This window comes from Odontesthes bonariensis, chromosome 16, assembly GCF_027942865.1.
Source record: "Odontesthes bonariensis isolate fOdoBon6 chromosome 16, fOdoBon6.hap1, whole genome shotgun sequence".
NCBI lineage: Eukaryota > Metazoa > Chordata > Actinopteri > Atheriniformes > Atherinopsidae > Odontesthes > Odontesthes bonariensis.
Genome location: NC_134521.1, coordinates 37,731,788 through 37,875,966, shown reverse-complemented (window position 1 = coordinate 37,875,966; position 144,179 = coordinate 37,731,788). Strand labels below are relative to the sequence as shown.

The following is a 144,179-nucleotide window of genomic DNA, read 5'->3' as shown; positions in this document are numbered from 1 at the left end:
GGATCGTTTGGATCGTTTGGATCATCTGGATCGTCTGGATGGTCTGGATCATCTGGATCGTTTGGATCGTTTGGATCCTTTGGATCCTTTGGATCCTTTGAATCCTTTGGGTCCTTTGGATCCTTTGGACCGTCTGGATGGTTTGGATCATCTGGATCGTTTGGATCGTTTGGATCGTTTGGATCGTTTGGATCATCTGGATCGTTTGGATTGTTTGGATCGTTTGGATCGTTTGGATCCTTTGGGTCATTTGGGTCATTTGGATCCTTTGGATCCTTTGGATCATCTGGATCCTTTGGATCCTTTGGATCCTTTGGGTCATTCGGGTTCTTTGGATCCTTTGGGTCATTTGGATCCTTTGGATCCTTTGGGTCATTTGGATCCTTTGGATCATTTGGGTCATTTGGATCATTTGGATTCTTTGGATCCTTTGGATCCTTCGGGTCATTTGGATCATTTGGATCATTTGGATCATTTGGATCATTTGGATCCTTTGGATCCTTTGGATCCGGGTCATTTGGACCCTTCGGGTCATTTGGACCCTTCGGGTCCTTTGGATCCTTTGGATCATTTGGGTCCTTTGGAGCCTTTGGATAATTTGGATCGTCTGGATCGTTTGGATCGTCTGGATCGTTTGGATCGTCTGGATCCTTTGAATCCTTTGGATCGTTTGGATCGTTTGGATCGTTTGGATTCTTTGGATCCTTTGGATCGTCTGGATCCTTTGAATCCTTTGGATCGTTTGGATCGTTTGGATTGTTTGGATTGTTTGGATCCTTTGGATCGTTTGGTTCGTCTGGATCCTTTGGATCCTTTGGATCGTCTGGATCTTTTGGATCGTTTGGATCGTTTGGATCATTTGGATCCTTTGGATCCTTTGGATCCTTTGGGTCATTTGGATCCTTTGGATCCTTTGGATCCGGGTCATTTGGATCCTTCGGGTCATTTGGATCCTTTGGGTCATACGGGTCCTTTGGATCCTTTGGATCCTTTGGGTCATTTGGGTCCTTTGGAGCCTTTGGATCCTTTGGATCCTTTGGGTCATTTGGATCCTTTGGATCATTTGGATCATTTGGATCATTTGGGTCATTTGGATCGTTTGGATCGTTTGGATCGTTTAGATCGTTTGGATCGTTTGGATCGTTTGGATCGTTTGGATCCTTTGGATCCTTTGGGTCATTTGGATCCTTTGGATCCTTTGGATCCGGGTCATTTGGATCCTTCGGGTCATTTGGATCCTTTGGGTCATACGGGTCCTTTGGATCCTTTGGGTCATTTGGGTCCTTTGGAGCCTTTGGATCCTTTGGATCCTTTGGATCCTTTGGGTCATTTGGATCCTTTGGATCATTTGGATCATTTGGGTCGTTTGGATCGTTTAGATCCTTTGGATCATTTGGATCATTTGGATCCTTTGGATCCTTTGGGTCATTTGGATTCTTTGGATCCTTTGGATCCTTTGGGTCATTCCGGTTCTTTGGATCCTTTGAATCATTTGGATCCTTTGGATCCTTTGGGTCATTTGGATCCTTTGGATCATTTGGGTCATTTGGATCATTTGGATTCTTTGGATCCTTTGGAACCTTCGGGTCATTTGGATCATTTGGATCATTTGGATCCTTTGGATCCTTTGGGTCATTTGGATCCTTTGGATCCTTTGGATCCGGGTCATTTGGATCCTTCGGGTCATTTGGATCCTTTGGGTCACACGGGTCCTTTGGATCCTTTGGGTCATTTGGGTCCTTTGGAGCCTTTGGATCCTTTGGATCGTCTGGATCGTTTGGATCGTCTGGATCGTTTGGATCCTTCGGGTCATTTGGATCCTTTGGATCCTTTGGATCATCTTGATCCTTTGGATCCTTTGGATCCTTCGGGTCATTTGGATCCTTTGGATCCTCTGGATCCTTTGGATCGTCTGGATCCTTTGGATCGTTTGGATACTTTGGGTCGTTCGGGTCATTTGGATCCTTTGGATCCTTTGGATCCTTTGGATCATCTGGATCATCTGGATCGTTTGGATCCTTTGGGTCATTTGGGTTATTTGGATAATTTGGATCCTTTGGATCCTTTGGAACATCTTGATCATTTGGATCCTTTGGATCGTCTTGATCCTTTGGATCGTCTGGATCCTTTGGATCGTCTGGATCGTTTTGATCGTTTGAATCGTTTGGATCATTTGGATCGTTTGGATCGTTTGGATCGTTTGGATCCTTTGGATCCTTTGGGTCATTCCGGTTCTTTGGATCCTTTGAATCATTTGGATCCTTTGGATCCTTTGGGTCATTTGGATCCTTTGGATCATTTGGGTCATTTGGATCATTTGGATTCTTTGGATCCTTTGGAACCTTCGGGTCATTTGGATCATTTGGATCATTTGGATCCTTTGGATCCTTTGGGTCATTTGGATCCTTTGGATCCTTTGGATCCGGGTCATTTGGATCCTTCGGGTCATTTGGATCCTTTGGGTCACACGGGTCCTTTGGATCCTTTGGGTGATTTGGGTCCTTTGGAGCCTTTGGATCCTTTGGATCGTCTGGATCGTTTGGATCGTCTGGATCGTTTGGATCCTTCGGGTCATTTGGATCCTTTGGATCCTTTGGATCATCTTGATCCTTTGGATCCTTTGGATCCTTCGGGTCATTTGGATCCTTTGGATCCTCTGGATCCTTTGGATCGTCTGGATCCTTTGGATCGTTTGGATACTTTGGGTCGTTCGGGTCATTTGGATCCTTTGGATCCTTTGGATCATCTGGATCATCTGGATCGTTTGGATCCTTTGGGTCATTTGGGTTATTTGGATAATTTGGATCCTTTGGATCCTTTGGAACATCTTGATCATTTGGATCCTTTGGATCGTCTTGATCCTTTGGATCGTCTGGATCCTTTGGATCGTCTGGATCGTTTTGATCGTTTGAATCGTTTGGATCATTTGGATCGTTTGGATCGTTTGGATCGTTTGGATCCTTTGGATCCTTTGGGTCATTTGGATCGTCTTTATCCTTTAGATCCTTTGGACCGTCTGGATGGTTTGGATCATCTGGATCGTTTGGATCGTTTGGATCGTTTGGATCGTTTGGATCATCTGGATCGTTTGGATCGTTTGGATCGTTTGGATCGTTTGGATCCTTTGGGTCATTTGGGTCATTTGGATCCTTTGGATCCTTTGGATCATCTGGATCCTTTCGATCCTTTGGATCCGTTGGGTCATTCGGGTTCTTTGGATCCTTTGGGTCATTTGGATCCTTTGGATCCTTTGGGTCATTTGGATCCTTTGGATCATTTGGGTCATTTGGATCATTTGGATTCTTTGGATCCTTTGGATCTTTCGGGTCATTTGGATCATTTGGATCATTTGGATCATTTGGATCCTTTGGATCCTTTGGATCCTTTGGATCCGGGTCATTTGGACCCTTCGGGTCATTTGGATCCTTTGGGTCATACGGGTCCTTTGGATCCTTGGGATCATTTTGGTCCTTTGGAGCCTTTGGATCATTTGGATCGTCTGGATCATTTGGATCGTCTGGATCGTTTAGATCGTCTGGATCGTTTGGATCGTTTGGATCGTCTGGATCCTTTGGATCGTCTGGATCCTTTGAATCCTTTGGATCGTTTGGATCGTTTGGATCGTTTGGATCGTTTGGATTCTTTGGATGCTTTGGATCGTTTGGTTCGTCTGGATCCTTTGGATCCTTTGGATCCTTTGGATCGTCTGGATCTTTTGGATCGTTTGGATCGTTTGGAACGTTTGGATCGTTTGGATCGTTTGGATCCTTTGGATCGTCTGGATCGTTTGGATTGTTTGGATCGTCTGGATCCTTTGGGTCCTTTGGATCGTTTGGATCCTTTGGATCATTTGGATCGTTTGGATCGTTTGGATCGTTTGGATCGTTTGGATCCTTTGGATCCTTTGGATCGTCTGGATGGTGTGGATCATCTGGATCGTTTGGATCGTTTGGGTCATTTGGGTCATTTGGATCCTTTGGATCCTTTGGATCCTTCGGATCCTTTGGGTCATTCGGGTCCTTTGGATCCTTTGGGTCATTTGGATCCTTTGGATCCTTTGGATCCTTTGGATCTTCTGGATCATCTGGATCGTTTGGATCATTTGGGTCATTTGGGTCATTTGGGTCATTTGGGTCATTTGGATCCTTTGGCTCCTTGGGATCATTTGGTTCCTTTGGATCCTTCGGGTCATTTGGTTCCTTTGGATCCTTCGGGTCATTTGGATCCTTTGGATCCTTTGGATCCTTTGGGTCATTCGGGTCCTTTGGATCCTTTGGGTCATTTGGATCCTTTGGATCCTTTGGATCATCTGGATCATCTGGATCGTTTGGATCGTTTGGGTCATTTGGGTCATTTGGGTCATTTGGGTCATTTGGATCCTTTGGATCCTTGGGATCATTTGGTTCCTTTGGATCCTTCGGGTCATTTGGTTCCTTTGGATCCTTCGGGTCATTTGGATCCTTTGGATCCTTTGGATCCTTTGGGTCATTCGGGTTCTTTGGATCCTTTGGGTAATTTGGATCCTATGGATCCTTTGGGTCATTTGGATCCTTTGGATCATTTGGGTCATTTGGATCATTTGGATTTTTGGGATCCTTTGGATCCTTCGGGTCATTTGGATCATTTGGATCATTTGGATCCTTTGGATCCTTTGGGTCATTTGGATCCTTTGGATCCTTTGGATCCGGGTCATTTGGATCCTTCGGGTCATTTGGATCCTTTGGGTCATACGGGTCCTTTGGATCCTTTGGGTCATTTGGGTCCTTTGGAGCCTTTGGATCCTTTGGATCCTTTGGGTCATTTGGATCCTTTGGATCATTTGGATCATTTGGGTCATTTGGATCGTTTGGATCGTTTGGATCGTTTGGATCGTTTGGATCGTTTGGATCCTTTGGATCATTTGGATCATTTGGATCCTTTGGATCCTTTGGGTCATTTGGATCCTTTGGATCCTTTGGATCCGGGTCATTTGGATCCTTCGGGTCATTTGGATCCTTTGGGTCATACGGGTCCTTTGGATCCTTTGGGTCATTTGGGTCCTTTGGAGCCTTTGGATCCTTTGGATCCTTTGGGTCATTTGGATCCTTTGGATCATTTGGATCATTTGGGTCATTTGGATCGTTTGGATCGTTTAGATCGTTTGGATCGTTTGGATCGTTTGGATCATCTGGATCATCTCGATGGTCTGGATCATCTGGATAGTTTGGATCGTTTGGATCATTTGGATCGTTTGGATCGTTTGGATCATCTGGATCGTTTGGATCCTTTGGATCCTTTGGATCGTCTGGATGGTGTGGATCATCTGGATCGTTTGGATCCTTTGGATCCTTTGGATCATCTGGATCGTTTGGATCGTTTGGATCGTTTGGATCGTTTGGATCGTTTGGATCCTTTGGATCCTTTGGATCGTCTGGATGGTGTGGATCATCTGGATCGTTTGGATCGTTTGGGTCATTTGGGTCATTTGGATCCTTTGGATCGTTTGGATCGTTTGGATCGTTTGGATCCTTTGGATCGTTTGGATCGTCTGGATCCTTTGGATCGTCTGGATCCTTTGGATCATTTGGATCGTCTGGATCCTTCGGATCGTTTGGATCCTTTGGATCGTTTGGATCCTTTGGATCCTTTGGATCGTTTGGATCGTCTGGATCCTTTGGATCCTTTGGATCCTTTGGATCCTGTGGATCGTCTGGATCCTTTGGATCCTTTGGATCGTTTGGATCGTTTGGATCGTCTGGATCCTTTGGATCGTTTGGATCGTCTGGATCCTTTGGGTCCTTTGGATCGTTTGGATCGTCTGGATCGTCTGGATCCTTTGGATCATCTGGATCCTTTGGATCGTTTGGATAGTCTGGATCCTTTGGATCATCTGGATCCTTTGGATCGTCTGGATCGTTTGTATCGTTTGGATCGTTTCGATCGTCTGGAATCATTTGGATCGTTTGGATCGTTTGGATCATTTGGATCATTTGGATCATTTGGATCATTTGGATCCTTTGGATCATTTGGATCCTTTGGATCGTCTGGATCCTTTGGATCCTTTGGGTCATTCGGCTCCTTTGGATCCTTTGGGTCATTTGGGTCCTTTGGATCCTTTGGATCGTCTGGATCGTTTGGATCGTTTGGATCGATTGGATCGTTTGGATCGTTTGGATCCTTTGGATCCTTTGGATCCTTTGGATCATCTTGATGGTCTGGATCATCTGGATCGTTTGGATCGTTTGGATCGTTTGGGTCATTTGGGTCATTTGGGTCATTTGGATCCTTTGGATCCTTTGGATCCTTCGGGTCATTTGGATCATTTGGATCCTTTCGATCCTTTGGGTCATTCGGGTCCTTTGGATCCTTTGGGTCATTTGGATCCTTTGGATCCTTCGGGTCATTTGGATCCTTTGGATCATTTGGGTCATTTGGATCCTTTGGATCCTTCGGGTCATTTGGATCCTTTGGATCATTTGGGTCATTTGGATCATTTGGATTCTTTGGATCCTTTGGGTCATTTGGATCCTTTGGATCCGGGTCATTTGGATCCTTCGGGTCTTTTGGATCCTTTGGGTCATTTGGGTCCTTTGGAGCCTTTGGATCCTTTGGATCGTCTGGATCGTTTGGATCGTCTGGATCGTTTGGATCCTTTGGATCGCCTGGATCCTTTGGATCGTCTAGATCGTTTGGATCATTTGGATCCTTTGGATCCTTTGGATTCTTTGGATCCTTTGGATCCTTTGGATTCTTTGGATCCTTTGGATCGTTTGGATCGTTTGGATTCTTTGGATCCTTTGGATCGTTTGGATTCTTTGGATCCTTTGGATCGTTTGGATCGTCTGGATCCTTTGGATCCTTTGGATCCTTTGGATCGTCTGGATCCTTTGGATCATTTGGATCGTCTGGATCCTTCGGATCGTTTGGATCCTTTGGATCGTTTGGATTCTTTGGATCCTTTGGATCGTTTGGATCGTCTGGATCCTTTGGATCCTTTGGATCCTTTGGATCCTGTGGATCGTCTGGATCGTCTGGATCGTCTGGATCCTTTGGATCGTTTGGATCGTCTGGATCCTTTGGATCGTTTGGATCGTCTGGATCCTTTGGGTCCTTTGGATCGTTTGGATCGTCTGGATCGTTTGGATCGTCTGGATCCTTTGGATCATTTGGATCATTTGGATCATTTGTTCATTAGGATCATTTGGATCCTTTGGATCCTTTGGATCGTCTGGATCCTTTGGATCCTCTGGATCCTTTGGGTCATTCGGGTCCTTTGGATCCTTTGGGTTATTTGGGTCCTTTGGATCCTTTGGATCCTTTGGATCATTTGGGTCATTTGGGTCATTTGGATCATTTGGATTCTTTGGATCCTCTGGATCCTTCGGGTCATTTGGATCATTTGGATCATTTGGATCCTTTGGATCCTGGTCATTTGGATCCTTTGGGTCATTTGGATCCTTTGGGTCATTTGGGTCCTTTGGAGCCTTTGGATCCTTTGGATCCTTTGGATCGTCTGGATCGTTTGGATCGTCTGGATCCTTTGGATCGTCTGGATCCTTTGGATCCTTTGGATCCTTTGGATCGTTTGGATTCTTTGGATCCTTTGGATCCTTTGGATCGTTTGGATCGTCTGGATCCTTTGGATCCTTTGGATCGTCTGGATCGTTTGGATCGTTTGGATCGTCTGGATCGTTTGGATCGTTTGGATCGTCTGGATCCTTTGGATAATCTGGATCCTTTGGATCGTTTGGATCGTCTGGATCCTTTGGGTCCTTTGGATCGTTTGGATCGTCTGGATCGTTTGGATCGTCTGGATCCTTTGGATCATTTGGATCATTTGGATCATTTCGATCATTTGGATCCTTTGGATCCTTTGGATCGTCTGGATCCTTTGGATCGTTTGGATCGTCTGGATCCTTTGGATCGTCTGGATCCTTTGGATCGTTTGGGTCATTCGGGTTCTTTGGATCCTTTGGATCGTCTGGATCCTTTGGATCGTCTGGATCCTTTGGATCGTCTGGATCCTTTGGGTCATTCGGGTCATTTGGGTCATTTGGATCATCTGGATGGTCTGGATCATTTGGATCGTTTGGATCGTTTGGATCGTTTGGGTCATTCGGGTCTTTTGGATCCTCTGGATCATCTTGATCATCTGATCATTTGGATCCTTTGGATCCTTTGGATCGTCTGGATCCTTTGGATCCTTTGGATCCTTTGGATCATCTTGATCATTTGGATCGTCTGGATCCTTTGGGCCTGTGCAGCTGGGTGGCGGCTCCTCCTGTCACAGTTAGAAAGTTAATCTACTCTAAATGTCCTCGTGCTGGGTTGGTTTCCCAGGTGCTTGGGTTTTCCAGGTGCTTGGGTTTCCTCCTACAGTCCAATGCATGTTGGGTTAACTGGTCATTCTGAGTTTAGACGTGAGGCTGCAGGGTATTTGCTGTATGGACTGCTGAGCTGTCCATCCCTGCCTCTCTATCACATCTGGAATAAAGCCCAGCCCCCGGGTAACTTTGCACAGGGTAAATCATGTGATAATATTGAATCTAACAGCAGTTCCACAAATTAAACTTTAAAAGAAACTCACTACGGCAGCTTGAGTGACTCAGTTGAGTTCAGTCTGGTACTGATGGGAATAACTTCATAAATCTTGAAAATCACTGAAACCCTGTGGACCAACGCTCTCTTTAATTGGTTTTAGTAACTTTCTCTTACATTTAGTATCCAACAGATTACTCCCAGAAGTTAAATGTATTCATCATTTGGTCCTGAACAGGTCAGTAATACTGATGTAGACGTTATGTTGACAGCTCTAAACCATGCATCTCCTCCCTAACTTAGATCTTTCCTGAAGCCAGCTCGAATGAAGATTCAGATTTACCAGAAGGCTTCCTCTATCGGAGGGAGCGTCTCCCGTCCATCGTTGTGGAGCCCACCGAGTACAACGAGCAAGAGAACGGAGAGGCGTGTCAGCGTCTGATTCCCAGCAAAGTGGGGAAGGAGTTGGAAGAGGAGGAGGAGGATCCCACAGAGGGATCTGATGAAGGCACACAGGAAAGGTGAGGGCTGAGGGGTCTTACCCCCCCCCCCCCCCAAAGCTTTCTGGGGATTAAAGGAGACCCTTACTCTGAACCCTAACAGCGTTTTCTGTTGCTGTGACAGAAAAGTAGTCCAAAGCATAATCATTTTTCACAATGACTAAACTTAAAGAGCAGATTAAAAGCATACCAGTCTTTGATGGGAACTCAAAAAGTGCCTCAGAATTCCAGAGTTTGACATTTGAATGTGATCTGTCTGCAGTGCAACATTCAAACGTGTGATTCCTCTGTTGTTGCTGCAGCTTGGTCGCTCAGAAGCCTTCGGTCGGGCAGTCGCAGGGTCAACTGTTTCGACTGACACCCCCCGCCTCCCCTACGATCCCTGAAGCTGCCCCACCCTGCCTGAGGAGCTGAGCATCAGCACCCCTGAGCTGCATGTAACCATGGCAGCGCGTCGCTTCCACATCTGTAACAATCCCCGTGAGAGAAAAACCTTTGAGACATGTGTGGGCGCGGGAGTCCACACAGTGGAATTTTGAATAAAAACACACCTGAATGTACTTTCAATTTTGCACAACCACTTTACTGCTGACTACTGCACAAAGACAGCTAATGTAGCGCACTACTGCACATTATGTACACAGGCTAGATTTCTATATTTTTATTTCTATATTTCTACTTTATTTAAGAATCCTGTTATAATATTGTTGTTGCATGCTTATTTTATCTTTATCTTATCTTTTATTATTATATTTGGTCATCCAGTGCGGGCAACAAAGCAAAGAATTTCATTGTTCAGGGAAACACGTTTCTAACTGCACATATGACAATAAACCTTTGAATCCTTGAATCCTACTGAACTAAGCTGCTTCCATGCTGTAGTTTTTAGCTGAAACTAAACTGCAGCACTTTACTCCAGCTGTGTCAGACACAGTCGACTTCAGCCGGCTGAGACTCAGCAACAAGCTGCCGGACCTCACAGGAACCCTGTTTCCTGTGATGCAGATCCGCTCCGACAGTGAGGAAGCCGGAGATGAGACGAACAAGGCCGGCTCACTGAACACAGACCTGGGGCCTCATGTACAAAGACTTGCGTGGATTTCCTACTGAAACATGGCGTACGCTCAAACCCAAATGCCCTCCAACGTCGGATGTACGAATCTGTGCGCACGCATGTATCCAAGCACATTTCGTTTGTACATCCCAATCAACGTGGAATTGAGCGCACATGTCGGAGCACCCGACTCCTCCCTGTCCACGCCCCTACTTAAATACGCAAATCCTATTTAAATGAGCCCTGCACCTGCGATTCCCCTCTCTGTACAATCAGAAAATAAAGAAAAAAAGCATGAGTAAGACGGGAAAAAAGAAAAATTACACTGAAAGTGAATTGTAAGTGCTACTGTCCGACATGGAGGCGCGCAAAAATGTACTCTTTGGGACGCTGTCCTCCGGCATAAGCAGCAAACACAAGAAGAGTGGGTGGGAGAGCCTGAGGCTGTCAATGCTGTGGGGTCTGAGAAGCCTCACAAGCAGAGGTGAAGAAGAAGTGGTCCGACATTAAGGTGGAGGGGAAGAAGAAGTGGTCCCACATTAAGGTGGAGGTGAAGAAGAAGTGGTCCCACATTAAGGTGGAGGGGAAGCGGAGACTGGCTGTCCACCGCTGCAGTGTGGCCAAAACAGGCGGGTGGGGGGGTGACCGACTGTTTGAACAGAGAGTTGGGGCAACTATGGGTGACACTGCTCTCTCTGGGGTGGTGGGAGCTCATGTGGGTGACTCTGATTACCCCCAAGCTAAATACCCATGTTTTTGTGTAACGCACAACAACGTGTTCATACAGTAACGTGCAGAAGTGCGCCGGGGAAAAGGTGAGGCTGATTAAGACATTTCACACTTTACGCACAGGGTTATTAATATATGCCCACAGAGACGATCAGGGGCTTGTTAGAAAGATCTTAAACTGAAGTTTAACCAGCAAAAAACAGCAAGAAACTAACTTTAACCACCGACTATGATGCTGTGAAGACGGGATAGAAACTGGGGGCGCACATACTCAATGCGCGTCACGGGGAATAATATTAGGACAATTACAAGAATGAAGTTACTCACCAAGAAGCCACCCATCACACACAGTGCCAGCCTGTAGTCTGTTCCCAACATGCTGTTACTCAGAATGTATGAATCGTGCGTTGAACCACGGCACCTCGCCACAATGCTGGTTAATTGCATTTACGCATCACATATGATCTGATGAAAATATGTATGAAAATACATATGATGAATGAAAATGTTTCCTGTTAACATACAAATTCATCATGTGATGGCGCTTTTATAGCAATGTGTGCGCAGTCGATAGCTCCGATTACAAAACCGGCTCTCGCTTCAAATTGAGCTTTAATGTTGGCCAGTTGGGAATTTGATATACGTAGCTGAGATGCGGATAATTCTGTCCCACGCGGCTGGCATGGCTCGGCTCGGCTCAGGGTAGACTGGCACAGTCCCAATCGGTTGGCCAGCTCCCTCTGGAATGCCCCGTGTTGTATCTTTAATCATTATTGTTCACATTCAGATTTAGTTTAGATATTGTATGGATAGTATTTAAAGAACGGTTGTTTCTAGACCTGATTGATTAGTTCTTGTATGTGGTGTTGCATGTTTGGACTACAAGGGGGCGTTTCTTTGTTTGTATGTCAGTTGAGAACAGCTGAAGGTTCGAATTTAGAACGAGAAATAGGAGTGAGGAAAAAACAACGTATATTTAGAGTTGACTGTTTGTCGTTATTTTATTTGTCCTGTAATAGTCTTTTATTTGGATCAGTAAAAAACCCTAAAAAGACACCGAGAAGTACTGCTTCGTTTGTACGAGAAGCTGCAGCTAAGTTCCCACATTTTGGTGCCGAAACCCGGGATACGGGAGACTTAACGACTGAAGAAAGGAACCGTTAGCCGATAGCTGCAACTAACTGACCAACGGCAGGAACCGGGACAATATAGAGCGGCTACAGAGACTAAAACAAAGGCGAGGAGTTGTAAGAACCTCAACGACAAAATTGCTGCGGGTTATTGAAGAGGAGACATCAAAGGACGATGTGAGTTGTGACCGCGTACGAGAGCTGCTGTCCATGTTATCGGTGAAGGAAGCGAATCTCCTGGAGATGGAAAAAGAGATCGAAGAGGAGATACCGATGGATGAACTGGAGGCGGACATCGTAAAGACGGTGGATTACCAGGACAACCTAATCCTCTGGAAAGCTCGAGCTACCAGACTGATTGAAAGAGAGGGAGCCGCCGCGGGCGAACAGATGTCACCGCGGCTGAGCGACGTGAGCGCCCCCTCGAGCAGAATGAGCAGACCATCGGTAAAGTTGCCCAAGTTGTACATAAACAAATATGACGGAGATATATCGATGTGGCAAGAATTCTGGGACCAGTTTCAGACAGCTATCCATGATAATATTGAGCTAAGCAAAACTGAGAAGCTTACTTACCTGAAGTCCTATTTGGTGGGTCCAGCAGCCAGAGCCATCGCGGGATTAAAGGCAACAGAGAGCAATTATGACGCCGCCATAAACATGCTCAAGGAGAGATTTGGAAGAAAGGACCTGATTGTGAGTGCACACATGTCTAAACTGTTGAGCTTGACCCCAGTTAAAAGATCCACAGACATTGGTGCTCTCAGAAGACTTTATGATGAATGTGAAATCCAGATCAGAGGCTTAGAGGCAATGGGAGTAGTGTCAGACACATATGGAGGATTGCTGTGCCCCATATTACTGCAGATGATCCCAGATGACCTTGCTCTTGCTTACACACGTGAAATAGGTTCAGACCATGAACTGAAGGTTCTAGAGCTCATTGTTTTTCTACAGCAGGAAATTGAAAGCAGAGAGCGTGCCATGCACCTGACCAAAGCAGGAAGTCACAACAAGGAATCACAGTCCCCTAACCAGCACAGATACAAACCTGATTCAGCAAGCGGAAGGTTCAGAAAGCCAAGTCTGCCATCAGCTGCCATGCTCTACACCAGCAGCTCACAGTTCCCGCCAGGATGTATATTCTGTGACAGCACAAGTCATAAATCTGAACTGTGTACAGACAACACACTTGACCTGCGAAAAGAAAAATTGAAGAAAATGGGACGGTGTTTCATATGCTTAGGACAGCGACACATGGCCAAATTCTGCAAATCCAAGGGAGTGTCATGTAGTGTGTGTGGACGGAGACACCACCCCACAATGTGTGACAAAGGCGAAACCAGTGAAATGCAGAGCAGCGCTCAAGAAACAACTGATGCTGTCATCTCATCTGTGACCCCACACACAGTTAAGACAAGCACAGCCAAGCAGAAAACGGTTCTCCTGCAAACAGTAACAGCATTGGCAGAGGGAACAAGGGGGAAGAAGAAGGTACGTTGTCTGATGGATGGAGGAAGTCAACGGAGCTTTATCCTGGAGAAGCAGGCAAGGGCATTAGGATTACCAGTTGTGAGAAAAGAGACTTTAAAGCTCCACACTTTTGGCAGTGACACCCCAGTAGCAACGGAACGAAATGTTGTGAAATTAATTCTGAAAAACATCTGTGACAAAGAGAAAACCCTTGAGATTGAGGCTGTTGAAACACCACATGTTAGTTCTGCCATCATGCAGGTTCCAGGAGAGCAAATTCAGCAACAGTTAGAAAGAAGAGGACTGACATCAGCAGATGTCTCAGGCAGCACTGACCAGGAGCTGGAACTTTCTGTATTGATAGGTGCTGATGTCTACTGGAAGATGGTTTCTGGTAGAGTTGAAAGACTGTCAGACCCCTTAGTTGCCATAGAGACAATGTTTGGCTGGACAGTACAAGGCCCAGTGTCCATGTTAAGCATGAGTGAGACTTCATGCATGAAGATCTGCACTGAAGAGATCATGCAGGTTTCAAACCAGCTGCGTGCATTCTGGGATATAGAGTCTCTGGGCATCTCCTGTAAGGGTGAAGAACGGGCAGCGGACACTGAGGCCCAAGAACACTTCAAAGGGTCAGTCAGCTACAAAGAAGGGCAATATGAGGTTAAGTTGCCATGGCATGAAGATAGAACAGAGCTTCCAGACAACCTGAGAGTTGCCCAAAAAAGATTTGAAGGTCTGAAAAGAAAACTGAAAGCTGATGTAACACTGTTCAAGAGATACAAGGATGTAATAGATGATTATCTTCAACAAGGAATATGTGAAGACGTCCCAGACAACAAGGTCACAGAAAACAACGTCAAATACTACTTACCTCACCATGCTGTGATAAGGGAGGACAAAGCAACAACCAAGCTGAGGGTCGTTTTTGATGCTTCTGCACATGAGAACGGCTGTCCATCTCTTAATGACTGTCTGCTAACTGGACCAAATCTGAACCCAGACCTACTCAACGTGCTTGTCAGGTTCAGGTTGCACCCCATTGCATTCATGGCAGATATCACAAAGGCGTTCCTACAGATATCAATCGCAGAAAAGGACAGAGATGTGTTGAGGTTTCTGTGGCTCACTGGTTGCCCTGATGCTAAGAACACAAACCTGCGTGTGCTGAGAATGACTCGTGTGGTGTTTGGTGTCTCATCAAGTCCATTTTTGCTGGCAGCCACAATCAGAAATCACCTAGAAAAATACCAAACAAGTCACACACAGGTCATTAACACTCTGAAAGACTCTCTGTATGTTGATGACTTTATTGCCAGCTCAAGCAGTGTTGAAGAGGCTTACGCATTGACAACAAGTGCAAAGAAAATAATGTCTGACGCAAGCATGAACCTCTGTAAGTGGACTACAAATTCCCCTGAACTGAAGGCCAAGTGGCAGCAAAGTGACTTTGACTTCGCCATGGATCCTGATACAAGCGGCTGTGTGTTAAAGGTGCTAGGCCTTGTGTGGAGGCCAGAGACTGATGACTTTGTTTTTAACCTGAAGCACCTTATGGATATTTTTAAGGACAAGGAGAACACAAAGAGGAGTGTCCTGCGCTCTTCAGCTAAATTATTCGACCCTATGGGCTTTCTGACACCATTCACGATAAGAGTGAAATGTCTCTTCCAGGACATGTGGCAAAGAGGCATCAGCTGGGACGAGAAGCTGCCAGATGATCTTTCACAAGGCTGGCAGCAGTGGTGTATGGAACTACTTCAGCTCCATCACATTGTCATTCCCAGGTGGTATGGAACTGAGACACTGCAAAACAATCAAGTTCTTCATGTTTTCAGTGATGCAAGTGAAAAGGCATATGGTGCAGCAGCATATCTCCAAGGAAAGACAGCTGAGGGAGAGTCCATGACTAGACTGGTCATGTCCAAGTCCAGAGTTGCACCCATTAAGAAACTCACACTGCCACGCCTGGAACTAATGGGGGCTCTGATTGCTGCAAGAATGGCAAACAATCTGCTTCAAGCATTGGATATGCAGCCGAACCAAATCCGAATGTGGACAGACTCCATGATTGTGATTCACTGGATTTCCAGCTCACCACACAGATGGAAACAGTTTGTTGCCAACAGAGTGATGGAAATTCAGTCCCTGACCACACCAGAAACCTGGTCCCACTGTAGTGGAAAACTCAACCCAGCTGATCTCACTACAAGGGGCCAGTCAGTCACAAGGCTGAAGGAAGAGGAGCTTTGGTGGTCAGGGCCACAGTTTCTGAGTTCAGCAGTGCAGCAAGAGTTTCCTGACGAAGGGCTCTATGAAGAGGAGGTAAAGACTGAGCTTAGACCAAGTCATGTCACAGTCCAGCTCAACAGCATGGAACCAACATCAACAGATCCACTGTTAAAGCTGAAAAACTACAGCAAGTTAAAAACAGTTCTCAGAGTCACAGCATGGATTAAAAGATTCACACACAACTTACGTTCAAGTGAGAGGAAGCAAGGAGAGCTGACAGCCGAGGAGTTGGCTGAAGCTGAAAGATACTGGATTCTGGAAGCACAAAATCAAGGTTTCCAGAGGGAGAAATGTGAATTAAGAGCAGAAAAAGACATTCACAGAGGCTCGAGAATTAGAGACCTGAAGCCGTTTCTAGACGAGCACGGTTTGATCTGTCTGGGAGGAAGACTGCAACACTCAGACATGAGTTTCGGTGAGCGGCATCCATACATCCTGCCTTCAGACCACAGACTCTCTGAAATGTTGATCAGGCGCTGTCATGACCAAGTGATGCATTCAGGTATGAGAGATACTTTAATGCAACTAAGAGACAAATATTGGATTCCACGAGCCAGACAAATGACAAAGACAATAATTACAGCCTGCACTACTTGTAAAAGATTCAGAGTAAAGGCAATGCAGCAGACAACAGCACCCCTGCCAAGAGATCGGATTACAGAATCTCCTCCATTTGAGACTGTTGGGGTGGACTTTGCAGGCCCTCTGTATGTCAAGACTAAAAAAGACAAAGTGGAAAAGGCATATATAACACTTTTCACCTGTGCTGTGACACGTGCAGTCCACCTGGAGCTGGTGTCCGACATGTCGACAGAGACGTTCCTCCTGGCGTTCAAGAGATTCATATCCAGGCGAGGCCTCTGTAAGATTGTGTATTCAGATAATGCCCGAACCTTCAAACGAGCTGATCAAGACCTCAGAGAACTCTGGACGGCCATCAAGGAGCCTGAGCTCTTAAGGTATTTCACTGAAAAGGGAATCACATGGAAATATATTGCAGAACGAGCCGCCTGGTGGGGGGGGTTTTGGGAAAGACTGGTTAGATCAGTTAAGACATGTTTGAGGAAAGTGATGGGAAGGGCTTCACTGAGCTTTGAGGAGATGACATCTCCATTGGCAGAAGCAGAAGCAACAATAAACTCACGGCCACTCACCTTTGTCTATAATGAACCTGAAGAGCCTCAGCCCCTCACCCCAGCTCACTTTCTGATTGGAAGGAGACTCTGCTCCTTGCCACCCAAGCCTTTTCATGCTGCCAGTCACAAACCCCGTTCCAGTAGAGAGGAGCTAACACGGAGATGGAAATATCGCCAGCGCCTTCTCAACGACTTCTGGACCCGATGGAAAAGGGAGTACTTACTGGAGCTAAGATCTGCCCATACCAGTAAGAACTCACATTCTACCCTTCTCAAGGAGGGTGATCTGGTGCTCATTGGAGAGGACAGGACACCGCGCCAGATTTGGAAGACTGGGATAATCAGGGAACTCTTTCCAGGAAGAGATGGTCTTGTGAGATCTTGTGCTGTACGCACATCAGATGGGACAATATTAAGAAGACCAGTTCAACTGCTGTACCCGCTAGAGCTGACATGAAATGACATGACCTAGAGATGAACTGTCTTCATGGGGGGGAGGATGTTGTATCTTTAATCATTATTGTTCACATTCAGATTTAGTTTAGATATTGTATGGATAGTATTTAAAGAACGGTTGTTTCTAGACCTGATTGATTAGTTCTTGTATGTGGTGTTGCATGTTTGGACTACAAGGGGGCGTTTCTTTGTTTGTATGTCAGTTGAGAACAGCTGAAGGTTCGAATTTAGAACGAGAAATAGGAGTGAGGAAAAAACAACGTATATTTAGAGTTGACTGTTTGTCGTTATTTTATTTGTCCTGTAATAGTCTTTTATTTGGATCAGTAAAAAACCCTAAAAAGACACCGAGAAGTACTGCTTCGTTTGTACGAGAAGCTGCAGCTAAGTTCCCACACCCCGGTTGGAACCCCAGTGTGCACATCACCTGTGTGCACAGGCAGCGCATGGCTCCTCGCTGTGCTGCGCTCCAACGCCGGCCGCAGCTCTGCGCACAGTTCCAGGAGGATTTCCCTCAAAACGGCTAATGAGTCTCCATCATGTGCCAGCAAATCCTCTCTGTCTCTGAACACACGCTCTCTTCAAATTGCACCATTTGCAAAGTATTCTAATACTTTTAAATCAGCCATTGTTTTTAATGGTAGGCTATGCATTGCACCACTTTGCGCTGCTTTTATATCCACTCGTGTAAATGGAGACACATGGGTGTATTAATTGTTTATCAGTATTAATTGTTCATCCATCTCAAATGTGCACATTACTGTCTGAGGACTAATTGTTTTCACATTTATTTATTATAACAGTTTCCCAACATCACCTTAGGTGTCGCCAAAGAATCAACAGCTGCAGAAACGTGCGTACGCCAGCCCTGAAGCTGCGTGAGGCACCGCACATTTCCACGGTCATTTCGTTCTTGATACATCTGATCGTTGACGTGAAAAGGTGCGTACGCCACTATTTTGTGTGTACGCACCATTTGTACATGAGGCCCCTGGACTGTAACTGCTTCCTGTACCTGTAACCATACCGTACGTAACAGGGTAGTAATTCAACTCCAAACTGATCAGAAGTGAGAGCAGCATCATTTTCATAGAACTGACCGATATATCTATTTTTGCATTGCCAAATATTTTTAGATGGAATTTTACTCCATATTAAGACTTTAAAGCTTTAAATCCCTGAAATGTTCAGAGCAACAGAAATATTGCCCTTTTTCTTGAATATGAAATGTGTCACAATGATAATGTGTCCTATGATATTCCATTTTACCTTTAATCCCTGACATGGTAACAGCTTCCTGTAGGGTCAGCGTGGACTCAGAGGAGAGTTTCCACAGTATATTAATCTCACATCACCGTTTTACGCTTTTCTTCTACTTCATCTTCAGTTGAACAACATACTGAATGATTTTGCGGGAATCGGGAATAAAAAAGTTTGCCTCGTTATTTTAACTGGAGCAACACTTAGGAACAGGTTCTGGGTCCAGGACTCAGGACTCAGGATGTTCAGGAACAGGTTCTGGGTCCAGGACTGCCGTACTCAGCTGCCTGCTCGCCTCACTGCAGACTCAGGACCACCACAGTCAGCTATACCCCCCCCCTCTGCACGGACACCCACCTGATTCTGAGCAGAGCTCATGGTTGTCTGGATGAATCCTCCCACTCAAACTCTTACTAACCCTGACCCTCTCCTCAGAGACTCACCTGGATCCTTCCTCTGATTTAATAAAGTTCGTCTTTAACCTCTGTGGTTTCAGCTCTTGGGTTCTTTTGTGAGTCGGCTCGGTAGCACTACCACTAACTACGAGTTTATCTTTATTTTAAAATAGCTTTTTTATTTCTCACCTGCTGCTAAAGGGAATGTTAATGATCCCAAACGTTTGTCCTCTGCTGACTGCCATGCTTTTATCACTGCGGGAAAATGATTGAAAAATCCATTTTGCAATAAAAAGACTTTTTCAAATCATTCTTCTGATTTGGAGTATCTTGATGGTTGGTATTAAAACGGATGAATGCAGAGAAGAGCCTGAATCTGCACAGCTGGATGTTTCAGTACTTTAAGCACTCCATGACACTATGTTCCACACCAGGTGGAGAATCCAGATGAGGTCGTAAAGTGAGAATTTAATGTGAACAAGTTAATTTGGGGATTCAGGATTTCAAATAGTGAATTAAGAACTTTATTTCAGTTTTAATCTATGTGACCTGAACTTTGAACTAAGGGCAACTGAACTTCTTTTTCAAGGGTTCTTCAGGTCTGAACTAGATGGTGGGGAGTATCAGCTGGTAAGCAGAGAGGGTCGATACAGTCACATGTGTCACTCAGTGGGGTCACATGGCACTGAAAGGATCGGATTATTGGCTAAATTACAATCAGACTGAGTTATTAAGTGCATGTAGACACCTTAATCTGACTAAGAATTGGATCGGATCGGATTCAGACCCCGAGATAATTGGGTTGAAAGTCACTCTAAACCTGCTTGTAGACGCTGAAGCACGTGGTGAATCAGACTTTGCGTTCTGCGCATGCTCCAGATGTTTTCCCGGGGTCGTGACCCGGAAGTCAAAGGAGACGATATTCCTGTTGTTGTCGCCGTCAGAAAGAAACAAACAACGCGATGGAGAATGCTCCGTTGGGCATCGTTTGTGCAACAAGCAGCTCATCACAGACCAAATGTAGAGGGACGTAGCTTCATCTTGCTCTGCGTTCTCCATCTTTCTCCAATTCCTGAGTTTGTTGTTGTTGGTGGTGAAGAGGTCAACAGGAAGTGGCTCTATTAGCAACAGTTGGAATGGGTACAGCGCCACCTATCATACCGGGGTATGACACGCTTTGTGCCTCTGATCCCATTCATTCAGCCCCATATATCCAAGGAGAATTACCCTGGCTCAGATAAGGAGCAGAACCCAACTATAGCTGTAATCACATTAATCTCATCATGCAGACCCACTGAGTGCTGCCTTGTAGGTGCTGGGAAGGTGATACCTGAGACCACATCCTCTGTACAAAGAGGATTTTTCCAATTTAACATAGATGGCTTCATTGACTCCTCTCTGGAACCATCTGGATGACTGAGACTCTTCATCAACAAGATGACAAACACTGAACACAAAAATACAAAAGTATTCACTGACCCATCCACATAACTAAACTCAGCTGTTCCTTCCATGGCCACAGGTGTATAAACTCCAGCCCTCAGCATGCAGACTGCTTCTTCAATTCAAACAGAAAGTAAGACACATTTGATCATATCATCCTGGAACATGGTCAGTATAAGCATCAACCCCTTTTCATTAAAATTGATCCTGGTCAAAGGGTGTGGCCATGGTGGCAGTTTGAATTTTAATGCGTCACCATTTGAAAGTTAGTTTCCTCATTTAGTCTCCGCTTATTAATCTAAGATACGAATATACTATTTTACTCAAATTATGTTTGCTGACCCATTCAACAGGAAGTCATTGTAACCGGCACATATTCACATCCAATCTTCAACAAAGTGGACATGAGTCATGCTGGTCCCAACCAGAACAGATGTTTAACTAAATATACGCATACTGCCATAGTTCCACCAACTTGTACGAGAACGAGAGTAAGTTGCTTTAACTTTGCACTTGATTGTTCTACAACACTCATATGTTGCATGATTGACAGAGATCTCAGTCTGAACACGTTTGCACATCAAAGGTCTGTGCACACCGCTGCAGTTTGTTAGTTTTCTTGCATGAACAGACATTACACCAGTCAAGGTAAAAGAATGGAGACGGGACAGTTCCCTCTTTGAGGAGTTTATTTGGTTTGATTTAAAACAGCAACAAAAAAACCCAGTCTGTAATCCATCCTGGTTAAACAGGTGAATAAACTGTTCCAACAATCCCGCTCCCTGTGTGGAAACCTCTCAATAACCATTGAAACATAGATCAACTGGGAAGCTAAACCTAAACAGAAAGTAAAATCATTTTCTAAATTAACATTGATCATCAAACTGTACTAATCACACATTTCCTCATGGTCTCACACTTGTGTGCTAACTCTTATCGCTGCCTCCATTTTCCACGAGCTTGCACTTCTCCTCTGGCGATGCTTTGAAGACGTTGGCTCTGTAGTACCGCAGCTCTTTGATGCTCTCCTGGATGTCATCCAAAGCTCTGGGGGGGGGACAACAACAGGACATATGACTTAAAGAAGACCGAAGGCCACCAGAGGCAGAAACACTGTCTGAGGACCAGGAAGTCCTTAAGGAACCAATCATATCTCATTTCAGGATTTGGGTTCCTGCTTGGAAGCTGCCAATCTTCCAAGAAGTGGACGATATGATTCCAATCCAACCTCAGTTAGCAGGTTAAAGGTTAAAGTTCATGACAGCACAGTCAGAAAATTGACAGAAAGAGGGAAATGATGCATTCACGTACAAACAGACGATGCTAAAAGAAACCCTCACAGGGATAATGGTGAGTGAATCCCAGGTTCCTGTTATTTTGCACAGTGGAATTCTAAAGGTAGCTATAGTGTGGGAACAGTGTCCTTCTGTATCTGCATCCCATATGTCTGACACATGCTGGGATAGGCAGAATGTTGCACATTCAGCATTCCATCAATGCTTTTAGTCCTCCCAGCTCAGGTGGAGGAAGAGTAGGAGTTAGCATCCATCTCCTTGATAGGTTAGAAATGAGTTTCCCTTCTTGCTTCATTTACCTGTGCGTTCCTTTCTTGTGAGGTCCCATTTTGTATTCCGCAGGAAACCAGCGTCTAAACACGTCCACAGAACAAAGGCAAAGCCACATTAATGTCTTTTTCATTCAGAGGAGAACACCATTCCATCCCTCATCATTTATTCAGGTGGGTGGGTTAGGAAGCTGCAGATCTAAGTGTCTTTGGGCAGAGATGGAAGGTTCTGCTCCTCATTAAGAAAGTGCTGGGTGCTGTTTCTCTGTCTGACAAACAAAGGGTCTTTTTCACATGTTTTTCTATCAGCAAAGTTTCCTGGTTGCATCGAGTCAGTAAGAATCTTATCCGTCCCATGCATAGCATAGCATAGCATAGCATAGATGATGCTCTCCTGGATGTCATAGCAGAGGCTGGTGTCAGCCTGCCCTCCATCCAGGATCTGTACCTGTCCAGAGTCAGGAAACGGGCAGGTAACATCTCTGCAGACCCATCACACCCTGGACACAAACTGTTTAAACTCCTCCCTTCTGCAAGGCGCTACAGAACTCTGTACGCCAAAACAACAAGACACAGGAACAGTTTCTTCCCTCAGGCTGTCTCTGTGTTAAACAGCTAAAACCGGACTTCAGTGTATCATCCTTGCACCATGCACCAATTTGCACTTCTGATTTAATCTTGTTCTATGTCTATTTTTTGTACTTGTTGCACTAAAGAGAGTGGGGTGTAACCGGAGTCAAATTCCTCGTGTGTGTCCACATACCTGGCAATAAAAAGCGACTCTGATTCTGATAGCATAGAATAGCATAGCATAGCATCTCCCACCAGTTTAAAAAACTGCAAAGAGCTACAATTAAAGGCAAGACAGGAATGTGTTACTCAACTTATTAGAGCATGTCCATTCATCAACACTGTAATAGCATTAAGTTTAATAGTAAAAGTGCAGCACATTGGCTCACTGTTAAGGTTATATCTCTGTTACATCTCAATCTGACATTTATTCTAAGAACAGCTTCTTCTGTTGGGGATATAATCATGAGTTTGTGTTTTATGAGCAGAGACATGTGTGGCTCAGCTCTGCACATCCGAATTAAGGTTAGCAGAACAGAGTTAGGGTTAGCAGAACAGACTTAGGGTTAGCAGAACAGACTTAGGGTTAGCAGAACAGAGTTAGGGTTAGCAGAACAGACTTAGGGTTAGCAGAACAGAGTTAGGGTTAGCAGAACAGGGTTAGGGTTAGCAGAACAGAGTTAGGGTTAGCAGAACAGGGTTAGGGTTAGCAGAACAGAGTTAGGGTTAGCAGAACAGAGTTAAGGTTAGCAGAACAGGGTTAGGGTTAGCGGAACAGAGTTAGGGTTAGCAGAACAGGGTTAGGGTTAGCGGAACAGAGTTAGGGTTAGCAGAACAGGGTTAGGGTTAGTGGAACAGAGTAAGGGTTAGCAGAACAGGGTTAGGGTTAGCAGAACAGACTTAGGGTTAGCAGAACAGACTTAGGGTTAGCAGAACAGAGTTAAGGTTAGCGGAACAGACTTAGGGTTAGCAGAACAGAGTTAGGGTTAGCAGAACAGGGTTAGGGTTAGCAGAACAGGGTTAGGGTTAGCAGAACAGGGTTAGGGTTAGCAGAACAGAGTTAAGGTTAGCAGAACAGAGTTAGGGTTGGCAGAACAGGGTTAGGGTTAGCAGAACAGAGTTAAGGTTAGCAGAACAGAGTTAGGGTTAGCAGAACAGGGTTAGGGTTAGCAGAACAGAGTTAGGGTTAGCAGAAAAGTGTCAGGGTTAGCAGAACAGGGTTAGGGTTAGCAGAACAGGGTCAGGGTTAGCAGAACAAGGTTAGGGTTAGCAGAACAGAGTTAGGGTTAGCAGAAAAGTGTCAGGGTTAGCAGAACAAGGTTAGGGTTAGCAGAACAGAGTTAGGGTTAGCAGAACAGGGTTAGGGTTAGCAGAACAGAGTTAAGATTAGCAGAACAAAGTTAGGGTTAGCAGAACAGGGTTAGGGTTAGCAGAACAGAGTTAGGGTTAGCAGAACAGGGTTAGGGTTAGCAGAACAGAGTTAGGGTTAGCAGAACAGAGTTAGGGTTAGCAGAACAGGGTTAGGGTTAGCAGAACAGAGTTAGGGTTAGCAGAAAAGTGTCAGGGTTAGCAGAACAGGGTTAGGGTTAGCAGAACAGGGTCAGGGTTAGCAGAACAAGGTTAGGGTTAGCAGAACAGAGTTAGGGTTAGCAGAAAAGTGTCAGGGTTAGCAGAACAAGGTTAGGGTTAGCAGAACAGAGTTAGGGTTAGCAGAACAGGGTTAGGGTTAGCAGAACAGAGTTAAGATTAGCAGAACAAAGTTAGGGTTAGCAGAACAGGATTAGGGTTAGCAGAACAGAGTTAGGGTTAGCAGAACAGAGTTAGGGTTAGCAGAACAGGGTTAGGGTTAGCAGAACAGGGTTAGGGTTAGCAGAACAGGGTTAGGGTTAGCAGAACAGGGTTAGGGTTAGCAGAACAGAGTTAGGGTTAGCAGAAAAGTGTCAGGGTTAGCAGAACAGGGTTAGGGTTAGCAGAACAGGGTCAGGGTTAGCAGAACATGGTTAGGGTTAGCAGAACAGAGTTAGGGTTAGCAGAAAAGTGTCAGGGTTAGCAGAACAAGGTTAGGGTTAGCAGAACAGAGTTAGGGTTAGCAGAACAGGGTTAGGGTTAGCAGAACAGAGTTAAGATTAGCAGAACAAAGTTAGGGTTAGCAGAACAGGGTTAGGGTTAGCAGAACAGAGTTAGGGTTAGCAGAACAGGGTTAGGGTTAGCAGAACAGAGTTAGGGTTAGCAGAACAGGGTTAGGGTTAGCAGAAAAGAGTTAGGGTTAGCAGAACAGAGTTAGGGTTAGCGGAACAGAGTCAGGGTTAGCAGAACAGAGTTAGGGTTAGCAGAACAGAGTTAGGGTTAGCAGAAAAGTGTCAGGGTTAGCAGAACAAGGTTAGGGTTAGCAGAACAGAGTTAGGGTTAGCAGAACAGGGTTAGGGTTAGCAGAACAGAGTTAAGATTAGCAGAACAAAGTTAGGGTTAGCAGAACAGGGTTAGGGTTAGCAGAACAGAGTTAGGGTTAGCAGAACAGGGTTAGGGTTAGCAGAACAGAGTTAGGGTTAGCAGAACAGGGTTAGGGTTAGCAGAACAGGGTTAGGGTTAGCAGAACAGGGTTAGGGTTAGCAGAACAGGGTTAGGGTTAGCAGAACAGAGTTAGGGTTAGCAGAAAAGTGTCAGGGTTAGCAGAACAGGGTTAGGGTTAGCAGAACAGGGTCAGGGTTAGCAGAACAAGGTTAGGGTTAGCAGAACAGAGTTAGGGTTAGCAGAAAAGTGTCAGGGTTAGCAGAACAAGGTTAGGGTTAGCAGAACAGAGTTAGGGTTAGCAGAACAGGGTTAGGGTTAGCAGAACAGAGTTAAGATTAGCAGAACAAAGTTAGGGTTAGCAGAACAGGGTTAGGGTTAGCAGAACAGAGTTAGGGTTAGCAGAACAGGGTTAGGGTTAGCAGAACAGAGTTAGGGTTAGCAGAACAGAGTTAGGGTTAGCAGAACAGGGTTAGGGTTAGCAGAACAGAGTTAGGGTTAGCAGAAAAGTGTCAGGGTTAGCAGAACAGGGTTAGGGTTAGCAGAACAGGGTCAGGGTTAGCAGAACAAGGTTAGGGTTAGCAGAACAGAGTTAGGGTTAGCAGAAAAGTGTCAGGGTTAGCAGAACAAGGTTAGGGTTAGCAGAACAGAGTTAGGGTTAGCAGAACAGGGTTAGGGTTAGCAGAACAGAGTTAAGGTTAGCAGAACAAAGTTAGGGTTAGCAGAACAGGATTAGGGTTAGCAGAACAGAGTTAGGGTTAGCAGAACAGAGTTAGGGTTAGCAGAACAGGGTTAAGGTTAGCAGAACAGAGTTAGGGTTAGCAGAACAGAGTTAGGGTTAGCAGAACAGGGTTAGGGTTAGCAGAACAGGGTTAGGGTTAGCAGAACAGGGTCAGGGTTAGCAGAACAGAGTTAAGGTTAGCAGAACAGAGTTAGGGTTAGCAGAACAGAGTTAGGGTTAGCAGAACAGGGTTAGGGTTAGCAGAACAGGGTTAGGGTTAGCAGAACAGGGTCAGGGTTAGCAGAACAAGGTTAGGGTTAGCAGAACAGAGTTAGGGTTAGCAGAAAAGTGTCAGGGTTAGCAGAACAAGGTTAGGGTTAGCAGAACAGAGTTAGGGTTAGCAGAACAGGGTTAGGGTTAGCAGAACAGAGTTAAGATTAGCAGAACAAAGTTAGGGTTAGCAGAACAGGGTTAGGGTTAGCAGAACAGAGTTAGGGTTAGCAGAACAGGGTTAGGGTTAGCAGAACAGAGTTAGGGTTAGCAGAACAGGGTTAGGGTTAGCAGAACAGGGTTAGGGTTAGCAGAACAGGGTTAGGGTTAGCAGAACAGAGTTAGGGTTAGCAGAAAAGTGTCAGGGTTAGCAGAACAGGGTTAGGGTTAGCAGAACAGGGTCAGGGTTAGCAGAACAAGGTTAGGGTTAGCAGAACAGAGTTAGGGTTAGCAGAAAAGTGTCAGGGTTAGCAGAACAAGGTTAGGGTTAGCAGAACAGAGTTAGGGTTAGCAGAACAGGGTTAGGGTTAGCAGAACAGAGTTAAGATTAGCAGAACAAAGTTAGGGTTAGCAGAACAGGGTTAGGGTTAGCAGAACAGAGTTAGGGTTAGCAGAACAGGGTTAGGGTTAGCAGAACAGAGTTAGGGTTAGCAGAACAGGGTTAGGGTTAGCAGAAAAGAGTTAGGGTTAGCAGAACAGAGTTAGGGTTAGCGGAACAGAGTCAGGGTTAGCAGAACAGAGTTAGGGTTAGCAGAACAGAGTCAGGGTTAGCAGAACAGGGTTAGGGTTAGCAGAACAGGGTTAGGGTTAGCGGAACAGGGTTAGGGTTAGCGGAACAGAGTCAAGGTTAGCAGAACAGAGTTAAGGTTAGCGGAACAGAGTCAGGGTTAGCAGAACAGGGTTAGGGTTAGCGGAACAGAGTCAGGTTTAGCAGGACAGGGTTAGGGTTAGCGGAACAGAGTTAGGGTTAGCAGAACAGGGTTAGGGTTAGCAGAACAGAGTTAGGGTTAGCAGAACAGAGTAAGGGTTAGCGGAACAGGGTTAGGGTTAGCGGAACAGAGTTAGGGTTAGCGGAACAGAGTTAGGGTTAGCAGAACAGAGTTAGGGTTAGCGGAACAGAGTCAGGGTTAGCAGAACAGGGTCAGGGTTAGCAGAACAGGGTCAGGGTTAGCAGAACAGGGTTAGGGTTAGCAGAACAGAGTTAGGGTTAGCAGAACAGAGTTAGGGTTAGCAGAACAGGGTTAAGGTTAGCGGAACAGGGTTAGGGTTAGCGGAACAGGGTTAGGGTTAGCGGAACAGGGTTAGGGTTAGCGGAACAGGGTTAGGGTTAGCGGAACAGAGTTAAGGTTAGCGGAACAGAGTCAGGGTTAGCGGAACAGAGTAAGGGTTAGCGGAACAGAGTCAGGGTTAGCAGAACAGAGTTAGGGTTAGCAGAACAGAGTTAGGGTTAGCAGAACAGGGTTAGGGTTAGCGGAACAGGGTTAGGGTTAGCGGAACAGGGTTAAGGTTAGCGGAACAGAGTTAGGGTTAGCAGAACAGAGTTAAGGTTAGCAGAACAGAGTTAAGGTTAGCGGAACAGAGTTAAGGTTAGCGGAACAGAGTTAGGGTTAGCAGAACAGAGTTAGGGTTAGCGGAACAGAGTCAGGGTTAGCGGAACAGGGTTAGGGTTAGCGGAACAGAGTTAGGGTTAGCGGAACAGAGTCAGGGTTAGCGGAACAGAGTCAGGGTTAGCGGAACAGAGTCAGGGTTAGCGGAACAGAGTTAGGGTTAGCAGAACAGAGTTAGGGTTAGCGGAACAGATTTAGGGTTAGCGGAACAGAGTCAGGGTTAGCGGAACAGAGTTAGGGTTAGCGGAACAGAGTTAAGGTTAGCGGAACAGGGTTAGGGTTAGCGGAACAGAGTTAGGGTTAGCGGAACAGAGTCAGGGTTAGCGGAACAGGGTTAGGGTTAGCGGAACAGAGTTAGGGTTAGCGGAACAGAGTCAGGGTTAGCGGAACAGAGTCAGGGTTAGCGGAACAGAGTCAGGGTTAGCGGAACAGAGTCAGGGTTAGCGGAACAGAGTTAGGGTTAGCAGAACAGAGTTAGGGTTAGCGGAACAGAGTTAGGGTTAGCGGAACAGAGTCAGGGTTAGCGGAACAGAGTTAGGGTTAGCGGAACAGAGTTAAGGTTAGCGGAACAGGGTTAGGGTTAGCGGAACAGAGTCAGGGTTAGCAGAACAGGGTTAGGGTTAGTGGAACAGAGTAAGGGTTAGCAGAACAGAGTCAGGGTTAGCAGAACAGGGTCAGGGTTAGCAGAACAGGGTCAGGGTTAGCAGAACAGGGTTAGGGTTAGCAGAACAGAGTTAGGGTTAGCAGAACAGAGTTAGGGTTAGCAGAACAGGGTTAAGGTTAGCGGAACAGGGTTAGGGTTAGCGGAACAGGGTTAGGGTTAGCGGAACAGGGTTAGGGTTAGCGGAACAGGGTTAGGGTTAGCGGAACAGAGTTAAGGTTAGCGGAACAGAGTCAGGGTTAGCGGAACAGAGTAAGGGTTAGCGGAACAGAGTCAGGGTTAGCAGAACAGAGTTAGGGTTAGCAGAACAGAGTTAGGGTTAGCAGAACAGGGTTAGGGTTAGCGGAACAGGGTTAGGGTTAGCGGAACAGGGTTAAGGTTAGCGGAACAGAGTTAGGGTTAGCAGAACAGAGTTAAGGTTAGCAGAACAGAGTTAAGGTTAGCGGAACAGAGTTAAGGTTAGCGGAACAGAGTTAGGGTTAGCAGAACAGAGTTAGGGTTAGCGGAACAGAGTCAGGGTTAGCGGAACAGGGTTAGGGTTAGCGGAACAGAGTTAGGGTTAGCGGAACAGAGTCAGGGTTAGCGGAACAGAGTCAGGGTTAGCGGAACAGAGTCAGGGTTAGCGGAACAGAGTTAGGGTTAGCAGAACAGAGTTAGGGTTAGCGGAACAGAGTTAGGGTTAGCGGAACAGAGTCAGGGTTAGCGGAACAGAGTTAGGGTTAGCGGAACAGAGTTAAGGTTAGCGGAACAGGGTTAGGGTTAGCGGAACAGAGTTAGGGTTAGCGGAACAGAGTCAGGGTTAGCGGAACAGGGTTAGGGTTAGCGGAACAGAGTTAGGGTTAGCGGAACAGAGTCAGGGTTAGCGGAACAGAGTCAGGGTTAGCGGAACAGAGTCAGGGTTAGCGGAACAGAGTCAGGGTTAGCGGAACAGAGTTAGGGTTAGCAGAACAGAGTTAGGGTTAGCGGAACAGAGTTAGGGTTAGCGGAACAGAGTCAGGGTTAGCGGAACAGAGTTAGGGTTAGCGGAACAGAGTTAAGGTTAGCGGAACAGGGTTAGGGTTAGCGGAACAGAGTCAGGGTTAGCAGAACAGGGTTAGGGTTAGTGGAACAGAGTAAGGGTTAGCGGAACAGAGTCAGGGTTAGCAGAACAGGGTTAGGGTTAGCAGAACAGGGTTAGGGTTAGCAGAACAGAGTTAGGGTTAGCAGAACAGAGTCAGGGTTAGCAGAACAGAGTCAGGGTTAGCAGAACAGAGTCAGGGTTAGCAGAACAGGGTTAGGGTTAGCAGAACAGAGTTAGGGTTAGCAGAACAGGGTTAGGGTTAGCAGAACAGAGTTAGGGTTAGCAGAACAGAGTCAGGGTTAGCAGAACAGAGTCAGGGTTAGCAGAACAGAGTCAGGGTTAGCAGAACAGGGTTAGGGTTAGCAGAACAGAATTAAGGTTAGCAGAACAGGGTTAGGGTTAGCAGAACGGAGTCAGGGTTAGCAGAACGGAGTCAGGGTTAGCAGAACAGAGTTAGGGTTAGCAGAACAGAGTCAGGGTTAGCAGAACAGGGTTAGGGTTAGCAGAACAGAGTCAGGGTTAGCAGAACAGGGTTAGGGTTAGCAGAACAGAGTCAGGGTTAGCAGAACGGAGTCAGGGTTAGCAGAACAGGGTTAGGGTTAGCAGAACAGAGTATTCTTGTCAGAGGAAAGTTGTTCTTTATCGTGGTCTGAATGATTTTCAGAATGTTTTAAGAAAGGAGTGACGCTTCTTCCCAGGCCAGAGTGCACCCAGAATGGGTTTTAATCTGGCCTGAGTGCTTTCATACCTGCAGTTAGACCTGTCCACATGTGATCAGGTCAGACGGGACACAAGTAAACACCAAATGTTTCCACATTAGTTCAAACGCTGACCTGCTAAGCTCCTTGATGGTGCTGACATCAATGATTCTGTAGTGAAGGTGGTACATGAACTGTGGCATGAACTTGTCCAGGAACCTCTTGTCTGCATGCACAGAGTTTCCTGGAGAATGACAAATCATGACATGTGACTCAGATACTCACACACCAAACCAACTGTCCTGGTGGTCTTTCACACAGCTGCTTTCACACAGCTGCTTTAACACAGCTGCTTTCACACAGCTCCTTTCACACAGCTGCCTTCACACAGCTGCCTTCACACAGCTGCCTTCACACAGCTGCTTTCACACAGCTGCCTTCACACAGCTGCCTTCACACAGCTGCTTTAACACAGCTGCTTTAACACAGCTGCTTTCACACAGCTGCTTTCACACAGCTGCTTTCACACAGCTGCCTTCACACAGCTGCCTTCACACAGCTGCCTTCACACAGCTGCTTTCACACAGCTGCTTTCACACAGCTGCCTTCACACAGCTGCCTTCACACAGCTGCCTTCACACAGCTGCTTTCACACAGCTGCTTTCACACAGCTGCTTTCACACAGCTCCTTTCACACAGCTGCCTTCACACAGCTGCCTTCACACAGCTGCTTTAACACAGCTGCCTTCACACAGCTGCTTTCACACAGCTGCCTTCACACAGCTGCCTTCACACAGCTGCTTTAACACAGCTGCTTTCACACAGCTGCTTTCACACAGCTGCCTTCACACAGCTGCCTTCACACAGCTGCCTTCACACAGCTGCTTTCACACAGCTGCTTTCACACAGCTGCCTTCACACAGCTGCTTTAACACAGCTGCTTTCACACAGCTGCTTTCACACAGCTGCCTTCACACAGCTGCTTTCACACAGCTGCTTTCACACAGCTGCTTTAACACAGCTGCTTTCACACAGCTGCTTTAACACAGCTGCTTTCACACAGCTGCTTTCACACAACTCCTTTCACACAGCTGCCTTCACACAGCTGCTTTCACACATCTGCCTTCACACAGCTGCTTTCACACAGCTGCCTCGCACAGCTGCTTTCACAGAGCTGCTTTCACACAGCTGCTTTAACACAGCTGGGAGTTCTGAGGGACATGTTCACAGATGGAGCTCTGCAGACCCAACTGCCACCTAAACCTGTTCTGTTAAATTTCAAAATGTCACAAATAATGTTGCTTTCTGAGCAAATACAGTTTAAATGGCCCAACAGTAGGATCCTATTTACCCTAACCCAACAGTAGGATCCTAATTACCCTAACCCAACAGTAGGATCCTATTTACCCTAACCCAACAGTAGGATCCTAATTACCCTAACCCAACAGTAGGATCCTAATTACCCTAACCCAACAGTAGGATCCTAATTACCCTAACCCAACATTAGGATCCTATTTACCCTAACCCAACAGTAGGATCCTAATTACCCTAACCCTACAGTAGGATCCTAATTACCCTAACCCTAACCCAACATTAGGATCCTATTTACCCTAACCCAACAGTAGGATCCTAATTACCCTAACGCTAACCCAACATTAGGATCCTATTTACCCTAACCCAACAGTAGGATCCTAATTACCCTAACCCTACAGTAGGATCCTAATTACCCTAACCCTAACCCAACATTAGGATCCTATTTACCCTAACCCAACAGTAGGATCCTAATTACCCTAACCCTACAGTAGGATCCTAATTACCCTAACCCTAACCCTACATTAAGATCCTAATTACCCTAACCCTACAGTAGGATCCTAATTACCCTAACCCTAACCCAACATTAAGATCCTAATTACTCTAACCCTAACCCAACAGTAAGATCCTAATTACTCTAACCCAACAGTAGGATCCTAATTACCCTAACCCTAACCCAACATTAAGATCCTAATTACTCTAACCCTAACCCAACAGTAAGATCCTAATTACCCTAACCCAACAGTAGGATCCTAATTACCCTAACCCAACAGTAGGATCCTAATTACCCTAACCCTACAGTAGGATCCTAATTACCCTAACCCAACAGTAGGATCCTAATTACCCTAACCCTAACCCAACATTAGGATCCTATTTACCCTAACCCAACATTAAGATCCTAATTACCCTAACCCTACAGTAGGATCCTAATTACCCTAACCCTAACCCAACATTAAGATCCTAATTACTCTAACCCTAACCCAACAGTAGGATCCTAATTACCCTAACCCAACAGTAGGATCCTAATTACCCTAACCCAACATTAGGATCCTATTTACCCTAACCCAACAGTAGGATCCTAATTACCCTAACCCTACAGTAGGATCCTAATTACCCTAACCCCAACCCAACGGTAAGCTCCTAATTACCCTAACCCAACAGTAGGATCCTAATTACCCTAACCCTAACCCAACAATAAGATCCTAATTACTCTAACCCTAACCCAACAATAAGATCCTAATTACTCTAACCCTAACCCAACAGTAAGATCCTAATTACCCTAACCCAACAGTAGGATCCTAATTACCCTAACCCTAACCCAACAGTAGGATCCTAATTACCCTAACCCAACAGTAGGATCCTAATTACCCTAACCCTAACCCAACATTAAGATCCTAATTACTCTAACCCTAACCCAACGGTAAGCTCCTAATTACCCTAACCCAACAGTAGGATCCTAATTACCCTAACCCTAACCCAACAGTAAGATCCTAATTACTCTAACCCTAACCCAACAATAAGATCCTAATTACCCTAACCCTAACCCAACAATAAGATCCTAATTACTCTAACCCTAACCCAACGGTAAGCTCCTAATTACCCTAACCCAACAGTAGGATCGTAATTACCCTAACCCTAACCCAACAATAAGATCCTAATTACTCTAACCCTAACCCAACAGTAAGATCCTAATTACCCTAACCCTAACCCAACAGTAAGATCCTAATTACCCTAACCCAACAGTAAGATCCTAATTACCTAACCCTAACCCAACAGTAAGATCTAATTACCCTAACCCTAACCCAACAGTAGGATCCTAATTACCCTAACCCAACAGTAAGATCCTAATTACCCTAACCCTAACCCAACGGTAAGCTCCTAATTACCCTAACCCAACAATAAGATCCTAAGTACCCTAACCCTAACCCAACAATAAGATCCTAATTACTCTAACCCAACAGTAAGATCCTAATTACCCTAACCCAACGGTAAGCTCCTAATTACCCTAACCCAACAATAAGATCCTAATTACTCTAACCCTAACCCAACAGTAAGATCCTAATTACCCTTACCCTAACCCAACAATAAGATCCCAATTACTCTAACCCTAACCCAACAATAAGATCCTAATTACCCTAACCCAACAATAAGATCCTAATTACTCTAACCCTAACCCAACAGTAGGATCCTAATTACCCTAACCCTAACCCAACAGTAAGATCCTAATTACCCAAACCCAACAGTAAGATCCTAATTACTCTAACCCAACAGTAGGATCCTAATTACCCTAAACCAACAGTAAGATCCTAATTACCCTAACCCTAACCCAACAGTAAGATCCTAATTACCCTAACCCTAACCCAACAATAAGATCCTTTTTACTCTAACCCTAACCCAACGGTAAGATCCTAATTACCCTAACCCAACAGTAAGATCCTAATTACCCTAACCCAACAGTAAGATCCTAATTACCCTAACGCTAACCCAACAGTAGGATCCTAATTACCCTAACCCTAACCCAACAGTAAGATCCTAATTACCCAAACCCAACAGTAAGATCCTAATTACTCTAACCCAACAGTAGGATCCTAATTACCCTAAACCAACAGTAAGATCCTAATTACCCTAACCCTAACCCAACAGTAAGATCCTAATTACCCTAACCCTAACCCAACAATAAGATCCTTTTTACTCTAACCCTAACCCAACGGTAAGATCCTAATTACCCTAACCCAACAGTAAGATCCTAATTACCCTAACCCAACAGTAAGATCCTAATTACCCTAACGCTAACCCAACAGTAGGATCCTAATTACCCTAACCCTAACCCAACAGTAAGATCCTAATTACCCTAACCCTAACCCAACAGTAAGATCCTAATTACTCTAACCCTAACCCAACAGTAAGATCCTAATTACCCTAACCCTAACCCAACAGTAAGATCCTAATTACTCTAACCCTAACCCAACAGTAAGATCCTAATTACCCTAACCCTGGTGATCCATTCAGCATTGAACCGGCTTGCCTGATGGAATCTCTTGAATCAGGATGACTTCAGTGACCAGTTCAGATTCCATCTAATTCTGCTGTATAACATCTTTATAAATAATCTGGTAATTTATGAAATGTTAGACACATGCATGAGCTATGGTTTGGTGATTTAAAACCATTCAAAGCACAGCACAGGGCTTTAGTGATGTCACACTTCTGCTGATGCAGTAAAATAACTCACCAGCTAGGGGGCACTGTCCGGGGGGAGTGTGCTGCCTGACAAAGGACAGGAACTCGTACTCAGCTTGTTCCAGGGTGATGGTGCTGTCCCGCACAGCCTGGGTCAGCCCGGACTAACAGACCAGACACAACCGTTCAGATGAAGCATCAGAAACTGGACTGATATGTTAGATCCTATATACAGACTCCCTTCTTTACAGCCGTGAGTTTGTGCTGATATATGGGACTGAGAGTGAACACTTAACACATTAACCACACTAAAGTGTCTGACCAACGTTTGACTTCAGATTACTTTACGACAACCAATCTGAAAAAATGCCTGAGCAGGTGACCAAAGATTTAATTCTATCATTGTTTTCTGAAGTGACTTATGCTGATATAACTATACTATGCTATATCAGAACATTCTGACCCTCACAGAGCAGCAGCTTCAGAGAAAAAGGCCGAGGGTCAGAGGTCAGAGGAGGCCGACTGCCTGGTTTAATAAAGCTGGAACGGAAAGGGAGTTCCTCTCCGTCTGAAAAGAGAGCGGCTCCTCCACCAGAGGCCCAGCGGCTCCTCCACCAGAGGCCCAGCGGCTCCTCCACCAGAGGCCCAGGAGCTCCTCCACCAGAGGCCCAGGAGCTCCTCCACCAGAGGCCCAGGAGCTCCTCCACCAGAGGCCCAGTAGCTCCTCCACCAGAGGCCCAGTAGCTCCTCCACCAGAGGCCCAGGAGCTCCTCCACCAGAGGCCCAGGAGCTCCTCCACCAGAGGCCCAGGAGCTCCTCCACCAGAGGCCGAGGGGCTCCTCCACCAGAGGCCGAGGGGCTCCTCCACCAGAGGCCCAGGAGCTCCTCCACCAGAGGCCGAGGGGCTCCTCCACCAGAGGCCCAGGAGCTCCTCCACCAGAGGCCGAGGGGCTCCTCCACCAGAGGCCCAGGAGCTCCTCCACCAGAGGCCGAGGGGCTCCTCCACCAGAGGCCCAGGAGCTCCTCCACCAGAGGCCCAGGAGCTCCTCCACCAGAGGCCGAGGGGCTCCTCCACCAGAGGCCCAGGAGCTCCTCCACCAGAGGCCCAGGAGCTCCTCCACCAGAGGCCCAGGAGCTCCTCCACCAGAGGCCCAGCGGCTCCAGGGTTCTGTGCTGCATCTTAGCTCCTCCTAGAACTGAGTAACTCTTCTGGAGAGGTCTCTGATGTTGTTCCTGGGTTCTGTTGGAGCAACCCTAACCTGAGGAGGGGATCAGAGGCCAAGTCAGACTCCGGGGGGGGGGGGGCGCTCATCGACTTTAAACGGCTCGACTCTTAAAAGCCCCCCCCACCAACTATCAGCCCATTATTCTGCAACTACAGACCAGCTGCCCTATGATGAGTCCTGGGGGGGACGGTGATCGGCCCACCTTAGTGAGCAGGTGACCACCTGTCAGGGACTTTATTCTCTGTTATAACACATCCTGCTGCAGATATCTGCATTATTCTGCTCCTTTTATATACTTTAGATCTTTACTGTTTTACTTCTGTTTCCTTGGAGCACATTACGAATGTGCTTTAGAATGAAAATAAAGTCTAAGTATAAGTCTTGTTATTTGTCCATATATATTCACATTCATTCCTTGATCTATTTGTGTTTACATTTCCAGATGAATAAACTTATTTCAGTTCATATTTCCTCATTGATCATCTTTCCTTGGACAGACTTTAACTCACCTTCCCATGATGCTCTTTGCACCACTCTGACATCCCGTCCAGCAGCTCGTCCGGCTGCTTAATGATCAGGTTGGGCCCCTGCCAACCAACAAAAAGATTTTTCATTTACCAGACAGGAAGGAGAAAGCTGTGCAACGCTGTTAGTGTTCATGTTACCTCAGCCAGAATGTTCAGGTTAGAATCTGTGATGATGCACGCCATTTCTATGATTTGGTCTTTCTCAATGTCTAGACCCGTCATCTGAAAACAAAGAGTCACACACACGTTTAGTTTGGCCTGCCTAGAAAACAGCGCCATCTTTTCCTTTACTTTAAAAGCCTGTGGTCCAAAGCACAGCTATGACAACAGCATCTAAAACATGACAAAAACACGACAACAGCATCTTAAACAGGACAAAAACACCTTAAACAGGACAAAAACATGACAACAGCATCTTAAACAGGACAAAAACACGACAACAGCATCTTAAACAGGACAAAAACACGACAACAGCATCTTAAACAGGACAAAAACACGACAACAGCATCTTAAACAGGACAAAAACACGACAACAGCATCTTAAACAGGACAAAAACAGGACAACAGCATCTTAAACAGGACAAAAACAGGACAACAGCATCTTAAACAGGACAAAAACACGACAACAGCATCTTAAACAGGACAAAAACACGACAACAGCATCTTAAACAGGACAAAAACACGACAACAGCATCTTAAACAGGACAAAAACACGACAACAGCATCTTAAACAGGACAAAAACACGACAACAGCATCTTAAACAGGACAAAAACACGACAACAGCATCTTAAACAGGACAAAAACACGACAACAGCATCTTAAACAGGACAAAAACATGACAACAGCATCTTAAACAGGACAAAAACACGACAACAGCATCTTAAACAGGACAAAAACAGGACAACAGCATCTTAAACAGGACAAAAACACGACAACAGCATCTTAAACAGGACAAAAACACGACAACAGCATCTTAAACAGGACAAAAACAGGACAACAGCATCTTAAACAGGACAAAAACAGGACAACAGCATCTTAAACAGGACAAAAACACGACAACAGCATCTTAAACAGGACAAAAACAGGACAACAGCATCTTAAACAGGACAACAGCATCTTAAACAGGACAAAAACATGACAACAGCATCTTAAACAGGACAAAAACACGACAACAGCATCTTAAACAGGACAACAGCATCATAAACAGGACAAAAACAGGACAACAGCATCTTAAACAGGACAAAAACACGACAACAGCATCTTAAACAGGACAAAAACAGGACAACAGCATCTTAAACAGGACAAAAACAGCACAACAGCATCTTAAACAGGACAAAAACATGACAACAGCATCTTAAACAGGACAAAAACACGACAACAGCATCTTAAACAGGACAAAAACACGACAACAGCATCTTAAACAGGACAAAAACAGGACAACAGCATCTTAAACAGGACAAAAACACGACAACAGCATCTTAAACAGGACAAAAACAGGACAACAGCATCTTAAACAGGACAAAAACAGGACAACAGCATCTTAAACAGGACAAAAACATGACAACAGCATCTTAAACAGGACAAAAACAGGACAACAGCATCTTAAACAGGACAAAAACAGGACAACAGCATCTTAAACAGGACAAAAACAGGACAACAGCATCTTAAACAGGACAAAAACACGACAACAGCATCTTAAACAGGACAACAGCATCTTAAACAGGACAAAAACAGGACAACAGCATCTTAAACAGGACAAAAACACGACAACAGCATCTTAAACAGGACAAAAACATGACAACAGCATCTTAAACAGGACAAAAACATGACAACAGCATCTTAAACAGGACAAAAACAGGACAACAGCATCTTAAACAGGACAAAAACATGACAACAGCATCTTAAACAGGACAAAAACATGACAACAGCATCTTAAACAGGACAAAAACACGACAACAGCATCTTAAACAGGACAACAGCATCTTAAACAGGACAAAAACACGACAACAGCATCTTAAACAGGACAAAAACAGGACAACAGCATCTTAAACAGGACAAAAACATGACAACAGCATCTTAAACAGGACAAAAACAGGACAACAGCATCTTAAACAGGACAAAAACACGACAACAGCATCTTAAACAGGACAAAAACACGACAACAGCATCTTAAACAGGACAAAAACAGGACAACAGCATCTTAAACAGGACAAAAACATGACAACAGCATCTTAAACAGGACAAAAACACGACAACAGCATCTTAAACAGGACAAAAACAGGACAACAGCATCTTAAACAGGACAAAAACACGACAACAGCATCTTAAACAGGACAAAAACACGACAACAGCATCTTAAACAGGACAAAAACACGACAACAGCATCTTAAACAGGACAAAAACACGACAACAGCATCTTAAACAGGACAAAAACACGACAACAGCATCTTAAACAGGACAAAAACAGGACAACAGCATCTTAAACAGGACAAAAACAGGACAACAGCATCTTAAACAGGACAAAAACAGGACAACAGCATCTTAAACAGGACAAAAACACGACAACAGCATCTTAAACAGGACAAAAACAGGACAACAGCATCTTAAACAGGACAAAAACAGGACAACAGCATCTTAAACAGGACAAAAACAGGACAACAGCATCTTAAACAGGACAAAAACATGACAACAGCATCTTAAACAGGACAAAAACACGACAACAGCATCTTAAACAGGACAAAAACAGGACAACAGCATCTTAAACAGGACAAAAACACGACAACAGCATCTTAAACAGGACAAAAACATGACAACAGCATCTTAAACAGGACAAAAACACGACAACAGCATCTTAAACAGGACAAAAACATGACAACAGCATCTTAAACAGGACAAAAACATGACAACAGCATCTTAAACAGGACAAAAACAGGACAACAGCATCTTAAACAGGACAAAAACAGGACAACAGCATCTTAAACAGGACAAAAACAGGACAACAGCATCTTAAACAGGACAAAAACACGACAACAGCATCTTAAACAGGACAAAAACATGACAACAGCATCTTAAACAGGACAACAGCACCATCAGACTGACTGAATGTGCTTCCAAGCAGCCTCCTGGAACCTTTAAAGGGTTCTGATCAGCAGTTCTGCAGCTTCCTGAAGCTCTTTCAGAGTTTCTCTTTGGACATTTTCTGCTTCTTCCCTCATCTCCAGGCCAGTTCTGGTACCTGAGCATCTTCAGAGGAATGTGTTTTTTCTTTGTTCAGCCACTTAACTCTGACCTATGAACCATTCAGGCAGGAAAAAGGCTCCTAACTCAAGGGATGGACCAGTGTTGGGTCCACGCAGAACCACCAGCGAACTTTAACACGTAACACCACAAATACAGCAGAACACATGTACTACATGAACACATGTACTCAGTGTTTCCCGCAGCGCATTATAGGTAAGGCGGCCGCCTTAGCAAACTTGCACTGCCGCCTTGTCAACGTTCCCAAAAAAAAATAAATAAATAAAAAACTTTTTTTTTTTTTTTTTAAACCGAAGTAATAATGCTTTGCCAGGCTCAGACATTAAAAGACAGCATTGATAACATTGAATTGCGACACCTACTGGTTGTTAATGTAAATAGTTAATAATGTAAATAAAAAAGTGTTACAGCTCTTAAACAGCTTCGTTATTGCTCTAACAGCCCCCCCCCCCCCCCCGCCCCCCCCCCCCCGCCCCCCCCCCCCGCTGCCACCCGACGGAACGCTATCCCCTTGTCCCGGCCGACGACTCACCACCTTGACTAAGCAATTTCCTGCGGGAAACACTGTGTACTACATGAACACGGCTGCTTGGGCTTTGGGACTTGCCTCCAGGTCCACCCACACCATCCTCTGGGACATGGAGGAGGACATGCTGCTGGAGTCAGCCACGGAAGCCAGTCTGCGGGGAAAGCCGGGGCCTGTCCACGCCGCGTTGGGCTGATTTATGCCGCCGGGCCGCTGCACAACTCTGGGGCCACACAAGTGATCCGGTCTGTGTCTGAGCGGCAGAAGCAGCCTGAAAGCAGTCACTGCCCGCGCTGCACTCCGCAGGCATCCTGTCATGCTCCACTGACTTCCGGTGTTGCGCCAAAAAGTGTCCGCCTGCCAGAAATGATTGTACGGCCGTATAAGTATTTCATGTACATTTATTTTATTTTAGTTCATTATTTTTTTTTAAAGTAATTATAAATGTGAAGATTATAGAGATCTTATAACAATAAAATAAAAGGTGTTTAATTTTTTTAGTCGCTTAAAATATGCGTCACAACCGCCGATGTGAGATTTGTTTAGATAAATATTTTTATTAATACTTCTAAGCAAGTACATACAAACCACAGAGCAGAGCAGTTATCAATACATAACACATACAACAAAAATATAGTTCCTTTTGCTGAAAATACCAGATAAAGAGCGCAGCTCAATAGGGCTCGGGCACGTGACGTCACTACGTGAGCGGCGGCCATACTGGAGGCTCAGAACTGTTTTGTTTACATTGTTTTCCACTGCGCGCAGACGTACTCCCGCCTGGTCTCGGAACTTTCTTCGTTGGTTTATCTATTTTACTTATTGTCTTTGCCACTATGGTCGCACGTTGCTGTGTCGTGGGGTGCAATAGCGTAAGCCGTGACAGGAATGGGGGGGAAATCGTAAATGGTTTATCTTTTTACCGGTTTCCTGCTTGGAGGCGCACCCACGGAGACCAAGTGTCCGAGATAACAAAGCGTCGTCGACTAGCATGGATCGCTGCTGTAAGACGACCAAGCATAACTTTCCACTCAATCCCGGTGTCGATGAGAGTGTGTTCTCTGCATTTTCATTCTGGTAAGTTACAGACTTTTGTGTGCTGAGGTAAAGATCCCCGCCTTCACAACAGGACACTGTCAGTTGGAAGCAAGGGATGTCTCAATGGGTTAACAGCGGAGGACAAATTTCGTGTGTATGCATGTATACATGACAATAAATCTGATCTTAATCTTAATTTAATGTGGAAAATACAAGGGAAATTGCCCATCTCCAAATTCACATGGAAAGGGCGATTGGAACTGTCAGAAACAATACACCTTTTTGTCAGCAAAAGTACCTATCAACATAGTTTTTGCGAAGGTGAAGACAAAACATTCTTTGACAAGATTGCGTCTGTATGTTGTACTCTGACCACCATGAGCAGGAGTGTTGTGCACAGTTGAAGTCGTCTGAAATAAATATGCTTTGAGAGACAGCCAAGTGTGTGTGTTTCATTATTTATTTACAAGTAGAGTAACATGACAAAAGTGTAAAGTGTCATTATAATTGAAACTGTTGCAAAGTATAAGCACTGTCACCACATACTATATACGCAATTATGTCCGAAAGGGTGAACTTAGGCAGTAAATCTTCGTCGACAATCCATTCCTTGCTCGGTATTTCATAAGGGTCCAGTCCGTTTATAACGCCAATCTTCTGCATGTACCGATCTCTGGCTTCCTTCTGTAATGTATCCCGGTATATCCCACATCCTTTCTTCGATTTTAACATGCTTTTCTCTCACTTTTCTCTCACTGTTTGGTCCTTGATCTCCGTCTTGCCTCGGTTTGTTTACGATAGATTGTGCCTCCAATATGGCGACCATATCCCAGAATGCAACGCGTGTGCCCGAGCCCTATAGTTTTAGCTGCTTTTTTGTTTTTTTTTTCAGTCAGAATTTATGTATTACTTAGCTTCATTATCAAAAATCAAGAATAATGGTTTAGACTGACTATATTTGGCTTTGTGAATGTGGAATTTTGCTATTATGATTATCAAATGAATCACATACAGTCATCAGTGAAACCAAACAATACATTTTTACAACATAGAGAAAAACCAGAGTCAATATTATCAATTATATAACGAGACACATCTTTCCAGAATCTGTTGCCAAAATAGGTGTACCATCATTACAGAAGGAGCAATCCACACATATGTCTGTTGTAAACTTAACAAGGTAATGACTTGCAGGATGAAATCTCTGTATTTTTAAAGAAACTTCCCTTAGTTTATTGGTAAGAAGTTAGGCAAAGACTCAGTTCAGTTTATCCGAATGAATAAATAGGCAGCAGGTCTGTGGGCTGTCTGTGGTAGTAGCACGACGATGACGTCAGTAACACCCACTTTACGACAAAAATTCAAAATTACAGTAACCCGGATTTTTTTAAGTAAGCGACGCACCTCCACGTTATCAGTGCTAGTGTACAGTAATTAATAAATTATAAACAGCATAGTTTGTGCCTGTATAAGCTTGCCCATAGGAAACCGTTTCATGGCCGAATATCTCAAGAGAGCAGCCAGACGCCTCTCGAATATCTTCGGAACAGCTCCAAATGTTCAACAACAAGCAGGGGTGAGTAGAACATCATGTTATAATGTGAAATCAAGGGCCCAATGTCAAAAAAACGGTCTTGTCCTTTAAATAGACACCTTAAGGGTCCTAAAAAAACATTTTTCAAAAACGTTTGTCTCTGGGACATTGGTACTCCTCCTTCCTACTAGACTAATTTGGAGAAGTTTAAGCAATTAACAGAAGACACGCAATATATTCATATAAAATATATTTATGGGAAGTTATTTTTGAAAATACTCTTGAATTTTTGAACATCCACACAACAACATAACAATAGCTATGAATCTGAGCGAGTGGCCATGACTTGTGGAGTCCCCCAGGGGTCAATTCTTGGACCTCTTCTGTTTAACTTGTATATGCTCCCTTTGGGTCAGATATTGCAGAATTTTAACATCAATTATCACAGTTATGCAGACGATACACAACTTTATGTGTCTCTGTCACCGGACGACTGCAGCCCAGCAGACGTTCTGTGTCAGTGTCTGGAGGAAGTAAACACCTGGATGAGAGAGAATTTTCTACAATTAAATGAAGACAAAACTGAGATCATTCTGTTTGGGAGCAAAGAGAAGAGGGTCAGCGTTGGTAAATATCTTGAGACTCAGGACCTTACAATCACTGACCAGGTTCGTAACCTCGGAGTGTTGATAGACTCAGATCTGACTTTCAGCAGCCACATCAAAGCTGTCACCAAGGCAGCTTTTTACCACCTCAGAAACATCAACAGAATTAAAGGTTTCCTCTCCCAAAAAGACCAGGAGAAACTCATCCATGCATTCATCTCCAGTAGACTCGATTACTGTAACGCTCTTTTAACTGGACTTCCCAAAAAGAGCATTAAACATCTGCAGCTCATCCAGAACGCTGCTGCTAGAGTTTTAACCCGGACTAAGAGATCTGAACACATCACAGCAGCTTTAGAATCTTTACTCTGGCTTCCAGTCAGTCACAGAATAGATTTTAAAAGCCTGCTGATGGTTTACAAATCCCAGAATGGTTTAGGCCCAAAATACATCTGTGATATGTTCAGAGAATATAAACCCAGCAGAGCTCTTAGATCCAAGGACTCAGGTCAGCTGGTCCAGTCCAATTCAATTCAATTCAATTCATTTTTATTTATATAGCGCCAAATACAACAAATGTCATCTCAAGGCACTTAGATAGTAAGTCCAATTCAAGCCAATTGGAATTCAATTAATTAATAATAATCATAATTCATAAAATAATCCAATTCGTTCATATAGAGCCAATTCAAAAACAATTTCCTAGCTAAGAAAACCAACAGATTGCACTGAAAACTTTTTGTTTTTCGGTCCAATCTCCTGGCCTGAGCGGCGTGCCTGAGGCGACTGTGGAGAGAAAGTCCAGAGTCCAGACTAAACATGGAGAAGCAGCATTTAGCTGTTATGCTGCAAATAAGTGGAACAAACTGCCAGTGGAGATTAAACTTTCACCAAATGTAGACATTTTTAAATCCAGGTTAAAAACATTTCTTTTCTCATGTGTCTATGCATGAAATATCTTTTAACTTATCTAGACTGTTGCCTGATTTTAAATTCATTTAAATGATTTTATTTGTTTCTCTTTATACTATTTTATGTATTTTTAATGCTTCTTGCACTCCCTGCTGCAATGCTTTTATTTTATGTAAAGCACTTTGAACTGTTTGTACATGAAATGTGCTATACAAATAAATTTGATTTGATTTTGATTTTGAATAGTTTTTATTCAGTCTTAGATTGCTATTTTTAATGAAATGCAGATAAGATCCTTCAACAATCAGATAATACACTAGTACTATAACTAATCCCATTCATTTTTTAGGAAAGCTTTATGCCTGAAGTTTTAAATCAAATTGAATGTTTCTGCTATGGGTGTTGATGATGCATGGAAAATAATCACTAACAGGTATTTTTTTTAATTAATTTATTTTCGGCATTTAGCTTGTCACTCAAAGGAGAATCAAAATGCTTTTTCTCTCTCACCTTGGTAATAAAAAAAGTATCGAATAAGGATAAAATTGTAAAAACAAAAAATGGCCACATAGTTGGAAAACAAAGCATGTGACAACATACAGCTAGTCTCTCTAGTAACTCTACACTAATGCTCATTGTACAGACATTTTATCAGTTTTCTAAGTCAACATGTATATTTTTCAGTAATTTTGACAACATGCAAGAAAATCATGTCTCTAATCTTCTTTGTCCCTTGTTCATCACTGTGAATTGTGAGAGTGCCTATTGGGAGCGGTAGTCAGGCGCTTGGTTGAAGGCTGGGTTGCGGACGCCAGAGACACTGTTGGCAAGAGAACTCTTTCCTCTAAAGAGGGTGAGGGAGAAGATGAAGAAGCAAACGCCTAGGATGCCAAGAATGATCATTCCCGAGATTAGGATGGTGGTCACTGTGTTCATCTGAAACGCTGGAGTTTTCAGATGGGCTATAGAAACAGAAACACACAGAAACAATGTTTTTCAATGTTTGCTGTTAAATTCATGGTCAATTTTTCCAAACTGAAGGGTCAATAATGGGCCATCTCTTTGTCCATTTATTTTAATTGAATTATGTTTTTACATAAGAAAAATGACTTTGAATCTCACAAGGAGACATTTCCAGAAAATCTATCGTGACAATCAAATAACATCTATCCCTAACCATTAAGGGCAAGAAAGTTCTCAGCAGAGGAGATTTCTTTAATGACTACTACATTTTATAGACCATAGACATACCATACTCTCACCACAACTGTGTGCATTATGCTGTGTGAAAGTTAATTGGTAATTGTGGTAAAATAGGTAGTAAGTATTATTAGAAATGGCAATCTGAGAGAAAAAGTTAATTAAATCAACATAACAAAACATGCACGAAGAGTACAACCGTCAAGACCATTTTTTTATTTTAATGTTTTTATTCATTTCAAAATGGATTTTATGATCAAAAAGCAATTTTCCGTTTTAAGGTGCCATTTCACATTATGGAAAGAATGAGAGGGCTTACCTAGATGGGAGTTATTGGTTGGTGTTTCATCTGTGAAAAATAAAGACAACATAATAGACATATTACAGAGACTTGAACATGTTATTGGGATTAAAGGAACTGCATTAGGCTGGTTTAAATCATATTTATCTGATAGATTTCAGTTTGTTCTTGTAAATGAAGAATCTTCCTCACACACCAGAGTAAGTCATGGAGTTCCTCAGGGTTCTGTGCTTGGACCGATTCTTTTTACTTTATACATGCTTCCATTAGGTAACATTCTTAGACAGCATGGCATAAATTTCCATTGCTATGCTGATGATACTCAGCTGTACTTATCTATAAAACCAGATGAACCCAATAGGTTGGTCAGACTACAAGCATGTCTTAAAGACATAAAGACCTGGATGACTCAGAACTGTCTGCTGCTAAATTCAGACAAAACTGAAGTCGTTATCTTTGGACCTGAGCGTTTCAGGGAGAAATTGTCTAGCTATATAGTTACTCTAGATGGTATTTCCTTGGCTTCTAGTTCTACAGTGAGGAACCTTGGAGTTATTTTTGACCAGAACTTATCATTTGACTCGCATATAAAACAGGTTTCTAGGACTGCCTTCTTTCATCTTCGTAATATTGTTAAAATCAGGAACATCTTGTCTCAGAGTGATGCAGAAAAACTAATTCATGCATTTGTTACTTCAAGATTGGACTACTGTAATTCTTTATTATTGGGCTGTCCCACATATTCTCTGAAAAGCCTTCAGTTGATCCAAAATGCTGCAGCCAGAGTTCTGATGAGAACTAACAGCAGAGATCATATTTCTCCAGTTTTAGCTTCTCTTCATTGGCTCCCTGTTAAATTCAGAATAGAATTTAAGATTCTTCTCCTTACATATAAAGCTCTTAATGACCGAGCTCCATCATATCTTAAAGATCTCATTGTAAGATATTTTCCTAACAGAGCACTTCGTTCCCAAACTGCAGGTTTACTTGAGGTTCCCAGAGTTTCTAAAAGTAGAATGGGAGGCAGAGCCTTCAGTTATCAGGCCCCTCTCTTGTGGAATAAGCTGCCAGTAAATGTCCGGGAAGCAGACACCCTTTCCACTTTTAAGACCAGGCTTAAAACTTTCCTTTTTGATAAAGCTTATAGTTAGGGATGGCTCAGGTGATCCTGAAACATCCCATAGTTAAGCTGCTATAGGCCTAGACTGCTGGGGGGCCTCATCTGTCACACCTTTCCTCACTTTACTCTCTTTATGTATATGTGATATTATTGTGGTCATTAACTCGTGTTTCCTTGTTCCAACAGATATCCTTTGAATGGTGTTACAGTGCCGCCGCCGCGGCGGCCCCCTCCCCCCTCCCCCCTCCCCCCCTTTCTGTCCTCTCAAACCCCAGCTGGTCGAGGCGGATGGCCACCCTTCCTGAGTCTGGTTCTGCCAGAGGTTTCTTCCTGTTAAAAGGGAGTCGTTTCTCTCCACCAGTCGCCTCAGGCACGCTCAGGCCGGGAGATTGGACCGAAAAACAAAAAGTTTTCAGTGCAATCTGTTGGTTTTCTTAGCTAGGAAATTGTTTTTGAATTGGCTCTATATGAACGAATTGGATTATTTTATGGATTATGATTATTATTAATTAATTGAATTCCAATTGGCTTGAATTGGACTTACTATCTAAGTGCCTTGAGATGACATTTGTTGTATTTGGCGCTATATAAATAAAAATGAATTGAATTGAATTGAATTGAATAGCATTTAAATTTCAACCACAATATTATATTATATATATATATGTACGTGTATATATATATATACAGATACAGATACAGATATATATATACGTGTGTGTGAGCGTATGTAAAAGGGTCATTGGTCCTGACCCTGAAATAATATACACTGTTATCACCACCATCTGAGATTGACAACCAAGTCTATTACAAGGTCCCCAATAACCTTCACAAGTTCTTCATCTTGTAAATGAAGAATCTTCCTCATACACCAGAATAAGTCATGGAGTTCCTCAGGGTTCTGTGCTTGGACCGATTCTTTTCACTTTATACATGCTTCCATTAGGTAACATTATTAGACAGCATGGCATAAATTTCCATTGCTATGCTGATGATACTCAGCTGTACTTATCTATGAAACCAGATGAACCCAATAGGTTGGTCAGACTACAAGCATGTCTTAAAGACATAAAGACCTGGATGACTCAGAACTGTCTGCTTCTAAATTCAGACAAAACTGAAGTCGTTATCTTTGGACCTGAGCGCTTCAGGGAGAAATTGTCTCGCTATATAGTTACTCTAGATGGTATTTCCTTGGCTTCTAGTTCTACAGTGAGGAACCTTGGAGTTATTTTTGACCAGAACTTATCATTTGACTCGCATATAAAACAGGTTTCTAGGACTGCCTTCTTTCACCTTCGTAATATTGTTAAAATCAGGAACATCTTGTCTCAGAGTGATGCAGAAAAACTAGTCCATGCATTTGTTACTTCAAGATTGGACTACTGTAATTCTTTATTATTGGGCTGTCCCACATATTCTCTGAAAAGCCTTCAGCTGATCCTAAATGCTGCAGCCAGAGTTCTGATGAGAACTAACAGCAGAGATCATATTTCTCCAGTTTTAGCTTCTCTTCATTGGCTTCCTGTTAAATTCAGAATAGAATTTAAGATTCTTCTCATCACATATAAAGCTCTTAATGACCGAGCTCCATCAGATCTTAAAGATCTCATAGAGCACGGTTCATGTGGGACCTGTGCCATATGTATTGCATGTTCATGTGGTTTTGAGCCATCCATATCCACGGTTGTGTTGTATGTGCTTGCTGCTGGTGTTGTTGCTGCTTGTGCTTTTTGTTGTTGTTGTTGTTTCTCTCTGTTTCTCTGCTTCCAGGTGCTCCTGGTGGTTCTGGATTCCCCACAGAGGCCGTGGGATGTCTTCTGTTTGGTTTCTGCAGGTGTAGCAGCTGGTTTATCATTGTTTTCTCCAATCGTTTCTTTCCCATTTCTTTTTCTTTCCCTGTTCCCCTGTCAGGCTGGCACTAATACATGTAAATCATTGTAACAAAAATAAATAAATAAGCAGTTCTTGGGCATCAAGGGGAGCTTTACATTCATAAAGCCTCCCTTGGCAAAGCAAATGTGTTTGGCATAAACGGTATTCAGATCACAATTCTGCTGCCATAATGCTGGACAGGACAAGGGAAAAAGACCAGGCTTAAAACTTTCCTTTCTGATAAAGCTTATAGTTAGGGATGGCTCAGGTAATCCTGAAACATCCCATAGTTAAACTGCTATAGGCCCAGCCTGCTGGGGGCCTCATCTGTCACACCTTTCCTCACTTTACTCTCTTTATGTATATGTGACATTATTGTGGTCATTAACTCGTGTTTCCCTGTTCCAACAGATATCCTTTGAATGGTGTTACAGTGTTTGTTGTCCCCTCTTTTCTGTCCTCTCAAACCCCAGCTGGTGGAGGCGGATGGCCACCCTTCCTGGTTCTGGTTCTGCCAGAGGTTTCTTCCTGTTCAAAGGGAGTCGTTCCTCTCCACAGTCGCCTCAGGCACGCTCAGGCCGGGAGATTGTGGAGATTTCTTTTTGTGCTCCATCGTTAAACACAGGAAGAAAACATTGTTTGGTTCTTTATTCATATTGTAACTTTACAGATATCCAATCCAACTTTATCTATATAGCACTTTAAAAGTTGGCCAAAGTGCTGTACACATATATAGAATACAAACCCTACAAAACATAAAAAGAAAATAAAAACAAGGTAAAACACTAAAATCAAAACAATAAAAAGTCACAGTAAAAGTCAACACCTCAGATTGAATTAAAAGTGCAAATGAGAAAAAATGTGTTTTAAGAGAAGACATAAAAACATTAAGTGAGTCAGCCGGCCAGATCTGCAAAGATAATTCATTCCACAGTTTTAGAGACGACTAACAACAACTGATCTGCTGACCTGATAGAATGTCAGGGAGCAAGGCCATGAAGACATTTAAAAACAAAAAGAAGAATTTTAAAATCCACTCTAAAATGAACTGGAAGCCAGGGAAGTGATGCCAGAACTGGAGTAATGTGCTCAGGATTCTTTGTACCAGCGAGGAGCCGAGCAGCAGCTTTCTGAACCAGCTGTAGATGAGCAAGTGATGCTCGACTTCGCCCAGAATAAAGTGCATCACAGTCATCTAAATGAGTTGTGATAAAAGCATAGAACAAAATCTCAAAATGATGCAAAGAAAGAAACGGTTTAGCTTTAGTAAGTTGTCTCAGTTGAAAAAATCCGGACTTGAACACTGAGCCTTACACCGAGGTTTGTTGCAACTGGCGTCTTATGTTGACTTAACCAGCCCAAGTCAACTGTGGAGCTGTCTGTAGACCCAAACAACATAACCTAAAAATTCATTGACATCCATGCCTTAATTTCTGAAATGCACTCAAGTATTGGATTTGCAGAATATCCATTTTCTTGCTACATTCGCATATAAATCTGACTATCGTCAGCATAAAAATGGAACACAATACCGTCTTTCCTCAAGAATTGATCCAAGAGGAAGTAAGTATATAAAGAGAAGAGAAGAGGCCCAAGAATAGAACCATCAGGCATTCCACACGTTCCCAGCTGACTAACTGGGCTAAGTGCCAACCACAGTAAGGTCTACCATTTTCTTCTCCTTTTCGGACGGTATGGTGGTGTTGAGAGAATTCACTCTGTTTGTACTTAAAAGTTCATGTTTTTGCTTATATCGATAAATAATAATAATAAATAATAATAAATAATTAACCCTTTGATGCACCTTTAAAATACTCACATTATTGTCCCTTCACACAAAAATATGCTCACAAAAAAATAAAGCTAAAAAAATATTATACATTATCATTTTTTTTTTCAAACCAGCAGAGTCTTATCATATATATTCACCATTCAAGTTTTTATTGTCATATGCACAGTGGAAACACAGCTTACTTTGCTGTCTGTAAGAATGCCAGTCAAAGGAGAAACAACAAAAAAAGGACTTATATACAGTAAAAAATCCTATATGCAGTAGAAACAATGTTATATACAAAAATACAATATACATACACTGAATAGTGCAAAATGCAAAATGTCATGACGTTACGGCATGTTATGTCTTGTTATGGTAGCTGCTGTCCTGTCCTAAGAATTTCAGTGCCCAGTACGACTCTGTTGTTCAGCAGGTGAACTGTTCAGGCCCCAGCAGGTGAACTGTTCAGGCCCCAGCAGGTGAACTGTTCAGGCCACAGCAGGTGAACTGTTCAGGCCCCAGCAGGTGAACTGTTCAGGCCCCAGCAGGTGAACTGTTCAGGCCCCAGCAGGTGAACTGTTCAGGCCACAGCAGGTGAACTGTTCAGGCCACAGCAGGTGAACTGTTCAGGCCACAGCAGGTGAACTGTTCAGGCCCCAGCAGGTGAAGTGTTCAGGCCACAGCAGGTGAACTGTTCAGGCCACAGCAGGTGAAGTGTTCAGGCCACAGCAGGTGAACTGTTCAGGCCCCAGCAGGTGAACTGTTCAGGCCCCAGCAGGTGAACTGTTAAGGCCCCAGCAGGTGAACTGTTCAAGCCACAGCAGGTGAACTGTTCAGGCCCCAGCAGGTGAACTGTTCAGGCCCCAGCAGGTGAACTGTTCAGGCCACAGCAGGTGAACTGTTCAGGCCACAGCAGGTGAAGTGTTCAGGCCACAGCAGGTGAAGTGTTCAGGCCCCAGCAGGTGAACTGTTCAGGCCCCAGCAGGTGAACTGTTCAGGCCACAGCAGGTGAACTGTTCAGGCCCCAGCAGGTGAACTGTTCAGGCCCCAGCAGGTGAACTGTTCAGGCCACAGCAGGTGAAGTGTTCAGGCCACAGCAGGTGAACTGTTCAGGCCCCAGCAGGTGAACTGTTCAGGCCCCAGCAGGTGAACTGTTCAGGCCCCAGCAGGTGAACTGTTAAGGCCCCAGCAGGTGAACTGTTCAAGCCACAGCAGGTGAACTGTTCAGGCCCCAGCAGGTGAACTGTTCAGGCCCCAGCAGGTGAAGTGTTCAGGCCCCAGCAGGTGAAGTGTTCAGGCCCCAGCAGGTGAACTGTTCAGGCCCCAGCAGGTGAACTGTTCAGGCCCCAGCAGGTGAACTCTTAAGGCCCCAGCAGGTGAACTGTTCAAGCCACAGCAGGTGAACTGTTCAGGCCCCAGCAGGTGAACTGTTCAGGCCCCAGCAGGTGAAGTGTTCAGGCCCCAGCAGGTGAACTGTTCAGGCCCCAGCAGGTGAACTGTTCAGGCCCCAGCAGGTGAACTGTTCAGGCCCCAGCAGGTGAACTGTTCAGGCCACAGCGGGTGAACTGTTCAGGCCACAGCGGGTGAACTGTTCAGGCCCCAGCGGGTGGACTGTTCAGGCCACAGCGGGTGAACTGTTCAGGCCCCAGCGGGTGAACTGTTCAGGCCACAGCGGGTGAACTGTTCAGGCCCCAGCAGGTGAACTGTTCAGGCCACAGCAGGTGAACTGTTCAGGCCCCAGCAGGTGAACTGTTCAGGCCCCAGCAGGTGAACTGTTCAGGCCACAGCAGGTGAACTGTTCAGGCCCCAGCGGGTGAACTGTTCAGGCCACAGCGGGTGAACTGTTCAGGCCCCAGCGGGTGAACTGTTCAGGCCACAGCGGGTGAACTGTTCAGGCCCCAGCAGGTGAACTGTTCAGGCCACAGCGGGTGAACTGTTCAGGCCCCAGCAGGTGAACTGTTCAGCAGGTGAACTGTTCAGGCCCCAGCGGGTGAACTGTTCAGGCCACAGCGGGTGAACTGTTCAGGCCCCAGCAGGTGAACTGTTCAGCAGGTGAACTGTTCAGGCCCCAGCGGGTGAACTGTTCAGGCCCCAGCAGGTGAACTGTTCAGGCCACAGCGGGTGAACTGTTCAGGCCCCAGCAGGTGAACTGTTCAGGCCACAGCAGGTGAACTGTTCAGGCCCCAGCAGGTGAACTGTTAAGTTCACAGCGGGTGAACTGTTCAGGCCACAGCGGGTGAACTGTTCAGGCCCCAGCAGGTGAACTGTTCAGGCCACAGCAGGTGAACTGTTCAGGCCCCAGCAGGTGAACTGTTAAGTTCACAGCGGGTGAACTGTTCAGGCCACAGCAGGTGAACTGTTCAGGCCCCAGCGGGTGAACTGTTCAGGCCACAGCGGGTGAACTGTTCAGGCCCCAGCGGGTGAACTGTTCAGGCCACAGCGGGTGAACTGTTCAGGCCCCAGCAGGTGAACTGTTCAGGCCACAGCGGGTGAACTGTTCAGGCCCCAGCAGGTGAACTGTTCAGCAGGTGAACTGTTCAGGCCCCAGCGGGTGAACTGTTCAGGCCACAGCGGGTGAACTGTTCAGGCCCCAGCAGGTGAACTGTTCAGCAGGTGAACTGTTCAGGCCCCAGCGGGTGAACTGTTCAGGCTCATCTTCAACAAAAACAAACAAAAGGGATAAATGAGTATTTTAGGAGGACCAGTCAAACACAGTCTCCATCCCAGGTGAACAGAAGGTTGGTGGTCTTGAACAGCAGACTGGACTGGAAATGCAACATCCAGGCCATCTTCATGAAAAAGAAAGAAAAACAGACTGTACTTCTTTATGTAGTTCAGGTCCTTCATGTCTGCACCAACACGCTGCATATTTTCTGTAAGTCTGTGGTGGAGAGCACACACTGCTGTGCTGCCATCTGTTAGCGTCAGAAACTGAGCAAACTGATGAAGAAGACTCTCTCTGTGCTGCTTTGAACCTGAACCTGATTGCAAAAAGAAAAATGCTGCCTCAGTTAATCCCCATGAGGAACAACACTGCCCATCCTCTTCATAGCATTGTGATCAGGCTTCTTCAGCTCCGCTGTAACACAGAGACATGCAGCAGGTCCTTCCTGTCAGCAGCAAAAACTCTTCAGAACAAGAGCTTATAATGAATGTTTGGATAAAAATCTGCAACAATACAATTTCCCTTTTGGAATAATAATCTGCTTTTTCATTGAATGTTCTTACATGACAGAGCCATGACTCACATTAGTGGATGGCATGGTGGCCATGCAGTTTTTTCCATGACAGAATCCTGTCTGTTCTTAGCGCTGTGCTGCCGCTCGAAGATCACACGCATCCATTACTGATTTTAAGATGTGACCCTCTTCCTAATATTGTGTCAATGTCAATTTCAACGTCATTGCCAGGCTTCTTCAGCTCTGCTGTAAAGCGAAGGGACACACGAGGCAGTAACTGCCCAAAATGAAAGCCTAAGATGAATGTTTAAAAAGAAATACTGCAACAATATCATTGCCCTTTGGGATAAATAAGGTATACATTTTTTACTTTTTCCAAGAAATGGACGGCATAAAGCTACATTCTGCACACTTTCTGAGGAAGAAGAGGACGTGGTTTTCTCCAAGTGAAAATGTGTGCAGAATTCTGGAACAAACAATGAATGATGACCCTGTTTCACATCTTAAGAGGTGCATGAAAAAATACCTGCATGATATTTTGAATGTCAGAACACCTTCTAAGTGTGTAAAAGAATAACTTCCCAAACTTTCTCTGGTGTGTCTGAAATGCAAAAATCGATGCATATCCATAAATAAACCTGACAGGAGTTAATACAGTAATATCTTGACTGAGTAAAAGTGAGAATCCTTTGTTGTTTGCATTTCTCCAAACTGTCCACGAGGCCAAGCAAATTACATCAAATCCCATTATAAATGGGCACCGCTCTGTGTGTCTGCAATGAGCCTAAAGATGATGTGATGATGCTGCTTTATGGCTTTAGGTTGGCAGAGAAAGAATTTACAGTAGAACAATAAATCCAACTTTACCACTTCGTGTGACGATAGGCCCAGCGGTCAGAACGGCGTTTCCAGATGAACCATCTGGTTCCTTTCCCTCTGAGACATCTCGCTTTTTCTTGCTTCCACAAATCTGACAGCAGAGACAGAAAAGGTGTCACTGCAACATACTGTGTACTACGTGCTTAATATGAGCCTTTCCTCTTAATATATGAATGTATTCTTATATATATAGAATTAAAGTACAGTGTTTATCTTAAGACAAGGAAGAGAAATATTTAGTCACATGATTCAACATTGCATTTAAGAGTAGCACTTGTGTGTCACGGTTACAACTGAGTGAAATATATATTTATTTTCAGCTCTTTTCTTCATGAAGCTCTGGATGGTTCAACATATCTGAGTAATATTCTGAGTAATATTCTGATAGTGATTCCTGTGCGAGTCTCACTGGCATGAGCATCAGGCAGTCGTCTCCTCTACACAGCTTGGTGACGCAGTGCAGAAAGACGGTGGACATCTTCTGATTCTTGTGCTTTATGAAACGAAATACTTCAAAGGCAAAGCGCCCCATTTGGCTCCTCCCATTTTCAAACACGGTGGTCTGGGGGTCTTTTTCACAGCTGGATCAAAAAGAAAAAATGATAGTATAACTGGAAAGGAAAGCAAGAGAAAATCAGAATGGAACTGAATCTGTTTTTTACCTAAAGAAGAGGTCATAGCGCAGGTCGTCGTTGGGGTTTCCAGAGGGTGTAGTGTAACAGTAGTCCATTAGAATATTCCATCTATTACACATAAACAGAATATTGATCACATTGAGGAGGACCACTTTGCGTTTTCAGTTGGTAGAAATATATTGTCCTACTAATGAATAATTAATCCTAATTAATTGGGAAGTGTAAATTTGTCTGATTGTTCTCGTATTGGAAGTGTTACATTTAAACACATAATCATAATGTGGCATAAGAAGCTGCTGAGGGTGTTTGGGAGTCACTCAGAGACCTGTGATTTACATTCTGACAGTTTTTATTTCGGTTTAGGGAAACTACACATCATGTGTCAAAGTTACGTCAAACTCTTTGAACATTTGAAATTTTCCTTTCACCAAATTTAACTTTGATGTTTTGCTGGATTGTGTAGTGTTATATGATGAGTTTATATTTGAAGGTATGTCTTCCCATTAAACTGCTGAAGGGGGATGCTTCTGTGTGATTCAGTGTGCAGTTTGCTTTATAATGAGAATCAAGTTGTATCCAATGTTTGAATGAACTGTATGTATATTTACTTTTTTTTTTTTCCCAATGAGAGTGCAGTAGTAGCTGCAATCTTAGAAGTATGATCACTCATTTCGAACCAGGCAATGGAACGTGTTTACAAGTGAAATATATTCAGATGCTGATCAACCACATTAGATCAATAAAGGGCAGTTTTATGGATTCATGCCATGAAATGACACGAGGTCTGTTATTCTTTCCTGACCACACAAAAGCCTGAAAGCTCAGACCAGTATGCACTAAACTGATTGGTTCTGTTCTGTTTTCAAATACTTCCCACATGTTCAGTTTGGCCAAGAATAGTTTGCACAGATTCATTTTTCAGACACAGTTTTGCTGGAAGTCATGCGTTGAACTGGCCTGACTTGGAAAAACCACACACCACAGCCAGAAACACTGAAGTAACTTAGCAGTCAGCCACAATACACCAGTCATAATGACGTCCTGATATCCCCGTTACATTTTGGCTTAATAAACCAGGCCACTCCTCTGTGTTTTACTGAGGCTTTTAGAAATCTTTGTTAGGAACTGCTGCTTCTCTGGGTAAAGTTTAAACAACGTTGCTTTTTGTAACGGTAGAATGCTGTTGGACTACACCTAATGTATTCAATAACAAATGGGAATGTTTCATTTCCAGTTTATTACTGAAAAATAATAAAAGAAAACCCCAACAATGTCCCGATCATGCTTGGTTGTGGTGTTTGTTTGGTTTCCGGGTCTGAGGCGGGGTTGAGCAGGTTTTCCAGGATGCCAGGGGCGGAGTCTGGTTTAGCTCCTGCTCTCACACCTGTTCCTCATCTGTCCTCGTCAAGACGCCTTCTTTAGGATCTGCAGGAGCAACCAGCCTTCAACAGATTGTCTCACCACTTCGGTGGTAATTCGGCCGACTTCTGCGGTTCATGTTAAGATTCTTACCTTCTCGTATTCACCTTGTCTTCCTGGGTTCTCTGTATCGATTCCTTCATTGTTCCCCTCGCTCTGGATTCCCAAGCTAAGGATCTAGCATTCCACCGCAGATCTGAGACACCTACCTGCTCACCACATATTCTCTGAAAAGCCTTCAGCTGATCCAAAATGCTGCAGCCAGAGTTCTGATGAGATCTAACAGGAGAGATCATATTTCTCCAGTTTTAGCTTCTCTTCATTGGCTCCCTGTTAAATTCAGAATAGAATTTAAGATTCTTCTCCTCACATATAAAGCTCAGAGCCTTCAGTTATCAGGCCCCTCTCTGTGGAACCAGCTGCCAGTTTGGGAGGCAGAGCCTTCAGTTATCAGGCTCCTCTCTGTGGGACCAGCTGCCAGTTTGGGAGGCAGAGCCTTCAGTTATCAGGCCCCTCTCTGTGGAACCAGCTGCCAGTTTGGGAGGCAGAGCCTTCAGTTATCAGGCTCCTCTCTGTGGGACCAGCTGCCAGTTTGGGAGGCAGAGCCTTCAGTTATCAGGCTCCTCTCTGTGGGACCAGCTGCCAGTTTGGGAGGCAGAGCCTTCAGTTATCAGGCTCCTCTCTGTGGGACCAGCTGCCAGTTTGGGAGGCAGAGCCTTCAGTTATCAGGCCCCTCTCTGTGGAACCAGCTGCCAGTTTGGGAGGCAGAGCCTTCAGTTATCAGGCCCCTCTCTGTGGAACCAGCTGCCAGTTTGGGAGGCAGAGCCTTCAGTTATCAGGCCCCTCTCTGTGGAACCAGCTGCCAGTTTGGGAGGCAGAGCCTTCAGTTATCAGGCCCCTCTCTGTGGAACCAGCTGCCAATTTGGGAGGCAGAGCCTTCAGTTATCAGGCCCCTCTCTGTGGAACCAGCTGCCAGTTTGAGAGGCAGAGCCTTCAGTTATCAGGCCCCTCTCTGTGGAACCAGCTGCCAGTTTGGGAGGCAGAGCCTTCAGTTATCAGGCCCCTCTCTGTGGGACCAGCTGCCAGTTTGGGAGGCAGAGCCTTCAGTTATCAGGCCCCTCTCTGTGGAACCAGCTGCCAGTAAATGTTCAGGAAGCAGACACCCTCTCTACCTTTAAGACCAGGCTTGAAACTTTCCTTTTTGATAAAGCTTATAGTTAGGGATGGCTCAGGTGGTCCTGAAACATCCCATAGTTAAGCTCCTGGCCTCCTTCGAGGATCTGGTTACCATGGTAAATCATATTGACAACCGGCGAGCTGAACGGAGAAGGGAGAGGGTTCAACCATCACCCCGGTGGTATTCCCACAATGTGCCCTTTTCCCTACCTTCCACTGGATCTGCCGTGCCAGTGTCATCCCCCTCTGAGGAAATGCCAAAACCCATGTAGATGTGTCGAGCGAGACTTACACCTGAGGAGCAAGTTCGTCGTGTGAAGGCTAACAAGTGCATTTTTTGTAGTTTCAAGGGGGAATTACATGTCCACCTGTCCAGTGCAGCCAAAAGACAGAGCCCACAAGTAGAGGCAGGATTATCGGTGGACGGAACACAGAACGAAACTCCTCTTCTCTTTACTCTACCCATGACCATCCAACTTGGTAACACAACTGAGAACTTCTCGCTTCAGTGGACTCTGGAGCAGAACTGTGTGGCCTCTCAGCTTTGTCTGCCCCAGGAGTCCCTCCCTTCAGTTTTCAGTGAAGACAGGGCCTTGTCATTACCTCCTCACCATCCCAATGACTGCACCATAGACCCTCCTGCCTGATAATTAGGCCATCCTCTTCACCTGTAGGAGCAGGGTTTTTATTTGTTCAGAAGGAGAACAAGAGCCTGCTGCCCTGCATTAACTATCACCATCAAAAACAAATATCCTCTGCCTCTCATATCGTCCCCTTTTGAACCTATCCCGGGGGCAACCATCTTCACCAAACTAGATCTCCGGTCAGAATCCACGATGGACATAAATGGAAGATGGCCTTCAACACACCTTCAGGTCACTTCGAATACCCGGTCATGCCTTTCGGCCTCACAAATGCCCCTGCAGTTTTTCAAGCTCTCATAAATGACATTCTGAGAGAATATTTAAATCTGTTTGTGTTTGTTTACCTCGATGACATTTAGATTTTTTCCAAGTCTCCCGCAGAGCACAGACAACATGTCCGAAAGGTACTCCTGGCTCCTGGAAAACCGCCTCTACATCTATGCAGAGAAATGTAAATGCTGTGCATCTTCAGTTACCTTCCTCGGCTACAGCTTCCAGGGCGGGCAGGTGAAGACGGACCCAGACAAGATAAAGGCTGTGGCTGAGTGACCGTAAACAATTACAAAGATCTGCCGTTTCATCTGCAACTCTAGCATTATTGCATCTCCTCTAACCAAGTTAACCTTCGTCAAGACCACTTTTCACTGGACCCCTGAAACCGACCTAGCTTTCCAACAGCTCAAGGACAGATTCACCACTGCTGCCATCCTCATTCAGCCCAACCCGGACTGGCTGTTCATTCTGGAGGTGGATGGATGGATGGATTCTGGTGTGGGGACAGCATTGTCCAAGAGGTCTGAATCAGAGGGTAAGATACACCCCTCTGCATTATTCTCCCGACGACTGTCCATTGCCTGAACAAAAGTATGATGTGGGTAATCAGGAATTCTTAGCGATCAAACTAGCTTTAGAGGAATGGAGGCATTGGTTAGAGGGAGCCAAAAAGTCTTTATTGTGTGGACAGACCATAAGAACCTTACCTACCTCCAGAATACAAAGAGGCTAAAGTCCCATTAAGCCCGTTGGTCTTTGTTTTATGGACGTTTCACTTTCTCCATGCCCTGTCTCAACAGTTTGCTACAGAAAAGAAGTCAGTGGAACAAACCTGGATTCTCCCCTCGACCTGCCTAGTGGGTGGTATCATGTGGCAGATCGAACCTCAGATTCACCAGGGATTGGTCTCGGACCCGGATCCTGGTGGTGGACCCTTCTGTTGCCGCTTCGTCCCCTCACCAGCCCGCTCCACCATCCTCCAGTGGGCCTAAAACTTCAAGTTTACTTATCATCCAGGAATGCACCACTCCATCATTCTTCTTCAACAATATTTCTGGGAGTATGTCTCTGCCTGCTCCACGTGCGCAAGGAGTAAGAGCAGCAACCGACCACCATCAGGACTTCTGGAGCCTCTGGACATCCCCGATCAGCCCTGGTCTCATATCGGATTACCTCTCTCCTAAGGTAAAACCACAATCCTCACCATTATCGACTGTTTTTCTAAGAGTGCTCATTTCATCCCCTTAGACAAACTGCCACCATCTTCCAAGACTGCAGATCTGCTAGTAAATCATGTTTTCTACCTTCATGACATTTCTTTGAAAGTGGTGTCCAACTGGGGGCCCCAATTCATCTAACAGGTATGGTGATTTTTCTGTGTATCTCTGAGAGCTAAGGTGTCATTAAGCTCTGGTTATCATCCCCAAATCCAACGAGCAGACTGATCGGCTCAATCAGGAGCTCTCGGCTGCTCTCGGCTGTGCTACTGCCAACGACCCTTCCTCCTAGAGCCGGCATTTGGTTTGGATTGAATATGGATTGAACACTCTCACTTCTTCTGTCACTGTACTATCACCTGGAGGTTCCCTGGGTCCAACACCACCTCCAAAGAGCCAAGCGTATTTGGGCTGAGATCCGTGAGGCCCTGCTATGTACTGTTGAGTCCAACCGCCGCCTGGCGGAGCAACGGCCTGTCCTGGCTCCGCACTACACACCTGTCCTATAGCAGGTGTATTTTGGACCCAAAAGCAGCACTCTGGAAATCTGGAACAGTTGGTAATGACTTTAATTTTCATACCAGCACAAGGCAGGTAAGTTCACTGGGAGGCAGGCGAGGAGGGCAGGTCAGAGACAGACCTGTCTCAATCTCTTATGTGCACAGAGATCATTTTTCTGGAACAGACCAGGTGGTAAGCATGGATTGGACATGTAAAGGAGGAGGTGGTTTGCTGTTAAAGCTTCCAAATCATGTGGATCAGAGGATTCCTGTGTGATGGATCTACTGTTGAGGATTGAGTCCACTTCACAAAGGGCAGGAGTCCCTCCTCATCCAACTGCTGTGTCTGCAAGATGGAGTTGAGGACCTTTCTGATGGAACGAATCAACCGCTCCCATGCTCCACCATGGTGCGATCCAGTTGGAGGGTTGAAGATCCATTTAACTCCCATCAAAGTACACGGATCAGTGATCTTTTCCTGATTCCACTCTTCCATGGCTCGTCTCAGCTCACGCTCTACGCCCACAAAGTTGGTACCATTGTCGGAACGCAGTTCTGGAACCTGGCCCCGTCTCGCAACAAAAAGGCATGAATGAAAAAGTCAATGTGAAAGGATGAGGTAACCTCAATATGTAAAGCTCTAATCATCAAACACATAACGATGACTCCATACAGCTTCACAAGACTTCTCCCACACTTTACTTCAAATGGTCAGCCATTTGCTGCTGGCCTACAGCTCCATGAAGCCATCTGCAGACCACACACCTCATTATGAGCTTTCTTATCAAGCAGAGAGCATGACTCCAGTGTGTGACCACCTTTGCAGAACAGACACATCTTCACAAAAATGGGACGATCTTGAGCCTCTGTTTGATTCTTTTCTCAACAGCAGTGATAGTTGTGTCAAAACTACTTCCTTTAGCCCTTTAGAGAATGTCTCCCTCCATCACTGCCCGTGGCTGTTAGATGTGTTGGTGGAGTGTCACATAGTTTTCCAAAGACAGGATCTGTGGCAATTTTAACTTGATGCTCAAGAAATTAGACAATGTCAACGAATGTAGCTCTGTGATTCTGCCTCACCTTGATGTCGCATGCTACTGTTCGCTATTTGTCTTTCACCTTATATGGCAGCCTTTTAATCACAGCAAGCAAATTGGCAGGTGTGTTTAATTCAGAGAGTCCATGAACCTCTTCCATCGCATCGCAACACCCACGTAAGAACAGCCAGTACGCCTGAAGAGCCTTTGCATCTTCTGTTCAGATAAGCATATGTAATCACATGTTCATTTCCAAAGTGATCATACAGCAGTCTTTGCTTTTACATATCCAGCAACATGAGACATATGTTGACAACTCTTGACAAATTCATTGGGCTGCCCCCTGGAGTTCTGTGCCATCTAATGCAGGCAGTCATTGGGGGTCTTTGCTTCTATGACCTGTTCAAACGAGCGCATAAAAGCATGGAAGTGTAGAGGGTTGCCATCAAAGACTGGAATTTCTCGTTTAGGCAATGATGTAAGACTTTGTTGATAGACCAATATAGTAGATAATTCATTTTGTTTCTTCTTAATGGACAACAGATTTTCATTGGTTGTTGGGCGAGGAGCTTGTTGCAGTGGAAAACGTGGCAGTGCGCCACATGACCTTAAAGGATCAGAAGGCCTCATGAGGAGAGGGGCAGGCTTATCCCTTTTCAGACTTTGTTGCACTATTTTTACTTTAGGCTCAGCATTTCCAGTAATTGGAACATTAAGCATCAGCAACTAAACGTAAAGTGTTCACATCAGCTACTAAACATTAAGCGTTCACATCAGCAACTTAAACTTAAGCATTCACATCAGCAACTAAACGTTAAGCGTTCACATCAGCAACTAAACATTAAGCGTTCACATCAGCAACTTAAACTTAAGCATTCACATCAGCAACTAAACGTTAAGCGTTCACATCAGCAACTAAACGTAAAGCGGTCACATCAGCAACTAAACGTTAAGCGTTCACATCAGCAACTAAACGTTAAGCGTTCACATCAGCAACTTAAACTTAAGCATTCACATCAGCAACTAAACGTAAAGTGTTCACATCAGCTACTAAACATTAAGCGTTCACATCAGCAACTTAAACTTAAGCATTCACATCAGCAACTAAACGTTAAGCGTTCACATCAGCAACTAAACATTAAGCGTTCACATCAGCAACTTAAACTTAAGCATTCACATCAGCAACTAAACGTTAAGCGTTCACATCAGCAACTAAACGTAAAGCGGTCACATCAGCAACTAAACGTTAAGCGTTCACATCAGCAACTAAACATTAAGCGTTCACATCAGCAACTTAAACTTAAGCATTCACATCAGCAACTAAACGTTAAGCGTTCACATCAGCAACTTAAACTTAAGCATTCACATCAGCAACTAAACGTAAAGTGTTCACATCAGCTACTAAACATTAAGCGTTCACATCAGCAACTTAAACTTAAGCATTCACATCAGCAACTAAACGTTAAGCGTTCACATCAGCAACTAAACATTAAGCGTTCACATCAGCAACTTAAACTTAAGCATTCACATCAGCAACTAAACGTAAAGTGTTCACATCAGCTACTAAACATTAAGCGTTCACATCAGCAACTTAAACTTAAGCATTCACATCAGCAACTAAACGTAAAGCGTTCACATCAGCAACTAAACATTAAGCGTTCACATCAGCAACTTAAACTTAAGCATTCACATCAGCAACTAAACGTAAAGTGTTCACATCAGCTACTAAACATTAAGCGTTCACATCAGCAACTAAACGTAAAGTGTTCACATCAGCTACTAAACATTAAGCGTTCACATCAGCAACTTAAACTTAAGCATTCACATCAGCAACTAAACGTTAAGCGTTCACATCAGCAACTAAACATTAAGCGTTCACATCAGCAACTTAAACTTAAGCATTCACATCAGCAACTAAACGTAAAGTGTTCACATCAGCTACTAAACATTAAGCGTTCACATCAGCAACTTAAACTTAAGCATTCACATCAGCAACTAAACGTTAAGCGTTCACATCAGCAACTAAACATTAAGCATTCACATCAGCAACTAAACGTTAAGCGTTCACATCAGCAACTAAACATTAAGCATTCACATCAGCAACTAAACGTTAAGCGTTCACATCAGCAACTAAACGTAAAGCGGTCACATCAGCAACTAAACGTTAAGCGTTCACATCAGCAACTAAACGTTAAGCGTTCACATCAGCAACTAAACGTAAAGCGTTCACATCAGCAACTAAACGTTTAGCGTTCACATCAGCAACTAAACGTAAAGCGTTCACATCAGCAACTAAACGTAAAGCGGTCACATCAGCAACTAAACGTTAAGCGGTCACATCAGCAACTAAACGTAAAGCGGTCACATCAGCAACTAAACGTAAAGCGTTCACATCAGCAACTAAACGTAAAGCGGTCACATCAGCAACTAAACATAAAGGGGTCACATCAGCAACTAAACGTAAAGCGTTCACATCAGCAACTAAACGTAAATTCAATTCAATTCAAAAATACTTTATTTATCCCAGAGGGAAATTAAATGTTGATGTAACTCAATTAAATCAAGGAGTTATTATAGATGCTGATGGCTGTGGGCAGGAATGATTTCCTGTAGTGGTCCGTTTTGCATCCAAACTGAAGAAGCCTTTGACTGACTCTGTTTTCTGATAACAGTCTCATGGAGAGGATGTTCAGGGTTGTCCATAATTCTCTTGATTTTATGCAAAATCCTTCTTTGCATTATTGTCTCCAGAGGTTCCACAGTCGTCCCCAGAACAGAACCAGCCTTCCTTATCAGGTTGTTGAGTCTTTTTAGGTCCCTGGTTCTGATGCTGCTGCCCCAACAGATGACGCAAGAGGAAATGACGCTCTCAACAACAGACTTGTAGAAGATCTGCAACATCTTGTTGCAAACCTTGAAGCACCTTAGCTTCCTCAAGAAGTACAGTCTGCTCTGTCCTTTCTTGTAGATGGCTTCACTGTTGTGTCTCCAGTCCAGTCTGTTGTCCACATGAACACCAAGGTATTTATATTCCTCAACCACCTCCACTTCTTCTCCCATGATGGAAACAGGGTTTGATCTGACCCTGTTTCTCCTTAAATCTACAATCATCTCCTTTGTTTTGTTAACATTCAAGATGAGATGATTGTTCCCACACCATGCCACAAAGCGGTCCACCAGCTCTCTGTACTCAGCTTCTTGTCCATCTCTGATACACCCGACAACTGCAGTCATCTGAATATTTCTGTAGATGACAGGAGTCTGACTTGTACTGGAAGTCTGAAGTGTACAGAGTGAAAAGGAATGGTGAGAGTACAGTCCCCTGTGGTGCTCCTGTGCTGCTGATCACCTGGTTAGACACACAATTCTTTAGTCTGACAAACTGTGGTCTGTTTGTCAGGTAGTCATTAATCCAGGTGATTGTTGAGGCCTCCACCTGAGTCTTCTGGAGTTTCAGACGAAGCAGATCAGGCTGAATTGTGTTAAATGCACTGGAGAAATCAAAGAACATGATCCTCACAGTGCTGCCTGCTTTGTCCAGATGACAGTGGGTTTGTTGAAGCAGGTGTATGATAGCATCTTCAACTCCAACTCCATGGCGATAAGCAAACTGCAGGGGGTCCTGATATGTGCTGGTTTGCTTACACAGGTGGGTCAACAGGAGTCTCTCCAGGACCTTCATGATGTGGGATGTCAGGGCAACAGGTCTGTAGTCATTGATGTCTGAAGGATGAGTTTTCTTTGGTACCGGAACCAGACAGGATGTCTTCCACAACAGTGGTACCTTCTCTTGGGTCAAGCTAAGGTTGAAAAGGTGTTGCAGAATCCCACAGAGCTGCTCTGCACAGGCCTTCAGGACTCGGGGGCTGACACCATCTGGACCTGCAGCCTTGTTCCGGTTCAGTCTCTCCAACTGCCTCTTCACCTGACTTCTAGAAACAGAAAAGTGGGAGGGGGAGGCAAAGGGGACAGCAGCATCTCCTGATTTGGTTGAAGACAAACTAGTGGAAGCAGAAGAATCCATGACTGAGGTGGAGGTGGAGATGTTACAGGAAAGCTGTGGATCAGAGGAGGGTGGGATGTCTCTTTGGCTGGGAACAGGAGGGGAGGATGGTGAGCTTGTTCCTGAACTGAACCTGTTGAAGAATGTGTTCAGCTCATTTGCTCTGTCCAGACTTCCATCCATCCGATCCTCCCTCTGCTTGAGGCCTGTGATCTTCTTCATTCCTGACCATACATCTCTGATATTGTTCCTCTGCAGTTTACTCTCAAGCTTCTTTCTATACACCTCCTTGCTCTCTCTGGTCTTGACTTTGAGCTGCTTCTGTATACTCCTCAGTAACTCCCTGTCTCGCTCCCTAAAGGCTCTTTTTTTCTTGTTCAATAGTTCCTTTAGCTCACTGGTGATCCAGGGTTTTTTATTAGGGAAGCATCTCACTGTTCTGGTATATATAGTCAGTCACACACTCAGTCATGGCATTAATGTCCTCTCCATGTGGCTTACAAAGAGAAATCCAATCGGTTGCATCAAAACAACCCTGTAAGGCGTCTTCAGCTTCCTGTGACCACTTTCTAACAGTCCTTTTTGTGACAGGTAGTCTCTGGACAAGGGGTTTATATGCTGAACAGAGAAAAACAAGGTTGTGATCTGATTTACCCAGGGGAGGTCTTGATTTGGAAGTGTATGAATCCTTGACATTTGTGTAAAACAAATCCAATGTCTTGTTTTCTCTGGTAGAGCAGCTGACAAACTGTTGAAAAGTTGGCAGTGTAGCAGAGAGTGAGGCATGATTAAAATCACCAGATATTGCCACAAAAGAATTGGGGTGTTGTGTCTGTATCTTAGCAACAACGGAACTGATGACATCACATGCAGTGTCGGCAACAGCTGAGGGTGGAATGTAAACAGCCACCAAAACAACACTGGTGAACTCTCTTGGCAAATAATATGGACGAAAACTTACTGCCAATAGTTCAATGTCAGGACTGCAGAGACGACTCTTCACAGTAACATGTCCTGGGTGACACCATCTGTTGTTGACAAGCACTGCCAATCCACCCCCTTTCCTTTTCCTGCCACTCTTTAAATCTCGATCTGCTCGTACAGTCAGGAAGCCCGGCAGAGAGACGCTGGAGTCGGGGATATGATCCTGCAGCCATGTCTCAGTAAAACACATTATGCTACATTCCCGACATTCTTGCTGAGTCCTTGTCAAGGCTAGAAGTTCATCCAACTTGTTAGCTAACGATCTTACATTGCCCATGATGATGGATGGCAGAGATGGTTTGAACTTCTTCTTTCTTTCTCTCCTCTTTGCTCCTGCTCTGCATCCACGACGCCTCCTTTTCAATTCCAGTGGGATTTCTGGCTTCAGTTGTCGAATTATTTCTGCTTTTCCAATGTTAATCAGCTGCTCCCTGTTGTAAACCACCTTGTTGCTATGGTTATGCATCATAACAAAAGAGTAAAATATACAAAAGTATTGGGAAAAATCAATCCAGCTGCACAGCATCCAAGGCAGGAAGGAACAGTTGTCCAAAAAATGCAATTTCTTCCAAGAAATAACAGGAATGAAATTTAGAAAAAAGAAAAATCTCAATGTGAGGTACAGAGCTACTCCAACGTGCTGCCACCCTCAGCAGCGCATTCTAGAATGCGTTCACATCAGCAACTAAATGTAAAGCGTTCACATCAGCAACTAAACGTAAAGCGGTCCCCCACCACCCGCTCACTACTAACTCTGCCAGCGAGTGAACAGGTGATATTACAATCATTACCGCCATTAACACCATGTGACCCAATCAGTGCACGTCACCACACAGGTGCGCCCAAAACTCAGACCCAAGCCTACGCCTGTCCGCCACAGCGCGGTTGGGTTAAACACTTTGGGGTAAAAGCGGGGTTAAAGTTGGACTGCCCCATTAAGAACTGCATCCATGACAGGTTCACTGATGATGCATAAATGTCACTCACACGCTTAGTGGTTCACATCTTCTTCTGATATTCTGCCTGGTGGGTGAGGAGCAGTGCCCACGCATTTAGAGGTCTCACCGATATAGCCCCCACTTTGTTGCCTTTTTCAGTGAAGGATGATGGGAAACTGACAGCTTTGGAAGGAACGGCAAAACTTCTGTGTGGAGGTGAGAAGCCAGGAGAGGTTCCACCGGTGGCAGGTGTGAGAAACCTTGTCCTTCCATGTCAGCCCAGCCTCACGCCGGCCCTCCCTGGACGGGGATTTTGGTGGTGAGGGGATTACTCCAGCTGCTTCCTCAGGGGCACTCACAGAAAACGAGCAGCAGCTGTCTGGTTGCAGATTTTGCTTTAGGGAGGCTTCTTCCTTGGCTGAGAGCCGTGGTGGTCTCAGGCCACTCAATGCCATTCTACAGACTTCATGCAGGACCTTCGTTGCAGGCTGGTTTGGAGAGCCACCACAACACCCATAACCACGTGCAGCCGGTGAAAGAACACACGATTCATCCTCTAAATCAGACTTGACTCCCACGGCACCACCAGACTCCAAAAGGCTGGGCTCAGGGGTCTCTCAATGGGACGACAGTGTCGAGCTGATCACCCCAGCTAGTTTCTGTCGGGATGGTGTCTCCCTAGGTTCACTTCAGCTGTCCAGCCTTTGCTTCAGCTGCTACACCAGAGACTTCCCTTCAGGCCCAGCCACCATCAGACTTCCCTTCAGGCCTAGCATCTGTCTGAGTCTGTGCCTGAATCTTTGCCTGAAGTAGTGCCAAAGCTTGGCCCTGCTTGTCTGCCTCACCGGTTCTGCTTATCCACTTTGCCAGTCCTGCCTGTCCTTCTGTCTCACCGGTTCCTCAAAGTTTGTGCTTTCAAGCACAGAAAATTTAATTTAGTTTTTTTAACATGTCCCCCTTAAGATAAATGATTTCTTCTTACTAAGAGAGTGACTATAGGGTGATAAGTTAAAGAAGAGAAACATCCCCCAATTGCCCCTTTAGGAATAGATACTACCCAAATGACAACCCAATCAACTTTCGACCAGGCTTTCAGGAACTGCAGGACCTGATCAGGTAAATATGGATGTTTAATGTCCCTTTTTTTATTTTAAACTCTGGGGGAGCAACTATTGTTACAATGTTATGGAGATCAAAATGGACAAACAATGGCCAGCAACATAAATGCAGACAATAAAATGTACTTTGGTATTCAGATAAAATAGCTTGATGTTGTTTGAATACCTCCTATCCAAGTTAGTGGCTTTAACAGCTGCAAACACCCGTGTCTTCAGGGTAAGTCCTGCCATCGGGATGGACAGCTGCTGAATGTACGATGAGTCCTACACATAAATCAGAATAACATTTAAGCATGTTTGTTACATTTCTCCCTTTGTCTGTGATTTCTTCAGTTTCACCACAGTTGAACAGTTTTTACATGACTTAAAGCTATGGTAGGTAATCCTAGAGAGCTAGCAAGAGAGCTAGCAAGATTCGAAAGTGGCCCCTCCTCTAAGCTCCACCCCCCCCCCTCCCCATTCCGTCAGTGCTTCATCCAAAGCCGGTAGAACCGCGTGCGCGCACGGAGCAGGGAGCCGACAGAGGGGGGCGTAGGAAGAAAGCTCAGAGGCATCTGATTGGTTTTTTGTAGGTGCTCCAATCCGAGATCAGCGGGTCAGCTTTTTCTCAGTCCTGCAGCTGCCACAGAGGTCTGATTATTTTCGTCCCTTTTTCTAAATACATCTTGTATAGATTTCTCTCAGGATAGATGGACCATTTCACCCAGTATTACAAAATGTGTTTCTGAACAGGATTACCAACCATGTCTTTAAAGGAACACTGAAGATTTTTTTGCTCATTACCGTCATAAAAACAAATGTCAGCTCTGCAAATGTACAGCCATACATCTGAATTTTTCTCATGTTTAAGAGCCAACTAAGACACCATGTAAAGCGTGGTGGCGCAGGAAACCAAACCAAACCAAACCAGTTCCAGTTCCAATTCTGAAAAAGAACAGGCCCAGCGAGCTGAATGACTCTCAAGATCTACAGGCCCCAGGTGCAACGTGCCTAGGATGCCTTCCAGTTCCCCTATCGGGCAGATGTTGGTGTCGGGCAGATGTTGATGTACAGAATGCTATCCTCCACACACCGAGCCCACTCGCATCATGGTCAGAATATTTTTCTGGACCTCTCAGGTGTCTTTAACACCACCCAGCCCCTGTGCTTCAGGATAAACTGATCCCAGTATGAGGGGACCCCTGCCTGGTTGATCTCCAGCTGCCTCCCTGACAGACCACCAGGCTGAAGGACGTCCCGTCTCACACCGCGGTCAGCAGCACGGAGCTCCACAGGGCACCGTGCTGAGGGCACCGTGCTGTCCCCCCATTCCTCTTCAATCTGTACACCGCAGACTCTTTTTAACACGTCATAGACCAAGGAGCTGGTCACAGACTAGAAGTCCAAACCTGAGGTGGAGGTTATAGACACCTACAAGTACCCTGGGCTGTGGTTAGACAACGAGCCTTACAGGAAGGGCCAACAGGAAGAGGGGCCACAGAAGGAGGGGCCACAGGAGGAGGGGTCACAAAAGGAGGGGTCACAAAATGAGGGGGCACAGGAGGAGGGGCCATAGAAGGAGGGGCCACAGGAGGAATAGGGGCCACAGGAGGAGGAGCCACAGGAGGAGGGGTCACAAAAGGAGGGGGCACAGGAGGAGGGGCCACATAAGGAGGGGCCACAGGAGGAATAGGGGCCACAGGAGGAGGAGCAACAGGAGGAGGGGTCACAGAAGGAAGGGCCACAGAAGGAGGAGCCACAGGAGGAGGGGCCACAGGAGGAGGGGCCACAGGAGGAGGAGCAACAGGAGGAGGGGTCACAGAAGGGGCCACATGAGGAGGGGTCACAGAAGGAGGGGCCACAGGAGGAGGGGCCACAGGAGGAGGAGGGGCCACAGAAGGAGGGGCCACATGAGGAGGGGCATTAAGTCTGATTAAAAGATAACTGGACAGTAACTCTGTGATAATAATATGTAACATATCTCCATCCATCCATTTTCTATACCCGCTGAATCCGTCGGTCGGGTCGCGGGGGGGCTGGAGCCTATCCCAGCGGTCAATGGGCGAGAGGCGGGGTACACCCTGGACAGGCCGCCAGTCCATCACAGGGCCACAATATAATATAATGTAATATATCTGTAAACATGATATACCTGCTTATATATATTACAATATAGTATATCATTTAGTGTAGAAATAACATAATAATAATATATCTGTTAATATCTGAAGTGGTTTTTGGAGTATTTTGAGGTATTTCTGTGAGCTAGATGTGTTTTATTTTTCTACCTCTATCGATAAGAGGTAAGTAAAGACATGTGAGTCCAAGTCGAGTCCAAAGTCAAGATGTAGAAGTCCAGAGTCCTACACTTTGAAATTTTTTTCATCTGACCAAATGTCTATTTCAAAGACAGAATAATAATAAATGATGTCCAGGAATAATAACTGCTTCTTAAAAGGTGCATTTATTTGCCAAAGATAGATCAAAAACAAAATGTTAGCTCATTAAAATTAATTTAAAAGTTGTATTTAACAACAAATAATAATCCAGGAATACAAAAATATTGAAATATGGATTAAAAGATTTGCCATTAAGCTATGGTTAACTACCCATTAATCACTGTGACAGCCTTGACTTTTTTACGTAGCTTCACCTGCCAAACAAAGATGGACGCCGTTGCCTTGCTTCTTGGTAATTTGGTCGAATTTTTCCCAACTGGGACCCGGTAACGCCTTCTCTTCTGTGACTGCACTGTGTGCTGTGCTGTGCTGGGAATTCTGGGTAGTCTGTGTAAATGGACTGGACATCAATCAAGTTACTTGATTTGAATTTTGAGTTGATTTGAATATTTCTTTTGTTTTTAAAACTACGCATAAAGCTTTTTGTTTGCCGTCTTCCCCTCTGATGTTAAAGTCCGAGTCGAGCTCAAAGTCCTTTATGATTCTATCAAGTCAAGTCAGAAGTCATTCCAATTAGGACTCAAATCCAAGTCTTCTGACTGGAGTCCACAGCTCATCTATCTGTCATGAACTGATGCATGTCGGCCCTCAGGGGCCCCAGGACACTTTCAGGCCCAGAATGTGCACAACAACAGTCAATGTAAACAAGTTTTAAGGTTCACAAACTTCTCTAGTGTTGCTTTAAGGGGCAATCACCATCATTTTTCCTTCTTTAGCCACAAAAGAATGGATGATCTCTCTGAGACATAGTTTAAGTTATAGATAAGTGCAGAGATGTAAGGCTGGGTTTGTGCTCCTCAGAGAAATAAAGCATGCAAACATAATGATGAGAACTTACATTGTACAGCAGCAGATTCAAAGTGCTGATGAAAGTCCCGTTGCTTTCCTTCACTGATATCGCAGCTGCTGACCTTCAGTGGAGATAAGAGAAAAGGTGGGGGGGGGGGGGGCATTTACAGTTTTTATGTAGGGTCAGATTAATTGTCTTAGAACAGATTATATTTTCTGATATATGCTACTGATGATGAAGAACAATCTCCAAGCCATATCTGCCATCTCGTTCTCTCAGAGTTTGATGACATTACAAACCGCTTCCTCAGAAATTTGTGAAAGGTACATTATCAGAGTTTTAGTTTTTTTATTTAGCTCGTTTCAGGCCTTATTCTATCCTTAGCATTATATTCTCTTTACTTTAGTTTGTGCCTGTTTTTTCCATCCATTAAATTCCAGTAATACTTTTTGGACAGATAAATCTGTAACCATTAGTTTTATGGCTGGGTGGTCCTCTGCAGCAGCACACTTTCAGATCTTTTTAAAAGTGAAAGCATTTATGAGCATTGATGAGACTCACGAAGCCAGCTGTGTGTTGTTGACCAGGTACTCCAGCGGGTAACTGCAACTGAACTTGTACAGCAAACCTGGCAAGTAGCTGATGATGGTTGGGGGGTCCGGTGTGTCAATAAAGCCAGATATGTTTCCAATCTGCACCAGGGAAAGGTTCCCGTAAGCATTGGGTCCCTGGCCTGTGGACACCTGCAATGAAAGCATCCGTGTACATGACAGTCCTCTGTGGGGCGCACCATCAGCTCTGTAGGGCTCAGGGATCCAAAGGGAGGGGGAATTCCTTATGAGCATCAAAATATACATATAATATATCATATAAAATACACTGTGAACACATCTGCTGTCTTTATCTGCAAACTGCTCCTTTTTGTTAAGGTTCAGTTTGTGTTTGTTTTGATGTTTTAGTTACGATAGAAAATGTGATTAATATACTTTCATATAGTTTCATATTACAGTATGTTAAGTTTTCTGTCAGACATACAGTGTAATGCAAGACAAGCTTTACATATCTTTGATTTAATAATAATATTTTCTAAAAATATCATCAAATTATTGATTTTAAATCTTAATGAGCATGAAAACAACATTAACCCCTTCAGTTCTGTTCTTTTTCTATGGTTCCTGTTCTTCTTACCACCAGCGAGTTCCCACACAGCTCCAGCGTGGCCAGGCTGATGCTGAAGATGACGACCGTTGGAAAGGTGTTGTTATTAATGAATCCTCTACAGTGAGCGTCTCCATGACGACCGTTGAGAGCCAGGTCCGTCTCGCTGTAGCCGGAGAAGAGGACCGGGCAGAAGTTGACCTTGAGTGTGATGGTCTGTACCCCGCAGTATGCACTGATATCCCTCTCCGCTGAGAGACGCACACACACACACACACACACACACGGAATAAGTCTCACATTAAATCAGATTAAATGTTTTTTATCTGTCTGAGAAATTCTGAATCCAGAATCCTTCATGAGTTACAAAGTCAAATTAGAATGTGTCCCTAAAACTGGTTCTCCTGGACTTTTAGGTAGAACCATATTCTTCAGTTTGTTTTAAGTCACGCTATGAACAGATGTTAGGAAACATATATGTCTGAAGAGAATTTTCATTAAAAGTAGATAAATGCATCATTTGCTTTGGGTTCCTCACCAGGGAAGCGGCTGTGGAGGTTGGCATCACAGTTGTATCCGTTGAATTGAGCTCCAACTGAAAGCGTCTCACTGAATATTAAAAGGATGAAAAATATAAGTTCCATTTCAGCACCTGAAACAGAACAACAATTAAACGTAAGCCACCGAAAATCCAACATTTAAAAAAGTCCCAAAGAATATTTTTACATATATTCTAGTGTCAAGATTTTCCCCAAATATGTCAGTAAAGTGCTAACAGTTTCCTGAGGAGCAGACAGCAAACAGTCAGATTTCATGTGCATGTAGCATACGAGCTAACTCTACTGCCGACATTTAAAAAAGGATCTCATTAAACCTTTAAAACTTCTCTTCACATAATCCATCCCACAGATAGTCAGACTCAATCAACAATAGCTGAGCAGCTAAACTAAAGGACTAGTACGCCAACATCGGGGTGTTGGCTGAATGCTGCTGTGCTGGAGGCAGAAGCACTCACCCCGTTTCCTACAAGCCAACAAGTGAAGCCTCCCCATGAGCCGGGACAGACCATGAGATGCTCTGCACAGCATCCCTGACCCGCTGATGGAAACAGGACCCCGGAGCAAGAGGAAAAGGGCTCCAACACATAAGAGATTCATTATCTGAACATGTTAAAAAAAACGGCTGTCCAGGCTGAACATGGGAAAGTCCATCACATCTGAATGTGTTATACAAATCCTTTGACATCCTGAGAAATATGAGCAGCTTTTGAAGTTTCCCACTCATATCATTTCGTCCCACTCTGGCTGTGTCACCGCTCACAAACAGCTCCGTGCCACTGATGGTGGGGGAATTATCTTTTCATCAGTCCGGCAGTGCTGACCTGCTGACTGAGCAGTTCCTTTCTGCCTGAGACAGGCCCCCCGGCCCACCCCGGCCCACCCCGGCCCACCCCGGCACATCCAGGCACATCCAGGCACATCCAGGCACATCCAGGCACACAGGCCCTGAGCCTGTGGAATCCACACTTTGCAGCTTTGTTTGCAGAGCAGCAGGCGACCTGCCTGGTGGCCTGGAAGCTGCTGCCCACCTCCTCCTGCTAGAATCAATCTATACACCTAGAAACTACCAACCAGGCCAGAAATCTGGGTGTAGTGATGGACTCAGACCTAAATTTGGAAAAACATTAAGGCAGTAACAAAGTCAGCCTACTATCACCTTAAGAATATTTCAAGGTTAAAGGATCTGATGTGTCAGCAGGACCTGGAAAAACTAGTCCATGCATTCATCTTCAGTCGGCTTGATTACTGTAACAGCATCTTTACAGGTCTACCTAAAAAGTCAGTTAGACAACTGGAGCTCATTCAGAACTCTGCTGCTCAAGTCCTCACTGAGACCAGAAAAGTGGACCCCATCAGTCCAGCTCTGAGGTCTTTACACTGGCTGCATGTCCATCAGAGGATAGACTTTAAAGTTCTGGTGCTGGTCTATAAAGCTCTGAAAGGTCCAGGACCAGAATACATCAGTGACCTCCTGACCCAGTATGAACCTTCCAGACCCCTCAGGTCATCTGGATCCGGTCTTTTATCAGTTCCCAGAGTCAGAACCAGACATGGAGAAGCTGCATTCAGCTTCTATGCTCCACATGTCTGGAACAAACTCCCAGAAAGCCTCAGATCAGCTGGAACACTCAGTGTGTTTAAGTCCAGGCTGAAGACACACCTATTTTCAGCTGCGTTTGAATAAAGCTCCAAACTTAATCACATTTTAACTACTGATTTGATCTGATTTTATCTATTGTTCTTATTTCTTTCTTTTTTTGTTTAAAATTTAAATCATGCTTTTTATTTCTACTGTTTTAATGTCTCTGTAAAGCACTTTGAATCGCCTTGTAGTTGAATTGTGCTGTACAGATAAACCTGCCTTGCCTTGCTGCCCACCTCCTCAGCGTAAAAGAAAGTTTGTGGAGGATTAGTCCGTCCTCGCTGTCCTATCTTCCATATGGACAACAGGGAATGTTGTGAAGAAATGCAGGAATACTGTAAGCATGTACAGTGTGAAATGATTTTCCCCCACATACACAACTCAGTTTAGGCTACGTGGAAAACAATAGAAAACTCTGTAAAATGGAAACGGAACAACCTTCAAATCCCATAAACCAATATTTTATTTAATAGAGAAATGCTTTACTATTTCATTTAAAAAATGTTATAATCTAGAATTCAATGGCAGCAGAGCATCTAAAACAGTTTGGGAGGGCCGTGTGTCAGGATCCATAAATGTGTGTTTATCAGTTCTTCTTATTTCCTGTTTTATTTTGTAGAGTTTCCCTCCAGTTTATCCTGTTGAGCTTTACTTCCTGCTGACTGCTCACCGGTTCTCCATCCTGTCGTTACTCCCTCAGCGTAACATGCCTCCGCTCCCCTAAACTTTCACTTTCTCTGGGCAAAATGTCTCCTTAAAGTTGATGGGCAACTTTTCTTCTTCCATCCTTCTTTTTATGGGCCTTACATTCGTTATATATATATTTTTTTTAGGTTTTTAGAGGGACCTTGAAATAATAAGGGCCTGAAAATAATCCAGGTCTCTTCCTCAAACTTTATTGATGAAAGTCTAGGCTGGAGGGAACACATTTATTTGGCTTGTAATAAATGATCCACATCTGTTGGCATTATGAGCAAACCGTCAGGTTTGGTCTGCTCTGTCATTCCTACAGCACTGCATGTACAGTTTCCCCTCAGGAGAGTGTCTATGTTCACATTTCTACTTCAGTTTTTGCTGTCTTCTCCTTTCTGTATCGCAGTAACATGGTCTGCCAACAAATTACAGTACAAACAGTAAATGTGAGTCTTGTCCAGTCTCTTGCAATCAATCTCCCACAATTACAATTTACAGTAATTGTCCACAAAACGTAAGCCATAGTTTACATTAGAACATCCCTCCAGAGCGCACAGTTATGTTGACAACATGCAATCAGTCATATCCATACACAATGACACTGACATGTTCATTGACACAGATATTTACTTTTGAGAGATGAACTAAGGATTTTCAGCAAGAGACTAGCTTTTGCAGGTAATCCATGGTGTTTTGCTATTCGTACGTATTGTTTTGAGAAATGCACTTTCTGTTCTGCAAATGTCGAGGGTGATTCAAGAAATATACCTAAACCACTGAGAAAAACTGTGATGTCAAAAGGTGCAAGGGCCCTTACAAGCAAGCACTGCAAGCAGTCTCCACCCATAAACCAAAGATTATCCAATTATTTTACAACTTCACGTTTTTTAAAATGCTAAAAACTTAAAAACTGCAAACAGGATTCACACAAATACTGGAAAACAAGAAAACTATGAACTATGCAGTTTTGGAAGCAACGTTAAGTGCATTATGGTACAGGAGAAGACCTTTGTTGATTTTAAAATGACACTACAGACTACATCTACTTTGGGACAGCCTGACCCGACAAGGGTCTTACATAGACTGCACATGGAAAAGCAGGAGGTATGACAAAAGGATTCTCAAATTACTCCCAAAACTTTTGTAAATCATGTATGTCCTGTGCAACTAACAATGTAGGAAAAGGCACCAAAGCCAACAGTAGGTTACAAGTTTCCAGCTGTTAAGGGACCCTGGCGTCCACGTCATCATCAGGAATCTGGGGTAGCAGAACCAGCTGGGTGACTGGATGAGTATAAACTGTCCCATCATCACTGGGATGAACTTTGGAGACCTTTCCTATGGGCCAGAGCGCCCTAGGAAGTTGGGAATCCACCACCATAACCACTTGGTCTGCAGCAAGGTGAATAGTAGGGGTCCTCCATTCTGGCGGCGCTGAAGGTCAGGAAGGTACCGGCGTGTGAATTGACTCCAGAACCGGTCTGCTAGGACCTGGCTATGCCTCAACGGCGGCGTCCTAGAAGTTCACTGGAACCATATGCAGCTTGGGGAAGCAATGCGTCGTGCTGCCCCATCAGCAGCAAGTTAGGCGTTACAGGATCGGGGTCGGCCAGGTCAGAAGAGGAGTATCACAGGGGCTTTTGAGTTAAGTATATACTTTCACGAGGACACCTCTTCTGATACAACTTGGTCCCGCAGCACAACTTGGAGGGAGGCTTTAGCTGACCTTACCTCCCTCTCCCACGCGCCACCGAAATGGGGTGAGAGAGGAGGATTGAATTTGAATGTATAGAATAGAATAGAATGCCTTTTATTGTCACTATACAAGTATAATGAGATTAAAAGCATCTCCTTTCTCAATGCAGACATGAGCATATAAAAAATATAAAAAAAAAAATTAAATATAACAATCTTAGACATAAAAGAATAAAATATAGTACAACAGGGGTGGTGGGGGGTAGGTGCACAGAGATATTACTTTATATATAAATAAATATGCATTCAAGTGTGGGTTATTGCACATAACAGAATATTGCACAGTAATGGAGTATTGCACAGGGTGAAGGAAAGGCCTGGGGGGGGGGGGGGGGTCACTATGTAGAGTCACTGCCTGTTTGAGTTCAGAGTGTTTATGGCATTTGGGTAAAAACTGTTCTTGAGTCTGTTGGTCCTTGCTTTGATGCACCTGTAGCGCCTACCCGAGGGCAACAGGTCAAACAGTTCAAAGCCAGGGTGGGAGCTGTCCTTGACAATGTTTTTTCCTCTGCTGAGGCAACGGGAAGTGTAGATGTCCGTCAGGGAGGGGAGAGGGCAGCCAATGATTTTCTGAGCTGCCTTGACTACCCTCTGAAGCCTCTCCCTATCTGCCATGGTGCAGCTGCCGTACCATACTGTAATGCAGTATGTTAGCAGACTCTGGATGGATGAGCGGTAGAAGGTCAGCAACAGGTTGGAGTGTAGGTTGTGCTTCCTGAGGACTCTCAGGAAGTGAAGCCGCTGCTGAGCCTTCTTGATGACCGCTTTGGTGTTTTCTGCCCAGGAGAGGTCGCCGAGGAACCGAAGAGAGTGGACCCTCTCCACTCGCTCGCCGTTGATGTAGACCAAATGTAATACTTTGGTCGAGAAGGTCAAGACTTTCCAGCGATTCTGTGAGCTCTCGCTCTCTCCCCCAGAAGTTGGTGCCTCGGTCACATAAGATCTTGTATGGCTTACCTCGTCTTGAGATAAATCGACGCAAGATTTCACAGGAGGAGAGTTTAATATAGTCTTTAATTCTCCCTGTACCAGCTGTCTTGGCTGCCCATAGCGTTGCTGTAAGCGTCTATTGCACTGGTGTATGGTGTGGGATCATGTATATATATCTCTTTGCCATTTGGTAGACACTAGGCAGTTTGAGGTGATCAAGTAATACTTCAGTTAAGTGTTTGTGTGGACCAAGTAAGCTATCCAGCCCCCTTTTCAACATGATGAAATCACTCCCCAGTCCTGAACTGCAGATAGGCAGTTTGGGCCTCGGTTTACCATATGAGGCCACAATAGCCAATTTTTTGTCATGGTGAGTTTTGCAGAATTGTTGTAGGGAGAGATGTATCCTGGTGCTGTGGGTGAAGAAACCACGGCTGTTAACTGTGGGTGGGGTGCAGCTGACTGAGATCCAGACTGGTATAGCTGTGGTTGAGCTATGGGGGGGTATCCAGTCTGTGGGAATGAATCCTGGCTCCTGGCTGAGAAGGAAGGATAGCACGGGAGTTTGGTCTTATCCTTTGGTGGTGGAAAGGAGCAGGTTGAAGTCCTTGTGGTGGCCCAGGTTGAGGAGTGGCCTGATGAGACGACAACAAGACACAGGTGAGATAAATAAGCATTGATCACAGGAGGAAAGCTGACGGACACAGAGAAGGGGAAAACAGGAAACGAATAATGAGAAGCCACAATACAACAGGAAACAGAACACACAGGGACGCAGACATGACATCCCCCTGTTGAAATATTGACACTTGAGGGTCTAATTGTGTATGCACTACCGTAATTGATCTGTTTTGACGTAGCATTATGAATACCATATACATATTTTATATACTGGCTTTATAGACAGGGGATGGAAATCTTGGAAACGATGGCTGGAGCCTATCCCAGTCATTGGACGAGAGGTCTATCACAAGGCCACAACCATGCCCACTGAGTGGTGAGAGGAAGCATGCCTGAGTTCTCTCTGTAAGATTACTGGGAACCACAGAAAGGTCCCAGTCAGGAACCCTCTTTCTGTGCCGACCACTAAACCACTTATCTGGCTGTAACACCAGCATCAGCACCAGTAACATTTGTGATATAAGAAAGAGAGGAAAACATTAACCAATGTAAAAAAATAAAAATAGTTTCCATCCTTCATTAGTCCCTGTTGCTTCCAATGAAAGCATTTCCTAATTGTTGCATATTTCACATAGTTCAGTTCAGCAGGGTGTGAGCTATAATATGGCATCTGCTGTGAAACCCGTTTTCTTAAGAATGGAGTATGTTTCATTCTGTTACAAGAATTTCACTCTAAATTGACCCTAGGGTTGAGTGTGGATGGTTGTGTGTCTCTGTGTGGCCCCTCTGAGGGACTGGCCACCTGTCCAGGTGCACCCCGCCTCTGGGATAGGCTCCACCCCCCCGAGACCCTGAGTGGAATTAAGCATCTGAGATTGGGATCGATGATCAAAGAGTGGAAGCTTAATATTGTGGTCAGACCTATCAGTATTTTCAATATAAATAATATCTGTAAACTGATAATTAATCATTACATGAACTTGCTTCAATAACACAACGCTCTACGTTTTTTTTGTCTTCAGTTTTCAACAGAAATGTTCGTAAGACCTGAAGCCCTTCTGAACAAGAATCAACAACATTTTTCTTATCAAAATTCAAAACCCGTGTTATGGCTGTGTTACAGCAGATTTTGCATTTCATTATGTACAAAACTGTACGATAGAATCATAAGCCCCTTTAGGTGAATATAGTTGGAGTCATTCTAAAGAAGAATCAATAGAAAGTTTCTCATCACCTTTTAAAGATCAGTAGTAATATTAAACCATAATTAAACGTTAATATTATGCTTGTGCAAAAATGTCCAAATGGCATTTTCACAGACATTATACAGTTAAATCAAAAGCCTTTAGACAATTATATAGATCTTTTCAGGTTTTCACAAAATCAGTGGAAAGTTGCTTTTAATCTCTTAAGGATATCCTTGCATTTAAATTTCATTGTGAAATAAATACAATTATGAGAAGAAGAGTAGGTAGAGCGCTGCTGGTATCCCTCAAAATCAACTGGTGCTCTTGGAGGGTGCAATGTTCAACAAAAAGAGAGGAAAGAATCCTTGGTCCAGGCACTTCAGTTGATTTAAAAAGTCCAAAACAATCTTTATTAAGTGGGCTAGTACATTAATAATAATAATAATAATAATAAATAATTAATGTACTAGCCCACTTAATAAAGATTGTTTTGGACTTTTTAAATCAACTGAAGTGCCTGGACCAAGGATTCTTTCCTCTCTTTTTGTTAAATACAATTATGTTAATAGTAATAAAGTATTATGAGGCCATAATCCCTTTTTTTCTATAAACAAAATCAGTCTGTTACACAGATGAAGTTCCAGTAAAGTAAACTGCAGCATCTTTTTTATTTCGTAATTGATTATTACTATAAAAAATAAATAGAGCCCTGTAAAATGGCAGATGTAATTTTCTTTCATGACGTCGTGTAATGGAATTATATAAATATTTCAATGAAAAGTTTCCAGTTGTTCGGCGCTAGGTCTTTTTTTCAGTCTACTGTAACCATAATAAAATATCTGGATTATGTGCGCACATAAGCGCGTGATGGCTCACTCAGTAACCTATTATTTATTAAATAGTTTAATTTAATTTAAATAGTGGCTTCCTAATATTTTTTATTATTTTTTTAATTCTATGAAAATTACGAAATGCAAACCTTGAACTATTGCATTTATCCTTTATATTATTATATAGCATATATATATAGCATTATTATATTATTATTATTATTATTATTATTATTATTATTATTATTATATTTATATTAGTTTGGTCACCTCAACGTTCATCCGGAGCAGGCAGATTTCCAACAACACTGGAAGGCAACAAAGACCCGCCTCCCTTTCATGTATTTCCCGTACAGCTCATACAGGAAGTGCGCGATACGTGCGCGGTACGGGCTTCTGAATGCCCGGGACTTTCCCCCTCAAACTCCCCAGGAACACCCGCTTTTGCCGGCCATAGTTCAGCAGCTTCCACAGCACCCCCTCCTCACTTCTGTCGGAGCCCAAAGAGTGAAGCCTTCTGGGGGAACATGGACTCAGCTGCTGCCCTGGTGCTGTGTCTGCTGAGCACCGGGACTCTTCTCCAAGGTGAGCCCAGAAGTGGGATCTCTGCTCTGGGTCTGCTTATACCGGTGCTGAGGTCTGAGGTCTTATCAGTGCACTCTATATAAAACTATAGAGATATTTCTGTCTTTATTTAACCTTCATTTTGTTTAACCTTAATATATGCGGTATTGACACTCTTATAGCAACTAATAATATATGGAGCCATTTCAGGGTCATAATGTTTGCTAATTTGAAAAAAAAAAAACTATTTGGACTTGTAAAAAGTATGTTTTGAAGCTGAAAGTCTGAATTTGAGCTTAAAACAAAACCAAAAAATGCAGCAAAAGTTTATTTTGATTTTTTCCCCCCAGATTTTCACTTTTATACATATTTATTTCTAATTTTGGGCTTTTTTTCTTCAGCTTCAGCTTCAGATTTTGATATTTTGTTGTCAGTTCACAACTTTTCTCCAGTTTAATTTTTTTTTCACGTTTAGATCCTTTTTTTTTTTACCTTATATCTCATGTTTACAGACAGCGGCAAATTATAGAACTACTATCACCCTAAACGAGGCTGTGGTCACTGGCAAACCTTCTCCATATGGGCAGAGCAAGCAGGCTGATATTTGGATTGCTCTTGCCTCGATTTGAACTTTAAATTGGAACAGTGCTTTGATAGATAGATAGATACTTTATTTATCCAGAGGGAAATTCAAAGTTGGAGGCATTTCACAGCAAAGTCATTTATATTCATCTCCTTGGTAAGTACCAGGGCGTGGAGCTTTCTTTGTTAGCATATAGTTGTCACAAGCCTAGAGTGTCCTCTCACGACTGGTGAGGTAGCAAAGGTAGCAATGTTTACTGGTTCATGTCAGTCAGTATGAATTAACATTTAAAAACATGTTAAATTATATATATTTTAATATATAAGTCGCACTGGACTATAAGTCGCAGGACCAGCCAATCTATGAAACAAAGCGCGACTTATACTCCAGATACTGACTTTGCCGGAACATGTGCTCGATTTGTTCGTGTTGGACTTCAAAAACCAAAATACCTCCACACCACCAAACTTTTTGGGCCCTTCTTATCAACCATGTCGTCCCTTACGCCTCGGGCTGTGTCTTCTGTCGTTTCTTTCCGAGGGAGCACTCGTTTTCTGTTTTTATACGGCTGCAGCAGCACAAACAAACACGCCGCGGCTAGCTGCTATCACGGCTCTGTTCCAGCCACGTGATTGGTTCAGCGCGGCGCAACTCTCGTTGTCACTGGCTATTCGTATTGTGTGTCAAAAGATGGACGAATGTAATTTATCTGAAAGTACATCGACCATGTTTCATATCGCTATCGAGGAAAAGTTAGCGTTTTATTATCAGTAGCTATCGTTAGCGTTTTATGGCCCAGCCCTACTTTGTCACTATTTTCTCAGCTGAACGACATCAGTGATTCTCTGAGTCGCTCTGTGCAGTTTCTGGCATTTCCTGCTGCTGATCAGCTCACAGTTGTTGTGCTCTGCAGTGAGATAACACAACTGAGTGTTTATGAAAGCAAAGATGACAACGTCACTTTTCCTGGAGAGAAAAGAGAATAACTGTATTAGCTGGAAGAAGACCTGCTGTGATGGGAAATAGACAAAGAAGAGAAGGAACAATACAACAGATACAACCTCTAACGGCATCAGCTGATCTGCGGCAGGATACACTTGGTGACCACAGTGCTTCAGAGACGCAGAGGAACATGGACGTTAAAATAGTGACACTAAAATGGTCTGACACAAAAGTGACTCGTAAAAATATTCACAAGTAGCATTCAGTTCAGTTTTAAGCCTGATCTTAAAGGTCGAGAGGGTGTCTGCTTCCTGAAGCCAAACTGGCAGAGAGGGGCCTGATAACTGAAGGCTCTGCCTCCCAAACTGGCAGCTGGTTCCACAGAGAGGGGCCTGATAACTGAAGGCTCTGCCTCCCAAACTGGCAGCTGGTTCCACAGAGAGGGGCCTGATAACTGAAGGCTCTGCCTCCCAAACTGGCAGCTGGTTCCACAGAGAGGGGCCTGATAACCGAAGGCTCAGAGGACAGAGAACAGAGGACAGATCCTGGTCAGAAATAACTTCAGGGTTCCTCACTGTAGGACCAGAAGCTGAGGAAACACCATCTAGAGTAACTATAGAACCAGATAATTTCTCCCTGAGGCGGTCAGGTCCAAAGATGACGACGTCAGTTTGTCTAAATTTAGAATCTATCTCTTGAATCTGGAATTTCAGTTGCTGTATGGGGAATAAACATGACACCCAGAACAAATAGCCTGACTCATATTTTGTAGTAAATGAGTGAGTCCTCAAACCTCAGTCACAGGATGATAAAGAACTCTTTTTTTTGGGGGGGGGGCTTCCACTTCTCTGAATCCGTCACATGACTGCAGATGACGTTGGTTTCAGGTAGAAAGAAGCCGTCACTCATCACAGGCTGAAGAGTTCCCAGTGAGTCATGCTTCCTCATCTGAGAAATGTTTTTATGCTTCAGGGTGTCAGTTTACGCACAGCCAAATTTAGTTTCACTCTCAGCTGTACGACCTCTAACTTTAGCTGCTGTTGTTCAAGAATTCAGAAAAACTTCCATCAGTCAGGTGAAAACTCCCCTACAGAGCTATAGAGCTAACCAGGCAAGGCTGCTGTTGTATTCCACCTTTAATCACCTCATCTCCCTGACTAAAGAGACCCCCAGAGCAGGTCAAGTTGGGTCAGTTTTCTCTGTTAAAAAGGATGATCTGTAAAAAGCAATCCGTTTCTATGACTTTATATATTCATTTTTATGTAGTTTTCTCAGACTTTTACTGGCTGGTTGAATGGTACAGCCACAGAACAGTGTCCCACTGAAGTATGAATACTCAGCATTACAGCAACAGTGTTTATTTATGAAAACTGGAACTATAAGTCCTAATCTCTGGTTATCGTCTCTGCCTCATGGATGAAGTCTGTCAGCCAGCTCAGTTCTGCTTCACACTGACATGGAAACAACATGTTTGGTTGGTTTATTCAGAGTGTTCCAGCCTTTCTGATCTGTTGGGATGCTCAGCAAGGTGACACATGTAGAACACTCTCAGATCCTTCACACGTGGAAATAAGAAAAAGCAAACTGTATCACAGATAAACTAGAAGATTTGATCTGTTTTTTCTCTTTTTGAGGGAATATTTGTTCTTCACTATGTCACAGTGTTGCTGCCTCTGGCGTGTTCCCCTCTGCTCACAGGAAGTACGGGGTCTCCCCGACACATGCGTGAACCTCAGAGCTCAAAGTCATGAGAGCCTGAGAGACTGCATAGCAAAGGTAGTCATGGAGATGATGCCAAATATGCCACGTGTTCTGAATCAGTTGGATGATTTTACAAATCAGTGAAAAAAAACATGAAAATCGATTTGTTTTAATGCAGCTGTACTGAAAACGGCTTCTTTCATTTCTGCCATGAAAAACAAGTTTTCCATTTCTTTCCACTCCTCCATAAACCGTCTGGAAGGTTAACGATCATTTTTAAAGACATTTTTAAAGAAAAAGTTTATCGGGTGGGTCTTCATTTGACTTTTTGTGTTTTAGCTCAGTTTGGTTGAATGCAGCTGTTGGCTATGAGGTGGAGCTGGATTAGTTATTAAGCAAGAATCAAGAGTCTTTGTTGTCAATATACAAGATAATGAAATTAAAACCTAAAACCTAATAGATATGGATTTTGTTTTCTATCAAACAAATGAAGGGGGTGATGGGAGAAAGCTTATGCGAGCTGATGATAAAGTCACAGAAAGCGTGCATCCGAAGCCTTTTACCTCAGTCGAGATGATCAGCTCTGTTTCCATGTAACACAGGCTGCACAAAGGATTCTGTCTGACCATTTTATTCATGCTTTCAGTTTCCATTTCTAAAGTTTAGATTAGATGTTGGTACAAATCCGTCTGTATACAACCTACCAGAATATGGATTTTTGATTTCTCCAAGTTCATTTTGTGGTACCACCAACTATGTTTTAATATTTTTTTGCCCTGCATAGAAATGATGCACAGGCTTCAGGATACCCGGTTTCTGGTCAGATGTTAGTGTCCCTGGTCCACAGATATTTTGGAAGGTTTTAAAGATCCTAACCCAGTCCATAGCTGCCATTGAGAAGCTGACTATATGTTGAAGTGTAGTTTTCCACTGAGTCACCCTGTAAACTCCAGACTTCCATCTTAATTCACCAATCTGCCACCTGCAGAAGCTCTCTGACATCATCTGCCTCATCACCGATGGGGATGACCGGTCATCCAGAGGACTGAAAGATCATTTAGTGGACTGGTGCTAGCAGAACCAACTCCAGATCAATGTGGGGAAAACCAAAGAGCAGGTTGTGGATTTCCACAGTGACTCACAGAAACTGAACAAAGTGATAAAGAAGGCAGGCCTTGTGCTGTTCAACAGTGCCTCTGCCACTTATTTCTTTATTTGGTTTGTTTAAGTGAACAGTTTTTTCTCACCACTGAACCCCCGTCTGGCTGGGTGAATAATACAGGCTGTTAAATGACATTCAATAATATGTCTAAACTTTATTTTAATCTTTTGTCTTGATAGAACACCTAAAACTAGAAACTTCAGTAAACTATAGTTAGTGATTATTAAAACGGTGGTCCAACATGCAGCCTTGTGTTGGTTTGACCTCTGGGAGGTAGTAACCACTTGTAGCCCTCAGTTCCCTGAGGATAAATGCCCCTGCTGTGACAGTGGCAGAGAATTTAATGAGTTTAATGACCCTCATTTAAAAAACAATTGGAGCATGTTACCTCTGGTGTAGAAAGTTCACGTCCTTCCGCTCTGCGACCATACCAACTCACCCATCTCTTTGCACCCGTTTTCACATTCCACAGAGATTATAAAAGTTGCTGGTTAGTTAGTAGCATCTGTTACAGTGTAAATTACTCATATAATAGAGCACAAGACAACCATTTATTCTTTTATTTTAGGCATATGAAAGTACGATGTGAGTCTTACATTAGCTCAATTTTAAAGGTGGCATAGCATGTAACTTTTAAGATGATTCTAACTAACAAGGATTACAAGTCAATAATATGGCAATTCTGTTATAGTTGCATTCCTACGGTGTAGCTTTGTTCAGTTTGTTCACACTTCTGTGAACACATCTGTTTCAAAGTTCATACTGGAGAGGATATGCCCAGTCTGACCAGAGACTGGGACAGTGTTACTCTCCTGGACTCACTGAAACCAGCGGGCAGGGTTGTTACCTTCACCTACTCTTGTGATGCTACCTTATATTAGTGTGAATACTAAGTGTCTTTTACTTTCTGTTTTGCAGTGTGGGGAACACCAAATGTTACTGCCTGGTATGGTGAGACCATTGTTGTACCATGCCAAGGTGAGGCTCCAATGCCAAAGGACCCGATGTTCATCAAGTGGAAATACGTACGTATCAGCTGAATGTATTTTCTATGAATGCTTGAATGTTTAGTGAATGTACCACATCCCAAGGCATTCAGTGGAACCCCTTGCAGCAGATACAGTGCATTGTTTTAGCCTGTCCATACTCACCTCAAGGTGATTATTCCATGAAACAAGAAATTCATTTGCATCATTTCATGAAGGTTGCATCAAATCTACAGTCCAGTGTTCTGGTGATGTGGATTATAGGTTCTAGTACAGTAATTCTTAACCATGACCCTTATCCCCTGACGCCCCTAAATTCATCATGGGGTGACTTTAACCACTGTTCAGCTGACAAATAACAATTCCACCAGTATGTCAACTGCACCATCCGCCTAGGGAAAACACTGGATAAATGCTATGGTTCAGCCCCAGATGCCTACAGAGCATACTGCTCGCTCCTGCCTGAATACCTGTGGTAAAGAGGACAGAGAAAGTCATCAGGGACATCAAACAGTGGACATCAAACATCAAATTGACAGTATCAACAGCCTGTTGACAGTATCGACAGGCTGCAAGGGTGTTTTGAAACCACGGACTGGAATACCCTCACATCCTCTTCCAATTATATTTGCTTGTGACTTCAAATTGTACCTATTTACAGGATTGAGTGCAGGGCCTTCGTGTACCTCAGGCACAAAAGGTTTTGCCACAAGGTGGCGCTGTTCTGGTAGTCATATTTCCCACCCTCTGTATCCTAAAACTGTGTCACACACATTGATAAAACTTCCCTCATTCCTTGGATAACGGCGATAACCTTATTTGTAGTGATTCATTGAAGTAGGCCCTGACCATTTTTAGTTTTTTTTATACATTGCTGGATATACTAAACTTGTTTGCATCAGCTCCTCTGAGGATCTAAGCCTGATCGGGGAAAACACTTTGCACATAGAAACTAAGGAAGAAACAAAACATGTTGGGTGGTTGGCTGGTGCAGAGAGGAGCCCTTGGGGGTTTCGACCAATCTTAACACTGCTTACAGTTCTAGTTATTGTAATATTGTAAATATATACATATATAGTAGTAGTATATCGGGTTTATGGAGTTTTAGAAGTGTGTGCCTTTTACCATTTGCATGTCAGGGCAATACAGCTTTAAATTATTCTTCTAGTTAAAGTACTCTTAAATTATATGTTTTAAAAAATGATCACAGATTTCTACAGTTTTGTACGTGTGTTGCTAATTTAAGTTGAGTAATCTGGAACTGTGATGTACATATTTACAGACTCACCAGATTTGACTGTTTTTCATGTAATTTTCTATTTTGTGATCTTATCCTTTAGGTAAAAGATGATGGAACTTCTGGGGATTTGTTAATTAAACAGGCCCGCAACGACCAGGAAACAGTTCAGGCCACAGATGATTATGCCCAGCGAGTCAGCATCGATGACCAGTTCAGCCTGCTCATTACTCAGGCCTTGATTAAAGACCAGAAAACCTTCACCTGTATGGTGGTGTCCGCTGACAACTTCAAGGAGTATCCTGTTGATGTTTTTGTGAACAGTAAGCTTAAAAACAATATTTATTCTTACATTCATCTTCTTCTTTTTCTTCTTCCTCTTTATGCCTGAATCGTTCTTTCTATTTTGAAACTACAATGAAATATTTAAAAGAAACGCTTGTTTTTCCAGTTTTTGTTTCCTGAACCAAAATGAAAAAATCGGATAACAGATCTTTCTTCTGATTTTGTCAAGTCAAATTTATTTGTTTTAAAAAACAACAACAGTTGACCAAAGTGCTGAACAACAACATGAGGCAACAAAATAGTATCACACATAGTAATTATTGTTGTCAAGTATTACACAGGTGTGTGGTCAGAAAAATTAAGTTCACAAATCTAGACAAAACTAGGTCCAATGTGTGTCCATGTTCATGTGTTGATCCTGTGACTGAACCAGACTCAACGAGTCGATGAGATTTGCAAAGTCATTGGCTAGTGGTGCATTTGGGCAGCAAACATGAATGTTGAAATCTCCCAGGATTAAAACACTGTCATATCTTATAATAATTCCTGCTCAAAATTCTGAGAAATCACGAATGAAATCCTTGTTAAAGGGGAACTCCGGTATTTTCAACATTAAGCCTCTTTTCTGAGTCGTCTGGAATGTTTTAGAACCCCCCTCACCGCTTTTTTGATGTTTACTGCTGTCTCCGGTATTTGCCTAATTTTGATTCATCTCAACCTGCTTCAGAATGGCAAGTCATGTGCATGTCCAAAAAGGTCCGTAAAAGCACCATAAACGTCCGTTTTCAAAATCATCAACTCACCGGAGTGGTTACTGGTGTGCACTGGTAATCCATATCAAATTTCGTTGCGAAAAGTTGCTTCTGTCGTGTTTTATTTGGCAGCTCGTTCATGCTCGAACTATTTTCTTAGCCACCTCACAGCCGTGGATAAACAGTTGAATCTGACTTGCTATACTCCACACCACTTGATGGTTTCAATGACGGAGTAATATCAACGAACATCCAGTCTTCAATAGAACTCAATGGGATTTACAAAATGTCAAATAAAACACGACAGAAGCAACTTTTCGCAACGAAATTTGATATGGATTACACGTAGATAGACACGTGCACACAGCACCGGTGAAGGCAGGTTAATTTCAAACAGTAGCAGTTTGAAGCTGAAATAAACATGAGGTGCAATCAGCTGGCAGTTCCAACTGTTCTTAAACACAGCAGCTAATCCTCCTCCTCGACCAGTGGTCCGAGGCGAACTGAAGTAAGAACAATCGGGGGGGGGAGAAGTTCAGAGAATGGGCTCAGCTCCCCCACAATACGCCAGGTTTCTGTTAAAAATAAAAAAGCCTGGCATCGAGAAGTGAAAAAGTCATTTAGCATAAAGGTCTTATTAGCTGGTGATCGTGTATTTACTGGCGCCACCTTGACCGCAGAGTCAGCTGGAAGGCTTGGACATGTGGAGTACTCAGTGTGGTGAATGTTGAGGGGGTTCATCCCCCTATTTCGGTGGCAATGTTTGTTCTGACTGGTTTGCCTGATGGTAGTTATAACGGGGATTACTGATGTAGAGTGAGCAGTGTCTTTATTGTCCTGCTGTGTAAATATAGATCTGTGAGGTACGGGTGACCCTAATGTCAGAAGGCAAGGCGGCGGCTGATGAGTGGCCTGGTGTGCTGGTTGTATTGGCACAGAAAACTGGAATATCGGTGTGTGTGTGACATGAACAGGACTTTCCGCAGTGTTTCAAGAAGTTGATTAAGTCTTTAAAATAAATTTTTGTCAGTTCCGACTGAGCGGGATCATAGGGACTGTACTTCCAGGCAAACAGTGAGCGGCAGTATTAAAATAGCAGATGTTTTTTACTATTAAGTCTCTAATTATTAATGTAGTTGGGGAAGAGGGCGAGGAGAGGAGAACAGTGGCGCTCGCTGAAGGGCTGAGGTCATGGCAGTACCAACCGGGTTCGAGCAGCGGGGGTTGCCAGGTCCTTTGGGGATAGCACCAGTTCAGAGATTGTGTTGATCTGAAGAAGAGGAATGTAACTCGCCCAGCGGGGGAAACTCCCATTCGTCCAAGTTTGTGCGGTTTAATGGATGTGTCTGCCTGGGCAGAGGTTTTCTTTCGACCTCGGACTACAACCACAGTTTAGGGAATTTGGTTGTTCGTGTGGAGCAAGATGATGGCCGTGAGCAGGTGGAGGGGTCCCAGGGCAAAGTGTCATGGACAGTCATGAGTGAGCAAATCCGCCAGGAAAGCTCGTGGGCAGCTTCCGAACAACCAAAGATGTTGACCACAAGACGGCTTTGGTTTGCAGTTCATTTGAAAGCTGCCGGATGTCTTCCAGAAGAAATTTATGCCATGTTGTCTAATAATGTTACCTGATGGAAGCATGTATAAAGTGAAAAGAATCGGTCCAAGCATGGCATATTGCTCATGTCACGATCAATCTGGCATGGTCTGGATTAATCTGAGCACAAAATTAAAAATCGAAGAATGGTTTCTTATTTGATTTTTAATTTTGTTTTAGGAAGTTAAAATTGGACAATAATTTTTTTTTTATTTCATTTTGAAAATGGAATGAACGAATGATACACAGATTAACCTTGCTTTCCCTTCCCTTAAAATAAGTGTAATAAAAAAGCTCTCGCATCGAAGCGACAGTGTCAGTCTGATGATGCTGAGCCTGCAGTTCTTCTGTTAAATCTCTGTTGGATAAATCTGAACTGAACACTGACACGTTCCTGTAAAGGTTGCAGTAGCACCAGGAGAGACAGAAGATCATAAGCCATGTTCACAGGTTCTGCATCTGTCATTCATTTAAAAGAAAAAAAGATTAGTGACAGAGCCACTTTGCATGAGCCAGTTTTTTTTATTGGGAATGCAAAAAGAAAAGCGATTTTGAAATAACCATAAGAGTAATTTAACTTTCTTTTTAACCACATTTTTTATGCCAGTTGCACAAATTAAATTCCAATACTATACTTCATGCTTCTACAGTAAATAATCACACATTATAAAATTGTTGTTCTTTTCTTATTATATTTGGCTACAAATAAAATAATGCACATATTTAGTATATTTAGTCTAATATAAAGAAACTCTTGGAGACTGATATGTTTTTTGAATATTTCCATTTTAAAAATCTTTTTTACTTTTGCAGCATTTGAAATCACCAACAGTTACTAATCAAACAAAACCAATCACATTTTTGCAGCATAAAAAGGTATTGTATATTGTGTAGCTTACCATTTAGTTTGTTCTGTTTTAAGAAATATTTTTGTAATTGTTATTCCAGGAACCCAAAGTGCCACCGTGTCAACCTCTAAAAGCCGAAATCTGATCTAAGATGGAGACCAAGTCTGCAGGCTGAGAGAGTGTTAGGTTGTAGTTAACAGGATAATATTATCCAACAACATCAGTGTTAGTTTACAGTTAAGCCCTTAGGAAAAATGCTGAATATTGTTGCTTAAATGTTAGTATTGACATTATAAAGAACATTAGGAAACCAAAAGAAGTTTTTGTAAATTCTGTCCGAGGTAAACTTGCAAATCAGATTCTTTCTTTTATGTATTTGCAGAGAAACCATCTGCAACAAAGATTGTGGACAGGTCTGAAGTCTTGAAGATGGACAAACTAACAACCGTAAGAGCCTTTATGTTTTAATGGTCTATACAGTAGAAACGTGAAGCCATCCCATAATAATACACCATTGGGAATTTGGATCATGACCAAATCAAGACCCATGAAAAGCTGTCCAGGATGTTAATTGAGAGTCCTTGAGGTTGTCATGAGGATGTTGGATATTTTCCCTGCAGCTTGAAGCTACAGAGTCAGGGGGCAAAGTAAAGAAACGTACTTTTACCACTTCATCTGTTGTCATCTGTAGCCTCCAAAGCTGGGCTGGGAGGTGTTGGAGTCAACAATATGAAGTTGACTAAGTATTAGATATTTGTCACCAAGTTAGACTGGATGACTGGTAAAGGCTAAATATCTGTAAATACTAAGTTAAAACTTTCCAAAATGCTGGAAAACAATCTGTAAAACCTGACAAATCAATATGATGTACTTTCAGAACAATAATTTTCTATGCTTAGCCGTGTAGCACTCATGCTAATGCTAACACCCAGTGTGTTGTGTTGTTACCGCAGTCTCTTTGAAGAAAATGGGCTAAAGATGGTCCAGTTAAGGTCCAGAGCTAACTCATCTGTTGCTGGATTCTTAATTATTAATACGATTATTAATTCATTTGGAAGTATTCAACAGCACTTATCTTGCATCTTAGCTTTGTTTTGATGTTCTAATTGCTTTTTTCTTTGTATAGGTAGGAACATGTGTTGTTGCAGATGCAAACCCTGCAGCCAACATTGCATGGAAAAAGAGCGGGAAACCCTTGGTTGCTGATGGAAAAGGTAATGCAAACTCTCTTTTATACATTCTGATGGGCTTCAGTCACCTCCCAAGCTGCTAGCATACAGCTAGCTTGGTGGTCAGCTAGTTTTTTGCCCTGTAAAAATTAAATCTGTCTGTTTACTCAAAAATGATTAAAGATGGAAATATATCTTTAATTCATATTGACCAAAATGAAACTTTACCCTTTCATATTTTCCACCCAAAAAGTAATGCAAAATGAGTTATTTGGGTCTATTTCAAAGTATTTTTACATTTTATTTATTTTATATACATTATATTTACATTTTCCCAAGCAAAAGCTCTCCTACAATGTAATGTAACAGTTGGATTATTCGGTGTGTAAAACAAAGAAAAACTGCCCGTAGTGTTTGACCTGCAGCTGAAACAACTCACCTAACCTCTAGGCTTGTGTGTGTTGTCTCTATCTGTTCGTCCAGCTGTTGTGATTACCCAGAGTTCAGAGCTGGATGCAGCCACAGGACTATCCACCTCCTCCTCCACCCTCCAGTATTCAGCATCTAAGGAGGACGCCGGTGCAGTCTTCACCTGTGTGTCCACCTACCAGATGTCCGATCAGGAGACTCACCTGGGGTCCTTTCCAGTTCACTGTGAGTACAGTACAGCTACACCTGGGGTCCTTTCCAGTTCACTGTGAGTGGAGTATAGTACAGCTACACCTGGGGTCCTTTAGTTCACTGTGAGTGGAGTATAGTACAGCTACACCTGGGGTCCTTTAGTTCACTGTGAGTGGAGTATAGTACAGCTACACCTGGGGTCCTTTAGTTCACTGTGAGTGGAGTATAGTACAGCTACACCTGGGGTCCTTTAGTTCACTGTGAGTGGAGTATAGTACAGCTACACCTGGGGTCCTTTAGTTCACTGTGAGTGGAGTATAGTACAGCTACACCTGGGGTCCTTTAGTTCACTGTGAGTGGAGTATAGTACAGCTACACCTGGGGTCCTTTAGTTCACTGTGAGTGGAGTATAGTACAGCTGTAGTGTAGTACACCTGTGATGGACTTGGTGTCCAGGTGTACCCCGCCTCTCGCCCAATGACCGCTGGGATAGGCTCCAGCCCCCCCGCGACCCGACAGTTGGATTAAGCGGGTATAGACAATGGATGGATTGTGCTACAGGCTTTTAAATGACTCGATAGAACGAAGGAGTGTTTGTGACCTTTCTTATGTTCAGAATACAGGTTGAATGTACCAACTGGACCTGACTCCAGTATAATCAAAATGTTCGCTGACATTCAGTCTGTCATAGAACTCATGGTCTACATGCTTGACTGCTGGAAGACTGATATGTTGTCTTTGAGATGGGGATCAGATCATTTTTACATGCATCTTTGCTACTTAAATGAATCCAATTTGATGGTGTTTTATGTTTTTTACTGGAAAGTGTCTGTTATCCAAATATATGAGCTAATGCAGGAACTGTCTTAACCTCTCAGATCCATCAAAGATGGTTAGCCTGAATATTCTGCCAGAGGGACCCATTGTAGAGGGAGACAATGTGACTCTGAATTGTCTTGCTGATGGCAACCCTCCACCCAGCTCCTTCTTCTTCCACATCAAGGTGAGTAAGGGAGCAGAGTTAAACCATGAGTAGCACACCTGGAACACCAGAGGGTCAAAGTGAAAGGAAAACATATTTATAAGCACATTTAAAAGCAACTACATGTTGACCAAAGTGTTGCACATTAAAAAGGAATTAAGTCATCATAAAAACCAAAATAAATTGATTAAAGCAATAAGATGGGGAGTATGTAAAAACAAAAGAATTGACCTCTTATATGGAATTAAAAGCTAAGAAACACGTGTATCTTAATTGTGTTAAAGCCTTCCAGACGTGCAGGCAGTTGGTTCCATCATTATTGGGCAACAACAGCAGAAATTTGTGATCTCAGGCAACTGAACGCAACTGATCAGGTGACGTGAGTAATGGAAAGGGCGCCGTTCTGGACCAACTGCAGCCTTGAAAGGGAAGCCTGTCTTACACCAACATGCAGAGCATTACAATAGTCCAATTGGTATGTAATAAAAGTCAAAACTGTAAAAAAAAATCTAATAAAAGGTAAATAAATTAAATAAAGTTTTTTTTTTTTTTTTACATATGATTTCACATGATGTTTTACCCAGATCCACCTTAAAAGCACCATAGATTCCACTGGGTCCAAAAATCATTATTTCACTTTTATCCTTAGATTTCAAGCCATTTGATCTCTGAGAGACGTTCTAACAGAAGTTTCATAACTACGGAATGAGACTTTATTTCCTAAGGAACTGATGGGGAGCGTGTGAAGAGAAAACAGTCACAGACCATTGGAAAGCGTTTCCATCAGGGTGGTCTGGGTGCTGGACGGCCTGCGAGGGTACCTGAGCACACCACCGGGCACAGGGGTCACCGTCCTGCATGGGCCGGGGGGCATTAACGCGGCTGGTCAGTACAGAACTGCCCTACGCTTTGTGAATGGTGCAGTGACCAGCCCATACTACCTGAATAACACCATTAATCCAGCCATTGTGCCCCTGCATGGGGCCTAATTTCATCTTCATGGACGTCAGTGCTCCGGCTCATCGGGGTCGCATCGTTAGGGAACGACTGCTGGAGACTGGGGCACCTCAGATGGAGGCTTGCACTCTCTCCAGACCTGAGTCCCTTAGAAACCCTCTGGGATCAGCTGAGTCGCCCTGTAGGGGCTCCTAACTCCAGACCCTCAAAGACCTGAGGGCCACCCTTCCAGAGGAGTGGGACGCCACGCCTCAGCAGACAATAAGTCGACTCGTGAACAGCATGAGACGTCGTTGTTGAGCTGTAACTGATGCTCATGGGCACATCTTTAGTTGTGGTGTACCCACCGCTGCTGCTGGCTTTAGTTTCAGTAAATAGTTTGAGATGAGGAAACCACCAGCTGCTGAGTTATTGCTCCTGTTTTAAAAGCATTTCTTATCAATCGGACTTTTGGTGAGACTGTTGTATTTCCTGTAATTAGCATTGGTAACATCTTTTCTCCCTTTACTAGAGCGAGAAAACTCTGGTGAATTCAGACGTCTACAATCTGACTCTTATCAGCAGAGAGGCTACGGGGGAATACAGATGTTCCCTTGCTGACAATGAGGAAGTGGAAGCATCCCAAAACATCACTGTTAACTGTGAGTACTCATGCTTTACATAGCAAAGCAAAAAGCTCCTTATTGGGTCACATTTTACAGCCTCACTGCATTTTAAATTTAAACTAAAGTTGTGTTATTGTGTTGTTGTGCTTATTATAACAGAGATATTCAAACTGTTCAAACATATGAACCAAATAAGACCGTATCATTTACAACCCGGTAAAAATGTATGGCTGCCGGGGAGCTTTTTCATATTTAATGACAAAGAAAGGTTTTTTACTGAACATTGAAGTCATTAAAGGTAGTTTTAATAGAAACATCTATGCAGCAACAGTATTTAGTTTGTTAGTGTGAGTGAGTCCTCAAACAGTGAGTTTGTTAGCTCACTAACTGCACTTCTTAAGCGTGGAGCACCTGCTTTTTTATTTCCAGGAAGTGGAAAACAAACTGTTTTTAATGGTATGGAGTGTTCAGATAGAGTCGAGGCTTTTCCTGATATCATGGCAGAGGACAGCAGGAGTTTCAGAAGGAAACTTCTTGTCCCAGAGGCCTCTTATTGCTCCAATGGTGGGAAAACACTGACAATAGGTGTCGTGGTTTTTCTGAAAAAATAATAAAGAGGTTCAAGAAACATGGCAGGATAACTTAGACCCAGAACAAACAGCATCTGTTCAAACTGACCGAACAGACCCTAACCTAGCACACACATATAGTGTTCATTAGTTCTGGTTCCTGCTTAATCTTTGACATCAGTCTGTGGCATATGAAGCTCTAAGTGTGCAACGCATGAAGCTCTAAATGTGCAACGCATGAAGCACCTTGGACTTCCACATGTTGAAGCAGATGTTTAAGCACAGCTTAACTCAGGAAGGATTTAGGTGTTGAGTTCTACTGACTCCCCAAACATAAAGACTTGTGTTTGTATCATTTCAAAAGGGTAAAGACGGACATTAAAGTAGTACACTGTCACATAGCAGTTACTCTGCTCTGGACAGCACACAGACCATCTCAGCCAACACACCGGCAGACAGTCACACAGACAGCTTTAATGGTTTATACAGACACAGGAGCACACATCATGTCTGTGTGGAGCAGCAACGCACTGCCTGCTAACACACAGCAAACTCACAACTACATGAAGCTTACTGTGTGATATAGATTGATGAAATGGCTCATAGAAACACGTAATGTCAGGTCAGTTTTTTTGGTTGGCACTTTACCACCTTAACCCTAACCCTACCCTGCCACCTTAGGGTTAGGGTAGGGTAGGGTAACCCTAACCCTACCCTACCACCTTCCGACAGCAGCTCACACACAGCCACAGATGCAAACATGAACAGCAGCACAAACAGTTCCCCCACAGACATCTGAGCATTAAGATTCTACTGAGTCAATCATATTCATCACCAAATGATACCACCATCAGATCCATATAGCAACTTGAAGAGGAGGCCCACAAATATTATGCCAATGCATCCATGTTTGGAATATTTTGGAAAAAGACACTAAAGAGGATTTTAGAAAGAACTGCTGTCAGAGTAAGATAGACGCAGGACTCCCAGGGTAGATCTGAGAAAGGGCATCCTGCACCATCTGAGCTTCTTTCCTTCCTCCTTTGTGGTGTTTTCTCAGATATCAACTTCACTCTTACTCCTGCTGGGAGGATCGTGAAGACACCTGGTGAGCCCTTGTTTGTGAAGATGGAGAAGAGCACTTCAGGTGATGCTGTCGCGTCATGGACAAAGGTGATTATACCTGAGATCAAAGTAACCCCATATGACTGCTGCTCACTGCTCTTTGTTCTTATGTGCTGTGAACAGTGCGAGCCTGAGGGGCGGCGTTACCCCCTTGAGGGGCGGCGTTATCCCCCTAAGGGGCGGCGTTACCCCCCTGAGGGGCGGCATTACCCCCTGTGGAGAATCCATCTCTGTGAAATCACAGCATCTATGTGCTAATGCTGCCTTGTAATTAGAGCTACGGGTTCTGTTTGCCTCAGAAAACACTGGGTTGCTCTAATTATTTTTCTTTTTTTAGGATGGTAAGGCTGTAAGGGAGCCAGAGTTTACCCAACTGACCTATGCTGATGCAGGTGTGTACAGATGTGAAGTATCTACGACTGGGCTTAAGCGACATCAGAGCTTTGAACTGGTTGTAGAAGGTGAGTTGTCATTGTTGACTGTTTTGTGGAGAAAGGAAGTCTTTATCATTAAGATCATATTTGTTTTATTTCAGGAAAGCCTGTGATCACCAACCTGACCCAACACAGGGCACCTGGTGCCAAACACAAGGTCCTGAACTGTGAAGCTGAGGGAGTCCCAGAACCAAATTTCCAATGGAGCATCCCAAACACACCTGTGAGTACTGTCACAACGTACGCCGGGGCGCTACTGTCAGTAATGTATGGGAACCTAAATGCTGCATACTGTCAGTAATGTATGGGAACCTAAATGCTGCATACTGTCAGTAATGTACGGGAACCTAAATGCTGCATACTGTCAGTAATGTACGGGAACCTAAATGCTGCATACTGTCAGTAATGTATGGGAACCTAAATGCTGCATACTGTCAGTAATGTATGGGAACCTAAATGCTGCATACTGTCAGTAATGTATGGGAACCTAAATACTGCATACTGTCAGTAATGTATGGGAACCTAAATGCTGCATACTGTCAGTAATGTATGGGAACCTAAATGCTGCATACTGTCAGTAATGTACGGGAACCTAAATGCTGCATACTGTCAGTAATGTATGGGAACCTAAATGCTGCATACTGTCAGTAATGTATGGGAACCTAAATGCTGCATACTGTCAGTAATGTACGGGAACCTAAATGCTGCATACTGTCAGTAATGTATGGGAACCTAAATGCTGCATACTGTCAGTAATGTACGGGAACCTAAATGCTGCATACTGTCAGTAATGTATATGAACCTAAATACTGCATACTGTCAGTAATGTATGGGAACCTAAATGCTGCATACTGTCAATAATGTACGGGAACCTAAATACTGCATACTGTCAGTAATGTACGGGAACCTAAATGCTGCATACTGTCAGTAATGTATGGGAACCTAAATACTGCATACTGTCAGTAATGTATGGGAACCTAAATGCTGCATACTGTCAGTAATGTATGGGAACCTAAATGCTGCATACTGTCAGTAATGTATGGGAACCTAAATGCTGCATACTGTCAGTAATGTATGGGAACCTAAATGCTGCATACTGTCAGTAATGTATGGGAACCTAAATGCTGCATACTGTCAGTAATGTACGGGAACCTAAATGCTGCATACTGTCAGTAATGTATGGGAACCTAAATGCTGCATACTGTCAGTAATGTACGGGAACCTAAATGCTGCATACTGTCAGTAATGTATGGGAACCTAAATGCTGCATACTGTCAGTAATGTACGGGAACCTAAATGCTGCATACTGTCAGTAATGTATATGAACCTAAATACTGCATACTGTCAGTAATGTATGGGAACCTAAATGCTGCATACTGTCAATAATGTACGGGAACCTAAATACTGCATACTGTCAGTAATGTACGGGAACCTAAATGCTGCATACTGTCAGTAATGTACGGGAACCTAAATGCTGCATACTGTCAGTAATGTATGGGAACCTAAATGCTGCATACTGTCAGTAATGTATGGGAACCTAAATACTGCATACTGTCAGTAATGTATGGGAACCTAAATACTGCATACTGTCAGTAATGTATGGGAACCTAAATGCTGCATACTGTCAGTAATGTACGGGAACCTAAATGCTGCATACTGTCAGTAATGTACGGGAACCTAAATGCTGCATACTGTCAGTAATGTATGGGAACCTAAATGCTGCATACTGTCAGTAATGTACGGGAACCTAAATGCTGCATACTGTCAGTAATGTATGGGAACCTAAATGCTGCATACTGTCAGTAATGTATGGGAACCTAAATACTGCATACTGTCAGTAATGTATGGGAACCTAAATACTGCATACTGTCAGTAATGTATGGGAACCTAAATGCTGCATACTGTCAGTAATGTATGGGAACCTAAATACTGCATACTGTCAGTAATGTATGGGAACCTAAATGCTGCATACTGTCAGTAATGTATGGGAACCTAAATGCTGCATACTGTCAGTAATGTACGGGAACCTAAATGCTGCATACTGTCAGTAATGTATGGGAACCTAAATGCTGCATACTGTCAGTAATGTATGGGAACCTAAATGCTGCATACTGTCAGTAATGTACGGGAACCTAAATGCTGCATACTGTCAGTAATGTATATTAACCTAAATACTGCATACTGTCAGTAATGTATGGGAACCTAAATGCTGCATACTGTCAATAATGTACGGGAACCTAAATACTGCATACTGTCAGTAATGTATGGGAACCTAAATGCTGCATACTGTCAGTAATGTATGGGAACCTAAATGCTGCATACTGTCAGTAATGTACGGGAACCTAAATGCTGCATACTGTCAGTAATGTATGGGAACCTAAATGCTGCATACTGTCAGTAATGTACGGGAACCTAAATGCTGCATACTGTCAGTAATGTATATGAACCTAAATACTGCATACTGTCAGTAATGTATGGGAACCTAAATGCTGCATACTGTCAGTAATGTACGGGAACCTAAATGCTGCATACTGTCAGTAATGTATGGGAACCTAAATGCTGCATACTGTCAGTAATGTACGGGAACCTAAATGCTGCATACTGTCAGTAATGTATATGAACCTAAATACTGCATACTGTCAGTAATGTATGGGAACCTAAATGCTGCATACTGTCAATAATGTACGGGAACCTAAATACTGCATACTGTCAGTAATGTACGGGAACCTAAATGCTGCATACTGTCAGTAATGTATGGGAACCTAAATGCTGCATACTGTCAGTAATGTATGGGAACCTAAATGCTGCATACTGTCAGTAATGTATGGGAACCTAAATACTGCATACTGTCAGTAATGTATGGGAACCTAAATGCTGCATACTGTCAGTAATGTATGGGAACCTAAATACTGCATACTGTCAGTAATGTATGGGAACCTAAATACTGCATACTGTCAGTAATGTATGGGAACCTAAATGCTGCATACTGTCAGTAATGTATGGGAACCTAAATACTGCATACTGTCAGTAATGTATGGGAACCTAAATGCTGCATACTGTCAGTAATGTATGGGAACCTAAATGCTGCATACTGTCAGTAATGTACGGGAACCTAAATGCTGCATACTGTCAGTAATGTACGGGAACCTAAATGCTGCATACTGTCAGTAATGTATGGGAACCTAAATACTGCATACTGTCAGTAATGTATGGGAACCTAAATACTGCATACTGTCAGTAATGTATGGGAACCTAAATGCTGCATACTGTCAGTAATGTATGGGAACCTAAATGCTGCATACTGTCAGTAATGTACGGGAACCTAAATGCTGCATACTGTCAGTAATGTATGGGAACCTAAATACTGCATACTGTCAGTAATGTACGGGAACCTAAATGCTGCATACTGTCAGTAATGTATGGGAACCTAAATGCTGCATACTGTCAGTAATGTACGGGAACCTAAATGCTGCATACTGTCAGTAATGTACGGGAACCTAAATGCTGCATACTGTCAGTAATGTATATGAACCTAAATACTGCATACTGTCAGTAATGTATGGGAACCTAAATGCTGCATACTGTCAATAATGTACGGGAACCTAAATACTGCATACTGTCAGTAATGTACGGGAACCTAAATGCTGCATACTGTCAGTAATGTACGGGAACCTAAATGCTGCATACTGTCAGTAATGTATGGGAACCTAAATACTGCATACTGTCAGTAATGTATGGGAACCTAAATGCTGCATACTGTCAGTAATGTACGGGAACCTAAATGCTGCATACTGTCAGTAATGTACGGGAACCTAAATACTGCATACTGTCAGTAATGTATGGGAACCTAAATGCTGCATACTGTCAGTAATGTATGGGAACCTAAATGCTGCATACTGTCAGTAATGTACGGGAACCTAAATGCTGCATACTGTCAGTAATGTATGGGAACCTAAATGCTGCATACTGTCAGTAATGTATGGGAACCTAAATACTGCATACTGTCAGTAATGTATGGGAACCTAAATGCTGCATACTGTCAGTAATGTACGGGAACCTAAATACTGCATACTGTCAGTAATGTATGGGAACCTAAATGCTGCATACTGTCAGTAATGTATGGGAACCTAAATGCTGCATACTGTCAGTAATGTACGGGAACCTAAATACTGCATACTGTCAGTAATGTATGGGAACCTAAATACTGCATACTGTCAGTAATGTATGGGAACCTAAATGCTGCATACTGTCAGTAATGTACGGGAACCTAAATACTGCATACTGTCAGTAATGTATGGGAACCTAAATGCTGCATACTGTCAGTAATGTATGGGAACCTAAATGCTGCATACTGTCAGTAATGTACGGGAACCTAAATGCTGCATACTGTCAGTAATGTATGGGAACCTAAATGCTGCATACTGTCAGTAATGTACGGGAACCTAAATACTGCATACTGTCAGTAATGTATGGGAACCTAAATGCTGCATACTGTCAGTAATGTATGGGAACCTAAATACTGCATACTGTCAGTAATGTATATGAACCTAAATACTGCATACTGTCAGTAATGTATGGGAACCTAAATACTGCATACTGTCAGTAATGTATGGGAACCTAAATGCTGCATACTGTCAGTAATGTATGGGAACCTAAATACTGCATACTGTCAGTAATGTATGGGAACCTAAATACTGCATACTGTCAGTAATGTATATGAACCTAAATACTGCATACTGTCAGTAATGTATGGGAACCTAAATACTGCATACTGTCAGTAATGTATGGGAACCTAAATGCTGCATACTGTCAGTAATGTATGGGAACCTAAATACTGCATACTGTCAGTAATGTATGGGAACCTAAATACTGCATACTGTCAGTAATGTATGGGAACCTAAATGCTGCATACTGTCAGTAATGTATGGGAACCTAAATACTGCATACTGTCAGTAATGTATGGGAACCTAAATGCTGCATACTGTCAGTAATGTACGGGAACCTAAATGCTGCATACTGTCAGTAATGTACGGGAACCTAAATACTGCATACTGTCAGTAATGTACGGGAACCTAAATGCTGCATACTGTCAGTAATGTATGGGAACCTAAATGCTGCATACTGTCAGTAATGTATGGGAACCTAAATGCTGCATACTGTCAGTAATGTATGGGAACCTAAATACTGCATACTGTCAGTAATGTATGGGAACCTAAATGCTGCATACTGTCAGTAATGTACGGGAACCTAAATGCTGCATACTGTCAGTAATGTATATGAACCTAAATACTGCATACTGTCAGTAATGTATGGGAACCTAAATGCTGCATACTGTCAATAATGTACGGGAACCTAAATACTGCATACTGTCAGTAATGTACGGGAACCTAAATGCTGCATACTGTCAGTAATGTATGGGAACCTAAATGCTGCATACTGTCAGTAATGTATGGGAACCTAAATGCTGCATACTGTCAGTAATGTATGGGAACCTAAATACTGCATACTGTCAGTAATGTATGGGAACCTAAATGCTGCATACTGTCAGTAATGTACGGGAACCTAAATGCTGCATACTGTCAGTAATGTATATGAACCTAAATACTGCATACTGTCAGTAATGTATGGGAACCTAAATGCTGCATACTGTCAATAATGTACGGGAACCTAAATACTGCATACTGTCAGTAATGTACGGGAACCTAAATGCTGCATACTGTCAGTAATGTATGGGAACCTAAATGCTGCATACTGTCAGTAATGTATGGGAACCTAAATACTGCATACTGTCAGTAATGTATGGGAACCTAAATGCTGCATACTGTCAGTAATGTATTGGAACCTAAATGCTGCATACTGTCAGTAATGTATGGGAACCTAAATACTGCATACTGTCAGTAATGTATGGGAACCTAAATACTGCATACTGTCAGTAATGTATGGGAACCTAAATGCTGCATACTGTCAGTAATGTATGGGAACCTAAATGCTGCATACTGTCAGTAATGTATGGGAACCTAAATACTGCATACTGTCAGTAATGTATGGGAACCTAAATGCTGCATACTGTCAGTAATGTACGGGAACCTAAATGCTGCATACTGTCAGTAATGTACGGGAACCTAAATACTGCATACTGTCAGTAATGTACGGGAACCTAAATGCTGCATACTGTCAGTAATGTATGGGAACCTAAATGCTGCATACTGTCAGTAATGTATGGGAACCTAAATGCTGCATACTGTCAGTAATGTATGGGAACCTAAATACTGCATACTGTCAGTAATGTATGGGAACCTAAATGCTGCATACTGTCAGTAATGTACGGGAACCTAAATGCTGCATACTGTCAGTAATGTATATGAACCTAAATACTGCATACTGTCAGTAATGTATGGGAACCTAAATGCTGCATACTGTCAATAATGTACGGGAACCTAAATACTGCATACTGTCAGTAATGTACGGGAACCTAAATGCTGCATACTGTCAGTAATGTATGGGAACCTAAATGCTGCATACTGTCAGTAATGTATGGGAACCTAAATGCTGCATACTGTCAGTAATGTATGGGAACCTAAATACTGCATACTGTCAGTAATGTATGGGAACCTAAATGCTGCATACTGTCAGTAATGTACGGGAACCTAAATGCTGCATACTGTCAGTAATGTATATGAACCTAAATACTGCATACTGTCAGTAATGTATGGGAACCTAAATGCTGCATACTGTCAATAATGTACGGGAACCTAAATACTGCATACTGTCAGTAATGTACGGGAACCTAAATGCTGCATACTGTCAGTAATGTATGGGAACCTAAATGCTGCATACTGTCAGTAATGTATGGGAACCTAAATACTGCATACTGTCAGTAATGTATGGGAACCTAAATGCTGCATACTGTCAGTAATGTATTGGAACCTAAATGCTGCATACTGTCAGTAATGTATGGGAACCTAAATACTGCATACTGTCAGTAATGTATGGGAACCTAAATACTGCATACTGTCAGTAATGTATGGGAACCTAAATGCTGCATACTGTCAGTAATGTATGGGAACCTAAATGCTGCATACTGTCAGTAATGTACGGGAACCTAAATGCTGCATACTGTCAGTAATGTATGGGAACCTAAATGCTGCATACTGTCAGTAATGTATGGGAACCTAAATACTGCATACTGTCAGTAATGTATGGGAACCTAAATGCTGCATACTGTCAGTAATGTACGGGAACCTAAATGCTGCATACTGTCAGTAATGTACGGGAACCTAAATACTGCATACTGTCAGTAATGTATGGGAACCTAAATGCTGCATACTGTCAGTAATGTACGGGAACCTAAATACTGCATACTGTCAGTAATGTATGGGAACCTAAATACTGCATACTGTCAGTAATGTATGGGAACCTAAATACTGCATACTGTCAGTAATGTATGGGAACCTAAATGCTGCATACTGTCAGTAATGTATGGGAACCTAAATGCTGCATACTGTCAGTAATGTACGGGAACCTAAATACTGCATACTGTCAGTAATGTATGGGAACCTAAATGCTGCATACTGTCAGTAATGTACGGGAACCTAAATGCTGCATACTGTCAGTAATGTACGGGAACCTAAATACTGCATACTGTCAGTAATGTATGGGAACCTAAATGCTGCATACTGTCAGTAATGTACGGGAACCTAAATGCTGCATACTGTCAGTAATGTATGGGAACCTAAATGCTGCATACTGTCAGTAATGTATGGGAACCTAAATACTGCATACTGTCAGTAATGTATGGGAACCTAAATACTGCATACTGTCAGTAATGTATGGGAACCTAAATGCTGCATACTGTCAGTAATGTATGGGAACCTAAATACTGCATACTGTCAGTAATGTATATGAACCTAAATACTGCATACTGTCAGTAATGTATGGGAACCTAAATACTGCATACTGTCAATAATGTATGGGAACCTAAATACTGCATACTGTCAGTAATGTACGGGAACCTAAATACTGCATACTGTCAGTAATGTACGGGAACCTAAATACTGCATACTGTCAGTAATGTACGGGAACCTAAATGCTGCATACTGTCAGTAATGTACGGGAACCTAAATGCTGCATACTGTCAGTAATGTACGGGAACCTAAATGCTGCATACTGTCAGTAATGTACGGGAACCTAAATGCTGCATACTGTCAGTAATGTACGGGAACCTAAATGCTGCATACTGTCAGTAATGTATGGGAACCTAAATGCTGCATACTGTCAGTAATGTATGGGAACCTAAATGCTGCATACTGTCAGTAATGTATGGGAACCTAAATGCTGCATACTGTCAGTAATGTATGGGAACCTAAATGCTGCATACTGTCAGTAATGTACGGGAACCTAAATGCTGCATACTGTCAGTAATGTATGGGAACCTAAATGCTGTATATTGAATGTCTTTTTTTCAGCCCCTTCAGGAGGACATCTCACACATCAATGGCAGGGTCATACATACAATCAGTGTTATCCCCAAGCCAAACCTGACTGTCACCTGCACTGTCAGCAACAAACTGGGAGAAGATGTCAGGATGATCGATATTTCTGGTGAGTTTAGTTCTACTTCAAAATACTAACCCAACCCCACACCATGATCCCCCCTCCACCGAGCCCAGCTCCTGAACAACCCCACACCATGATCCCCCCTCCACCCAACTTTACTTGGCACAACGCAGTCAGACATTCCAGACGGTCTCTAACCAGTGTTTTGCTCGGTGTGAAATGTATATTACTTCTACAGCTGAAGCAGAGTGCTGCTGTCTGTTCACAGAGGCTCCAGAGAACTCCATTCTGCTAATGGGGCTCATTGTGGGCTCTGTATTTGGGCTCATAGCTGCTGCTGCGGTGGGAGGACTCATCTACTGGCTCTACTGGAAGAAGTGCAGGTAGAGAAGCAAACACAGAAACATTATCATGACTTGTAACCCACAGAGAAAATGTAAAGTAGAATTCAGCAGATGAGTAGCCAAAGGTTTTAGTCACTTTATCTCTGATATCAGACTCAACTAAGTCTCTATCCTGCCCTATAACAAGCCCATATGTCCAAGAAGAACTTTGCAGATCATGAAATGCTTTCAAGTGAAAGTAGAAGCAACGGTGAATGTTTGAAGGGTTTTGGAGAAAAAATAAGTTTCTCCAGTTACCATATTACCCTGCATATTGACTTCAACTCACTAAAGTTAGCTGTCAAAGGTGGAAGTTTAAGTTGGAGCAGAAAATAATTGGGTCATTAATACAGCCAGTCCTCTCTTCACTACAGTGTTGGGTGCCATCAAACCTCTAGTAGAGATCTCTCGTTTTCTTCAGTTCCTTTCAAATATGGGTAAATTCAAGCTTCAGTAACTTATTCAGATTCAAAAGATACAGTCTGTTATTGCATCATACCATAGGCTATAGATGTATCAGACCAAGACTCCAGTTTGTCATGTGATCCAACAGGATATTCTACTATCACTTTGGCCTAATTCATGAGTCTGAAAATAGAGGAAACTAGTGGGCACAGCTGTCTTAAGAGGAAAATGATGACACTAAATAATCTGCAACATCATCATCTGTGCTGCTGAGAATGTGAAGCTGACACCACAAGTTGTTTTATTCCTGCAGGTTTACATCCACACACACTGAATTCTAACTTTAGGATAGTGGTTCTACCACCAAACAAAGAGATATTCAAGAACTGTGTGCTTATTTCAGATTCATTCACAACCCTGGGAGGGACTATGGTTAGCAGGTTTCACAGCATAAACAGTGAACCCCCTACAGATGGCCCAAAACGCATCATAAGGTGTTTGGAAAAGGTTGTGTCCCGACACAGAGATGGGGGAGAGAAAGTGATTCATTGGTTGTAATGGGTAAGGTAGGTCCAGAGAGTCCAGTTGGGTAATACCTCCAGGAAGGGAGGAGGAACGGTGAAATGGGTCCAAGGAGTAATAATGATGCTAGTGTCCACGGTGAGGGCTTTCTATGTCTCCAGGAGTGTTTCCAACGCAGGGCAGGGTAATGATGATTACCAACAGAGACTGTAAGACAGTCTGGAGAAGTCTGGAGCTCCTGCAGGTCGTTCAGAGGTCGGCTCTAACTAGCAGGTGGGCTGGCAGGAGCGGTCCAGACTCCGCCCTGCACTTCCTGGATACCTGCTCAGCCCCGCCTGGAACCCAGAACACAACCACAGAACCACAGCCGAGTGCGATCACGACTCACTTATCCAGAAAAGTTTCTTAAAGCATACCAACAACACAACACAACAACTCAGACCTGAGTCCTTAACATGAAATCCCTCGCTGCTCATGCCATGTTCTGTTCTGAATGAGGGTATCTACCTAACACGAGTAAATGTAAATTCTGTATCCCCACAGACAGAGAAGCTATACAACTGGAGAGAAAGAGAGGGGAACACCAGAGGAGAGCGAGATGCTGGATAAGTCCCACGGCTTAAAAGATCTTCAGGTAGGACAACACGAAAAGACTCAACAGAGCATCAGTTTATCCACACAGCTGTCTAAGAACACTAACACAACATTGTACCATGTGTACAGGGCTGTAGTGGAGGGTAAACGCACGTAAACGCTGTTTACGCACCTCTGGAATTTAGGAAATAGCGTTTACCCACCTCTAAATAGCGTTTACCCACCTCTAAATAGCGTTTACGCAGCTCTTAATGGCAATTACGCACGTCAAAGTTCCCTGCGCCTTGTGATCTGCCGTTGGAATAATCCAAAATAAATTTGATGTCATTTAAAAAATATTGTTGAACATACTTAACGCTTTAGTAGGAATCATTTTCATCTGCTCTGTATTCGGGTATGTGACCTTCCAATCAGTGCCTTTCGGCTGCGGCAGCGACACCAATCAGGATCCAGGGAATATGTAAACGCATACACGTTGTGTAGTTGCCTGCCTGCCTACCTGTTCAAAGTTAATCATCATGGATATTAGGAGATGTTTGAAGAGACCATCCAGTGCTTCCACTTCCGCAGATGCCAGCAAAAGGCCTCAAGTACAAAGTAAGACTGACAGAGATCAATTTACATGAGTCGTTAAATGTGCTTTATAAATAAGTTTGACTTGACGAATTATGGCAATGACAGAACGAGCTTTCAGATTAGCTAATGCGTAGTCATGCTATCCTTGTACAGTGGAAACCGCTTATAGTGGTCACGGATATAGCCTAGTAATCAACCGCTTATATAGATCAAAAGGCTTGGGACGGAATCATTTCTATACTAATACTGTTTAAATAATTCGTTTATAGTGATCAAGAAATCCGCTTCTAATGTTAATTTTTGGCCATTTTATGAATGTAAACATGTGCAAAAATTATTTTAAAACTACGTGTAGCTATTTTATTTTTTACTCCCTTGATTCCTTTCTGGACGTCTGCTTCTGCCTCGCTAGCCAACGTAACGAGTTGACACCGGGCAGCAAGCGCGCGAATCATGGCTGGAAAAAGGAAGTCATGGAGGAGCATGTGTCCGAGGATGGGTGCTGGAGAGCGGATTGAATGCGCGTGTGACCGCTGGAAGCTCCAGGCTGGTTCTTGTAAGATGGGAGGCCGGTGTTCATTCGATTTCTCCTACTTGTCGAGAATTGCTACTTTGTGGTTTTGCGCATGCGCCGAGCCGATTTTCTAAGTTTCGTTTTCACGCCAAGTAGCACAAATCGACAGAACACCGGCACGGAGGAGCATAGATCCGAGCAGGGGTGCTGAAAGGCGGATTGAATTCAAACTTTATTTTCTGACTTGTAAGAAAAAAAATGCACCGGCGGCACAGCAGAGAATAAGTAACGTACTGTATTTGAGTTAGCCTACAGTATGTCTGCGCACTGCGCAGTACTGTAATTAAACTTGCATGATAATAAAATTCAGTAAATGCTGAAGCTATCCGTTTCATTCGTTTCATTCTTCAAGGTGAAATGAGAATAGCAAATCAAATAAAAGGTCAATTGTCATTCTAAATACCGCAAAAATACGATTTATATGATGGCTTATATATGATTTTTTTTTAAACAGCCATTGAATTGGCACGTGTAAAACAAAAATAGCAATCTTATATTTTCTAAATATAAAACAATATAACAAAAAAAACATGCTGTATAGGCTATTTATGCTGACATAGGTAGTTATAGCCTACATGAGTGATCCTTTAACTTATGTTGTCAGTGTAATTGGCAGGCTGCTTAACTGGTGTTCTCAGCCCCACAACTCTTAAATTCTACTTTTTTCAGGCAGTGATGGTACAGGCAATGAGGCAGAGATCACAGGGAGAGGAGAAACACCAGGAGATCAGATAGAGATAGAAGAGGAAAGAGGAGGAAATGAAAGAGGACCAACAGAGAATGAGGAAACAGAGAAAGATGAAATAGGAGATGAAGAAACAGGTAGTGCGAGAGGAGTAAGAGAAGAAACAGGGACAGGAGAGATGGAGAGTGGAGAGTCTGAAGTAGAGGGAGATGCAGAATCTGAGACTGAAGACACAGTGAGAGGAGAAAGAGAGAGCAGATGCCATCCCAGTATCTGGACAGAAAAACAACACATACGGTTTAAAAAAGATAACCCTTGGCTTATTGTCAATGGTGAATATCTTGGATGCAAAATCTGCAAAAAAGTGAAAGGCCTTGGAGTGTTTAAAGAAACAGGAATGTGTCTCTCAAATGAATGGGCCGCAACTAAAGTCACATACAGTCGCAATGGTGATCACCAGTATCAGTTGTCATGCTTGAGAAGTAAAATTTTCAAACACACATCATCAAAGAGCCACAAGGCAGCCGAAAACATAGTGAACACAAAACACACAATAGATGTATCAATGCAAAAACAACTGGAGAGTGAAGAACAGAAGACAGCCTCACTGTTTCGAACAGCCTACTTCATGGCAAAGAAGAACAGGCCATTCACAGACTACCACGAACTTGTGGCGCTCCAGCAAGAGAATGGCCTTGACATGGGTATCACTCTACATTCAAGATACACTGCAAAAAATATAATAGACCACACAACTCATGAAATGAGGAAGAAAGTTCTGAACCACATCGTAACTGAACACCAAAGGTTTAGTGTTTTAATTGACGAATCAACAACTCTTAGCAAGAAATCAGCCCTGGTTGTTTATTTAACATCCATTATAAGTGGCGTACCCACAGTAGTATTTCTGGATTTGGTGGAGCTGGAAAGCCAGTCAGCTGAGAGCATAACTAAGAGTTTACTACAGTGCCTCCAGACTTGGGGAATGGATGAAGATTTCATCAAAGAAAATTTCATTGCGTTTGCCAGTGATGAGGCAAGTGCCATGCTGGGCCAGAAGTCAGGGGTAGCTGCACGCCTACAACTCCTGTATCCACTTCTCATTGTGTGGCACTGCCTAAACCATAGGCTGGAATTGGCTGTTGGAGACACAGTCAAGCACACTAACAATGTCCATCATTTCAAGTCTTTTTTAGACAAAATTTACACACTGTACCACAGGTCACCAAAAAACTGCCGGGAACTGGCTGAGCATGCACAACAACTTGAGGTAAATCTGCAAAAGATTGGGAGGGTCCTTGATGTCAGATGGGCAGCTAGCAGTTTCAGAACTGTGAAAGCTGTATGGAATTCCTACAAGGCCCTGTATCATCACTTCAGTGCTGCTTCAGTGGATGTCACAAGAGAGGAAAATGACAAGGCCATGTACAGAGGTCTTATGACCAAAATGGAGCAAGAGGAATTCCTATGTGATTTAGCCCTCATGTATGACACATTAGAGGAGATCTCCCACCTCTCTCTGAGCTTGCAAGAAAGAGGAATGACCCTCACAAGAGCAGACACATTAATGAGACGAACAATTCGCATTGTTTCCTCAATGATTACCTGTCCAGGTGACAAGAGGCAGGAGGCCCTTCAAGCTACAGAAAAACATGAGTTTAACGGGATTCAACTAAGAAGCAAGGGCAAGGCAGATAAACTCATCAGAGTTCCTTCACTCACTCATTGAGAACCTGGAGGACAGATTGTTCACTACAGGCTCATCTAAGCAACAGAGTGTGTCAGCTGAAAACAAGGCCCAGTACAGTGAATTGCTGGACCACTTTAAAGTTCTTCTTCCAGCAAACTGGCCTGTTCCCCTAAAGGAACCATATGGGGAATCCAATGTGAAAAAACTTGCCCAAAGGTTCAGACTTGATGACAGAAAAATTCTTGAAGGCTTCAGGGACTTCAAGGATAACTCAAGCATCATTCCAGAAAACCTTGCACCACTCATGAATGTCCACCATCTCATTCCAGTTAGCACTGCTGAGTGTGAGAGAGGGTTCAGCTTAATGAACATCATAGTGTGCCCCCTGAGATGCAGTCTGCACATTACCACTGTGTCGTCCTTGATGTTTCTTCACCTGAATGGCCCGCCACTCACAAAGTTCAATCTAACACCGTATGTGAAGTCCTGGCTGGTGAAGCACAGGGGAGCCATGGACCCCAGAACACGCCCCTGCAAGGCAGAACCTGACGTAGCGGACAAGGAGGCCCTCTGGGCACTACTTTAAAAAGCATGCATACTAACACACACACACACACACACACACACACACACACACACACACACACACACACACACACACACACACACACACCATATCTACTGTAGATAGTTCTTACTCTACACATACTTTTCTTTACTGTTGAAATTTGAAATTTAATAAACTACACACTACAAACACATTTGTTGACTGTCATTGATTTAATATGACTTTAACTGATAACGTCATGGAATATGGCCAGGACAGCCATACAGATTCGCGACACCTTGCGTTGCTTTGTGCTGTGTCGCGTTGCGTTGCGTTGCGTTGCGTTGCGTTGCGTTGCGTTGCGTTGCGTTGCGTTGCGTTGCGTTGCGTTGCGTCGCGTCGCGTTGCGTCGCGTCACGGTCTGTCTGATCAAAAAATTCATAGTTTACCCACCTCTAATTTGACCACTACAGCCCTGCATGTGTAAATATGTCAAAGCTGTTCTGACGTCATGCTTTCATCAGATTTCACAGCAGCTTCAGGGCATGAACTCATAATGAACTCATAGTTCCAGCCATGGTTGAATCCTTTAGATTTATCTGTGTTTCATCAGAAATATGAAATAAAAGATCCTTACATTTTTACAGTCCCTTTATGAGAACAAATATCATCCTTAGAAATGTATCTATTGTGGGAAATGATCCAATATTATTTATCTGTAAGTGTGTGAAACTTTAAGAACCTTGTGCACTCATAACTGCAGCTAAATGTTCATGGTGACTGCTGATAAGTCCTGGTTAGGGTTAGTTACCATAATAATAACCAGGTAAAAGCTCGGGTTAAGAACAATGGGCCTCATGCAAGAACATTTTCGTATTTTTATTCTAAATTTCTCTCAATTTTTTCGTAAGAAGGTCTCGTACGAACACGCCACGTCAGATTCAACAAGCGCTCTTAACTTCGGAAAAAGTGTGTAAACGACCTGCGTAAATGATGAATCACACCTGTGCGTATATAATTGCACGTGCACGAGGATAGTAAATTTGCATACTCCACGCCCAAAATGATACCATATAAGGCTGTGCTTCCTCTCTCCTGTGCCAGGAAGTGTTGAGTCATGAGAATGGCATCAAGGCGCAAAAAGAAGAACTTTACGGGCTCTGAGACTGAAGTTCTGCTTTCAGAGATCCAAAAAGGAAAATCTGTCATTTTTAGCAGTGTCAGCAGTGGAATTACGGGACCTGCTAAAGCCAAGAAATGGGAAGTTATTACGAGTGCTGTTAATACCATGTCACCGAAATAAAAAAATAAATGGTTTGATCTGAAAATGGCTTAAAAAAAACGTCTCGCCCTGGGCAGGCGATCGATGACTGCAACTAAAGCCGTGCAATCAGTTGTTGCCTCACCATGATTGCACTTTGATGGGGGGGTTAATGAGGGGGGTCTTCTGGCACCACACCTTCTGGTCTGCCTGGGCTGGTTCAGGTGGAGACCCTCGTTCAGGGCAATATTGTGCAAAACGCAGCTTGCCTTCTCTGGGCTATAGAGCAGTTTGCCCCCCCCTCGCTGTATGGAGACACACCCACCTGGCCTTCAGCTCAGTGCGCTCCACGACAGCACGGGTGCTTTGATGCGTATATGTGTCTCGTGCTCCGATTATGATTGGCAGTCCAGCCACGGCATGAAAGTCCCTCTTAATCTGCACTTGTTGGACAGCGGTGTATGGGAATGTGATGTACCACGGGTGATAAACTGATGAGAGCTTTGATGACCAAGGGGAGCGCACGACTCACAGAGGACTGGGACACCCCCGATCTGTCTCCAGTCTCCGTCTGAAAGGTTCCAGTGGCCAAAAATCTAAGGGTGGTGAGGACCTGGACGTGTGGTGGAATTGGGTTTGATCGGCGTGTTTTTCTCTGGAGTCGTGGCTCTAGCAAGCTGCATATTTGCAGCAGCACAGTCCTTGGTGATCTAAATCGCGATGTCAGCCATTCATCTGTCTCCACATGGATATCTACACGCTCTCTTCCAAGAGCCTGACGCGCTAAGGCATCCAAAAGTAGAAAGTCAGCCGCTGGTTACGCTTCCCATTGACCTTGTTATATACAGAGTCAAATGAACCTTCAATTTGTGCGTAATTCAAGTCAAACAGAATAATTTCAGCATCATTTTGGGGTATAATGTATATATTTATTTATGTTTGCCTCAAAGTAATTAAATACAATCCATTAGTCAAGCAAACTTGATTGGAATAACAGCAGACTATTTTAGGAAACTCCTACGACAGCTCTGGATCACTCGTGAATTCTGTTCGTACCTGAAAGAAAACGTAAAATACGAAAAGATTGGTGAATGCGCAAATTCTCTTAAATCACTCGTACGGACGATTTAAGAACAAATCTGTGCGTACGAACGGTTCTTGCATGAGGCCCAATGGGTCCACCATGGTAACAACAGACCGGAGGCCTGAACCAGGAGCAGCAAGGGGCTGAAGCTAACCTGCTAGCTCTAAAATGGTTATAAAGGTGCAATATTTTATAGGAAAAATGGCAACATGTTGACATGATAACTTAATAATAACGATGTTTTACATTAAATAAAGATATTGTTTAGTAATTTACATCTTATAATCCTGTAAATTATGCAGCAACAACAACTACCTGGTTGATACTGTAACACCAGGGGGCAGCATTGGGTCTTCATGCTGGTTGCTGCACTAAATGTCCACAGAAAGGAGCCGTAACTCCAGCATCCTCCATAATGTGTGTCCCATTTTTCTTTGAGTTCCCCCTCTGCTCCTCAGTGCAAAATTCAAAATAAGAAATTCAGATGTGACTAAAGTGCACATTCCAGACTTTGATTCTCATCATTTCAGTTCCACCATGTAGAAATGACCCCACGGTCCCCTTCATTTTACAGCCCCATAATCACACTCAGGTGTGTTTCATTGCTCCATTAAAAACAAAATGAATTTAGACATTCCTGAATGGCCACCTGCCACCTGCCATCTGTCTTCTGTAACCTGTCACATGCCACCTGTAACCTGCCATCCAACCAGGAACCCGAATCACCACTCCACCGTACAGCCCAGTTGTGGGACTCGGCCCCGGGCCTCGGCCCCGGGCCTCGGCCCCCGGCCGCATGTTGTCCCTCACTCTCTGCTGCCCTTTTCCTGTCTATTTATTCTTGAACTCATAAAACCTTTAAAAAAAAAAAAGAGGGGGAGAAATGATTTGGCGATGTCTGATACATTTATCACACCTTCCACCAACTCTTCAATAAATAAAATACATTTACATTTACATTGTATCATTGCAACATCATCTGTAACATTCTAGAATAAGTGTTATGGAAATCATCCTTAATTAATTAAGAATATTGATAATAATGTTCTATAAATAAAACATCCCAATGATTGTGGGAACCTGACTGCAGCTTCACCTACATATAAGCTGCTCAGTCTGGAGGTGATGTCATTTATCCCCTTACACAAATCTAATTTTCCATATTTCCCCTCACATATAATCCTTCTGTCTCATTTATTTCCCTGAGTTTTCTTCTCCCATTCTGAGGACGTTGGGTCATAATAATGCGTAAATAAATATCAGCATACCAGCATTAACTTATGGAACACTTATCAGCCTGAGTGTTTTTCTCCAAATTCAATTCAGTTGAATATACGTAGTCCACTTTTGACTTTATTGACATTCCATATAAAGTGAACTGAGTTAAAGCTTAAAAACGTATCATCTCGGCTGGAATCAACTTAGATTTAGGAAGAGTGTTTTTCTTCTGGGTGAATTTATTCTGCAGATTTGTACTGATTATTTCCTTCTCTGTCTCAGTGCTGAAGAAGAGGTGAACTCCCCGGCAGCATCCAGATGAAGGCTCCCAGCTGGCAGCAACAGTCCAAGCAGTTTTCCACTGAACCTCATGAACCTGCATAAAGTCTGCGTTTAGGCTGCTGTTAATGTGGCTTTTGCTGCTGTTTAGTGTGTGTGTGTGTGTGTGTGTGTGTGAATGCTGTGAGGCTGTAAGATGGTCATTATGGTGTCTGAGTATCTGTTTTAGGGCTATTTTATTGTTTTCAAAATCTTTCAAAGAATTTAAATTATTTGTACTCTTGTACATTACTGTTTGTTTTTGAATGAAAATTTCTTCCTTTTTTTTGATGCCTTGTCTGGAGAAGCTGTCATTGGCACACTAATTATATTCTTACTTGATGTCACTCGGGTTTAAACACTGGCAAATAGATTGACTGCTTTAATATTAGATCATTAACTTATTGTGCGGTGTGTTAAATACATGTGGAATATCCATCCATCCATCCATCCATCCATCCATCCATCTTCCTCCGCTTATCGGAGGTGGGGTCGTGGAGACAAGAGGGTCTGGGCCTCCTCCCAGGAGGCATCCTAACCAGGTGAAGCACCTCAGCTGACTCCTATGTGGAGGAGCAGCGGCTCGACTCCGAGCTCCCCCCGGATGGGGGAGCTCCTCCCCCCCCAGATGGTGGAGCCCCTCCCCCCTGGATGAAGGAGCTTCTCCTCCCAGATGGTGGAGCTCCTCCCCCTGCCTCTAAAGCTGAGCCCCGCCCCCTCTGAAGGAAACTCATTCCAGCCGCTCGTATCCACGACCTCCTTCTTTGGGTCTGTACCCAGATCTGTGCCCACAGGTGATGGTTGGAGCAAAGATGGAGCAGCAACCTCATTGCTGCTGACGGAGCGTCCATCTGTCCATCTCTGACTCCAACCCACCATCACTGAGAACCAGATACTTAAGAACTTGAAGAACTTTCACTGTACTTCTGTGTGTGTAAATTTAGTTTGATACTTTTATATTCTATGTAAAGCACTTTAACACTTTGTTGTTGAATTCTCCTATTTAAATAAATTTGCCTTGCTTTATCAGTTTAAGTTTCCACGAGTCCCTGGCTGTAATGCTTCTGACCTAACAGATGAACTCTCCCACACACTAATACATCATCTCTGAGCAGACATTGAAGGAATAATGGTTTCTCCCTTCAGAAGGACCGTTTATTATGGAAGACATTCTCAGTGTTGCATTTCCAGTCCAGTCTGAGGCTCCAGGTACTTCTTGTCCTCAATCTGACCCTTCTATGATTCCTTGAGCATCTGAGGAAACTGACGCTGACACTTTGCAGTAAGACATATTGCATCACTTCGAGCTCCTCTTGAACTATTAAAATCACTCATTTTCTACTAACAGTCACTCCTACAGAGCTTTGGTGTTTCTTTTCACTTTTTAGCGGTGCGTCTGTTTCTCTAGCTTAGCATGGCTACCAGTTCTCCCTCAATCTCCTGCCGTCACCTGCTCCCTGTGCCAGATGTTTAGATAGATACTTTATTAACCTGCTCCCTGTGCCAGATGTTTAGATAGATGCTTTATTAACCTGCTCCCTGTGCCAGATGTTTAGATAGATACTTTATTAACCTGCTCCCTGTGCCAGATGTTTAGATAGATGCTTTATTAACCTGCTCCCTGTGCCAGATGTTTAGATAGATACTTTATTAACCTGCTCCCTGTGCCAGATGTTTAGATAGATGCTTTATTAACCTGCTCCCTGTGCCAGATGTTTAGATAGATGCTTTATTAACCTGCTCCCTGTGCCAGATGTTAAATAGATGCTTTATTAACCTGCTCCCTGTGCCAGATGTTTAGATGCTTTATTAACCTGCTCCCTGTGCCAGATGTTTAGATAGATACTTTATTAACCTGCTCCCTGTGCCAGATGTTTAGATAGATGCTTTATTAACCTGCTCCCTGTGCCAGATGTTTAGATAGATGCTTTATTAACCTGCTCCCTGTGCCAGATGTTAAATAGATGCTTTATTAACCTGCTCCCTGTGCCAGATGTTTAGATGGATGCTTTATTAACCTGCTCCCTGTGCCAGATGTTTAGATGCTTTATTAACCTGCTCCCTGTGCCAGATGTTTAGATGCTTTATTAACCTGCTCCCTGTGCCAGTGTAACCGATTCTTGCGTCACTCCACGGTGTTAGGACAGACCAAATAACCCCTTGACTCTGCGTTGTGTATTTTTAATGAAGACAAGGAGTTTCTGGACAGTGGACACTTTATTTCCTGCGTGGGAACATAAGTTTGCATCAGTGCAGTTGGTTTAGCTTCACACAGCACACTGCAACAGAGCGTCACGTTAGCATTTAGCGTTAGCATGTATCGTTCTATGCTCTGTGCTGAAAAACGCGACTCACCTCTGACGCAGCTTTCACAGACTGGCAAGGATTACCGGAGCCAGCAGCATATAACCAGCCACACCAAGAGGGGGCGCAACTTCCCCACTGTACCCATACACAAAGCAAGTGGAACTCTACAACTTAAACCTTGTTACATTCCCCCCTGCTGAATTCCACTTGCACCCATAAAAAAAATAAACAGGTACACCACTACAACCAGGAGAGAAACAGAGAACAAAAACACAAACATTATATACAGTTCCTAATAGCTCATCCACAGCTATCGAAATGTGATCATTCAGCTCAGCAATCCCAGACAGTACAGTTACAATGAAATTCCAGTCAGAGGACTATTCACAAAAGAATCAGTATAAGAAGAAGTTGGCCAGACCCCTTCATCACACATGCGGGAAGCAAAAAAAATTAAAATATGCCCATTACATATTTCACTATATTGTAACTGTATGTCATTCTGATACAACTAAAGCACAACAAAAGCATTCTCACAGTTATGAAACTCCAATTTCCATTTCAAACACTATAAAATTAACTTTTGCTCTACAGGACTCAAACCTTTACAGTCCTCTGGTGCATTATCTCAATCAATCTAGAAACAGGTTTAAGTAACCTTCCCACCCTCGATCTAGCATGAGTCCGTCCCACCCCGTCAACAACAGATTGGTCTCCAGTGGGAGCATTGGTTTCAGGTGAGCCAAGAACCTTAACCAAAGGCAGACATTCTGTTTCACATTCAGCGGGTCTCACGGACACGACCAGGTCGGACCGTTGATCATCATCGGGAGACTGTTCTGGTACATCAGAGTCAACCGTGGGGACACAATTAGAGGGCGGATGATCCTCCACAGTAGTGCCTTCTAGTTGAACACACTCAGTCATCAGCAACTCGTCAGACACCTCAGACTGTAAGTCAGAAACCCAAGCTCTTGTCCTGTAGTCAGCAGATGCCACAGACACATCACAGACAGCTTCTCCATCACCATCAACCATCAGCGAGCCAGAGTCAGCCGACAAACTCCCTTCATCTTGAAATGAGTCATCCCCGAGGGGGAGAAAGTTCACTGGCATAATCAGGTTGCGGTGTACAACCTTCCTCTGTCCTGTGACAGCATTCTGCAGCTTAAAGGTGTGACTCGTGTCATTCTTGTCAACAACTGTGTAGACAACACTCTCCCAGCGATCGGCAAGTTTTCTTTTGCCACGCCCCTTTTTGTTGGCCAAAAGGACGCGGTCACCAACCTCCAGAGGGGATCCCCTAACTTTCTGGTTATAGAGATCTGTGTGGCGCTGCAACTGTCTACACGCCGTCTCTCGTGCAATGTCCACAGCCTCCTTGAGGTCTTCCCTCAATGTCTGAACATATCGATCATAATCTGTGATGTCATGGTGGTCAATGACTGAACCAAAGATTACATCAATAGGGAGTCTCGGCACCCTGCCAAACATTAACAGAAATGGCGCATAGCCAGTTGTCTCATGGACGGTGCAGTGGTATGCAAACGTGAGGGCTTTCAGCATATCAGGCCACCTCTGCTTAGCTCTCGGGGGTAAAGCACGAATCATATTGCCCAAAGTGCGGTTCATCCTCTCACAGGACCCGTTTCCCATTGGGTGATATGGAGTTGTATGGGACTTCTGGACACCAGCAACACTTAACAGTTCTGAAATTAGCGTGCTCTCAAAATTTGCTCCCTGATCAGAGTGCAATCGTGTGGGAAAGCCGTAGATGCAAAAGTAATTATGCCACAGTTGGTGCGCCACTGCCTTGGCAGACTGGTTGGGGCATAAAAAGGCATGTGCCATCTTTGTAAAGTGGTCAGTTACCACAAGCACATCCACTGATTTGTTTGCAGAGTCTTCTGCCGACCAAAAGTCGATGCAAACCAGTTCAAGGGGCTCAGACGTCTTAATGTTCACCAATGGTGCTCTGGCCTCCGGCTCAGGCGACTTGCTAATAACGCATCGCTTGCAGTGTTGTGGAGAAAATGAGTCGAATCACGCATCGGTCAGCCGTCCATTGGGGAGTTTATTGAACAAACTGTCACAGCAAATATGCATACAGAATGTTACAAAATGTCCGCAGGATTCATTTTGTGACACCTCTTTATACTCTCTTATCATAACAAGCGTACGTGGCCCTTTCTGGAGGCGCCTAGCTTCCGTCATAATGTTAAACAAACTCATTCTAACTATCAACAATATTCATCTGAACCAGTCAGCAAGGCACACGATGTAATTATGACATGTCAAGAGAATGTCATGACATCCTTCTCCCACAGCAGCAGTGCACATACTCTGCCACCTGTTTAGCCATGCCAGGCCAGTGAAATCTCTCCCGGGCAAGATAAAGGGTTCTTCGTTGGCCTTGGTGACCCGCTTCATCATGGACCCCCTTCAGAACAGCAGAGCGTAGGGCCGGTGGAACAACATACAGGTAGGTTTTAGCCTTTGTTACAGGATTCTTAGAGACTCTATACAGTACACCATTTTTCACAGTCAACTTGGTCCATATTCTCAGAAGTCTCTTTGTATCAGCTGCATCATTAGCTCGCTCTCTCCTCGACGGTCTCCGGCCCCTGTCCACATAGAAGATCACCCTACACAGCGCATCATTAGACTGCTGCTGCCTCCCTAGCTCTTCATGTGGTAAGATTTCAGAATCAGATTGATTTGACGTGAGCACAGTCTTGGAGAACTGAGGCAAGAGGAGAGCATGTGGCCACGCCTTGGACTCATGTTCTGTATGAACTTGGAAGACAGCTCCCACCTCAGAAGATGTCATTCCCCCAGCCTGCACAACAGCTGTGCACTGAGAAATACTAGGCTGGTCATTGTCTGGGGTCTTATCAGCTGAGTGAACAGTCCATCTGAAGGCCTCCTGTACTCCACCCGTGGCAACTGCCTCTGCCTCAAGGCTCTAGCATGGTTGCTGCGTCTGCTCGCGCGAGCGGTGTTGATGACGTCACGAGTTCGTACCCGCCATAGGACCCTATATAGTGGCGCAAGTCGTTGCGCGCCAGTAGTTGCAATTTTCTCCGTCACAGAGGTGGCGCTGCTACGTGAAGGTTACCTCTACTCTACAACCACGAAAGTGGAGAAGAAAACAATGCCGCTGTCAAGAGCAGGAATACTGTAATTAATGATACTGCTGCAGTTTTCGGATCATTTTAATTTTTTAATTCAGTTAATAGAGGTGAAGGTTTGAAGCCCCCGGCATCAACAGAGTCTCTGCCCTCTTCTTTGCCTTCACGTATCTGTCCCGTAGCTTCTTCCACACATTCTTACAGAACTCTCCCTCTTTCCCCAAAGTTCTGCCAATCTCTGTGCACCAGTTTGGGGAGTTTACGTGCTCCCTGTGCTGTTTCACTGCAGTTTCGTACAGCTGCCTGTACAAACGCACCTCCTCACTGAGCCGGTCTCACATCGGTCCATCCGGTTCGTTGTGGTCGGCGCCGCCAAGTTACAAAAATCGACTGGTGCACGACACCGCGCTGCGCCGTCTTTTCAAGGGAAGCGCCAGGCCTGAAACGTCATTTTGACGTCACGGTCCACCACCGCCGTGACAGACGCGGCAACCATGCTACCGCCTTCAGCCAGAAGATCATGATAAGGCACTCTTATCAAGCGATGGGAGGCACTGGACTGCACAAAGGGTTCCCTACTCTAATTCTTAGGACCAGGAATGTATTTCATGTCAAACTGGAAGGGTGCTAGCTTTGCAATCCACCTCTGCTTGCATGCGTCCAATCTTGGCTTAGACAGTATGTAAGTCAGAGGGTTATTATCTGTCCAAGCTGTAAACGGATGACCCCTCAACCAATGATGAAACTTATCACACACCGCCCACTTCAACGCAAAGAACTCCAGCCTATGTGCTGGATACTTGGACTGTGCGTGACTGAGTGTCTTACTGGCAAAGGCGACTGGCCTTGACATAGAAGCCCCAGCAGGAACTTGAGACAGCACTGCACCAAGGCCACTGCTGGAAGCATCAACAGATAGAAGGAAGGGCTCCTGAAAGTTTGGATGAGTCAGGAGCACTCGATCCAACAACGCCTGCTTCAACTCATAAAAAGCTGTCCTGCATTCATCTGTCCAATCCTCCTCACACAGCTTTGTACGCACCAGCCGGCGCCTTCTCTTTGGACCACGAGGACCTTTATCCCCAGATGTTAGCCGGAACAGAGGTCTCGCAATAGATGAACAGTTCTGAATGAATTGTTGGTAGAACATCACCATTCCCAGAAATGAGCGTACTCTCTTTTGGGATGGAACACTTGAACCTTCTTCCATGAGGTCTGATTCCGTAAGGGATGTAATGGATGCTATTTTGTCAGGGTCTGACCTTATTCCTTCAGCATCAATGATGTGCCCCAGGAATTTCACGGACCGCCTCAGGAAGTGGCACTTCTTTGGCGCCAACTTGAGATTGTGAGTCTGCAATCTCTGGAAAACCATATGCAAGCGCTGCAGTGCCACTTCTTCTGTGGGGGCAAAAACCAGGACATCGTCAAGATAACACAGCACACTAAGGAAGTTCTGATCTCCGAAAATGCCCAACATCATCCTCATAAAGGTGGCCGGACTGTTGCATAATCCTTGTGGCATACGATTGTACTCGTATAAACCAAACGGTGACGTAAATGCTGTGTACTTACGATCCAGCTCATGCACCTCCACATTGTAATAGCCTGAAGTCAAATCCATTGTAGAGAAAAATCCGTTTCCTCCTAAAGCAGCCAGCGCATCGGCCGGATGCGGAAGAGGGTGGGCATCTTTGACAGTTCTAGCGTTAAGCCAACGAAAGTCATTACAAATTCTTAAATCACCAGTCTTTTTCCAAACTAAGACCAATGGTGATGCAAACTCACTGCAAGACTTTCGAATTATTTCACGTTCCTCCATTTCATTCAGAGCCTGTCTTAGTTTGTCATAATGAGTTGGTGGCACACGTCGGCATGGTAACCGGAATGGCTTGTCATCCACCACTCGAATCCGATGGAGACAGCCTTTAGCCTTGCCGCAATCTAGCTTGTCTCTCGAGAAAATGGACTCAAACTGAGCTATGAGATTGACCAGATGCTCTTTGCTAGCTGTTGACACTTCACATGAGTCGATATCAATATCAGACAGCCTCAGATCTTGCAGCACTGCATGTAAAGAGCTACTGCCAACTGTCACTTGCTGTGAAGATGGATGATCTGGCAGAGTAGACATCAGTGACAAGACTCTGCTCATCATGGCACTGTGCCAAGTCAGTCGGCAGTTGTATATTTTGTTGTAAGCAGGAGCCTGTGGGGTTGAAGCTCTCCACCGCAGCACAGGTAAACACATCAGCCAACTTCATGTTTCGTTTTAGAACCATTGGCTTATCAAAGGGGTTTAACACCTTTACAGGGAGCCACCCCTCACTGTTCAGATGTGCCACTGTTCTCCCGACCATAACTGATCTTAGCCCTGACCTTGCTGCTGTGGGTTCTATTACTACAGTACTGCCCACTTCCTCACTATTTACTAGCTGCAGTCGGCCCCAAACCAGGTGCTCAGTCAAAGGCTCTAAGGTGATGGCTCTCTTTATCTTGACAGTTCCAATCTTATCACTACCACTCTCTGGAACCGCCACTTTCGACATTAAACTCAGTACATTTTTATCAGCCATATCCTCAGCATTCAAAGTTTTGCTGCATTTCTTCCCCAAATCACCTTTTCCCTTCAGGTGATCAACCAAATGCCTCATAAGGTTGCTGCCCACAATAAGGTCCTCACCCTGTCCTGCAACCACCAGCATAGGCACAACAACTTTGCAGCCATACATCTCCACTGTAACATCACACACACCTGTTGGAATGGTTCTTGAACCACCACAACCAATCAGGACGATGTCAGTGGGTTGCAAGTTGGGAGTCTGCAATACTGCATGATGTAACAGCTATGGCATCAGATTGGTGCTGAGAGTACAGGCCATGGAGCCACTATCAAGCATTGCTTTAACAGAAACTTTGCCACCTAGAGTCACATTTTCATAGAACAGTTCGTCATGCTGTTTTAATCTGTGGGTGTTCTGAAGTACTGGTCGACGTCCTAACTGTCGTTCCTCATAAACGTTGTGGTACATAGACTCCAAGTCATCAAAATCAGTCTCTTCAGGCCTAACACTTGCCCACTCCACATGTAGGCCAACTAGTTTCCCAGCTGCTGGGCAGCTGATTCGCCCCCCCCCCCCCCCCCCCCCCCTTCTGGTAGATAGTGCCCTGGGACACCGAGCCCGTGTGTGGTCGGCAGCATAACAGATGAAGCATAGCTGATTGACCCTACAGTGGTAATAGGTGGAGTGTTCAGTGTCACTGCAGATTGCACAAGGCATTACTTGTGTGTTTGAGGCCGATTACCTCTGACATCATCTTTAGCAGGTAGTTTTGCTTGTCGAAGCTGGCCCTCCAGAACTTTCTCTAACAGGGCTATCACATGATCAAGACGATCAGCAGGCGCTTGTGCATTAATTCCAACAGATGGTACTGAGGTAGAGGTCTGTAATGGTGCTGTACATTTACTACTGGATGTCACTTGTTGCACACGAGGACTCACCTCCTGTTGCTGAGAACTCAAGGCACTGAATGCATTAAGCTGAGAGCCGCACTTCTGAACTTTGCTATGCTCCAGCAACTTCTCGTACACGTCAGCAACTGTCCACTGTTGCAGAGGTTTGCACTTGAAAATAAGAGACAGTTCTGAGTCTGGGCAGTGACGAATGAACATTGCAGTCAGTTCTTTTGTCAGGTATGCAAAGGACTTATTCTGTCTCTTGAGGCAGTCTTCTGTCAGGTCCATGGCTCTGTTCAACCGCAGCCAGTAATCGAAAGGGGTCTCACCTAAGTTAAGCAATGTTGCGTAAAAGTCAGCTAAAGACATGTCTGAACAAGCAGTGTCACTAAAGTGTTGTTTCAGGATTTCAAAAATAGGCTCTGGGCCCACCTTAAGACATACAGATGGCTTACTACGTATGCCCACCCTGACTATCTCTCGCGCCCTCCCCGCCAGTTTACCAAGCACTTCATCAGCTTGTTCAGCTACTGGTACCCCCTTTTCTTTTCAAATAGGTCATCATCATTTCTTCCCATTCTTGAACACTGCATGTATCACAGCCATCCCCTCTAAAACACACAGGCTCTTTAACATCAGACTTCACAATCACATTCAACAGTGAAGGTTCTGAGAGCACATTACTGGGAGACCCAACCCCACTGTTTCCAATTCCACAGCCTAAACGAGACTCAATGCAAGAGGCAATGCTTTCCCCAATAGAAAATCCTATTTGTGTTGCTATCTCTGCATAAAGTCTCTCTGTAGTAGGTTCGGTGTCTGATTTGGGATGATATGAATCATCACATCCCCCATCAACAGGTCCCTCATGTAACTCAGCAAAGGCGGCCCCAGGCGTGGATGAGACTGGAGCTGTCAGCCTTCCTCCCCTACCCCTGCCGAATGAATGCAGTGGGGAAACGTTCCCTCTCCCCCTGCCAAAACTGGGAAAATCTGCCATGACTGTGCAGTTCTTGTTGCTTTACCTTTTTTTTTTTTTTTTTTTTAGTTGTCCAAAACAGTAAATTCAATATGTAAAGAAAGAAAATATTTAAAATGGAATATTCAGCAAAATCTCAAATAAAGCAATCCCAGAAAATAAAACAAAATCAGCAGTAGATCCAAATAAGAACGAACAGCAAAGCACAATGTATGGGGGAACTACTCCAGAAACACACTTCTCAATATGAAACTCAGATCCACACATCAAAGCAATGCTGCAAAATGGCTAAAAACACCACTGGAATGTTGCTACTGCTTCTGTTAAAGAATGAGGGGAGTATTTTCCTTTCCCCCTTTTTCAGTAAAGTACAGAATCCCACCTCAATAGCCGCTTTCGGACAGACCGTTCTAAGAAAGTAGTTATCAGAACTACCCTCCTCGAATTTCGTTCTGATAACTATCCTTCCCCAGCGGAACTGTTTCAGTCTGCATTCGCACATGAGTCGGGACCTGATAGGGACTGATACGCCGCGCGCAGCCGTCTGCTTCAGTGACGTGTTAGCCGTTAGCCGTTTAGCGCTACATTCAAACACAAAACAAAACGGTAAAAGTAAGGAGAGTAGAAAAAACACCACCAAGAAGCTAATATGGAGAGCGGGGAGGCCACTGTGTTTATGGTCTGCATGATGGTGATATTAATCATGGACAATCACATCAGGCGTCTAATATCGAGGCTGGAAAAGCTCACAGAGAGAGTCAGGAGACAATACTTTTTTATTTCATGAAGGAAGAAAGGAGAGCAGAGCGCTGCAGACAAATGAGACCAGTGTAAGTTTAACTGATTGAACACCCGCCGGTTGTGTCTGTGTCATATGAGGAGACATTTCAGCCGTGATAGCATGACATGGGGCGTAGCTACCGACCACCACACACCTCCGTTAGAATAGTTCTATAGAACTATGAAAAGACCCGACCTCGGAGAAGGAGCTAAATAGTTATAGGAACTAAGGGAGAAAGCCCCGAGTTCCTGTATGTCCGAACACGGGAGAAAACGGCCCCGCGGATTAAAAGGTTATTAGAACTGCCAAAGGTTCCTACAGTCCGAAAGCGGCTAATGTCCCAAGGGAAACAGCAAATGGCGGAAAGGAGGGAAATCCCCCAAGGCACCCCACACAGTCCACGTGGCGACCTCCACCACTGTCCAGGAATTAGACGGCCCCACCGCAGATAAAGGATCGCTGAAGCTCGGATCACGGCACCAATGTAACCGATTCTTGCGTCACTCCACGGTGTTAGGACAGACCAAATAACCCCTCGACTCTGCGTTGTGTATTTTTAATGAAGACAAGGAGTTTCTGGACAGTGTACACTTTATTTCCTGCGTGGGAACATAAGTTTGCATCAGTGCAGTTGGTTTAGCTTCACACAGCACACTCTGACGCAGCTTTCACAGACTGGCCCAAATTACAGTAACAATATTCACAATGTACAATAAGGAAAATAATAATAAATGGTGTACCTGCGTGGGAACATAAGTTTGCATCAGTGCAGTTGGTTTAGCTTCACACAGCACACTGCAACAGAGCGTCACGTTAGCATTTAGCGTTAGCATGTATCGTTAGCATGTATCGTTCTATGCTCTGTGCTGAAAAACGCGACTCACCTCTGACGCAGCTTTCACAGACTGGCAAGGATTACCGGAGCCAGCAGCATATAACCAGCCACACCAAGAGGGGGCGCAACTTCCCCACTGTACCCATACATAAAGCAAGTGGAACTCTACAACTTAAACCTTGTTACACCAGATGTTTAGATAGATGCTTTATTAACCTGCTCCCTGTGCCAGATGTTTAGATGCTTTATTAACCTGCTCCCTGTGCCAGATGTTTAGATGCTTTATTAACCGGCTCCCTGTGCCAGATGTTTAGATGCTTTATTAACCTGCTCCCTGTGCCAGATGTTTAGATAGATGCTTTATTAACCTGCTCCCTGTGCCAGATGTTTAGATAGATGCTTTGTTAACCTGCTCCCTGTGCCAGATGTTTAGATAAATGCTTTATTAACCGGCTCCCTGTGCCAGAGGTTTAGATATATGCTTTATTAACCTGCTCCCTGTGCCAGATGTTTAGATAGATGCTTTATTAACCTGCTCCCTGTGCCAGATGTTTAGATGCTTTATTAGCCTGCTCCCTGTGCCAGATGTTTAGATAGATGCATTATTAACCTGCTCCCTGTGCCAGATGTTTAGATGCTTTATTAACCTGCTCCCTGTGCCAGATGTTTAGATGCTTTATTAACCGGCTCCCTGTGCCAGATGTTTAGATGCTTTATTAACATGCTCCCTGTGCCAGATGTTTAGATAGATGCTTTATTAACCTGCTCCCTGTGCCAGATGTTTAGATGCTTTATTAACCTGCTCCCTGTGCCAGATGTTTAGATAGATGTTTTATTAACCTGCTCCCTGTGCCAGATGTTTAGATATATGATTTATTAACATGCTCCCTGTGCCAGATGTTAAATAGATTCTTTATGAACCTGCTCCCTGTGCCAAATGTTTAGATATATGTTTTATTAACCCGCTCCCTGTGCCAGATGTTAAATAGATGCTTTATGAACCTCCTCCCTGTGCCAGATGTTTAGATAGATGTTTTATTAACCTGCTCCCTGTGCCAGATGTTAAATAGATGCTTTATGAACCTCCTCCCTGTGCCAGATGTTTAGATAGATGTTTTATTAACCTGCTCCCTGTGACAGATAGTTAGATATATGCTTTATTAACATGCTCCCTGTGCCAGCTGTTTAGATAGATGTTTTATTAACCTGCTCCCTGTGCCAGATGTTAAATAGATGCTTTATGAACCTGCTCCCTGTGCCAGATGTTTAGATATATGCTTTATTAACCTGCTCCCTGTGCCAGATGTTTAGATAGATGTTTTATTAACCTGCTCCCTGTGCCAGATGTTTAGATAGATGCTTTATTAACCTGCTCCCTGTGCCAGATGTTAAATAGATGCTTTATAAACCTGCTCCCTGTGCCAGATGTTTAGATAGATGTTTTATTAACCTGCTCCCTGTGACAGATGTTTAGATAGATGCTTTATTAACCTGCTCCCTGTGCCAGATGTTTAGATAGATGTTTTATTAACCTGCTCCCTGTGCCAGATGTTTAGATATATGCTTTATTAACCTGCTCCCTGTGCCAGATGTTAATTAGATGCTTTATTAACCTGCTCCCTGTGCCAGATGTTTAGATAGATGCTTTATTAACCGACTCCCTGTGCCAGATGTTTAGATGCTTTATTAACCTGCTCCCTGTGCCAGATGTTAAATAGAGGCTTTATAAACCTGCTCCCTGTGCCAAATGTTTAGATAGATGTTTTATTAACCTGCTCCCTGTGACAGATGTTTAGATAGATGCTTTATTAACCTGCTCCCTGTGCCAGATGTTTAGATAGATGTTTTATTAACCTGCTCCCTGTGCGAGATGTTTAGATATATGCTTTATTAACCTGCTCCCTGTGCCAGATGTTAATTAGATGCTTTATTAACCTGCTCCCTGTGCAAGATGTTTAGATAGATGCTTTATTAACCGGCTCCCTGTGCCAGATGTTTAGATGCTTTATTAACCTGCTCCCTGTGCCAGATGTTTAGATAGATGCTTTATTAACCTGCTCCCTGTGCCAGATGTTTAGATAGATGTTTTATTAACCTGCTCCCTGTGCCAGATGTTTAGATATGTGCTTTATTAACCTGCTCCCTGTGCCAGATGTTTAGATAGATGTTTTATTAACCTGCTCCCTGTGCCAGATGTTTAGATAGATGCTTTATTAACCTGCTCCCTGTGCCAGATGTTAAATAGATGCTTTGTTAACCTGCTCCCTGTGCCAGATGTTTAGATAGATGTTTTATTAACCTGCTCCCTGTGCCAGATGTTTAGATAGATGCTTTATTAACCTGCTCCCTGTGCCAGATGTTTAAATAGATGCTTTATAAACCTGCTCCCTGTGCCAGATGTTTAGATATATGCTTTATTAACATGCTCCCTGTGCCAGATGTTTAGATAGATGTTTTATTAACCTGCTCCCTGTGCCAGATGGTTAGATATATGCTTTATTAACCTGTTCCCTGTGCCAGATGTTTAGATAGATGTTTTATTAACCTGCTCCCTGTGCCAGATGTTTAGATATATGCTTTATTAACCTGCTCCCTGTGCCAGATGTTAGATAGATGTTTTATTAACCTGCTCCCTGTGCCAGATGTTTAGATAGATGCTTTATTAACCTGCTCCCTGTGCCAGATGTTAAATAGATGCTTTGTTAACCTGCTCACTGTGCCAGATGTTTAGATAGATGCTTTATTAACCTGCTCCCTGTGCCAGATGTTTAGATAGATGCTTTATTAACCTGCTCCCTGTGCCAGATGTTAAATAGATGCTTTATAAACCTTTTCCCTGTGCCAGATGTTTAGATAGATGTTTTATTAACCTGCTCCCTGTGACAGATGTTTAGATAGATGCTTTATTAACCTGCTCCCTGTGCCAGATGTTTAGATAGATGTTTCATTAACCTGCTCCCTGTGCCAGATGTTAAATAGATGCTTTATTAACCTGCTCCCTGTGCCAGATGTTTATATAGATGCTTTATTAACCTGCTCCCTGTGCCAGATGTTTAGATAGATGTTTTATTAACCTGCTCCCTGTGACAGATGTTTAGATAGATGCTTTATTAACCTGCTCCCTGTGCCAGATGTTTAGATAGATGTTTTATTAACCTGCTCCCTGTGCCAGATGTTTAGATATATGCTTTATTAACCTGCTCCCTGTGCCAGATGTTAATTAGATGCTTTATTAACCTGCTCCCTGTGCCAGATGTTTAGATAGATGCTTTATTAACTGGCTCCGTGTGCCAGATGTTTAGATGCTTTATTAACTTGCTCCCTGTGCCAGATGTTTAGATGCTTTATTAACTTGCTCCCTGTGCCAGATGTTTAGATGTTTTATTAACCTGCTCATTGTGCCAGATGTTTAGATGCTTTATTAATCTGCTCCCTGTGCCAGATGTTTAGATAGATGCTTTATTAACCTGCTCCCTGTGCCAGATGTTTAGATTGATGCTTTATTAACCTGCTCCCTGTGCCAGATGTTTAGATAGATGCTTTATTAACCTGCTCCCTGTGCCAGATGTTTAGATGCTTTATTAACCTGCTCCCTGTTCCAGATGTTTAGATAGATGCTTTATTAACCTGCTCCCTGTGCCAAATGTTTAGATAGATGCTTTATTAACCTGCTCCCTGTGCCAGATAATTAGATAGATGCTTTATTACCCTGCTCCCTGTGCCAGATGTTTATATGCTTTATTAACTTGCTCCCTGTGCCAGATGTTTAGATGCTTTATCAACCTGCTCCCTGTGCCAAATGTTTACATAGATGCTTTATTAACCTGATCTGTGTGCCAGATGTTTAGGTGCTTTATTAACAGGCTCCCTATGCCAGATGTTTAAATTCTTTATTAACAGGCTCCCTGTGCCAGATGTTTAGATGCTTTATTAACCTACTCCCTGTGCCAGATGTTTAGATGCTTTATTAACCTGCTCCCTGTGCCAGATGTTTAGATAGATGCTTTATTAACCTACACCCTGTGCTAGATGTTTAGATAGATGCTTTTATAACCGGCTCCCTGTGACAGATGTTTAGATGCTTTATTAACCTGCTCCCTGTGCCATATGTTTAGATAGATGTTTTATTAACCTGCTCCCTGTTCCAGATGTTTAGATGCTTTATTCACCTGCTCCCTGTGCCAGATATTTAGATAGAATCTTTTATAACCGGCTCCCTGTGACAGATGTTTAGATGCTTCATTAACCTGCTCCCTGTGCCAGATGTTTAGATAGATGCTTTATTAACCTACTCCCTGTGCCAGATGTTTAGATTGATGCTTTATCAACCCACTCCCTGTGCCAGATGTTTAGATGCTTTATTAACCTGCTCCCTGTGCCATATGTTTAGATAAATGTTTTATTAACCTGCTCCCTGTTCCAGATGTTTAGATACTTTATTAACCTGCTCCCTGTGCCAGATGTTTAGATAGATGTTTTATTAACCTGCTCCCTGTTCCAGATGTTTAGATGCTTTATTAACCTGCTCCCTGTGCCAGATGTTTAGATAGATGCTTTATTAACTGGCTCCCTGTGCCAGATGTTTAGATGCTTTATTAACCTGCTCCCTGTGCCAAATGTTTAGATAGATGCTTTATTAACCGGCTCCCTGTGCCAGATGTTTAGATGCTTTATTAACGTGCTCCTTGTGCCAGATAATTAGATAGATGCTTTATTACCCTGCTCCCTGTGCCAGATGTTTATATGCTTTATTAACCTGCTCCCTGTTCCAGATGTTTTAGATGCTTTATTAACCTGCTCCCTGTGCCAGATGTTTAGATGCTTTATTAACTGGCTCCCTGTGCCAAATTTTTAGATAGATGCTTTATTAACCGGCTCCCTGTGCCAGATGTTTAGATGCTTTATTAACCTGCTCCCTGTGCCAGATGTTTAGATAGATGCTTTATTAACCTGCTCCCTGTGCCAGATGTTTAGATGCTTTATTAACCTGCTCCCTGTGCCAGATGTTTAGATGCTTTATTAACCTGCTCCCTGTGCCAGATGTTTTGATGCTTTATTAACCTGCTCCCTGTGCCAGATGTTTAGATGCTTTATTAACGTGCTCCCTGTGCCAGATAATTATATAGATGATTTATTAACCTGCTCCCTGTGCCAGATGTTTAGATCCTTTATTAACCTGCTCCCTGTGCCAGATGTTTAGATGCTTTATTAACCTGCTCCCTGTGCCAAACGTTTAGATAGATGCTTTATTAACCGGCTCCCTGTGCCAGATGTTTAGATAGATGCTTTATTTACCTACTCCCTGTGCCAGATGTTTAGATAGATGCTTTATTAACCTGCTCCCTGTGCCAAATGTTTAGATGCTTTATTAACCTGCTCCCTGTGCCAGATGTTTAGATAGATGTTTTATTAACCTGCTCCCTGTTCCAGATGTTTAGATACTTTATTTACCTGCTCCCTGTGCCAGATGTTTAGATAGATGTTTTATTAACCTGCTCCCTGTTCCAGATGTTTAGATGCTTTATTAACCTGCTCCCTGTGCCAGATGTTTAGATAGATGCTTTATTAACTGGCTCCCTGTGCCAGATGTTTAGATGCTTTATTAACCTGTTCCCTGTGCCAAATGTTTAGATTGATGCTTTATTAACCGGCTCCCTGTGCCAGATGTTTAGATACTTTATTAACCTGCTCCCTGTGCCAGATGTTTAGATAGATGCTTTATTAACCTGCTCCCTGTGCCAGATGTTTAGATGCTTTATTAACCTGCTCCCTGTGCCAGATGTTTAGATGCTTTATTAACCTGCTCCTTGTGCCAGATGTTTTGATGCTTTATTAACCTGCTCCCTGTGCCAGATGTTTAGATGCTTTATTAACGTGCTCCCTGTGCCAGATAATTAGATAGATGATTTATTAACCTGCTCACTGTGCCAGATGTATAGATGCTTTATTAACCTGCTCCCTGTGCCAGATGTTTAGATGCTTTATTAACCTGCTCCCTGTGCCAGATGTTTATATGCTTTATTAACCTGCTCCCTGTGCCAGATGTTTAGATGTTTTATTAACTTGCTCCCCGTGCCAGATGTTTAGATGTTTTATTAACCTGCTCCCTGTGCCAGATGTTTAGATGCTTTATTAACTTGCTCCCTGTGCCAGATGTTTAGATAGATGCTTTATTAACCTGCTCCCTGTGCCAGATGTTTAGATTGATGCTTTATTAACCTGCTCCCTGTGCCAGATGTTTAGATAGATGCTTTATTAACCTGCTCCCTGTGCCAGATGTTTAGATGCTTTATTAACCTGCTCCCTGTTCCAGATGTTTAGATAGATGCTTTATTAACCTGCTCCCTGTGCCAAATGTTTAGATAGATGCTTTATTAACCTGCTCCCTGTGCCAGATATTTAGATGCTTTATTAACGTGCTCCCTGTGCCAGATAATTAGATAGATGTTTTATTAACCTGCTCCCTGTTCCAGATGTTTAGATGCTTTATTAACCTGCTCCCTGTGCCAGATGTTTAGATAGATGCTTTATTAACTGGCTCCCTGTGCCAGATGTTTAGATGCTTTATTAACCTGCTCCCTGTGCCAAATGTTTAGATAGATGCTTTATTAACCGGCTCCCTGTGCCAGATTTTTAGATGCTTTATTAACCTGCTCCCTGTGCCAGATGTTTTGATGCTTTATTAACCTGCTCCCTGTGCCAGATGTTTAGATGCTTTATTAACCTGCTCCCTGTGCCAGATGTTTTGATGCTTTATTAACCTGCTCCCTGTGCCAGATGTTTAGATGCTTTATTAACGTGCTCCCTGTGCCAGATAATTAGATAGATGATTTATTAACCTGCTCCCTGTGCCAGATGTTTAGATGCTTTATTAACCTGCTCCCTGTGCCAGATGTTTAGATGCTTTATTAACCTGCTCCCTGTGCCAAACGTTTAGATAGATGCTTTATTAACCGGCTCCCTGTGCCAGATGTTTAGATGCTTTATTAACCTGCTCCCTGTGCCAGATGTTTAGATGCTTTATTAACCTGCTCCCTGTGCCAGATGTTTAGATGCTTTATTAACCTGCTCCCTGTGCCAGATGTTTTGATGCTTTATTAACCTGCTCCCTGTGCCAGATGTTTAGATGCTTTATTAACGTGCTCCCTGTGCCAGATAATTATATAGATGATTTATTAACCTGCTCCCTGTGCCAGATGTTTAGATCCTTTATTAACCTGCTCCCTGTGCCAGATGTTTAGATGCTTTATTAACCTGCTCCCTGTGCCAAACGTTTAGATAGATGCTTTATTAACCGGCTCCCTGTGCCAGATGTTTAGATAGATGCTTTATTTACCTACTCCCTGTGCCAGATGTTTAGATAGATGCTTTATTAACCTGCTCCCTGTGCCAAATGTTTAGATGCTTTATTAACCTGCTCCCTGTGCCAGATGTTTAGATAGATGTTTTATTAACCTGCTCCCTGTTCCAGATGTTTAGATACTTTATTTACCTGCTCCCTGTGCCAGATGTTTAGATAGATGTTTTATTAACCTGCTCCCTGTTCCAGATGTTTAGATGCTTTATTAACCTGCTCCCTGTGCCAGATGTTTAGATAGATGCTTTATTAACTGGCTCCCTGTGCCAGATGTTTAGATGCTTTATTAACCTGTTCCCTGTGCCAAATGTTTAGATTGATGCTTTATTAACCGGCTCCCTGTGCCAGATGTTTAGATACTTTATTAACCTGCTCCCTGTGCCAGATGTTTAGATAGATGCTTTATTAACCTGCTCCCTGTGCCAGATGTTTAGATGCTTTATTAACCTGCTCCCTGTGCCAGATGTTTAGATGCTTTATTAACCTGCTCCTTGTGCCAGATGTTTTGATGCTTTATTAACCTGCTCCCTGTGCCAGATGTTTAGATGCTTTATTAACGTGCTCCCTGTGCCAGATAATTAGATAGATGATTTATTAACCTGCTCACTGTGCCAGATGTATAGATGCTTTATTAACCTGCTCCCTGTGCCAGATGTTTAGATGCTTTATTAACCTGCTCCCTGTGCCAGATGTTTATATGCTTTATTAACCTGCTCCCTGTGCCAGATGTTTAGATGTTTTATTAACTTGCTCCCCGTGCCAGATGTTTAGATGTTTTATTAACCTGCTCCCTGTGCCAGATGTTTAGATGCTTTATTAACTTGCTCCCTGTGCCAGATGTTTAGATAGATGCTTTATTAACCTGCTCCCTGTGCCAGATGTTTAGATTGATGCTTTATTAACCTGCTCCCTGTGCCAGATGTTTAGATAGATGCTTTATTAACCTGCTCCCTGTGCCAGATGTTTAGATGCTTTATTAACCTGCTCCCTGTTCCAGATGTTTAGATAGATGCTTTATTAACCTGCTCCCTGTGCCAAATGTTTAGATAGATGCTTTATTAACCTGCTCCCCGTGCCAGATATTTAGATGCTTTATTAACGTGCTCCCTGTGCCAGATAATTAGATAGATGTTTTATTAACCTGCTCCCTGTTCCAGATGTTTAGATGCTTTATTAACCTGCTCCCTGTGCCAGATGTTTAGATAGATGCTTTATTAACTGGCTCCCTGTGCCAGATGTTTAGATGCTTTATTAACCTGCTCCCTGTGCCAAATGTTTAGATAGATGCTTTATTAACCGGCTCCCTGTGCCAGATTTTTAGATGCTTTATTAACCTGCTCCCTGTGCCAGATGTTTTGATGCTTTATTAACCTGCTCCCTGTGCCAGATGTTTAGATGCTTTATTAACCTGCTCCCTGTGCCAGATGTTTTGATGCTTTATTAACCTGCTCCCTGTGCCAGATGTTTAGATGCTTTATTAACGTGCTCCCTGTGCCAGATAATTAGATAGATGATTTATTAACCTGCTCCCTGTGCCAGATGTTTAGATGCTTTATTAACCTGCTCCCTGTGCCAGATGTTTAGATGCTTTATTAACCTGCTCCCTGTGCCAAACGTTTAGATAGATGCTTTATTAACCGGCTCCCTGTGCCAGATGTTTAGATGCTTTATTAACCTGCTCCCTGTGCCAGATATTTAGATAGATGCTTTATTAACCTCCCTGTGCCAAATGTTTAGATGTTTTATTAACCTGCTCCCTGTGCCAGATGTTTAGATGCTTTATTAACCTGCTCCCTGTGCCAGATGTTTAGATAGATGCTTTTATAACCGGCTCCCTGTGACAGATGTTTAGATGCTTTATTAACCTGCTCCCTGTGCCAAACGTTTAGATAGATGCTTTATTAACCGGCTCCCTGTGCCAGATGTTTAGATGCTTTATTAACCTGCTCCCTGTGCCAGATATTTAGATAGATGCTTTATTAACCTCCCTGTGCCAAATGTTTAGATGTTTTATTAACCTGCTCCCTGTGCCAGATGTTTAGATAGATGCTTTATTAACCTGCTCCCTGTGCCAGATGTTAAATAGATGCTTTGTTAACCTGCTCCCTGTGCCAGATGTTTAGATAGATGTTTTATTAACCTGCTCCCTGTGCCAGATGTTTAGATAGATGCTTTATTAACCTGCTCCCTGTGCCAGATGTTAAATAGATGCTTTATAAACCTGCTCCCTGTGCCAGATGTTTAGATATATGCTTTATTAACATGCTCCCTGTGCCAGATGTTTAGATAGATGTTTTATTAACCTGCTCCCTGTGCCAGATGGTTAGATATATGCTTTATTAACCTGCTCCCTGTGCCAGATGTTTAGATAGATGTTTTATTAACCTGCTCCCTGTGCCAGATGTTTAGATATATGCTTTATTAACCTGCTCCCTGTGCCAGATGTTAGATAGATGTTTTATTAACCTGCTCCCTGTGCCAGATGTTTAGATAGATGCTTTATTAACCTGCTCCCTGTGCCAGATGTTAAATAGATGCTTTGTTAACCTGCTCACTGTGCCAGATGTTTAGATAGATGCTTTATTAACCTGCTCCCTGTGCCAGATGTTTAGATAGATGCTTTATTAACCTGCTCCCTGTGCCAGATGTTTAGATAGATGTTTTATTAACCTGCTCCCTGTGACAGATGTTTAGATGGATGCTTTATTAACCTGCTCCCTGTGCCAGATGTTAATTAGATGCTTTATTAACCTGCTCCCTGTGCCAGATGTTTAGATAGATGCTTTATTAACCGGCTCCGTGTGCCAGATGTTTAGATGCTTTATTAACTTGCTCCCTGTGCCAGATGTTTAGATGTTTTATTAACCTGCTCATTGTGCCAGATGTTTAGATGCTTTATTAATCTGCTCCCTGTGCCAGATGTTTAGATAGATGCTTTATTAACCTGCTCCCTGTGCCAGATGTTTAGATTGATGCTTTATTAACCTGCTCCCTGTGCCAGATGTTTAGATAGATGCTTTATTAACCTGCTCCCTGTGCCAGATGTTTAGATGCTTTATTAACCTGCTCCCTGTAACAGATGTTTAGATAGATGCTTTATTAACCTGCTCCCTGTGCCAAATGTTTAGATAGATGCTTTATTAACCTGCTCCCTGTGCCAGATAATTAGATAGATGCTTTATTACCCTGCTCCCTGTGCCAGATGTTTATATGCTTTATTAACTTGCTCCCTGTGCCAGATGTTTAGATGCTTTATCAACCTGCTCCCTGTGCCAAATGTTTACATAGATGCTTTATTAACCTGATCTGTGTGCCAGATGTTTAGATAGATGCTTTATTAACCTGCTCCCTGTGCCAGATGTTTAGAAAGATGCTTTATTAACCTGCTCTGTGTGCCAGATGTTTAGGTGCTTTATTAACAGGCTCCCTATGCCAGATGTTTAAATTCTTTATTAACAGGCTCCCTGTTCCAGATGTTTAGATGCTTTATTCACCTGCTCCCTGTGCAAGATATTTAGATAGAATCTTTTATAACCGGCTCCCTGTGACAGATGTTTAGATGCTTCATTAACCTGCTCCCTGTGCCAGATGTTTAGATAGATGCTTTATTAACCTACTCCCTGTGCCAGATGTTTAGATTGATGCTTTATCAACCCACTCCCTGTGCCAGATGTTTAGATGCTTTATTAACCTGCTCCCTGTGCCATATGTTTAGATAAATGTTTTATTAACCTGCTCCCTGTTCCAGATGTTTAGATACTTTATTAACCTGCTCCCTGTGCCAGATGTTTAGATAGATGTTTTATTAACCTGCTCCCTGTTCCAGATGTTTAGATGCTTTATTAACCTGCTCCCTGTGCCAGATGGTTAGATAGATGCTTTATTAACTGGCTCCCTGTGCCAGATGTTTAGATGCTTTATTAACCTGCTCCCTGTGCCAAATGTTTAGATAGATGCTTTATTAACCGGCTCCCTGTGCCAGATGTTTAGATGCTTTATTAACGTGCTCCCTGTGCCAGATAATTAGATAGATGCTTTATTACCCTGCTCCCTGTGCCAGATGTTTATATGCTTTATTAACCTGCTCCCTGTTCCAGATGTTTTAGATGCTTTATTAACCTGCTCCCTGTGCCAGATGTTTAGATAGATGCTTTATTAACTGGCTCCCTGTGCCAGATGTTTAGATGCTTTATTAACCTGCTCCCTGTGCCAAATTTTTAGATAGATGCTTTATTAACCGGCTCCCTGTGCCAGATGTTTAGATGCTTTATTAACCTGCTCCCTGTGCCAGATGTTTAGATAGATGCTTTATTAACCTGCTCCCTGTGCCAGATGTTTAGATGCTTCATTAACCTGCTCCCTGTGCCAGATGTTTAGATGCTTTATTAACCTGCTCCCTGTGCCAGATGTTTTGATGCTTTATTAACCTGCTCCCTGTCCCAGATGTTTAGATGCTTTATTAACGTGCTCCCTGTGCCAGATAATTAGATAGATGATTTATTAACCTGCTCCCTGTGCCAGATGTTTAGATGCTTTATTAACCTGCTCCCTGTGCCAAACGTTTAGATAGATGCTTTATTAACCGGCTCCCTGTGCCAGATGTTTAGATGCTTTATTAACCTGCTCCCTGTGCCAAATGTTTAGATGCTTTATTAACCTGCTCCCTGTCCCAGATGTTTAGATGCTTTATTAACCTGCTCCCTGTGCCAGATGTTTAGATAGATGTTTTATTAACCTGCTCCCTGTTCCAGATGTTTAGATACTTTATTTACCTGCTCCCTGTGCCAGATGTTTAGATAGATGTTTTATTAACCTGCTCCCTGTTCCAGATGTTTAGATGCTTTATTAACCTGCTCCCTGTGCCAGATGTTTAGATGCTTTATTAACCTGCTCCCTGTGCCAGATGTTTAGATAGATGTTTTATTAACCTGCTCCCTGTTCCAGATGTTTAGATGTTTTATTAACCTGCTCCCTGTTCCAGATGTTTAGATGCTTTATTGACGTGCTCCCTGTGCCAGATAATTAGATAGATGCTTTATTACCCTGCTCCCTGTGCCAGATGTTTAGATGCTTTATTAACCTGCTCCCTGTGCCAGATGTTTAGATAGATGCTTTATTACCCTGCTCCCTGTGCCAGATGTTTAGATGCTTTATTAACCTGCTCCCTGTGCCAGATGTTTAGATAGATGTTTTATTAACCTGCTCCCTGTTCCAGATGTTTAGATGCTTTATTAACCTGCTCCCTGTGCCAGATGTTTAGATAGATGCTTTATTAACTGGCTCCCTGTGCCAGATGTTTAGATGCTTTATTAACCTGCTCCCTGTGCCAAATGTTTAGATAGATGTTTTATTAACCGGCTCCCTGTTCCAGATGTTTAGATGCTTTATTAACCTGCTCCCTGTGCCAGATGTTTAGATGCTTTATTAACCTGCTCCCTGTTCCAGATGTTTAGATAGATGCTTTATTAACCTGCTCCCTGTGCCAAATGTTTAGATAGATGCTTTATTAACCTGCTCCCTGTTCCAGATGTTTAGATAGATGCTTTATTAACCTGCTCCCTGTGCCAAATGTTTAGATAGATGCTTTATTAACCTGCTCCCTGTTCCAGATGTTTAGATAGATGCTTTATTAACCTGCTCCCTGTGCCAGATGTTTAGATAGATGCTTTATTAACCTGCTCCCTGTGCCAGATGTTTAGATGCTTTATTAACCTGCTCCCTGTTCCAGATGTTTAGATAGATGCTTTATTAACCTGCTCCCTGTGCCAAATGTTTAGATAGATGCTTTATTAACCTGCTCCCTGTGCCAGATGTTTAGATGCTTTATTGACGTGCTCCCTGTGCCAGATAATTAGATAGATGCTTTATTACCCTGCTCCCTGTGCCAGATGTTTAGATGCTTTATTAACCTGCTCCCTGTGCCAGATGTTTAGATGCTTTATTAACCTGCTCCCTGTGCCAGATGTTTAGATAGATGCTTTATTAACTGGCTCCCTGTGCCAGATGTTTAGATGCTTTATTAACCTGCTCCCTGTGCCAAATGTTTAGATAGATGCTTTATTAACCGGCTCCCTGTGCCAGATGTTTAGATGCTTTATTAACCTGCTCCCTGTGCCAGATGTTTAGATAGATGCTTTATTAACCTGCTCCCTGTGCCAGATGTTTAGATGCTTTATTAACCTGCTCCCTGTGCCAGATGTTTTGATGCTTTATTAACCTGCTCCCTGTGCCAGATGTTTAGATGCTTTATTAACCTGTTCCCTGTGCCAAATGTTTAGATTGATGCTTTATTAACCGGCTCCCTGTGCCAGATGTTTAGATACTTTATTAACCTGCTCCCTGTGCCAGATGTTTAGATAGATGCTTTATTAACCTGCTCCCTGTGCCAGATGTTTAGATGCTTTATTAACCTTCTCCCTGTGCCAGATGTTTAGATGCTTTATTAACCTGCTCCTTGTGCCAGATGTTTTGATGCTTTATTAACCTGCTCCCTGTGCCAGATGTTTAGATGCTTTATTAACGTGCTCCCTGTGCCAGATAATTAGATAGATGATTTATTAACCTGCTCACTGTGCCAGATGTATAGATGCTTTATTAACCTGCTCCCTGTGCCAGATGTTTAGATGCTTTATTAACCTGCTCCCTGTGCCAGATGTTTATATGCTTTATTAACCTGCTCCCTGTGCCAGATGTTTAGATGTTTTATTAACTTGCTCCCTGTGCCAGATGTTTAGATGTTTTATTAACCTGCTCCCTGTGCCAGATGTTTAGATGCTTTATTAACTTGCTCCCTGTAACAGATGTTTAGATAGATGCTTTATTAACCTGCTCCCTGTGCCAGATGTTTAGATTGATGCTTTATTAACCTGCTCCCTGTGCCAGATGTTTAGATAGATGCTTTATTAACCTGCTCCCTGTGCCAGATGTTTAGTTGCTTTATTAACCTGCTCCCTGTTCCAGATGTTTAGATAGATGCTTTATTAACCTGCTCCCTGTGCCAAATGTTTAGATAGATGCTTTATTAACCTGCTCCCTGTGCCAGATGTTTAGATGCTTTATTGACGTGCTCCCTGTGCCAGATAATTAGATAGATGCTTTATTACCCTGCTCCCTGTGCCAGATGTTTAGATGCTTTATTAACATGCTCCCTGTGCCAGATGTTTAGATAGATGTTTTATTAACCTGCTCCCTGTTCCAGATGTTTAGATGCTTTATTAACCTGCTCCCTGTGCCAGATGTTTAGATAGATGCTTTATTAACTGGCTCCCTGTGCCAGATGTTTAGATGCTTTATTAACCTGCTCCCTGTGCCAAATGTTTAGATAGATGCTTTATTAACCGGTTCCCTGTGCCAGATGTTTAGATGCTTTATTAACGTGCTCCCTGTGCCAGATAATTAGATAGATGCTTTATTAACTGGCTCCCTGTGCCAGATGTTTATATGCTTTATTAACCTGCTCCCTGTTCCAGATGTTTTAGATGCTTTATTAACCTGCTCCCTGTGCCAGATGTTTAGATAGATGCTTTATTAACTGGCTCCCTGTGCCAGATGTTTAGATGCTTTATTAACCTGCTCCCTGTGCCAAATTTTTAGATAGATGCTTTATTAACCGGCTCCCTGTGCCAGATGTTTAGATGCTTTATTAACCTGCTCCCTGTGCCAGATGTTTAGATAGATGCTTTATTAACCTGCTCCCTGTGCCAGATGTTTAGATGCTTTATTAACCTGCTCCCTGTGCCAGATGTTTAGATGCTTTATTAACCTGCTCCCTGTGCCAGATGTTTTGATGCTTTATTAACCTGCTCCCTGTGCCAGATGTTTAGATGCTTTATTAACGTGCTCCCTGTGCCAGATAATTAGATAGATGATTTATTAACCTGCTCCCTGTGCCAGATGTTTAGATGCTTTATTAAACTGCTCCCTGTGCCAGATGTTTAGATGCTTTATTAACCTGCTTCCTGTGCCAAACGTTTAGATAGATGCTTTATTAACCGGCTCCCTGTGCCAGATGTTTAGATGCTTTATTAACCTGCTCCCTGTGCCAAATGTTTAGATGCTTTATTAACCTGCTCCCTGTCCCAGATGTTTAGATGCTTTATTAACCTGCTCCCTGTGCCAGATGTTTAGATAGATGTTTCATTAACCTGCTCCCTGTTCCAGATGTTTAGATACTTTATTTACCTGCTCCCTGTGCCAGATGTTTAGATAGATGTTTTATTAACCTGCTCCCTGTTCCAGATGTTTAGATGCTTTATTAACCTGCTCCCTGTGCCAGATGTTTAGATAGATGCTTTATTAACTGGCTCCCTGTGCCAGATGTTTAGATGCTTTATTAACCTGTTCCCTGTGCCAAATGTTTAGATTGATGCTTTATTAACCGGCTCCCTGTGCCAGATGTTTAGATACTTTATTAACCTGCTCCCTGTGCCAGATGTTTAGATAGATGCTTTATTAACCTGCTCCCTGTGCCAGATGTTTAGATGCTTTATTAACCTGCTCCCTGTGCCAGATGTTTAGATGCTTTATTAACCTGCTCCTTGTGCCAGATGTTTTGATGCTTTATTAACCTGCTCCCTGTGCCAGATGTTTAGATGCTTTATTAACGTGCTCCCTGTGCCAGATAATTAGATAGATGATTTATTAACCTGCTCACTGTGCCAGATGTATAGATGCTTTATTAACCTGCTCCCTGTGCCAGATGTTTAGATGCTTTATTAACCTGCTCCCTGTGCCAGATGTTTAGATGCTTTATTAACCTGCTCCCT

The 144,179-nt window shown here is 43.5% G+C and overlaps 3 protein-coding genes and 1 pseudogene across 4 annotated transcripts; 2 read left to right on the top strand and 2 right to left on the bottom strand.

Moving 5' to 3' along the window:
- Positions 1-21,063: 21,063 nt before the first annotated feature.
- Positions 21,064-40,408, bottom strand: smfn (small fragment nuclease). Its single transcript, XM_075487050.1, has 7 exons — positions 40,155-40,408; positions 36,427-36,510; positions 36,271-36,348; positions 34,588-34,699; positions 30,180-30,288; positions 21,980-22,033; positions 21,064-21,432 (listed from the first exon to the last, which is right to left on the bottom strand). Exons 1-7 carry the CDS (start codon positions 40,389-40,391, stop codon positions 21,312-21,314), a joined length of 795 nt encoding a protein of 264 aa, XP_075343165.1. The 5' UTR covers positions 40,392-40,408; the 3' UTR covers positions 21,064-21,311.
- A 4,516-nt stretch (positions 40,409-44,924) lies between these two features.
- LOC142401411 (zona pellucida-like domain-containing protein 1) lies at positions 44,925-73,464 on the bottom strand. Its single transcript, XM_075486803.1, has 10 exons — positions 73,359-73,464; positions 72,851-73,071; positions 72,224-72,405; positions 71,711-71,783; positions 68,601-68,698; positions 55,153-55,233; positions 54,900-55,071; positions 54,479-54,581; positions 45,682-45,711; positions 44,925-45,124 (listed from the first exon to the last, which is right to left on the bottom strand). The coding sequence occupies exons 1-10, from the start codon at positions 73,462-73,464 to the stop codon at positions 44,925-44,927; spliced, it is 1,266 nt and encodes a 421-aa protein (XP_075342918.1).
- A 7,935-nt stretch (positions 73,465-81,399) lies between these two features.
- LOC142401581 (CD166 antigen homolog) lies at positions 81,400-117,602 on the top strand. 2 transcript variants are annotated; one of them, XM_075487049.1, is made up of 15 exons: positions 81,400-81,623; positions 86,909-87,015; positions 88,317-88,536; positions 92,075-92,139; positions 92,819-92,906; positions 93,345-93,515; positions 94,361-94,485; positions 95,933-96,062; positions 97,656-97,768; positions 98,058-98,181; positions 98,256-98,377; positions 106,620-106,755; positions 106,979-107,093; positions 108,564-108,654; positions 116,532-117,602. In XM_075487049.1, exons 1-15 carry the CDS (start codon positions 81,566-81,568, stop codon positions 116,535-116,537), a joined length of 1,671 nt encoding a protein of 556 aa, XP_075343164.1. In that variant the 5' UTR covers positions 81,400-81,565; the 3' UTR covers positions 116,538-117,602. The 2 variants fall into 2 exon arrangements, with proteins under 2 accessions (XP_075343164.1, XP_075343163.1); XM_075487048.1 differs by having other exon boundaries at positions 106,949-107,093.
- LOC142401580 (E3 SUMO-protein ligase KIAA1586-like) lies at positions 110,150-115,229 on the top strand (annotated as a pseudogene).
- Positions 117,603-144,179: the final 26,577 nt, after the last annotated feature.

Excerpts from the sequence above, each read along its gene's own strand:
- LOC142401411 (XM_075486803.1), bottom strand. The coding sequence starts at position 73,464 with ATGGAACTTATATTTTTCATCCTTTTAATATTCAGTGAGACGCTTTCA. Across the intron at positions 71,784-72,223 it reads AACAACACACAGCTGGCTTC|GTCAGCAGCTGCGATATCAG; the intron begins GTGAGTCTCATC and ends TCTCCACTGAAG. Across the intron at positions 45,125-45,681 it reads AACCAATAACTCCCATCTAG|CCCATCTGAAAACTCCAGCG; the intron begins GTAAGCCCTCTC and ends CTGTTTCTATAG.
- LOC142401581 (XM_075487048.1), top strand. The coding sequence starts at position 81,566 with ATGGACTCAGCTGCTGCCCTGGTGCTGTGTCTGCTGAGCACCGGGACT. Across the intron at positions 88,537-92,074 it reads TGTTGATGTTTTTGTGAACA|AGAAACCATCTGCAACAAAG; the intron begins GTAAGCTTAAAA and ends ATGTATTTGCAG. Across the intron at positions 96,063-97,655 it reads CCAAAACATCACTGTTAACT|ATATCAACTTCACTCTTACT; the intron begins GTGAGTACTCAT and ends GTGTTTTCTCAG.
- smfn (XM_075487050.1), bottom strand. The coding sequence starts at position 40,391 with ATGACAGGATGCCTGCGGAGTGCAGCGCGGGCAGTGACTGCTTTCAGG. Across the intron at positions 34,700-36,270 it reads GCAAAGAGCATCATGGGAAG|TCCGGGCTGACCCAGGCTGT; the intron begins GTGAGTTAAAGT and ends CTGGTCTGTTAG. Across the intron at positions 30,289-34,587 it reads CGGACAGTGCCCCCTAGCTG|GAAACTCTGTGCATGCAGAC; the intron begins GTGAGTTATTTT and ends GTCATTCTCCAG.